This window comes from Phyllostomus hastatus, unplaced genomic scaffold, assembly GCF_019186645.2.
Source record: "Phyllostomus hastatus isolate PE091 unplaced genomic scaffold, TTU_PhHast_1.1 phas_contig_468, whole genome shotgun sequence".
Classification (NCBI taxonomy): Eukaryota; Metazoa; Chordata; class Mammalia; order Chiroptera; family Phyllostomidae; genus Phyllostomus; species Phyllostomus hastatus.
Window position 1 is genome coordinate 447,508 of NW_025333884.1, and position 144,179 is coordinate 591,686.

General features: G+C 41.3%; 1 protein-coding gene and 1 non-coding gene across 7 annotated transcripts; one reads left to right on the forward strand and one right to left on the reverse strand.

Annotated features, from left to right (window-relative positions):
* Positions 1-2,677: 2,677 nt before the first annotated feature.
* Positions 2,678-99,800, reverse strand: LOC123823035 (carcinoembryonic antigen-related cell adhesion molecule 21-like). 6 transcript variants are annotated; one of them, XR_006786470.1, is made up of 5 exons: positions 77,841-78,167; positions 28,642-28,694; positions 26,875-26,938; positions 4,525-4,875; positions 2,678-3,015 (listed from the first exon to the last, which is right to left on the reverse strand). XR_006786470.1 is itself a non-coding variant. In XM_045845338.1 (4 exons), exons 1-4 carry the CDS (start codon positions 77,987-77,989, stop codon positions 2,735-2,737), a joined length of 849 nt encoding a protein of 282 aa, XP_045701294.1. In that variant the 5' UTR covers positions 77,990-78,167; the 3' UTR covers positions 2,678-2,734. The 6 variants fall into 6 exon arrangements, 2 of the variants coding, with proteins under 2 accessions (XP_045701294.1, XP_045701295.1); XR_006786468.1 differs by having other exon boundaries at positions 26,871-26,938; XM_045845338.1 differs by lacking the exon at positions 28,642-28,694 and having other exon boundaries at positions 26,871-26,938.
* A 26,403-nt stretch (positions 99,801-126,203) lies between these two features.
* LOC123823066 lies at positions 126,204-126,306 on the forward strand. Its single transcript, XR_006786473.1, has one exon. It is a non-coding gene; the product is annotated as a U6 spliceosomal RNA (small nuclear RNA).
* The last annotated feature ends 17,873 nt before the right edge of the window (positions 126,307-144,179 follow it).

Sequence of the window (144,179 nt, forward strand, 5' to 3'; positions counted from 1 at the left end):
ATGGTTAGGGTGCTGTGGAGGTGCAGAGTTTCCTACCTGCCCTTTTTCTCTGATTCTAAGACAAAGGCCACTTCAGAGCAACCTCATTCCCAGAAAACTCATGGCAGTCAGGTCACCTTTTGCTGTGGAAACCAATTCAGGATGTAGGCAGGACAACTACATACATTTACTTGGGAAATTTCAGCCAGATTAAAAATAATTGGAAGATGTGAAAATATGGCAAGGATGGACAGTGTGAACAAGATGACAGGATCAGGTAACAGCAAGCAGGTGATGTCAGACGGAAGTGTGCATCAAGCAAATTTAAAGAGGCAAGGAAGACTTTATTAAAGGCCATGCAATAGTGTAGTGAGCCGGAACACAGCACCCCTGAGACAGAAGGCTGTGGAGACTTTAAGAACACAAGAAAGAATAAAGGCATCTCTCTTTGCTAGCTGGCTTTACAGAAAAGTAAAACTTTTCATAAAATCTTCATAGGATGTCTTTTTACATCATGGTTTTAAAGGTCTTCACCCAAGTTATGCTTCTTCTCTCCCAAAGAGCCTGGGACACATGACAATTACATTTTAATTGATGGGCACAGACCTCTGTGACAGACACTTTCTGAACCATACACTAGCAAGAGGATTTTAAGGAGACTCTCATGTATTTCAAATGGGCAAAAAATAATCTTCAATTACAAATTGCAATTACATTATGAGGAAAATGCTCTAAAAATATAGAGGCTTGCAATCAGGAAGCCACTGTCTAAAGGTCTCTGGGTCATAACAAAACTGCCTTCCACACAGTGGAGGGAAACACAATTAAATCTCTTACAGCCAAGACTCAGTTTGCATCTTCATCAGTTCCTGCAGTTTATAAACAGGTGCAAAATACCTGAGGGTCCCTGAACAGAGCCAGGATTTGATCTCCCAGAAGGCTGTGCTTCTGGAGATATTGACTCAGACATTATATTTTCCTTTACGGTCACCTTTACTTTCATCATATATAATCACTAAGAAAGAACGGTATTCTCGACCCTACAACATGGCTGGTGTCACCTGATTTAGCCTGATTAGTTACCTAAGTGCAGAGGAACTGACATTCATCACATAGTTTGCTCTAATGAAGGTTTTTCAATAAAACCTAAGATGGAAGTTTTAACAAACTCTCTTTTTTAAAATTGTTGTTCAAGTACACTTGTCTGTATTTCCTCTCCACCATTTTCCCCTGCCCCACTCACCCTACGTCCCACCCTCAATCTGACCCTACTTTGGCTTTGTCCTCGTGTCATTTATGCATATTTCTTGAGCACCCTTCACCTTCTTTCTCCTGTTATACCCTGTACCCCATCTGGTTACTGTCAATTTGTTATTTTTTTCAATGTCTCTGGTTATATTTTCCTTGCTTGTTTGTTTTGTTGGTTAGACTCCACTTACAGGTGAGATCATATGGTATGTCTTTCATACCATATGGCTTATTACACTGTGCATAACTCTCTAAGGTGAGGAAGCCTCACCCTCACCCATGACCTGCACTCTCTCTAGTTTCAGGTGGTGTCCTCTTCTCCAAGAGATACCAATAAACCAAACAGATCAAACTTAACTGTATAAAGTGTGAAAATATTTCTAATTCTGAGAGCATCAGTCTGAACTAGGACATTCGATTTAAAGCCTGGGTTTTATTACCAAAGTTTCCAATTATATCTTATTCACAAAAAGAACAGAAATGAACTGAACACATGAAATACTTGTATTGCCATATAAATAAAATACTCAAGAGAACTTAGAAATCTTTTAAAAGATATCAAAATGAAAGACAAAGATCAGTGCTGCTACCAACATGAGTGTCGTCGTGTCCATTCCCATTGTCTACGACAGTATCCAGGTGGCTCCACATGTTTGCATGGAGGACAGAGCTCACATTCAGTGAGTTCTTCACCTTCTCCCATTTGTTATCACAAGGTGAGGTGTTAAAGGGACTTTGAGAATGCTCCCTGTTTATGCCTGAGTTGTGACCTTCATTGGAAAAGCAAAATGTACTGCTATCTCCCAGAGAGAACTTGCCATTCTCCCCAGGAGATTAGTACCTTTTGATATTTAGCTTTTCCCTTGGGAGATTTGGCCCTTCTCCCAGAGGGAATGGTTAGTTAGTCAAAATCATACAAGGTCCTTGGCAAGTAGCCATGTTTGTCTAAAACATATTTAATCATAACCCCCAAAGTGATACTTTGGAATCCCACCCAAGGGAAGGATGCTTTGCTTGAATGTTCCCAGACAAACCCCAACCAATGCTGCCTCTTGGGATTCCCCAGCATCTGCATTTGGGTGTTGGTGATTTCCCATCTGGTGATGTAGGCTCTCGATTCTTGTTTTTCTTTTTGCTCTAGCTTAATAGAGTGCTTAGCTATTCACCTTTGACTTGGGGTCTTTACTGTCTGTGAATCAGAATCTCCAAATTAAGTGGCCATGATCTCATACATGCCCCTTAACAGTACACAAGACCAGTGCTTATCCTCCAAGAGACACAATGTCACCTCCACTGTGGCCATGATACACAAGAGACAAAACTGAGGGGGTGAGGTTAGTCTCAAATGTGACTTTAAATCAACAATAATGACAATGTCAGCTCATATTTTTAGTGTATATTAACTCAATGCAAATATTTTAAGAACTATTCACTCTCAGAATAAATGTTATGATGATGCAAAAAACCCTTTATTTAGACTCTAACAACATAGAAGGGGACAGGGGGTTCACTCAGATTTTACATCCAGCTCAACGGGAACACTTGCAAAAGAACTGATAGGGTTGAAGACTTCACACTGGTAATTCCCAGCATCTTCTCTCTTGACGGGATCTATGGTGAGGTTTCTGTGGTCCTCAGACAGCTTCATTCTCTCTGTGAGCTGCAGTTGTAAGCCATTGAACAGCCATTGGAGGGTGAGCTCATCTGTGTAGCAGGTCAAGACCACAGCACCCTTATTCTCTGTGAAAGTGGTGTTGCTGGCTAGGAGGATGGGCATTCTCACAGGCTCTGTGGAGAAACAGAGAATGTGACTCACTGAGAATGGGCTTGAGACATGGAGCCATGCTGCTTCCTCAGAGATCTCAGCCACTCACAGTCCAGAGTGAGCAATGTAAAGGTCACCAGAGTATGGTCCTGACATTTGCAGAAAGAAAATTGCCTAAGTTCAGGTGACAACATGTAAGGAGACAGCTGCAACTACCCTATGACCCCATATAACCTCAGGTGATTCTTTAACTATTCCCTCAGATACCTCTGTAGTAGCAGCACACAAAACCTCTTCCAGGCTCATATGTGCCATAGCCTCATCTTAAGGTATAATTTTTCTCTCATGAGCTTTTAATGATGTTTTTCTAGAACTTTTTTTTTTACTTCACAAAACATCAAGTACCACTCCTTATGTAAACTTTAATGTATGTTGGGGAAAACAGGTTTGTCCATCTCTGGGGCCAAGGGTAGCTTACAGTAAGTGAAAAAGCATTTACTTTTTGTTAAATAATTTATTTGGCAGTAACATGGCTCAATCCACTCTTCATGACTGTGGACCTAGAGAATTTCCATCTAAGAGTTCTCACTCTGAACAAGACTTTATTTCCTTGCCAACTGAGTCATTATCATGGTATAATTAATCTCTAGAGGGGCACAGTTATGGTTTTAACAAAAGACAGTGACTGTAGGAATAGAAGAAACCTATTCATATAATAAAGGCCATACATAACAGCCCAAAGTTAACACAATATTTCATGGAGAACCTAAAAAAAATTTATTAATATCATGAACAAGAAAAGCATGCTGTTTTTCAATGTATTCAACATAATACTTGAATTTTGGACAACATTTATGGGAGAAGATGAAATATGTGGTATTGTACTGGTAAAAAAGAAAAAAAAACCTATGCCCAGCTATGCTGAATGACATTGTCTAATGGTTCTGTCCACACACAGACTCAGATGATAGACCAAACTCCATTTCTGCCAAGATGTGCCTCTTAGGCATGAGCCCAGATGTTGGACCAGCTCAAGAAAATTGGGACTTGGGCATCCATTACTGTTACACTCTCAACCCTTCTGAGGAGGCCAAACCCAACCTGGCATAGGCTCACCACAGTCCCTGGAGTCAAGATCTCTCTGGCACAGGGTTCTTGGGAGGGGTTTCTGGGCTGAGCTGTGTAAGAAATTCAGGGGGCATCTCAGTCCATGCTCTGACCAAGTACAGCAGGGTCATTCTCAGAGTCAAGTCCCTAGGCTGGTGCTCAGGGCACTGAACTGAGACTGCTCTCCCTCTGGAGAGTTATTTCTGTCAGACTGACCCTTCTGTCTACAGTGACTGTCTGCAGGGCTGCAAGTCGTGAAGGGAACTGAGATCTTAAGAAGTTTGTCTACACTCTGTATTCTGCATTGAATGCCACAATCCAACCTGCAAAGTGCAGAGGGGAGTGCAGATCTGGAATTACCAGTCCTGTGTGTGAAGTAGAAGTCTCCCCACCCAACACCCCGTTGTCAGAAAACAATCACTCACCATATACATTAAGCTGTCTTAATCCTATTTGCATTCTTGTATCTGGATGTTGGATTACTATGGTATATATTCCTGTATCATTCATGGTGACCTTCCTTAGCACCAAGGATCCATCTTTGTTTATTGATACTGGTCCATCTGCAGGACCTCTTATATTGTAAAATGAGTTTATTGTAAGAAATGCAATGATCTGATCATTTTTTATGGTATTCCCTCTGTACCATGTGATGCGTACAGAACTTTGAGTCTTATTATGGACAGGTAGAACAACATCCTGCCCGCTCATAACGTTTCTTGGCACAATTTTCTGTTGTTCTGTGGTGGGCAGGAACCAGGAGTTTAAGAGTGAGACTAGGAAAAAAGAAAAAAATGATTAATATGTGTATCTATGTTTGGAATGGAAAGATGAGGCTCCTTGGTCTACACATGTATGTGTCTCCCATGGTCAAGGCCAACAACATGGCCCCAATTACTTCAGAACTCCTGAAGCTTTATTTTTTCTGTTTCCAATACTCTTCTCAAAGTGTTTGTCTTGCTCACCCTTCACTTTTCAGATCCCTTCTAACACTCAGGAGCATTTTTGAAACACACATGTGCTGATTGCTTTCTCTAAAGACTTCACATTTTTTGACTTCAAGTTCTGCTCCTGTTCTGAATTTTCACAGCAGTTGTGAGTGCCTGACATCACATCTGGATTTTCTTAGTCCCTCTCTCCTCTATGGAACATGGGCTTTCTGATGGCAGGGCTTGTCTGATCTTATACCTCCAGTGACTGTGACAAACTGAAAATACATGGGATTGAATCAATAGGTGATCCCAGGGCCCTGTACCTCATTGGGATTTTTTCCCCATTTCTGAAATTGGTGGTGAAGACAATGTCTAACAACCCTGGATACATTTTTGGGGGTGCTTCCTGGCATAAATCAATATTATCATTATCAGTTTTCATAATTCAATAGTTAATGATGAATGACAAGAAATGAAGAGCAGTTGAAGGTTTTCTGCCTCTCACCACTTCTGGATTATGAGATTTTCCTCTAGCTGAGTCCCCTTCCTCATCCTACTCTGCTCCTTTCTCCTTCACCCTCAGGTCCAAACAGAGCATTCCCTCTTTTCTTGGAACACTGCTCTCTTCAGTAGATCCCAGCCAGTCTCTGTGTAATATCCTCAGTCTACCCCAAGGAATTGTCTCCTACTTACCAACCAGCAGGAGCCCTTGCCAGTGGACAAGTCCTCTGTGGGTAGAGACTGAAGGGGATCCCATGGTGTCTGCTGCCTGCTCTGTGACTGCCTCTTTGAGAAAAGCCTGAGGTTCTTTAAGACTCACAGACACCTCTCTCCTGAATGGTGCAATCTGCTGTGTGTCCTACCTGTGCACTGAGCTTTATTCTGTGGCATGTTTACTCTTCTTGTCATGTGGGTTGGGGGCAGGGTCTGAGCTCAGGACCCTCCCATTCACTGCCCTCATTTTTGCCACTCTTGTCCCTTCTAACCAATATTTCTCTCCTATACCCTTTTTTCCTGAATAACCTGAGGTCTCTGAACACCAAACATACACACAGGCACACTTACACACACATGCATATAAACACATGCACACAAACCAATCTCATGTTATGTTTTGAAAAGCACAAGCCTGGGTTGTCCTGGTTTTCAGGTTTCCCCAGAGCTTCCACTCAGATGCATGGTAGATTTTCCCATATTCCTCTCTCTCTTCACATTTGACTTTTCCCTTCAGAGCAGGTGTTCATTAGCTAACTCAGAAAATCCTGGCACAAAGATGTCACCCCTACTGTGCATCGAATCGCTGTTAAAATCCTAAACATTATGATAAACAAGTGACACCTAAAAAATGCAACTTCAACAGCTATCCAGCTATTGTGGGTGCCCTTTAAAAAGGACATCTCCTTATGTGAAGGTAGAACCACCTGTCCTGCTCTCCTGTGTACATAGAAAGTCACCAGGTCCTGTTAAACCTCAGATTCTGACAGGGCTGTGGTACAGTGGGTCAGAGACTGTGCACCTCACAAACTCTCAGGAGAGGTTGATCTTCCTGGTTTTTAGGGTACACTTGCAATAGCAAGGCTGATGAGGCAATCCCTCAGGGGATAACCTACTCATATCAGCATTGGCTTCTGCTGTGTCTTGGTCTTCAGTATGTCAGCACCACAAAGAGAGCCTTGGGTATCCTTAAAAAATGGGGATTATTTCTGTTTGCTACACAAAAATTCAGGTGGGAATCCAGGCTGCTTCATGTTCTCAAAAGCTCTGAGGTTTAATATCCTTCCAGCGGGAAGGTCACAGAGACGAATCTTCAGGTTAGAAGGGGTCAAGCCTTGTAATAATTGTAGAGGGTGCTCTTCTTCTATTTCAGGTTGTCATCAGACTGGCTTTTGCTTCCAGACACAAAAACTCAAACCCAGGAATCTCAATAGGACCTGCAAATTTTGAGTGTTAACTGTGAGGTGTCCAACGTGTGTACCAGGGAAAATGCAGGTGCCTCTGGGCTCCCTGGTCCACAATAGATGGTTTCAGGTAAACTATTCCTCTCCATGTATGTTTGTCAGGCCTGTCCTTGTGCTCCCTGGCTTGGGACAACCTCTGATTTCTGCCTGGCTGGCTTTCTGGTGCTCACTTCACTTTGCCCATGGGTGATGCTAGGCATGGGGCAGAGGGCAGCACAGAGTCCCCTGAGAGAGGAGGTGCTTATAGACCCCATTTAAGGAAAAAAGTGTTAACCTTTTAATGAGTTTAAGCAATATAATGAGCAATTTAGTGAGTTTATCTCAGCCAATCTGAACTCATATGCCTGGGAGCATGGTCTCAAATCAGTGAAGAAAGGCAGTTTTGCAGCCTGTTTCACATGTTATACCCACAGGAGAAGGTGAACAGGTTGCATAAAATCTATTAGGAGATGAGAGAAAACATAGGAAGGAAATCCCTGGAATTGGGGAAAAAAAAGGTAAAATGGAGAAATGTATTTTTTATGTTGGTAAGCACAGGATAATTCACATTTACAGGACACAAAGAAGGTGTGCAGGGGACAAGACAACATAAAGGATGTTGTGGTCTCATATACTTGTCCCAGACACTGTGCCTTTGACAGGTCCAGCACACAAAATCACTCTGATGTGTGAAACTTATGCTATGCAAAAAACAAAACAAAACAAAACAGGAGCAAGAAAGAAAAGAAAAAAGAATCAGGGCTCACTTAAGGTAAAGACCAAGCTTTGCTAAGGAAAATATAGGCCTAGGATGTAATAACTTGCCATCACCTGCCCAATTAGAAATTTCTGATCAGAATATCCTGTGAAGATTTTCAAGCCTGCCACATAAGTCATTTCTGCGCCCGTGTCTGCTCACAGGGCCCAGGAGCTGGAGCATCTCCACATGAACACTCAAATGGGGGCCCTGTGGGTTCTTCTGTTAGGGGAGGAGAAGTTCTCCTAGAAAGCTCAGCCCCTCTGAGATGGAAGCAATCACAGATTCTGGGTTCTCCTGTCCCCTTCTGCACAGGAAGTTCCCCTTGTTCCCAGGACATCATGAAGCACACAGATGACTTCACAAAAAACAGGCAGGTGTCCCCCAGACCAGGAACTGTAGGAATGAAAAGTCATCCCTGATTCCTCAAGGTGTGCTCTTACACCCCTGACAGTAACTCTTTCAGGGATTCGGAGATGTTTCCATCTGATATCTATCCAGAGTTTCTGTCCAGTGAGGTATCTGTGAGAACAGGAAGAACACAGGCCTGGGTGATGAGACATAACAAAAGGTGGGACTGTGGAGAGCTGTGATTGTGGGGGGCATAAAGTGTGCCCCAACCCCTCACTGTTTGGAGGGTCCTTACCTTCCTACTGAATGCATGGAAAGTAAAAGCCTGGCCTTAGTATGTACACAAGCATGTGGAGGCCTCCTCTCATGCTGACACCAGTGCCTTTGTGTCTATAAGAAACATGATTGGACTGCAAGTGTCACCCAGGGTAATGGGCTTCCATTGTGTGGTTTCCCTTATTGATTTAATGAGTGTTTATGGAGCATCTGTGATTTTCTAGGCCCTTAGCTTGGACGTGGAAAGTCCAAAGAGAATAAAAATATGTGGGCCCTGTTCTTCTTGAGTTTACCTTGTAACAGAGAGAGGGTCTCAGATAAATCATGGCCATAAGGAGATAATTGCCACCTAGTGAAGGGCTATGAAGGAAAACTTCTGGTGCATACACATTATGCACTTGAGTTTCATTTGGTCTGAGGATAACAGAGATCCTTCTGAGAAAGCCCTGTTGGTTTAAACTTGATGAGTTAATATCCATTTTCCTCTTGAAGAACAAATGATGTTAAAAAATGCAGCCTGCAGAGGACTGACCTTTGGTTAGCTGACATTGCCTGGACGGAGTAGCAGAGGCAGTCCACTGTGGGGAGCTTGGAGAGGTAGAAAGACTGTGTAATGATTGATACTTGTGAGGCTGGGCCCTGCTAGACTGTGGATGCTGCTGCGGTAGGGTCAGCAGTGCACTTTAAAAGCTCCAGCCTGCAGAGTAATTCTGCTGACCCCTGGTGAACAATACAAAATTGGCAAAAAATGTTATGGTATGGTTAGTATTTTAAAATGTTTTTACATTTTATACTTTCTATTCAACTTATGCTTTAGGCAATAATTCATACATGCATATTTAATTTTATATACCCTTATTGGTTATATCTGAATATAATAAGATTAGCATATTGGTAGTATATCTTTTATGAAGTTTTTCCAGATGCAAGTACCTGAGAGGTTGTACAGTAAAAATAAAGAACAAGTCTCCTAATATTAATGTCTTTTCATGCCCTCTTGTAATCTTTTTAATCTTTACCTCTACACCTCCTTCTTTCCTGTCAAGGAAAATCTCATCAGTTTTTTTTTTTCGTATATTCAATTGCATTTTCTGGAATTTTCAAAAATTGTTATCCTATGCTACGCAATTTTAAGCCAAGGTTGGCTTCTGGACTAATCACAATTATTTTGACATAGTTATATTGCAGGGATGCATTTATTTTGTTTATCCATTCACTGTTTATGCACATTTGCTCTGTTTCCTATTTGGGGCTATTACAAGTAAGCCTGCCATGAACATGCACAGAACGGTCTTTAAAGCAAAGAATCAATGTTTGTAAAACCATGAGTAGCTAGAGAAATGGAAGGTAGGGAGTTACCCTTAGAAATCTAGTGTCAAATTGGCAAGGCCACAGCCCCACCCAGAGTTACACAAACACCTGCTTCTTCACATGAAGCTGTGTCTGCCACGGCCCACCCATCAGTCACCACAGTAGCAGAAATAATGTTTCCATCTCAAATCAAGGTTCTAAATTATGAACCTGTGCACCTCAGAAACTGCATTTATTTCACAACTGGATCATCAGTCACTAGGAGTACAGGAAGGGTATATTTAACTTTTCAGTCCCTCTGATATAAGAGTAAATCTAAAAAACAAGGAAGCATATATGCCAAGTGCCCACAGACAACACCTAGCATGTCTCAGTCCACCTGCAGACTACGTGACTCTGGGTGAGTGACTCCACGTCAATAAACGTCAGTTCCCTCATGAGGTCATAAAAATATTTTCAGTCTTCTTTCTTGGATTCTAGAATAGAGTAGGTAAATCTTCTGGAATTTTCTAAGTGATGAGGGTACTAAGATTACTTTTGTTGTAGTGGGGCAACTCTTGACAGGCCTCTGGATAGTTGCAGAGTGAGGGCACGTCACCAAAAGGCCAAGTTCTGATCACAAGTTTGAAATTTTCACCTGTCAACATAAGAAATGTTTCAACCAGAAGAGAATTTTTATGGGTCAAACATGACAATAATTGCGAGGAAGAAAAATCTCAATGGATTAAGAAAATATTCTGAAGAATGGCAATGTTGCCCCTTATTTTCCATAGAACTGTCAATGGCAGAGGCCTAAGTGTTTATGTTAAATTCACTGGCAGTAGACTGAGGAGGTGGAGACAGCAAAACACCAAAATGTCTGAGATTGGGTAAAATGTAAAACAATTAGAAGCATACGGTTGTTAGGGTGGTTGGTACAGAATCGTTAGTGATTAACAGTGAAGACAATGATAGTAGTAATGCAAAGTTATGTGGTCTCTGCTATGGTGGAGTCGTGGGTCTGGAAAAAGAAAATACCCTGGCATTTTAAAAGTATGTTATGGTAGAGGTAAAAAGATAATACACATCCTCTGTTAAGGTAAAGATTGACCTTTGTCAGGAAAAAGACTGACATAGGATATGACTACCCACCATGAGTCATTTGGGTTAAGAGTTTTAATTTCAAGCACTGGCTGGTGTAGCTCAGTGGATTGAGCGCAGGCTGTGAACCATGTATCGCAGGTTCGATTCCCAGTCATGGCACATGCCTGGGTTGCAGGCCACAGACCCCAGCAACTGCACATTGATGTTTCTCTCTCTCTCATTTGCCCTCCCTTCCCTCTCTAAAAATAAATAAATAAAATCTTTTAAAAAAAGAGTTTTAATTTCAGACCATCCTCTGTGGTCTCCTCAGGTCTCTGAGTTTGTAAGTCCCACCACGCAGGCCTCCCCTGAGCTCATCAGGTTTAGTATGTGGTCCCTTTTTCATCCACACTAATGCTTCTGGTTATAAATCAACCTAAAGAATACATCGGTGACCCTTTTTTTCATTAGATAGCATTGTCTCAAGTGCTAGGAATGAATTTTTAGGAAGTCTTAGTGGCAGTGTTTGTCTTGTTGAATGATAAATCATTGGTGATGCAGTAAGACCTTCATCTTGGATGGAAGTCAAAGCTGAATGTTCTCACAAGAGAAAAGCAGGAAAATGAGAGACAGTTGGTGCCACAGGCCTTTATAAGAAAAACTCTCTGGTACATTTCTAACCTGTAAGCTATCATGATCTAAGTTGTGCTGTCTCATTTCTTTGTTTTTTTTTCATCTTGTATAACATTTACTTGCAGTTTGAGGGCAGACTATTGAATGATCCAGACTTACCCATCTGACCATGGGATTGGGTCATATTTACTATGGCCCACCTATTATTAATTATTAATCTGATTTCTGCTAACTATACACATGGGAGCTCTAACATTGTTGTTTGTTTGGGGACCAGACAGTGAGAACACAATGCTGTAAATTACAATTACCATTTAAAATTTCTACAGGTGAAGAGGACAGTGTTTCATAAGTACATTTCCTCTGCTGCAGCAGCAGGGCCATGTTTTACAAGCACTTCAGCTTTCATTTGAATAATATATCTAGTAGTCCTTGTTGAGTTAGGGTGTAAGGACATTCACATAATTAGGGTCTAGCATTTATTCATAAAATTCCTTTCTCAATATTTTTATTTCAGTAACCTTCCACAATTCTCCTTGATCTTAGTTTTTCTCTTTTTACTCACTCAGAAATAACCAACTTATTTGGACAAACTACTTACTTTTTATTTCTCTTAAAACACACACATCCCTTTTCTTCCTTTTATAATAACATTTCTTCCAAATTTCAAAATGTTACCAGAAAGGGGGTCAGGCCCAGGACAGGTTTGCCTATGGGTGGCCAGTAGTGCATGGATTCTTGACTTTGTGCTGGAAGAATGTCTCAGAACAAGCCCAGGTAATTTTGAGGGTATGTTTATTAAAGGTGGGGATGGTGACACAAGGATGAGCCTAAAATAAAAAGAGAAGCAGAAGAAAGAGTAGGTGGGGCTTCTTTGATTCTCTTAAAACATTATGGGAAAGGTGTGAGAGTAGGAGGGGCTGCTCTCAGCTTATTGCAGAATCACAGAAAAGGGCCCCTGTGGAAAGGATTAGGGGGTTTGCCTAGGGCAAGCTGCTGTTGCCCATTGCTCCCTGGTTGCAAGTCTCGTGGGAACCCCTTAGAGATTACAATAAAGAAAATATTTTCTGGGGGTGAGGGTGGTTCCACTAATTAGATCAGGGCAATTTGATTTTAATAAAACATATACAAACTGGAAATTTTTTAGAACCCATTGTGACATTATCCAGTGAAAACCAGGATCCTCTAACTTTCTTTCCCTATTAAAAAAAAAAGGAAAAAAATAAAATTCCTCTGAGTCTTTTCAGATTAATTAGTATCCATCTTTAGATATGAGATAGCCAATCTATTTTACTTTGGTTAAGCAAAATTGAAGCTTATCTCCCACCAAAAAGAAGAAATCAGTAGATGTCCCTCAAGAAGGGTGCACACTGGTTTCTTTTCCTTGAGAAGATTTTTTGGTTTCAAAGGTAAAAATTTTTGGCAGGGTCTCAGGGAAGATCTCAATACAATATGCACCTACTTTTTCAGATGTGCCCTTGCAGGGCTGTGATCCCCACTAATTGGTCAGTAGCAGGCCAGGAAGTCTAAACTACAGGACCAGCTATATGACAGGAGAGGAAAAACCACCCTGAAAGCAAGATCCAGCATGTTTTGTTCATTGCCAGGCACCCAGGTCTTTTCACCGTGGTGGCCTTGGTATCTGGCTGTAAATTGCCCTCCCAGTTTGTTTGGCTATCTTTCTCATTTTCCTCATTTCACTTGCTGAGGGATATTCCTAGACTCTTACCACTCTGCCTCAAAAGAAAGACCATGAAAAGATCGTTTTTCATAATATGAAAATTATCTTATACACCTTATTAATTATTAACAGTTGGGCTATATACACAGTTTAAGAAAAGACCAAAGAAATATAATTATTATTATGACTAATATTAGCAGACAGGTAAATACATTCAAACTTATAATGTTCAGCAACACTTTGTACATATAAAGGTTTTGTTGATGTCTTGGCATAGCTGTCTGTCTCTGAAATCAGCAACTTGTCATCCTCAAAATATGTTTGATTGTGATAAGTAGAGGCAAAAGTCAGAGACAGGGGCAGGTCACATTGGCTGTTGGGCACCTGGTAAGGTTTTTTCCAACAATGGTGGTGAGTGTCTTTAATTGATGTCTCTTCTGTTAGACAAAATGTCTTTGAAGTCATCCTTGAAGTAATCATCGTTGCTGAGGAGTGCACTTGTGAAGTGAATATCACTAATTTATCAGTTCTTACAAGTTGATTAATAAGTTTTTGATAATAATGCAGAATGTCTCCATTTATAAGGGTTGATCTCTTTGTCCCTTTGTTTAGATGCATAGGGTGACCAGTAACTATTGAATGAGGAAAAAAGCTATTTGTTTACCAAAAGAAGTAAATTTTAGGTTAATCAGTTTTTGGCTAAGGGGGATTAAAAGCTTCTGAAACTTTATTTATTTAAGTTTTAATTGTACATTTTGTATGTTTCACCAATCCAGGCACTTAGGATGATGGACACAATGAAAATGTTATAAAATAGGCCAAATAAGAGAAATGCATTGCATTGTCTGCCCAGTGAAATGAGTCCCTCAGTCCCTGTAAGTCAGGGGGAATTCCCCAATTGGTAATTTCTCCCAATAATGATTACCTTTGTTGATGCTGTTGCTCTCCTGCAAGAAAATCCCTCAGCCCAGCTAGAAAATATGTGATTTATAGCTAACACATATTAGTATTATTGAGATGATGACATTTAAATAAAATTCAATTATTGTATTTCAAGTAGACTTGAAGTGAGAAATAAATAGGAATGATTTTCCATATTTATATTTGGAAGATACAACATCTGCTATCACTTTATGAGCTACAGTAAGAGGTTTCCAGTAATATTGTTTAATTCATGAAATCATATTTTTAAAATCCCAATGTGTCAATTCATGTACATTTTAAAATATCAATTATTGAGTCCCTATAGGTAAAACTGGTTTCTGTTTGACACCATATATGTTTGTCTGCTTCAAAGTTTGCCCCTTTGTGTTTCTAGATCCCCTTTTCATTTTTTAATATATTTCATTGGTTATGCTATCACAGTTGTCCCATTTCCATGCCCCCTTCATTCCTCTCTGCCTCTTACCTGTATCATCTCCTTAGTTCATGTCCATGGGTCATACATATAAGTTCTTTGACTTCTCCATTTCCCACACTATTCTTAACCTCACCCTGTCTATTTTGTACCTACCATTTATACTTCTTATTTCCTGTACCTTTTCCACCATTCCCTCCCCTCCCTTCCCTGCTGATAACCCTCCATGAGATCTCCATTTCTGTGAATATATTTCTCCTCTAGTTGTTTGCTTAGTTTGTTTTTGTTTTTGTTTGTGCTTTTTTAGGTTCAGTTTTTGATAGTTGTGAGTTTGTTGTCATTTAACTGTTCATATTTTTAATCTTCTTCTTTTTCTTAGCTAAGACCCTTTAACATTTCATATAATAAGGGCTTGGTGATGATGAGCTCCTTTAATTTGACCTTCTCTGGGAAGTACTTTATCTGCCCTTCTATTCTAAAGCATAGCTATTTTGGAGGTAGATCCTTACCTTTCATGACTTTGAATACTTCTTTCCAGCCTCTTCTTGCCTGTAAGTTTACTTTTAAAAAATCAGCTGATCATCTTATGGGAACCCTTTTGTAGGTAAACAGTTACTCTGTTTTGTAGGAAAAGATACTCTTTTTCTCTTACTGCTTTTAAGATTCTCTCCATCTCTTTAATCTTGGGTAATGTAATTATTATGTGTCTTCATGTGTGCTTCCTTGGGTCTAACTTCTTTGGGACTCTCTGAGCTTCCTAGACTTCCTGGAAGTCTATTTCCTTTGTCAGATTGGGGAAGTTCTTCTTCATTATTTTTTCAAATAAGTTTTCAATATCCTGCTCTTCCTCTTCTCCTTCTGGCACCCCTATGATTACACTGTTTAATGTTTAAAGATGTCTCGGAATTTTCTAAACTTCTTATTTTTATTAATTCTTCTTTCTTCATTCTGTTCTGGTTGAATGTTTATTTCTTCCTTCTGCTCAATATCATTTATTTGAGTCCCATTTTCCTTCCCTTCACTGTTGGTTCCCTGTGTATTTTCCTTTATTTCACTTTGCATAGTCTTTGCTTTTTCCTGTATTTTGTGACCATACTCAATCATTTCTGTGAGCATACTGATTAACAATGATTTGAACTCTGCATCTGATAGGTTGGCTATCTCTTTGTTGCTGTTGTATTTTTTCTGGAGCTTTGATCTGTTCTTTCATTTAGGCCTATTTTTTTTTCAGTCTGGGCACACCTGTTATGTACTAAGGGGAGGAGCCTTAGGTATTCTCCAGGGTGGGGCAACACACATTGCTGCATTATGGTACTGTATATGGGGGAGGGATCAGAGAGGAAACAATGCCACTTGCACAGCTTGTTTGGCTCTCGGCCAGGTTTCACTCACATCCCTCACTTCCCACAAGCAAATTGGTCCCTTCTGATGTTGGTTCCCAGGTAGGTGGGCTTATGTATGTCCTAGGACCCCATGGGCCTCTCCAACAGACTCTTCTGTGAGGCTGGCACTTTCTCCTGCTGCCACAACCCCCACAGGTTTTTTTCAATCAGAGGTTTTGAGGCTTTATTTCCCTGCACTGGAACCCTAGGTTGCATAGTGTGTGTAGTTTCCCAGTTGCTCATCCAGGTTTATCTGTACATAAATGTGGGACCACCAGCCACCACCTTGCCTGCCCGGTCCTCCAGCCGTTGCCTTGCCGTGCGTCCTCTCTGCCCTAGCTGACCCTCTCCACCCCTCCTCCCCATCTGGATGAATGTTTTCTTCAATTCCTTGGTAATCAGACTTCCATACAGTTCAATTTTCTGGCAGTTCTGGTTGTTTTTTGTTTTTGAATTTGTTGTTCTTCTTTTGGTTGTGCAAGGATACAAAGTGCATCTATGTACAACTCCATCTTGGCAGGAAGTCCTCTGCAGAGATCCCCTTTTCTTTTTCTGCAACAATCCATTAGAAGTGTAAAGGAGAGTCTTTTTTTAATTTATTAGGAAGCAAGAAGCATTCTCAGGTCAAATAATTTGGCAGTTTAACACTGCCCACCTAGCTGCAGCATCAGATGAATGAATTCCTTTTTTTTTCCTGGTAACAGATTCAGAAGTCTTCAAATTCTCATAATTGCCAATTGTTTCAATATCTGTGTAACATCTAACAATTTTGCAACCTATTTTCTCTCTTAAATGTACTTCCCTGAGAAAGTTCAGAAGTTTTGCTGCTTCCACAATATCTAGGGTTGTGAGCTACACCAAGGGCATAGCCACTATTAGTGCAAATATGGGGAATTTGATTTTTAGCCAATTGACAAGCACAAGTTAGAACAATTATTTTCGATTGTTGAGAGTTTCTTACTCAGGTAAATAAAAACTTTCAATTATGTCCATCATGGAAGTTATTCCCTATCCATCTTGGTAATATTACTGTTCATTGTTCATGGATTCATATGTAAACCACGTTAAGTCAGCATCAGCAAGGAGTTTCCTGTGAGCCATCCATGGAAACAAAGATGGTCAGTGAGCACAATGCAGTCATGGATGTCTTTATTCTGCAAAGAAGGCAGCAAACTTGCTCTGATAAGACTGTTGCATCAAGTTGAATACAATAGGTGCAGAAAGTGAGAAACTTACAGAAGTGATGAGTATGATGGAAATTGGGTGGAGATTCAAAAGACTGAAAACATGAAAAAAAGAGAACCCATAGCTATCTTTTCTGTTTGTTCACACAATGTGTCTATAGCAGAGATGAATTTCAAGCAGGCAGGAAGCTCTTTGGCTTCTGAGTCTAATTGCTGATGATAATATCCTATAGGTCTATGATAATGTCTATATTTTTTAGTTAAAAGTTCCAAAATATCTTTGTAGAAAAAGTTAGAAAATTTGTACTTAACATGCGTCAGAATGTGAGCTTTAGATATATCTTTAGACATTTTACATCTTGGATATTTTTTGTCAGGGGGAGGCAGGTTCCATGAATTAGATCAGGTCAACTTGACTTGAATAGAATATATAAAAACTGGAAAAACTTCAGACATAATAATGACAATATCCAGTGAAAACCAGTATCCTCTAAGTTTCTTTTCCTATTTTAAAAGAGAAGGAAGATAAGATTCTTCTGAGTCTTTCAGATTAATTAGTATCCATCTTTAAATATGAATAGGCCAATCTCCTTTACTTGAGGTTGCAAAATTGAACCTTATCCTTTGAGACCTGACGTCTATTTCAAACTGTCATGGTAGGAAAATTGTGTTCTTCTGTAAGTCTAGTAATTTCTAACAGCATAAAAGTAAATCACCCACATATTGGATTAAAGTGGAAACTTTAAGAAATTTGACATTACTTAAATTAGCTCTTAATATCTGGGAGAAATAGGTGAACCACTCTGTATCCCTGGGGCATTTCAGTCCAAGTAAATTGGCAGTCTTCCCAAGTGAAGGCCAAGGGATATTGACTGTGCCTTATTTTATACTGAAGTGCTGAACAAGGCACCACATAAATTTATTACTGAAAGATATTTATAGTCCACAGAAATGGTTGATAATAAGGTGTGTGGATTTGGAACCACAGGATATCTGGAAATAACTATTTTATCTATAGCTCTGAGATTATGTACAAGTCTCCATCCTTTTTATTTGGTTCCTTTACTGGCAAAATAGAAGAAATACAGAATCTTCTATATAAATTATGTCTCCTTTCAAAGTAATTTTGTATAATGGGCTTCATTCCAGCTAGTGCATCAGGTTAAGGGATAATGGTGAATATTAGGCAGAGGCAAAGTATCATCAATAGTTATTTTAACAGGAGTGGCTGATTAATCTTGCCAATATCTGTGTTGGAAAGACCTCAAAGTTCCATTGGAACATCCTGCAAGAAATGTTCAGTCTCAAGATGTGTTTTTCTTCTTGTGGAAGTTCCTTTATAATTATTATTTTCCCCATTGTTTCAGTATTCAAATACATTTCACCCTTCCAGGAAAAAAATATGTGGGTACCATGAGTTTTGAAAATCTCTCCCTATCAGGTAAAATGAGGCTGACTAAACCAGTAAAAATATATGTTGCTTCACAACATTTATATTTGGAGGGGGAATTGTGATTTAAGAGTAGTCATTAGTTGAAAAGATGTCCCTGCCACTTGCACCAAAGCTTCACTCTTAACTGGGTGTTGTTCAGAACAGGTAAAGGAGTCCCAGTACCTACAAGGGCCTTAGGACCTTCCCCTATAGTGGTCATTTTAATTTCTTTTTAACTGTTACTAAGGAGAAAATAAAACACCTTTATAGTCCTCTAAGAAACCATATGCTTCCTTTTGTGTTTTTTTTCCTATTTTTGATCTTATTAAAGCTTTCTATATTTTCTTTTAAAGTGAACAGACTACTCTACAGGAGTTTCACAGTGGACCTTATTTGCTGAATCTGTGGCTTCACTCCCAGGAACCCACAGGTGCAGTCACTGGAGGAGGTCAGAGTAGCTGTGAGCTTGTGGCTCAACAGTTCAATTAGAATTTTTGGCAAGCCCGTCAGAGTGCTGGAGAAAATCTTTGAAATTTTTAGGTAGATTTTTATATTCTGTTTTAGTTTTAGGAATATATGTAATCCCTCATTCCCCTCTGCTTAAAGCAGGATTTTTCTTTCCTGAAATATGCTGCTAGAATTCCTGAATTATTTTTGTCTAAATTTCTATTCTCATTTTCTAAAAGTTTATTAGGGACCAGTAGTGAAGGAGATGTAAAGGGATTAAAAAAGGATAAAAGAAGAAACAAAGAGGACAATTACAGGCAAAAACAAAACCCTCAGAGAGCAAAGAATATAGTGAAGGGACTATAAAAGGAGGAGGAATGAGATGCTGGCATTTATCAGCTACAGGAGCCTTCTTTAGTTCAATGACAGTCCCTAAAAGACTTACTATTTTTAAGACATGATTTATCTGTGCTCTTCCTAGAAGCTTCTAATTTCAGATAAAGATATGCTTGTGATTTATTCAGTTATACAATTTTAGAACTGTCTTATTCTAACAGAGTCTTTACACTTGTGTAAGTACTTACAAATATAGTCTTTTTATCTCTTGTCTATCTGCCTGAGCAGTAAAGAGGGGTCTGGGGCTGAGAGTTTTCAGCCTGGAGGCATGACTGCTCACATCCATTTTACTTTTTTAATTCTTTTAAATCTGAATGATTTCTCCCCTGGCATCATTCTGCTTGGGGGTTATTGGTTACTGGAAGCCGGAAGTCTTTCTGCCTGCAGACCTCACAACGTACTGCATCTAGTTTGGGGATTGTGTTGGTGGCATTAATTTAAGAGCAGAAAACAGATCTATCCACTTTGTGTTTAACAGGCTACATCCTTCTCTTATCTTGTCAATATATCTCTTGCAACCTGTTTTACACAATGCACAATCTATTATACTAGTGAACATTTGGAAGTGATAGAAACAGAAACCCAAAGAAGTATTGGTTAGTTAAGACTTATATACTATTCTGAAGATAAAGAACAAAAAGCATTGTGGTTTGAGGCTTCAACACACATGCACACACGCACACACACACAGCTATTTGCATGGAGAGTCCAAAGCAAATGATTGATAAATAAATATTTGCTTTGCATTTCCATGTGAGTGTTCCCCCTTTGAACTAGTCCTCCATTTAAAGACTTTCAAGGCAGTTAAGAGGAAAGTTCTATGTTTTTTTTTATGACCTTCTATTTTCCAAGAACAAGATCAGAGCCAATATCCTAACAGGCACATCTGAGGTGGCAACTGTGCCTCCCTTCACAGCAGAGCTAAAACTCAGGCTGGTTTAACAAGTCTAATTGAAAGCTCAATCCTAGTACAGCTAGGCCAGGGGTGTCAAACTCACTTTCATCGGGGGCCACATCAGCCCCCTCCTTGCCTTCAAAGGGTCAAATGTAATTTTAGGGGTCATAAATGTAACTACTCCTTAACAGTTAAGTAAGAGCTTCGTGCTGGCTCTGGGTAGAAACAAGGTGCCAGGTCGAATAAAACAGGTGGAGGGCCAGATTCTGCCTGAGGGACTTGTGTTTGTCACTTGTGAGCTAGGCATTAATTAAAGTCATTATGTACCTAAATTATTACCAAACAAGATAAAATACTGAAACATTGTTTTCTCAATCTACATATATCAACTTTGACTTCTTATTACAGAAAATTAAAAAGATATATGTGAATCTGCTAATAAAAATGTTCCAAGCTTTGCTCTTTATTGCTTCCCTATCATGGGGAACTTAACTCATGGGAAGTAACTCAACATGTGTGTTATGATCTTATCCATGGCTGTTCAGAAAGAACTGGGAATCCCATGACCCCGACTCATGTCTCAGATTAATAAATATGCTATCACTGTTTATTGCTTAATTAGCTCTTTTGTTGTGTTTTTACATGTCCCTAATTTTAATTAGTATTTGCTGAGCTTGTTGCAGCCTGAAAGACTCCAGTCCCATTTCTATTGTTGAGACATAGGGACCAGGAAGTCTCTCAGAGGGGTGCCAGGTCAGTTTCAGTATCATTCAAGTACTTTTGTTTATATTTTATTTATTTATTTTTAGAGACAGGAGGGAGGGAGGGAAAAAGAGAGGGAGAGAAACATCAATGCTTGGTTGCCTCTTGCATGCTCCCATCCTGAGGACCTGGCCTACAAGCCAGGCATGTTCCCTGACTGGGAACTGAACCAGCAACCCTTTGGTTTGCAGATCCACACTCAATCTACTGAACTGAACCAGCCAGAGTTATTCAAGTACTTTTTTGTTTAACTTAATTTAATTCCAAAGTTGCCTATAGCAGGAATGCCCCAGAGAGGTCCTAATATCACCACAACAACAATGGGTTTATAAGGGCCCCTGCAGTCATGGTAACTTTGCAGTATTGCTGTATTGTCCTAGTCAGTAAGAAATGTTGTCTATGGGTGTCCCAGAGACATTTTGATTGTTCATTCTTGTCCATTTGTTGATGCTGTAAATGTGTAATGAACCCACACTGTAAACCTGCCAGGCACATGACAGTGGATGAAAGAGACAAACTGGACAAGATTACTGATATCCTACTTTGTACTTGACCACTCATGTTTAAAAGGCACTTCAGGATGCCTTAAGATTTTTCAGGCCAGCCAAATTATTGACTTCAATGTGATTCTCAAGAATTTTTCTGAATCCCTTTGTATTTTCACTACTCATTTTCTTACACCTCATATTAAATTCTTCAGAATATTATTTGACTTGGTGCTCAGAACAAGTCCAGAAACTGACACTTTTTTGTCATGCTGGTCTGACCATACTCACTGGTCACCTGGATGATTCACTTGCCTTTGCACTGAACTCCCTGCTTGCCACCCAGCAGCCTCACAAATCCTGGCTAATGTGAAGTGTAAAAAATAGTAATACTGTCCTTCTCACCTTCTAAATAATTTTTTGACTTGGCAATCATCAAAAGAATAAAGACACATTAGCAGAAGGAAATAAAGTTTTTCATATATGATCATGGAGAATTTACATAAACATAAAAAATACTGTGACTGTGAAGCAATATTGGGTTACAAAATATTTTGGAAAAGGAGAAAAAATGGAAAACAGGATATTATATTTCAGAAGTCAGAATGAGTGCTTTATAGGTAGTTGAAAAGAGCAGATCCTACAGGGCAAGAGAATTTTTCTGAGCAACACAGAACCAGTGGGACAGAGGGGTTATCTAGGCAACAGGTGCCTGCCTGAAGCCCTTTTATTTAACATACATAACTAATTAGCCTACAGTGATTTCCACTGATGCATATTTTTTTCTCTGAATCTCTTGGCAGAAATATGGAGAGAGTCAACAGTTTTTTTCCTGAGTTCTGTTTCCTAATAAACAGCTTAAAATCAATATCCTAAAACCAAAATTTCAAGGAGGCAAAATGTTGGTTTCTTTCAATAAACAGAGATTACTCACATTCCTTTTTTTTTTCTTTCAAACTTCTACTGGCTCCCCACTTCACTCAGTAAAGCAAGGGTCTGGCTGGTGGCTTCTCTATTTCTGACCTCATCTACTCTCATCTTCTGAGATCTCCACTCCAATGAGTCCACATCCTCTGTGCTGAGCCAACATATTGGAAATCACCCCAAGTATACCTTACTTTATTCTGACACTGTATTAGACATTATTGTTGTCACTGTTGTTTGGATTATTGTGTGACTCCCACTCTGGCATGTCAGGTCTCTGGGGACTGAGATTTTGTCTGTTTTCTTTCTAGTGATTAGAAGAGAGTAAAGTAGATAGGGAGCAGAGGGTCGGTGTTCTTTGATTAATGAGTAAAAAAATTACAAATATGATAATGGTTAAAAGGGTAAAATATGGAGCATTATGACCTCACAGACCTGGAATTCTGACCCAGATGAAGAACCAGCTATAGCTTTTTTAAAGGGAAACAGCTGACAGAGAATGAGCCCAGGCAAACCTAGAGCTCATGAGGGGGCAGGAATGAGAGGTCCAGGTAGAGGACATGTGCAAAGGCCAGAAGGTAGGAAAGTTCATTGGAGTAAACAAATTTTACTGAACTCATTTTGGTGATTCATTGAGCTAGTACACTTGAGGTACCCAGTACACTGAGGTCAGCATTAAAAAATGGCCAGTGTTGTCATTACTGCACTCCCGTGGGTACCCATTTCAGGTCTGCCCACTTGGAAGCAGCAGTAACAGGAAAACCATACAATCTCCCCCTGACCACACAAGCAATTCATTGTGAGATCGGAGCTGCTGAGGAACCACAAGAACACAGTGAGCTAATAGCAAAACAAGGAGTTTATTGGAAGTGGGGTCCCTTGGGAGTGAGGGAGGGGAAGCAGCTGAGCTGAGGCCAGTTCCCACCCTGGTGGTTCTGTGTGGTGTTTTTAAGGAAAAAAAAACCCGCACACAATGGAGAAGTAGTCTTGTAATTGGTTACTTTGAACTGCACTACTTTCTTCCTTCTCTTATTGGGTGTTTCTAGTTCATGGCTCTCAAGTTCCTGGAACTTGTTCCTGTGGCTTGCTAGTTTCTGGAACTATCCTGGCTTGACCGATTACTTGAGTGCTGTTCCATCCTGGTCCGTTTGTTCTCATATCCTGTTTTGCTGGCTCACATGCCTCTGTGCAAGGCCAGACCAGACTGTCATTCATGACTGTAGGGTAAATGGAGGCAGTCTGGCTTCATCACCCTGGTGTCTGAGTAGCTAAGGGAAGCAGTGTTCCCATAGCCTTGGAGGACCGTGATAACCAGTGTTCTTACAGCCTTGAGACTGGGTCCAATGAACTGTTCCCATAACCTGAAGTGGGCTGGCATGTGCAGAATTATGTTTTATTATATAATGTTCTGGCAGTTTTCCAGCTTTGTTCCCTTCTAGTACTTAAACAGGTAGGGACTCCCTGCTGGGGTGATGATGGGAGACACACTCAAGGGGACAGGTGCTACGATGGGTGCCATGATGGGTGCCATGCTGGGGAGCAAGGGCCATGACATGTGCTATGCAGAGACATGCAGATAGACACGCAGCTTGTAGCATTCGTGGCTCACCCACCTAGGAATGATGCATGCCAGACATCCCAATGGCTCTGTGAATATTATTCTGTCTGTGTAAATACCATGGACCTGCCTGGCCTTGAATTGTCGCAACACAATGACATTAAGCATTGATTACAGCTGACTGATCTATAAGTGACAGGAAATAAACCACATATGTGTCAAGTGTGCAATCTGACGAGTGTTGGCATGTGTACTCACTCCATGTGAATCCATTTCACCCAAACCTTTCTCACGTGCCTTGGTAATCCCTTCCTCTTCTCCCCACCCAACCCCTAGACTTTTCAGGCAATTACTCCTTTTCTTTCCCAATAGATACATTTGCATTTTCTGAACTTTTATATAAATAAAACCATGTAGTATGTTCCCATTTTAATCTGGCTTCTTTAATTCAGCATAATTACATTATGAGGTGAAATTTCCATAATATAGAGTAATCATTTTAAAGTGAACAATTCAGTGGCATTTACTGTAGGCACAATGTCATGTAGGCACAATGTCATGTAGGCACCACATCTACCTAGTATTAAAATATTTTAATCATTCTATGAAACACTGTATCCATTGAGTGAGTTGTCCCCATTATCCCACACCCTAACTTGTGGAAAGTACCAACCTTAACTCTGTTTTCTCCTCCACCTCATTATTTTCCCCATACACCCTGAGGCATGACCCTTGTCAGCTTGTACATCTGGTGCTTTCAGTTGTCTTAATGTCAGGAAACTAATCTGAGTCTTCAAAACATAATCCTTTCTCCCAACCCTGTGTCTTGCCCACATTCTTATCCTAGTCTGGGAGAATGGCACCCCCACTTCACTACACAGCTCCAGTGTCTCTCCCTTAACAGGCAGGTCAGACCCTCACTCATATTATTCAGCTTCATTCTGAGCCTCCAAAACAAAGCCTCCTGCATGGCACCTTTAGGGCTCCTTCAAATCATACAATGCCTAACACACTCACAACTCCTAGGCTTCAAAATTTCTCATGCGACTCTGAGCAGACCCCATTTCTCCATGACTTCATTCTCTGTAAGCTCTGCTCACACACAGTCCACCTCTGGACAGGTTCCCAAGGATCTCAGTCCAACATACCAGAGCCACAGGCAGAAGGAAAGGAAATGGAACCAGAAAAGTGATTTATTTCCCATTTCCCAATTCTGAATGCAGGCTCTTTAAGGACAGGCATGTGGAAATTGCAAAAAGAACAAAGAAAACAAAGAATGAGGACAGAGATGTCTTCCCTGAACTGCATGTCAAAGAGGGCTTGAGAGAGGCTCATTCAGTACATGCCTGTGGGTGGCTGATGTCACAGAGATCTGCATGCTCACTAGAGTAGTTGAGGTTTAATGGCAGAATATCTTTTATAGACTCTGTGATCTTGTTTCCTGAAGGTGCAATGAAAACATATGTGGAATGAGTACAGTGTTGACAGTAAGGGAGCTGTGGAATTGTGCCCTTTCATGTTGGCACATCTTGTAGGATTCTGAGCAAAGGCTGCTTTGACACAACCTGGGGCCCCAAGAGGATCTGGGAAGTCAGGTCATCTCCTGCTGTGAACATCAAGTCAGAAGACAGTCAAGACAATTTCAAACCTTATTTTAAAAAAAGAAAGACTTAAAATATGTTAAGGATGGACACTTTGAGTAAGGTGACATGATTAACTACATACAAGGAGCTTATGTTAAAGAAAAACATTCATCAAACAAGTTTACAGGTTTAAAAATAAAAAGACTGTATTCAAGACCATGCAATAGGGCAGTGTCACAGAACTCAACACCCATGATTCAAAGTCTGGAGAGATTTCAGAACAGACGGGACCATGGGCATCTGTGTTTGCTAACTGACTTTACAGAATAGAGAAGCAAAACTTTTCACAAAATCCTGAGAGGAAGTCCTTCTATGTTTGGTCTGTATAGGTCCCAGACCATGGTAGGCATTTACTCTTCCTCACAGACTGGGACATAGGAGCATCAGGGAGATTAAGATTCAAAGTAGTGGGCCTAGGCATTTGAGACAGATGCTATTTGGTTCTTAACACTGGGAAGAAGCTTTCAGAAACACTTGTGTATGTTTCTAAAGACCAAATAAAGAATCAGCCATTACCAAATTACAACTACATTTTTAATGGAATGGTCTAAAGAAATAGATCTCTGAGACCTGGAGTCAGAGAGAACCTGTCTAAGGGTTCCTGACTCTGAGGCTACATTCAGACTTCTAAGTCATAACACAAATGCCTTCTTCACAGTGGAGGGAGCCACAGCCAAATCTCTTTCAGCCAAGACCTAGTTTGCATCTCCATCAATTCCTGAATTTTAGAAAGAGCTGTCAGTTCAGAGCAATGTAGGCACAAGAGCAAAAGAGCTGAAGTCCTTGAACAGAGCTAGGATTGCATCTCCCAGGAAGCTGTACTTTTATAAATCTCTTCAGTCACCTTTTATTTTTTCTCAAGTGTCATATCAAATAAAAAAGAGTATTCTTCATTCTCCAACATGGCTGCTGTAATTTGTTTTCTCCTGATTAGTTACTGAAGTGAAGAGAAACTGATGTTCGCCAAGGGTTTTCTCTGAAGCAGGTTTTTCTATAAAACCTAAGGTGGGAGTTAGAACACCCTCTTGAACTTAGGAAGCTTCACTCTCACACCTCACTTGCAGTCTCCCTAGTTTGGGGCAATGCCCTCTTCTCCACGAAATATCAATATAAACATTAGGTAAAACTTACATCCATAATGAGTAAGGTTATTTCAAATTCTATGGGCATCAGTCTGAACTAGGATATATGAACAAAAGCCTTGTTGCTATTACCAACAATTCCGATTGTATTCTACTAATAAAAGGGACAGAGTCATGCTAAACATAGGCAAATAAGCCTACTCCCATGAAAATAAGAATGCTCAAGAAGATGTTAGAATTTATGGAAAGAAGTCAAAGAGAGAGAAAAAGACCAGAGTTCCTACCCACATAAGTGTCTCTCAGCTCATTTATACTTGTCCATAACAGTGTCCAGGTGCCCTCCACATGACCCCTGGAAAAAAGGACAGAACTTGGATTTAGGCAAGATTATCATATCCTCCCACAGGTCATCACGTGACATCTACCTATATTTTGAGGGACACGGTGTCTCCTGCACTGTAAAGGTGCTGCACCTGAGACCAGTCAAAGGTGGGATCTGGTGTAAGCTGTAAAGTTAAGTCAACAACAATGACAATGTCAACTTTTATTATTAAGCATTTCTTGACTCAATGCAAGTCTTCTAACAATTTTCAACTTTCACAGCAAATCTATTCAAAAAGTGCAAAAGATTTACTCAGAGTGTAATAACAAGTGAAGAAAGAAGTGTCACTCTAGATTACACTGAGTTTGAGAGGTTCGTTTCAAAGAAATGTGGGGTTGGTGCCATCACCCTGAAAATTCCCACATCATTCTCCTGACAAGGTCTATGGTGAAGGTTCTGTAACCCACAGGACAGTATCATCCTTTTAAAGAGCCACAGACTTTTGTGGTTGTAAAGCCACTGAGTAGAGATCACACTTGTGTATCAGCCAGCAGGACAGTGTCATTACACTCTGTGACTGTGGGGTTTCTGGCTAGAATGTTGACACTCTCACAGGCTCTGTGGAGAACCAGAGGCTGTGACAGATAGAGAGTGGGCTTGGGACCTGGGGCCACCATGCAACTTCTGACATCTCAGCCACTCACAGTCCACAGTTAAGTTTGTAAGGGTCACCTGAGGATGGTCCTGCTCTCTGCAGAAAAATTATTGCTTTTGTTGAGATGACAATATGTAAAAAGAGGTATGGATCTCCTTTCTGACCCCAAATTACCCCAGAGTGAGCCCTGACTTGTTCCCATGGACATCTCTGTACTCTCAGCACAGGGAACCCCTTCCCAGCCCATGTGTCCTCCTATAGCCTCAACATCAGGTGAAATTCTACTCTCTTATTATCATTCATTGATCTTTTCCTAGAACTTATGTGGCTTCAAAAACACCAGGTCCTGTTCCTCAAATAAATGTGTGTGTTTGTTGGGGAAGGCAGGCTTAGATCCTCTGTCTAATTCTGGGACCCAGAAAACGTTAGTTAGTGGGGATGCATTTACCTCATGTTAAATACTTTATTACTAAATAAAGATAGACCAGTCTAGTCTTCATGACCTTGTCTTTGAAGAAATTTTATCTAAATCTTTTTTCTGTTTGAAAAAAGCTTCACTTTCAGAACTGAAAATTGAATAAATGCTGAAATAACTGTCTAGGGAGGTTTTATGGTTTTAACAAAAGTCAGGGACTACAGGAATAGAAGGGAACTACTCGGGACAGTAAAGGCCACACATGGAAACCCATAGTTAACACACTGCTCCATGGAGAGACACCAAGATGTTAATAAAATTGTGAACATGATGAAAATGTTTCTTCTTCACTTATTCAACATAGTTCTGGGAGCCCTGGGTGGAATAATTAGGCAAAAAGATGACATAAGTGGCATTCAAATTGGAAAAAAATTAATAAAATAAATTTCTTTAACAGACAACTTAATCTTATATGTAAAAAAACTAGAGATTCTGCCCTCCACTCAAAAAACTGTTAGAACTGATAAATTCAGTGAAGTAGCAAAGGACAAAATCAACAGTCAGCATCCTTTCCATTTCTCTGTAACAACAATGAACACACCCAAAACAAAATTAAGTGAGCAGTTTCATTTACAATAGTATCAGAAAGAATAAAATACTTACAAAAATTTAACCAAGTATGTGGAAGAGCTACACCCAGAAAATTACCAACTTTTCTGGAAAAAAAATAAAAATTGAAAACAAATAAGTAAAAAAAATGTACATTTATGAATTGAAAGACTTCCAATCATATACATATTTGATGCAATTTGTATCAAAACCTAACAACACAGCAAACTCCAAAGACACCCAGTCTTTACCCACTTCCAACAGGGTCCCCAACAACCACTGCCAGGCTACTCCTCAGCCCCACTCAATGGGATTTTGTGGGCACTGACTGCCTGTTGCAGACTCAGGGTAAGGAAACTTGGGGTACTGTGGAAGCAACACTTGCATCACTATGAGAAGCTCAGTCTGTCTGACTCAGACCCCACTTAGTGGAAGAGTAGCAACAGTCCCACCCTGGTCTAATGCAGACACTGAGTACTTTAGTTTACTCTCTGAGAACTGATATTCCTGGACTCTAGCCTGTGCACTTTCCCCACACCAGCTTCCTGGTTTTCCTTACCTTTCCCCCTCTTTGATCTGTCTCTGCACCCCTAACTTCTTTTCTCTTTATCATTTCCCACCTGCTCTTCAGCCATCAGACAGACTACACAGTACACATGCATGCCATCCTTCCTGTCTTTCAAGAAATTTCATCCCTCAGTGGCTGCTAGTTTTTTTCTTAACCTCAGTCTCCCTCTAGTCCCTTTCCCAGCATCCAATCTCTCATTTTCCTGGGCCAATCAAGCCCTATATCTTGGGCTACTGAGCCCTTGGGATTAAGTTAGGAGCACGTTTCTCTGGTTACCTCTGTTTAGGGTTCCATTCTCTCTTCTTCCCCATTCCTACACATAAGCCCCTCTGCCACCCTGTGCTCTTGACTTTTTTTATGTGTTTTTTTGTTTCTCCCATGTACACAAGAGCACACCCCCAAGAGATGCCCCTAATCAAATGTTTTGTTTCAGTATCTGAGTCTTCAAGAATCTTATTCATTTTTTCAGAAAGCTACCTTGCCTCCAAGACCATACCCTCATTTGGAAGAACTGCTTCTTTTCCACACAAATTATCCAACTCCAGAAACTCTGTCCTTGGTGGGTGGGCCACCAAACCTGACTTTATCCACAATATGAGTCCTCAACCTCTTCCAGAAAATCTACGCTGCTCCCTATTCCTTCTTGATTATCTTCCCCCTAAACCCAGAAAACAACACACACTGTTCCTCTTTGCCCTGCTTTTCTTTGCAGTACAATTTTCCTCCTATTTCTGCCCATGACATTACCCCTTCTTACTGTATTTTTCAGACTATAAGACACACTCTTTTCCCCCCAAATCTGGCAGGTATAATGGTTGTGAATGCTGCTGTTGAGTTCTGTTTACATTTACATTGGTGAAATATTATGTTATTTATGTTAAATATTTTACCACATTTTTTGCTTCAAAATTTTTTCCCCTATTTTCCTCCTCTAAAACCTAGGTGTATCTTATGGTCCAAAAATATGGTATATTCCCTCACACCCCCTGGTTTCTAAAATCTTTCTGGTTGCAGATCTGTCTAGGATTTTGATTCATGGTTAAAAGCCAATCGGAACCAACAAACCTCAAAATAACTCAGAATATACTGTCTATTTCCCAATACTGTGTATCCTGTTTGTGGACTCTCTTTGAGACAGGCTCATGGGGTTTATGAAAATGACAACAAAAGCCAGGAAAGTGTTTTGTATTGTAGATGTGCCCCAGAGGTCTCTGACTGATCACAGGGCAGTGAAGGCAGTGGGTGCACAGGACCTAGAACTGGGATCACACCCTATTGCAATTTTAAGGAGTCATTATGTTCCACACACAGTCAAGGTTCTGTTACAGAATATCTTTGAAAGGTTTGTGCATCTGCTCCCTCACATGTGAGGTGAAAATGCATGTAGAATAGGAACAATGTTGGTGGTTAGGGTTTGTCATTTTCCACACATGAAATGTGCTCAGTGCTCCTGCCAATGTTAGTGAAGACCTTAAAGATTCCCTTTGCCCTCATGTGCCATCCTCTGAGGGCTGTGGGGGAAATTTCAGACAGGGGATGAAAGAATGAGCAGGTGGTCACCTGTTTGTCTCCTAAGTTCATCTGAGTGGATAAAGCATTGAACCCGTCTACACACTCCATAACCATCCTGGAGACCAGAAGCCTGAGTGGGCATCACTGTGCTGGAATCATGGTGTGTATCTACAGGACCCTGCTTTCTCCTCAGATTCTCTGGGGAAATCTGTTTTTGCTTTTCCAGCTTCTGGAAGCTGTTTTCACTCTTGTCTCAGGTTCCCCCATCACGTACACCTTTCGTACTCTGCTCCCATGGCCACATCTGCTTTTTTTCTGCTGTCATTTGATCTTCCTCTGACTGTTTCTCTAAGTCACAAAAACACAAGCAATTACATGGAGGGACCATCCAGAAAATCCAAAATAGCCTTTCCATCTCACCACCTGTAACATCACCGCACAACCAAAGTATCTTCTGCAAAATATACTCTCACAGGATCCAGTATATGACTTGGGGTATTCTCGGGGGCCAATGATTTTCTCTACCACAGTATTCAAAACACTTCAAAAGATCAAGTATCTTCATATTTTAAAAAGTGTTGCAGTAATGTGTACTGAACAAGGTAACTGCTTTCCTCACAGTTGTAGCTTCTCATTGTCCCAGTCCTGAAGAAGGGTCCTAATGCTTCCCTTTATTCTGGACATTTGTGTTGTCAGACATCCGTCCAGACTCTCTGATTCTGAGGTGGTGACACTGGAATGAAACTGGGGCTGGGCACCTGTGCACAGGTTCCTCAGCAGGGAGCACTTTCTAAAGGTGTAATATTTGCTCAGTGCAGTTCTATGACTTTGTAAATAGCCAGGTCTTTGGGTCTGAAGTCATTCCTGGGACTGAAGCTAACACACACATTCACAGTATCCTCCAAAGACCCAGTTATTTCATTGATGAAAGACAAAGCTTTCGACTTTCTAGTGAATAACATGACTACATTTGTCACACATGACTTTCAAATATTTATGACAAATTAGGGATGTGTTCAAAAAGCAAGTACCAAGCTTTTTTTAAACTAATGTTTTCTGTTGAAGATGCTTCTTATTTCTCACCAAATGAAATTGTTTCAATTGCACTAGAGTTGGCAGAAAAGAGAGGATGGACTGCAGAATAGAGTTACCACTGGCACAGTCAGACAGTTACACCAGAACAAAACAAAAGCTGGAAAGCAGTCTAGCTTTCTTAATCTCCTCTCACAGCTCCTAGATCTAAAATCTCAAAAGCCCTGTCCTATTCTTACCTCAGGAAGTTTTAAGTGGGGTGTGAAAGCAGAATCAACCCCTTCAGAGTGCTGAGTATGAATATATCATAGGAGGAAAAAAAACACAGGAACTGCTTGAAAATTTATCCTCTTTGGCAACAAAACCATAGTTTGCCAGATTAGTGTTGTTAACCTGTCCATGCTACTCAAAGTGACCTATAGGTTCAATGTAACATATTGTGATCCTAATGGAATTTTCTAAAGAAATAAAAAATATTGTTCTCAATTCATATGATATTTCAAGAGACTCTGTGAAGCCAGAACAATCTTTTTAAAAAATGAAAGTTGGAGGCTTGTGTTTCCTGGTTTAAAAACACATTATAAAAAAAGTTTAAAAATAATAAATAAATAAATAAGAAGGGAAGCAAAAAACCCTGCACAATATAAAGCTACAGTAAAAATGGAGTGGTATTGGCATAAAGACAAGCATATAGATAAATACAACTGAGTGAAGACCCTATAAATAAATTTTCCTGCATATGGTCAAATGATCATTGAATGCCAAGAACACTCAATGAAGAAAAGACAGACTTCAAAAAAAGGTGTTGAGAACACTAGATATTCACATGTAAAATAAATTTATACCACATACAAAAAATATCTCAAAATGAATTAAAGATCTATATGAAAGACCCAAATCTATAACACTCACAGAAGAACACCCAGAGAAAAAGCTTCATGAAATTGGATTTGGCAATGATTATTTCTATAAGATACCAACAGCTTAGGAAACAATGTAAAATAGAAAATGGTACTATATCGAACTTCAAAGCTATTGGTCATCAAGAGAAAAAAGCGAGAAAAAAAGAAATATACAAAACAAAGAAAAGGTATCTGCAAATCCCATATATCTGTTAAGGCTTTAATATCTAAGCTATATGAGCAAACCCTACAATTTAACAACAGGAAAGGTCAAGTTATACGGTTAAAATGGTGAAAATTCTTGAACAAATTCTGCAAAGAAGGACAAATTACAACCTGAACCAACTATTGAGGGAAATGCCCAAGTGTGTGGCTACTGTAGGTAACAACTTGCATATTCCTCTACACTTACCATCTGGTCCAACAATATCACTTCTGTTTTATATCTAAAGAAATTAAAAGCCAAGATTTTGAAAAATATTAGCACATCTGATTTCACTGCAGCTAGATTCACAATAGCCAAGAGGTGGAAGCAATACAATTGTCTATACACTGAGGGATGAGAAAAGAAAATGTAATATATACATATACAACAAACTATCTCTCAGCCTTAGGAAGAAAAGGTCAATTTGCTTTTTATGCTAGGTAAAACAAATAAGTCACAAAAAGACAGGAATTGTACAACCCACTTATATAAAGGACCTCACATATTCATATTTTTAAAAATATTTTACTCATTTATTTTCAGAGAGAGAGGAAGGGAAGGAGAGAGAATGGGAGAGAAAGATCAATGTGTGTGATTGCCTCTCCTGCATCCCCTACTGGGAGCCTGGCCCACAACCCAGGCATGTGTCCTAGACTGGGAATTGAACCAGTGACCATTTGGTTCTCGGGCTGGCCCCACTGAGCCACACCAGCCAGGGCTGTAGCTAATTTTCTTTCCTTCGTGTTTTTCATTTCTCTATTTCCCTCTTTCTTTGTTCTTTTCTTAACTCTTTTCATTTCCCACCTTGCATTTGCAACTCATACTACCAGAAGTTAAACAGCTTAAAAAAGTGTTTTTTTGTTTACTAAAATTTACTTTAGACCCAACACAAATAATTTAGAAATTAAAGCACATTAGCTGGTTCAGTTTCTGCAAATAAACAAGCAAAATCTCAATAAATGCTTTTTTTATTCTGGAATCACTCACATTTGATTTTTTTTTTTTTTTTGCAGTGGGTCAGTCACTTGTGAAGGATTTTTAAAATCTTGTAATCTAGTTTCACAAATACCACTGGCAAAAGCTTACTTCCTGTCAGAGGAGCTCAGACTTGACTAAGCCTCATGCTGGCTCTGAAGAACTAAAACCATGTGTTGATAAGTGTGGATACATTTTAATATCAAATAGTAGAAACAGCCAATGATAGGCCAGCTAGAAATAACTTATAAAACAACACACCATTGAAGCCACTAAGTATTATTCCAGAAACTAACCCAAGTCTTTCCTCACCAAAATCTTGCTTTTGAAAATTGTAAAATATTTTTCAAATAATTCCTGTATGATTATATTTAAAAATTAGAAAGAGCAAGGGGCATCTATGCTTTCAACTCAGCATATTTTATATGCAACATCTTACAAGTCCCAACAGAATCAGAGTGCGGGGCTCCAGGCTTTGCAGTTGGGGGGGATTGGAATTCATGCCTCCTTCTGCAGATAGACACAGTGAAATCTGGATGCCTGGAGCACTGAACTTAGTATTGTTCTTCCAGATTTCATATGTTGAAACTGTAATCCCAGTGTGCAGGTGTTAGGAGCTTGGGCATTTGAAAGGTAATTAGGTTGTGAAGTGGAGTTCTCATAAATAAGAGTAGTGTCCTCTGAAGAAACTGAACCATTAAGATATAGCATACATTTACTTTTAAAGATTTATCTCAAGAAATTGGTTCATACGGTTGTGGAGGCTTAGAGTCCCATGATTTTTCCCTGCAAACTGGAGCCCAGCAAAGCAGGTGGGGTAGTCCCAGTTCAAACCTCAGGCCCAAGAAACAAGGGAGCCAATGTTTTAAGTTCCAGTTCAAGTTCAAAACCTGGAGAACAGGAGGGTTGATGGTGAAAGGCCATCTGAAGATGAATGTTTCAGTGCAGAGAGCAAATTTCTCCTTCTTCTACCTTTTTGTCTATTTGGGTCCCCAACAAATTGGGAGAAGCCCACCTGCATGATGAGGGGCATCATTCTACCAATGCAAATGCTGGTCCCTTCTAGAAACACCCTCACAGAAACAGCCAGAAATAACGTTCTACCAGCAATCTAGGCAGCTTTTTACCCAGTCTAGTTAAACAAAAGATTAGCTATCATGGTGTTTTAAAGGAAGATGACAGAGCAATTTCAGTCTTTTTGAACGGTGCATATATGCAGTGAGAAGTGCATATGAGGGCCAGAAGCTGGCCCTCAGCAGAACCCAATCAGGAACTCCCAACCACAAGAGCTGTGAAAAATACATGTGTGCTATTGAACCATGGGCTTTTAGAGAAACCCAAACTGACAGGAATACCAGGCTCTGAACACAAAGGGTATTACGACCTGATCAGCACGTCATTACTGGGTGCTGTCTGGGCTGCCAAAATGTGACTTTGGGCACATACAGCAACATCCATCATTCATGAAAAAGGCCTGTATGGGCTCAAGCCAAAATAGACAGCACAGGTGAACACCCCAGTAAGTGGCTCCAACACCACGGGACCTGCTCCTGCTGACTCTCTCTCCACCCACACCCAAGGGCTTATGCAGGTACCTGTGGTCTCTTCACAGAGGAGGGAAAACACAGACCAGATGTGTGGCTGGACTGCACAGTGGGCTGGCACTGGCAGAGGTGAGTGACTGTTACATTAGGACTCCAATAATGAGGCCCTGAATCAGTGATGTAGGGAAATCCTCCAGGAGACAAGACTTCAGGGTTCCACCTTCTGAAAGAGAGCAATGTGCTTAGTCCCCTTCTGCATGGATTTATATGAGCCGCCCGATTATGATGTGGATAAAAGCATGAGAAGAAGACAGGGAAGATCTGGGGATGGTTGACTGGGGATGGGCACCGAGTGTGATAATGTTCATATCCCACCCTAATGCCCACCAGAATGCCCGCTCCAAGGAGAGGCTCTTGGCATTCAGTGGACACTGTCAGGCAGCTTCTTTCCCACCACTGTATGCTCACTGGGCTCCTGCACAAAACATGTGGGCAGTGGAAGTCGCCCATGGTCACAACAAATGGGCTAACTCTCCTTGAAGCTGGCCTGGCACTTGACGATCCTCAGAACCTAAACCAGCCAAGAAAGATGCCAGGGCTGAGCCCCTGAGGACATCGTCCTGCAGCAGGGCTACACAGGCCAAGCTCCATCAGGTAAGGCACTCAACTTTGTCCTCACAGGAACAGACATGTACTGTAGGCTCACTGCCTTCCTTCAGCTCAACACTTCTGTCAGCAGGGCCATTTAGGAACACAGACAGTTTTTTTTCTATTGCTCTGATACCCCAGGAAGCATTGCTTCCCATGGGGTGACACCTTTCAAGGCAGGAAAGTGAGGCAATTAACTCACACTCAGGATCTCAGTGATCTTCCCAGAAGACCCACTATACAAAGACAGTTGGATTTTCAGAATGATGGAATGGCTCACAACCGCTTATAGTAAAAGTTTTTCTTCTTCACCACCTAGTGAAGGCTCCTCTTTAGTTTTAGAAGACCTCCCAAAGGGTTCCAGTGGGCTCTCAAACAGGACGCTCATAAGAAGCAGTGAACTATGACCAGGCAGGGGCTTCCCCTTCGAGTGAGGTGCCTTCTCCATCTCTGCTTTGGAAGGAGACTCTCCAAACTCTCCCCCAGGCCATTTTCAAGAAATGCATACCAAGGCCCCCAGGCACTCCAACTTCCACTCTCATTTCTCTCTCTGATCTTCACAACTCCCCTCACTCTCACTTCTACTCCTGCCACCCAGATCTGCTGTGTGCAGATGCAAAAACAATGGGCCTGGGGATGAGAGTAAATGGTGTCACTGTCAGGATTTCACCAGGAAAACAGAAACCCCTCCCTCCACTTCTTCGTAACAAAAAGGTTTTCCATGCAAAGAATTAGGTGCTTGTAAGACCACTGATGAGCTGTGGAAATGGAAATGAGGAGCTACCACTGGGAGTCTGGCCTCAAGGTTGCATGGCCACAGCCCCACCCAGAGGCAGAGAAACATCTGCTTCTCCACATGAAGCTGTGTCTGCTGTTGTCCACCCATCAGTCAACACAGCAGCAGAAATAGTGGCCCCATCTCCCTTCCTGCTTCCAAATTATGCACATGTGCTTTTCAGAGGATGAATTTAATTCACATCTGAATTCTCAGTTTCTAGGAGTGGGAAAAGGGTAGTATTTAACCTTGTAGTTCCTCTGATAGAGGGTGAAGCATAGAAAGGTGTGGAGCAGAGATGCCAAGTGCCTACAGACCACGCATGACATGTCCGAGTCCACCGGCAGGCTGTGTGACTCTGCATGAGTGGCCCCACCTCAAGAATCCTCAGTTTCTTCATGTGATATCATTCCTTGTTCTTAGACATAACAACTAAACCTTTTGGAATTTTCTGGGAGATAAGGGTGATAAGATTGTCTTTTGTTCTGGCAGCTCTTGGCAGACCTCCAGATAATTGCAGAGTGAGGGCAGGTCACCAGAAAGAACAAGTCCTGATTAGAAGTTTGGAAATTTCAGCTGGCAAGGGAAGAAATGTCTAACCTGTAAAAAATTGTTATAAGTTTACTTGAGCCAAACTGACCACAATTGCCAGAAAGCTACATTTCAACTGATTTAGAAAATGCTTTGAAGTGTGGCAGTTTTGCACTTTGTCTTATACATTACAATTAAAAGAGAAAGCATAAAGGGTTACAGGAAATTCATGGGTTATATAAAAGATTAAAGAGGTTGTATAGAACAAAGCAGGGAAATTTTCTTTTTTCCCACATTTTTTATTGTTGTTCAAGTACAGTTGTCTCTGTTTCCCCCTTACCACTCCCCCTACCCCTGCCATCCAAAGCAGGAAAATTTCTAACACTAGATAAATAGTAAAACAAATAGACACATACTTCTTTTACATTGGGTAGTAGAGAATACATAGTTAGCAGTTATCAATGAACATGAAGCAATAACAATGAGGGCTTTTTGTGGTATCTATTCTGGTGCCCTAAAGAGTCTGGAAGAAAAGATAGTGACATTCCAGAGGTATGTTATTGTGGATACAAAAAGACAATAGACAGGCTCAGCTATGATAAAGATTGCCCTTTGTCAGGGAAGATACCAGCTAAGGACAGGACTACCTTCCATAACTCACTTTTAGTTAGAAAGACTCAATTTCAGACCATCCTATGCAGTTACTTTTGGTCTCTGAGTTTGCATGGCCATCATGCAGGCCTCCCTTGGGCTTCTCAAGTATGGTATATGGCCCCTTTGTCCACACTTTCTAAATCAATCTAAAAGATGCCTCATTATGCAGCCTTTTGGTTGCATAATGTACCTTCACGGTGAAAAGGTTCATTTATGAAAAGTCTTAATGTCAGTGTGTGTCTTGCTGAATGAGATACCATCGGGGTTGGGGCAAGACTGTAACCTTGGATGGAAGTCAAGGCCAGGTTTTCTCAAAGGTTCAAAGCAAGTAGATGGGAGGCAGTCAGGTCCCACAGACCTTCATTAAGAAGGACACTCTGGACAATTTCTAACCTATAAGCTATCAAGATCAAAGTTTGTGTCTGTCTCATTTCCCTATATTCTCCATCTAGTAAAACATTTACTCTTAGTCTAGGGGCACACTATGCACCTCTTTACTTTTCACAGTCTGACCATAAGATGGGTATCCATTTGCTATGATCCATTTACCTTCCATTGGAAACAGACAAATGTTGTTCATTATTCATCTGATCCTGCTAATTGGACATTTTGGAACTGCAAGCTCAATGTTTATTTGGAGACAAGGCTCTAAGAAAACAATGTTGTAAACCACACTTACCATCTAAATGTTTCAGAGGCCAGGAGTTCAGTGAAAGGCTCACAAGCAGGAATCTCCTGCCTCAGCAGCAGTTACACAGAGCCCTGTTTTACAGCCGCTTCAACTTCCATTTGAATTAACAGAGTTAGTCTCCCCCATTGGGTTTAGGTTTCAGCACATTTCCAAAATTAGGTTCTAGCATTTATACAGAACATTTCTTTCTCAATTTTTTTCTCTTACCTCCTTGTTTTTCTTAGTTTGTCTCTTTATACTCACTCAAAAATAGCCAAATTATGACAAACTACTTACTTTTCACTTTTCTTAAAAATACACATGTCACTATCCTTCTTTCTGAAATAGCATTCTTCAAAATTTCAATAGAGAAACCATAAAATGAATATTACTGATAACACAAATGTATATGCCTTTAGCAATTACAAATAGTTGGGCTATATCCACAAAGTTGAGAGAAAATCCCCCAAAACTAGTATACTTATTATTGTAACTAATAAGAGCACACAGGCAGAGACTATCAAACTCATTAGGCCCTGCATCAACTTTGTAGGTAAACAGGCCTTATTGATATCTTTGGATTGGTCAGTAGCTTCACATCCTCAAGAAGTCCTTGATCACTATTGGTGGAGGCAAGTGTCAGAAACAGGTGCAGATGTCCAATTGTGGCTAGGCACTGGATAAGGTGTCTTCCACCAAGGTTGAAGACAGTCTTTAATTGATACCTTTTCCAATGGACAAAGGAAGCCATAGTCTTTGACGTGTTCATCTCCTGGAAGTGCACTTGTGAAATGTCACTAATTTCTCAGTCCCCTATAAACTGATTAATAAGTTTTTAATAATAATGCAGAGTGACTCTTTTTAGGAAGGTTGCTTCATTTTCCCTCCATCTAGATGCATAGGTGACCAGGAACTCTTTAATGAGGAGAGAAGCTTGTGCTTACCAAGAGAAGCAGATTTCACTCTGAGGAGCACTATAAGAAGAGCTTTGACAAGGGAGATTAGAAGCTTCTGAAAATTTAGCTGGTTGAGTGTTACTTGTACTATTTGCATGTGCCACAAATCCAGAAAACTTGGTTGATAGACATAATGAAAATACTGTAGACTACATCAAATACTGCAAATGGATTGTACTATTTACCCAGCAAATGAGCCCCTCAGTCACTATAACTGAGAGAGAATCTCTCTATTGGGAATTTGTTTGTTCCATTAATAATTTAGCTTTCATTATTGTTTTTGACACCTGGAAAAACTGCCTCAAGTCAGTGGGAAAAACATACCAATCGTAACTAACACATATTTGTATTCTTGAAAGGGTGAGATTGGTGTAAAATTAAATGCCCATACCTTAAATGCACCTAAAAGAGGTGGGAAACATCCTTGGGGCATATCAAATGATTTTCCAGGGTTGTATTTGGACAGATAGAACATCCACTATACATTTTACCAGCTGCAGTAAGAGAAAGTTTCCAGTAATATTTATTTTATTTTATAAAATTACTTATTAGGACCCCAGTCTGTCATCTCATGTGCATGTTAAAGTATTGGGACTTGTGTCCCTATAGATAAGGTTGGTTTCTAATTGAAAGTGTATCTATAGGTCTGGGTCAGAAGTTCCCTTTTTGTTGCCATATCCTCATTTCTTCTTTTGAAGCTACCCACTAGAATTGTAAAAGCGAGTTTTTTATTGCTCTAACAGGAAGAAAAAGCATCTTCCGGGTCATGATAATTTGGGTGTTTACTGCTCAAGATGCTGCATTCAGCTAAATGATTTCCTTTGACTTTGGTGTTTGCAGCTATAAGATGTTCTGAAAGTTTGAATCATTGCCCATTGTTTCAATTTCTGTATGGCATGTAATAATTCTGCAACCTATTTTCTTTCTTTAATGTATTTTATTGATTGTGCTATTACAGTTGTCCCATGTTTTCCCCCCTTTATTTCCCTCCACCCTGCACACCTCCTCCCACCCACATTCCCCCTCCTTAGTTCATGTCCATAGGTCACACATATAAGTTCTTTGGCTTCTCCATTTCCCATCCTGTTCTTAACCTCCCCCTCTCTGTTTTGTGCCTACCAGTTATGTTACTTATTCTCCGTACCTTTTCCACTTTCTCTCCCCTCCCCTGCCCCACTGATAACCCATGTCATCTCCACTTCTTTGAATCTGTTCCTGTTTTGACACTCAGAATAAATCCAGAGACTAACCACTTTCTTCCACACTGGTTCAACCACCTTCACCTGTCACCTGGGTGACTGCTCTGTCCACCTCATTGGGTCCCCTCCCTGCAACCCAGCAGACACATGGATCCTGACTAATGTGGAAGCTAAAAAAATATTAAGGCTTTTTCTTTCACTTCTGAATTCTTCTGGCTGGACTAATCATTAAATTAACAGAGACAAATTAGCAGGAGAAAAATCAAGTATTTTTTTTTCTGGATGCATAATCACAGACTTTACTCAGCTTCTTAGCCATATGTATCTTCATTACATGCCCTTGTATTTTTCCTATATTTTTTTTTAAAAAATACTTTATTAAAATATTATTTTTATTAGGGGTTCTTTTTGTTGATGTTGTTCCAGTACAGTTGTCTCCATTTTCACCTGACCACACCCCCTGCCCCACCCAGCCCTGCCTCCCACCCTCGAACCCACCCCTTCAGTTTTGTCCATGTGTCCCGCATACATGTTCCTTGATGGCCCTTCCCCTATTTTCCCCCCATTATCCCTCTCCCCACCTCCTCTCTGGTTTCTGTCAGATTGTTCTTTATTTCAGTGTCTCTGGTTGTATTTTGCTTGCTTATCTGTTTTGTTGATTAGGTCCCCCTGTCTTTGGAATTTTAATGTTTATGCGCATTTGCTAATCAACAAAATTAAATTTTTCATATGTGAGCATGGGCAATTCATATACATTAAAATTCCAAAGACAGGGAGACAACTTTGGGTATATGAGACATTTTGGGCAAAAAAGAAAGAATGGAGAAAATGGGTCTTAAATTTCAGAAGTCAGAATGGACAACTTACAGGTAGTTGAGAAAAGCAGAACATACAAGGCAGGAAATTTCTTGCTAGGCAATTTCTAAAAAGTGGTACAAAAAGTATAACTAGCCAACAGGTGCCTGTTGACATTTTAAAAAAATACTTATTCAAATTAGGTTAAGATGAATATCCCGATTTTTCTTGTGAAACAAGATTTTCCATCCAAATCTCTTAGCAGGAATATGGGGAGGGTCAAAATTTCTTTGTGAGTGCTGTTTCTTGATAAAGATCTTAAAATCAACACGACTAAAAAGAAACTTCACGGTGGCAGGTTTCCCTTCACTGAACACAGATCACTCACACCCCACTCCTGCTCCCAACCCTCCAGAAGCTCCCTCACTTCACTCAGAGGAAAGCCCAAGTTCTGGCCAGTGGTCCCTTTCTGTCTAATTTTATTCCTTCTCATCTCCTGCTCTGTCTTCTCCATCCAGTTCTCCTCTTTCTTGCTGCTCCAACATTTTTTAAATTAATAAAATAAAAACAATTCAAGCATGCCTTATCACTATAACACATGATTATTGTTCTAGCTATTTGGTTCATTGTGCGACTTCTCCAACAGCATGCCTAGCCTGCGAGGACATGGGTTTTGTCTGTTGTATTTCACAGCCATGTCCCCAGTGCTTGGGACAGTGTCAGGCAGATGGAAAGCACTTGTTTGGTGTTATGTATTTGTTTGTTTATTCATTTTAAACATTTTATCTATTTTTTAGACATAGGGGAAGGGAAAGAGAAAGAGAGGGAAACAAACATCAATGTGTGGTTGCCTCTCAAGTGTCCCCTTCTGGGGACCTGGCCTCGAACCCAGCCATGTGCCCTGACTAGGAATCAAACCAGTGACCCTTTGGTTCACAGGCGGGCACTCAATCCACAGAGCCACACCAGCCACAGCTGGTGTTTTTGATAAAAGAGTAATAAAATTACACATGTGATAATGATTGAAAGGGTGTTACTACCTCACACAACTGGTATTCTGACCTATACTTAAGAACAAAGGAAAACTTTTCTGAGGAGGAGCACCTAATAGAGAATGAGCCCAGACTAACCTAGAACTCAAGAGGGGGCAGGAATGAGAGGTACAGGCAGAGGACTCAGCATGTGCAAAGTCCAGGAGGTGGGAAACTAGAGTGAAGTAAATGAGTTCAGCTGGTTCATTTAGGTGATTAAGTGAGCTAATATGCTCATTTAAGTGCCCAGTACACAGTGAGTACAAAAAGAATAAAAATTTAAAAAGCCAACTGTTGTCAAGTAAGGAAACATCCAGTGTGTGTTCACTTGGGATCAGCAGTAAGAGAGGAACAATATTCTCTCCTTCTGACCACAAAAGCAACTCATGACATTAAGCCTTGATTACAGCTTGACTGGGTGTAAGTGTAAGTGAACCACACACATGTGAAGTGTACCATCTGAGGAGTGCTGACCTTCGTACACACTCCATGTGTATCTTTCCACCCAGATGTGATGTTTCTTGTGTGCCTCTGTGATCCCTCCCTCTGCACCCCACCCCATCCTCACAGTCCTCAGGCAATCACTTGTCTTCTGTCTTTCTCAACAGATTAGTTTGCATTTTTGAGAATTTTATTCAAAAGAAGCAGAAAAGGAAACAGAACCAGGGGAGAGATTTATTTCCCATTTTCCAGGTTCTGGTCTCAGGGTCTTTAAAGACAGATACAAGGAGTTTGGACAACCAAAAATACAACAAAGAACAAGGACATGGGTGTCTTTCCTGAGCACCAGGTCATAGAGGGCCAGAAACAGGGTCGCCCAGCACAGGCTGGCAGGTGGCTGACGTGATGTGAACCCGCTTGTTTGCTAGAGTAGTTGAGTTACATGACAGCATAGCATTTAAAACCCCTGTGATCTTTTTCCCTGAAGAGACAGTGGAAAGAGATGTGGAATGAGAACACTGATGATGACTAGGCCTTGGGGAAGGTGTGCCCTTTCACACTGAGATGTCTCCTCAGATTCTGGGACAAAGGCCACTGCAAAACAACCTATGGCCCCTGAAGAATCTGGGCAGTCAGGTCACCTGCTACTATGGCTGCCAAGTCAGAAGAGAGGGAGAAAAACACAGAAACATTGATTTGAAGGATTGTAACCAGATTAGGAAAGAAAACTAGGAAGATTTAAAATATATTATGGATTCTCACTGTTAGCAAGATGACAAGATCCCCTAACTGGAGGTAGTTGATGTCAAACTAAAACATGCATCACACAAACTTGAAAAGGCAAGAAAGACCATATTAAAGACCATGCAATAGGGCAGGGAGACTGCACTCAGCACCCCTGAAACAAAAATCTGGTGAAATTTTACAACAGGAGGAAAAAAATCATAGGTATGTATGTTTTCTAATTGGCTTTACACACACAAAAAGTAAAACTCATAAAAGTATGACAAAAGCTCGCTTTTTATTTTGGTTGTAAATATTCCCACCTAAGTTAGGAGCTTACCTTTCCTCAGAGACAAGGAGAGAGGAACGTCAGGAAGATTAAATTGAAAGAAATGAGACCAGGCCCCTGAGACAGATGTTCTCTAAGTGGTAACAGTGGCAAGAAGCTTTTAAAGAGACTAAAGTATTTTTCAAAATGCAGAGAAAAGGATCTATCGTTACAAATTGCAATCACATGGTTACAGAGAACACTGTACAAATGAGATCAAAGGTCTGTACTCAGGAAGAAACTTTTTAAAGTTTAGTGACTCTGAGGGAACACTAAGGTCTCTAAGTCATAACAAAATTGCTTTCTGCACAGTGGAGGAAAATATAACCTAATCTCTTTCGGCCAAGAACAAGTTTGTATCTCCATCAATTCCTACAATGTATAAAGAGGTACAAATTTCCAGCCATTTGAAACCATATGCAGAATAGCTGGGAGTCCCTGAGCAAGGCAAAGATCTCATCTTCTAGAAGGCTGTGCTTCTGAAGTTTTCCATGGAGACATTACATTTCTTTATAAAGTTACATTCTTTTTGATCAAACATCATATCCAAAGAAGAAGAGTATTCTTGATCCTATATTATGGTTGGTGTCACTTTATTTGGCCTGGTTAGTTAACTTTGGCCTGCAGAGCTGCTGACATTCACACATAGTTTGCTCTGATAAAGGTCTTTCTGTGAAACCTAAGATGAGGGTTTGAACAGACTCTTGAGGTTAGAAAGCTTCACCCTCAGACTTCACTTGCAGATTCTCTAGCTTTGGGTGATATCCTTTTCTCCAAGAGACACCAAACGACCCATCAGGTCTAAATTAGCTCCAAAAATGGTAAGGTCGTTTCTAATTCTGTGGGCATCAGTCTGAACTAGGACATTTGAGTCAAACCCTTGGTTGTATTACCAACATTTACAGTTATGTATTCTTAGCAATAAAAACAGAGTCATACTAACTTTATGCAAATAAGATTATTGATATGAAATAAGAATACCCAAGAAAGCTTTAAAATTTCTTTGAAAGAAGTCAAACAAGGAAAAAAAATAAGTGTCGTTATTCACAACACTTATTAACTATTTGGGTGTCCTTCTGTCCATTCCCGTTGTCCACAGCAGTGTCCAGCTGCCCTCACATGGCCTTTGGAAGAAGTACAAAGCTTGAATTATTGCAAGTTCACCATGTGCTTCCACTGGTCATCACAGGACCACTGCTCATCCTCTGAGGGATGAGGCATCACCCACACTGTGGACATAGTGCAACTGGGACAAGCCAGAAGTGGGATCTGGTGTGGAATGTGACCTTAAGTCAACAATAATGACAATGTTAGTTCATATATTTCAGTATATTTATTGACTCAAAGCAAGCTTTCTATATATTTTTTACCTTCCAACAAACTTATTTAAAAAGTGCAAAAAATTAGTCAGAGTTTAATAACATAGAGGATGAGCAAAGGTGACTTGTATTTTATATCCAGGTTGATGGGCTTGCTTTCAACGAATCTGATGGCGTTGCTTACTTCACACTGATGATTCCCAGCATCCTTTTCCCTGAAGGGTTTAAGTGGGGGATTCTGTGGCCCCAGGACAGCTTTGTCTTCTGACTGAGCTGCAGGCTCATGCATTGAATTACAATTGGGTGGAGATCCCATTTGTGCATCAGGTCAAAACCATGGCATTTGATGCTCTGTGATGGTAGTGTTTCTGGCTAGGGTGGTGGGCACTCTAAGAGGCTCTGTGAAGATAAAAAGGACTTGACTGATGGAGAGAGGGCTTGGAACCTGGGCCACACTGCCTCCTTGGACATCTCAGCCCCTCACCATCCAGAGCTCTGTAGAGGTCACCAAAGAATGGTCTTGATCTCTGCAGAAAGATTATTTCCTTTTTTGAAGTGACAATGTGGAAGGAAAGGGCTACGTACTTTCTCTGACCCCAGATCACCCCAGGGTGGCCCCTGACATGTTTCCATAAACACTTGTGTACTGTCAGTGCAGTGACACTCTTTGCAGCCCACATGTCTGACAACCTCATCATCAAGTGAGATGTTTCTTTCATGAGCTTTCACTGATACCTTTTAGAACTGTTTCTAAATATTTTGATGTCAAGACTTTTGGATTTTAAAGAATATTAGGTACCACTCCTCATGTAAACTTCTATGTATGCTGGGAGAGGCAAGCTTCCACCCCTTTCCATCTCTTATGCCAAGAAAATTTACAAAATTTGAAGAAAGTGAGAAAATACCTGTAGTTAAAGAATGTATTAAGCCCAATGTAGTCTTCATGACCTTGGACCTGGAGAAGTTTCACCTAAAAGTGTTCTGCATCTAAACAGGGTTTTATTTTATGGCCTGCATATTGCAATTTTATTATTTTAATAAAACCCACAGACTGTAAGAAGAGAAGAAAGCTATTCAATATGGTAAAGGTCATACATGAATGCCCACAGCTAAAAGAATATCTCATAAAGAAACACCGAAAGTGTCACTAAGATCTTGAACAAGACAAAGACACTTAATTCAGCATAGTTTTTGAAGTCTTGGCTAGAAAATTTAAACGAGATGATGAGATAAATTAAGAGGAATCCTAATGGAAAGAAAAAATAACAAGTATCCTTTTAACAGACAACATAATCTTACATGTTAAAAGAAAAAAACAGATTTCTGGACAAGATGGGGGTGTAAGCAGACACACTGTGCCTCCTTGCACAACCAAAATAAGGACAACAACAATTTAGAAACGAAAAACAACCAGAAATGACAGAAAATTAAACTGTATGGAAGTCACACAACCAAGGAGTTAAAATAGACACATTCATCTGGACCAGTAGGAAGGGTGGAGTCGGACAGCTGGGCAGACAGGGTCGAGGCACAAAATGCAGTGGCATCAGGCACTTAAGGCATCCTGGACTCACAAGACTAGAAGTGGCTAGCAGACCCCAGGTGCAGAGTGGCATCAGGCACCCCAGCAACGCGGCGATTGTGAAGCGAGGCACTGCGTGCAAGGCGGCTGGCTGACCAGGCAGTTGCACATTCATGCACAGATAAACCAGGCAAGATTGGGGAATGAGAGAGAATGCACAACCCAGGGTCCCAACGCCAGGAAATAGAGCCTTGGGACACTGACTGAAAACACCTGTTGGGGTTGAGGCACAGGGAGAGACTCCCAGTTCCACAGGAGAGTTCATTGGAGAGACCCAATGGGTCCTAGAACATGCACAAGCCCACCCATATGGGAATTAGTACCAGAAAGGTCCAGTTTGCTTTGGGGAAGCAGCAGAAGGGACTGAAATCTGACAGAGAGTGGAGCAAGTACCATCGTTTCCTCTCAGACCCTGTCCCCACATACAGTATCACAACCCAACAACTGGCTGACCCGCCCTGGTGAACACCCAAGGCTCTGCCCCTCATACGTAACAGGTGTGACAAGAAAAAAAAATCAACCCAAATGGAAAAACAGATCAAAGCTCCACAGCAAATACAACTAAGCAACCAAAGGATAGCCAACCTATCAGATGCACAGTTCAAAGCACAGGTGATAAGTATGCTCACAGAATTGGTTGAATTTGGTTGCAAATTAGATGAAAAAATAAATGCTATGCTAAGTGAAATGCAAGAAAATGCACAGGGGACCAATAGTGATGGGAAGAAAAATTAAATCAATGGAGTGCACCAGAAGGAAGAAAGAAACAACCAAAAAGAAAACAATGAAGAAACAAGAATTTTAAAAAATGAGGACAGTCTTAGGAACCTCCAGGACACCTTTAAACATTCTAACATCTGAATTATAGAGGTACCAGAAGAAGAAGAGGAAGAGCAGCAAGTGGAAAACTTATTTGAACAAATAATAAAGCAGAGCTTCCCCAATCTAGCAAAGGAAATAGACTTCCAGGAAGTCCAGGAAGCTCAGAGAGTCCCAAAGAAGTTGGACCCAAGGAGGAACACACCAAGGCACATCATAATTACACATTAGCCAAGGTAAAAATGAAGGAGAGAATCCCAGAAGCAGCAACAGATAAGGAGACAGTCACCTACAAAGGAGTTCTCATCAGACTGTCAGCTGATTTCTCAAAAGAGACCTTGCAAGCAAGAAGGGGCTGGAAAGAAGTATTCCAAGTCATGAAAGGCAAGGACGTACATCCCAGATTGCTCTATTCAGCAAAGCTTTCATTTAGACTGGAAGGGCAGATAAAGTGCTTTTCAGATAAGGTCAAGTTAAAGGAGTTCATCACCACCAAGCCCTATTTTATGAAATGTTAAAGGGACTTATCTAAGAAAAAGAAGATAAAAAACATAGATAGTAAAATGACAGCAAATTCACAATTATTAACAACCACCCCTAAAACAAAACAAACTAAGCAAACAACTAGAACAGGAACAGAACCACAGAAATGGAGATCACATGGAGGGATAGCAACAGAGGAGTGGGAGGAGGAGAGAGGTTGAAAAGGTACAGAGAATAAGTAGCATAGATGGTCTGTAGAAAATAGACAGGGGGAGGGCAAGAATAGTACAGGAAATGTAGAAGCTAAAGAACTTATGACACATGCACATGAACTTAAAGGGTAGGATGTGGGTGGGAGGGGGTGTGTAGGGTTTAGGGGAATGAAGGGGGGAAATGGGACAACTGTAATAGCATAATCAATAAAATATATTTTTAAAAAACAATACATTCCACCCTACACACACAAAAGTTAGAAATAATAAAGTGAAGTTGCAAGAAACAAAATCAACACTCAACATTATTTCCATTTTTTGCAACAACAATGAAGAAATCCAAAATGGAATTAAGTAAGCAGTTTCCTTTACAATGCATCAGAAAGAATAGAACACTTAGAAAAAAAAATTAACCAAGGTGGTGGAAGATGGATACAATGAACACTGTCAAATTTTTCTGAAAGAAAGTTAAAATAAATAAATGGAAGGACATCATGTTTATGGTTTGGAAGGTCCCTCAACTCTCTACATATTTCATACAATCCATATCAAAAATTCAGTGACTCAGCAAAGCTCCAAAAACACCCTGCCTCTATCTCCTTCCACCAGTCACTCAGACACCCACCACCAGTCTGCTCCTCAGCCTCTGCAGGGTGCCTTCTTTGTGAGCACTTACTCCCAACTGCAGCCTCAGCATCAGAAGTCTTGGTTACTGGGGAGGGAATATTTTGTATTTCTGAGGCACTTCAGGATGAAGCTAAAACTGTCTGACTCAGATTGGCATTGGGGAAAGACCAGAGCCTGTCTCACCTTGGTCAGATTTGACACCATGCACCTTGACTTCCTTTACTTTTGGAATCTTTTTTTAACTTTCTCTCCAGCTTTTGGCTGATTGTGAGGTCCCCATGTCCTCCAATCTTTCCTTCTTCCCTAGCCTTACTCTCACACTGGGTCTCCCTTTCACCCTTGTCCAGAGCCCCATCGCTCCTGCCCCTGCAACCATCAGTTTTCAAACTGTGCACTCATGCATCCCAACAATTAGAACTCACGTGTTTCTCTGACTACCTCTGTTTGGGGCTATATTCTCTTATGATGTTAATGTGAAAATGAGTACATGTTCACAATCAGATTGTACTGAAATGTTTAAAACACAAAATCACATTAGTAATGAACAGCACTTATGGCTATGCAACATTGAGAATGTACTTAATGCCAACAAATTATGCACTTAAAAATGGTTACAATGGCAAGTTTTATGTATGTGTATTTTACCACAATAAAAAGGAAGTTAAGGGAAAAATGATCCTGTGCTTGCTGCAATGGGTCTGACACCACTTAATAGAGAATAAAAGATTTGCCATGAGTTTGCACTTGGAGTATAACGTGAAGTTTTAGGAGTCTGAGTTTGGGAAGGTGAATTCAAAACTCCAAGTTTATGTTTAGTATGGTTTGAAACATTGAAGTGAATAATGAAAGGAAAGGACTATAAATTCATGAAATTGTCACTTCTATGTCCAAGGAAAAATCTGTAGCCAGGACTGCACACAGAGCAGCTTCTGAATGCAGGCAATGACCTCTTTCCTGACTTGGGTGGTTACCCAAGCGTTAGCTTATGTTTTGTTAATTCATGTCCACATGGTATGAGTTTTCTCATGCTTTCTAAGTAAACTAGCTTTTGAAAGAACATTCGTGATATTGTTCCATAATCATTTTGGCTTTATATGTAATTGCCTTATCTTTAATTTAAGCAATATTTTTACAAATATATAATGACTCATTTCAAATAAATAACACATTTGCCTTTTATAATTAATAACATTTTTAGTAAGATTATATTGTTTTTTTCAAACAATTAAATTACTGGAACCAATGTGTATTTAAAAATGCAATACTGAGTATTTTTATTTTTATTTATTAATTCTTTATTTTTCTCCATTTCCCCCCCCCACTCCCCTCAACTCCATCCATCCCCACCTCCCACCCTTGATTCTACCCACCTTTAGTTTTGTCCATGTGTCCTTTATACATGTTCTTGAAAACCCTTCCCCCTTTCCTCCCATTATCCCCTCTCATGTCCCCTCTGGCTAGAGTAACGAGCTAGTCCCTATAAAAATCAATAATGATGGTCTCCTTATTAATTGTGCAGACATTGCCTTTTGAAAGCGCACTACACTTTTAAACATGTAATGACCTTTGCCTTTCAAAATATCCAGATTGTATCCTGCAGACACTCAATGATCCTGCCTTTAACAGACGTTTATTTTCTTGCAAAAGTGTGAACATTTTGTGGTGGTGACAGTGAGAAGAATAAGACCACACATTCCAACATGGACATATCTCAGAGACATGACTTTGAGTAGAAAGAAGCGACACTGATCCGTGTGTCTAAACTACGCAGTGTGTGTAGGTAAGTGCAGAGGTGACAGACCCGTCCCACTGAGTTCTGTGCCTTGTGAAGTGACAACCCCAGACAGGGCCCTTTTTCTCTCCAAAACACAGGGTGAGAGCAGTGTGCATCCCTCAGGCTCATTCAGGACTCAAGTCTGGGCTTCTTGGAGGAGTGTTCACTAGATGTGTAAGGCTTACACAGAGAAAGCATTTTATTTTCAGGCGAATCACTGAAAACCCTGTGGAGATTTTAAGTCCCCCTTCCTCCTGTTGGGTGGGAGTTCCCAGCTTCCTCCTGTTGGATGTTCTTTCTTGTATTTGGGACAACACTAGCTGTTGCTGTGGTAAGCTTTGTGTTTCACTGTGTTTTGTTCCAAGTGGCCACAGGAAGGTCTGGCTTCTCTGCCTGAGTCATGCTGAGAACATCTGCCCCAAACAGCAGCAGTTCCTTCCCCAGGATGGAACTGAAGTCATCTCAGAATGATTTGAGGTGATTTTTCACTGCTTTTTCACATTCTGTATTATCTGAAATAGTCCCTCTTGAAAGATGAGGACTCAGCTGGTTGCTACCCCATCACTACACCACACACATGTTCTTCCCATCCTGTCTTGCCAGTATTTTCCTAAGACCAACATTTAATGTGGACTTTATGTCTATTTTATGCCATTTACATTTGATCCAACTAGCTGTGATTTTTCCCATTTCCCTTGAATTGTGAAGTCAAAATTTTTCATCTCTGAAGCATATCAGGGCTGGAGAATATTTCCTGTCTAAACTGGGGCTTTGGAGAAGAAAGTTAAATAGTCCCGCGAGAGCACAAACAAAATAGGAAAAGCCAAACTCCTCACTGACATTGACCATGGCTCACCTGGTTACCCGGTGTAGTGCTGCCCTCTGATGGCTACAGTGCATATTGCACTTACTGATGGCGGTACACATTTCTTTCTTTTCGTTTCGTTTCCCTGATAGCTCCTTAAGCAATTTATTTTTTTTATTGTTCTTCAAGTACAGTTGTCTCCATTTTTCCTCCACCACTCTCCCCACCGCAACCTCAATTTTACCATCTATTGCCTTTGTCCATGGGTAAACAGGAGCCCAGCAATTATGCAAGGTCAATCTTAGAGCCAGAACCAGCTACATAAATTTCAGGTAGAAGCAAAGGTAAAGTGGAAGTTCAGGGCACCATGTTTAAAGCTAAGAATTAAAAGCAGAGCATTAACCTTAGTACAGGCCTTTCTGAGTGAGGATATGACCAAACACAGATTGCCAGCCAAGGAACCCAGCCCACCCTCAGGGGACAAATGAATGAGTTTCTTCTTCCTGTGAATTCCACATTGACCCAAGCCATGAAAACCCACAGAAATGGAAATCTCTAAGTGACTTAAATACCCAGTTGAAAGGTTCTCTTTCTTTAAAAATTTCACATTTGGGGGCTCTTTTGTTAGGTAGGTATTTTGCTCTAATCAAATCCCTGAAAAAATTTGAGATGATTTTAGCATCAAATAAAGATAAACTAAACACACTGATTGTATTAAAAACATAATTACTCTACAAAGGAAACACCAAAAACCACCCCCTGAACATCCCCTACTAGAGGTGACAGCACCTTCACCTTACTCTGGGAGCCCTGGTTTCTAGGGAAAGTGTCCAGCCTTGGCCCTGTTTCCTCAGCAGGGACCAGTGTTCAGGGGTGAGGGAAGCTCCTCTGCACAGGAGGTGTCAGCATCTGAATGCAGGATGGACGAGTCGGGGACAGTCCTGTGCACCAGATGACCCAAAGGGGCTCAGGCCACAAACAGGGTGAGTGATGCAGCAGTGGAGCTGGGGATGTGACACCCCTCAGGTGCTTAGGTTTCTCCTCGGTTCCCACAGGACCTGCAGGGCTATGAAGCTAATACCCGGAGACAGAGATGTTTGTTTGTACTCAAAGATGGGCTCTGTTGTCTTGTGTTGGGGGCAGGGATAAGCCTAAAGCAGGCTGATGCAGCCAGAGATGGAAATTGCGCGTACATTACAGGACATCTGTGGTCAGAAGTTTCCTGCACAACAGGATATCTGCAATTAGAAACATTGTAGGTGCCTAGCCTGAGCACACGGGCGGCCCACCAATCAGTGCCTTGATCACGCGCCTATCATGCGCCCCCTAGCCTATCCCAGTTAAGAGCACACCCCAAAGCTACCAACCAGAGCTACTTCCCCTATCTGCCTTCCTCTACCCTCCTCTATATAACTCCCTCCATTTTAAAATAAAACTGGCAGCTTGATCAGAATCCTTTGACTTGCTGTCCTTCTTTCGCGCCTCCTGTCCCATCCCCTTTCATCCATTACAGGTACTTTGGCGGACCCCGTTGACTGCCTCGCGGGCCGAGGCAGTCTTGGGGGACCAGTGCATTGTATTCCTGTGGCTGTCACAGTAAATTTCTACAAACTAAATGACTTGAAAGAAAAGAAGCTCATTCTCTGACATTCTGGAAGCCAGAAATCCAAATCAAAGTACAGGCAAGACCTCTTTTTCTCCACAGGCTCTAGAGCACATTCTGTTCCTTTTATCTTCATCTTGGGTGGCTGCCAGTATTCCTTGGATTATGGCGGCATCACTGCTGTCTCTGCCTCCATCTTCACGTAGAATTCTCCTCTGTGTGTCTTCTCATCTTCTGTGTCTTACAAGGAACATATTATAAGATATAGGACTCATGCAGATAACCCAGTATAATCTCATCTCAAAGTCATTATCTCTTTCTTGTCCTTCTTTTTACTGTTCAAGTCACAAAATCATTATCTTAATTACATCATCATAGAACCTATTCCCAAATAAAGTCACATTCACAAGTCCCAGATGTTCAGATGTGAACATATTTTGGGGAGAATTTGAGCTCAGCCCTCTACAAGCAGCCTGACTATGTTGCCCAGTCCCTGCCGTTTTGGGGTTGATTCAAGTGCTGCATCCGTGGGAGCTCCCCACGGAGTCTGCAATGAGCCCCACTGAGTTTAGGCTTCACCTGTTGTCTACAGAAGTGGGAGACATGGAGGGGAAATGAAGAGATGCCAGGATAAAAATCCAAGAAAGAACCGGACAGGGACCTCCTAAGACCACCAGCCTAGGCCCTACCTAAAGTCGAGTTTGCAGAAAATGGACAGCTTTCTAGATTAATACACATGCACTGTGGGATTCTTGCTTAATCATGGCTATAGAGATGTCACAAAATATATTGAGAACAAGCACAAAAGTGAAAAAAGATAAAGTGGACCTCATTAATATTTAAAACTTCTGTCCTCTCAAGGATGTCATTAAGAAAGTAAAAAAGAAAATACCCCACAGAATGGGCAAAAAATCTGCCAACCATATGTTGGATATGGGACTTGTATCCAGAATATAGAGTAAACAATATGCACAACTAATAATAAAAAACTTAAGTTTCCCAATTTAAATATCTGAAAAGCATATGAATAGATAGACATCCAAAGATTTACCCATGAACAATAAGCGCATGACAAGATGCTCTATGAGGATTGGAGGTGTCCAAACTGTGGCCACAGGCCACACGCTGTCCAGGGTGGCTGTGAATGCAGCCCAACAGGAAATTGTGGATTTACTGAAAACATTATGAGATTTTTCTATTACATGTTGCAATGTATCGAATGTGTGGCCCAAAACAACTTTTCTTCTTCCAGTATGGCACAGAGATGCCCAAAGGTTGGACATCCCTGCATTAGTTGGAACTAAAATGCAAGTAAAAACTACAAGATACCATTGCACACCCTCTGAATTGGCCAGAATCACACACAGATCATAGGAAACCCTCCTTCACTTCCAGTATGAGCTGCTTAGATGATGTTCTGGCAGGTTCTGTCACTGTTTAGCAGAGTTGCCGTAGGATCCAGCAGCTCCGCCCCTAGGCATATGCCACGGGAGAGGAAAACAGATTTCTCACCAAAACATGTACATCACACATTCACAATAGGAAAAAATTTTAAAAATCCAAATATCCATCAACTAGTAAATGGGAAACCATGCAGTGGAATACTATCCAATCAAATAAAAAATGGAAAACTGCACATGTTACAACATGGGTGGACTTTGAAAACTGTATGCTAAGTTAAAGAAGCCACACACAAAGGTCACATACTACATATATGATTTGTCATATATGAAAAGACCAGAATAGGTAAATCCAGAAAACAGAGTGTGGATTCACAGTTGCCAGGAATTGGAGGGTGGGAGGATTGGAATGTGACTAAAATGGATTTTGAGATTCTTTGGGGACTCTGAAAATATTCCCATTAAGGGCAGTGAGGGATTCACAACTTTGAATGTACTGAGATGATTAAATGTGCGCTTTATGTGGGTAAGCTATATCTCACTCAAGCTGTTAACATACATTCTAACACAGTCTTTCAGCAAGGTGGGTGTATTGTTTCTCTACTGCTGCTGTGACAAATTACCACCAACTAGCAAAGAAGTTTGAATGCAACCTGGGTATGAGGTGACATGAGGGAATGACCATTCTATTAGGTGAGCGAGTGGAATGTGGTTATGCAAAGAGATTCTCACCTTCTGAAGACAAGCAGGTGGAAGAAGTACAGAGTTTTGTATGTCTGTGATTGATTTGCAAATGTTGCAGAAAAGACCTGATTAAAAAATTAAAAGTTATAGAGATGTAAACAGGTGGAAAATATAACCAAAAATATGAAAAAATTATCTCTGTGGTGAATATATAACTCTTATTCTTTCTGTTTGTATGTTTTAAAGTTGACATGATGAAAAGTGAAAAGAAATATTTGTTCCTTATTTATACGAGGTAAATGTATGTGTTGTATATGACAAAGGCATAAACATCATTTCTAGGGACTACTAGAAACACCCAATCTAAATAAGCTTTGGGCAGATCATCAGATGCTAACACACACCTCACACCTGATGAAATGTAGATGCTCCAAGAGCCAGAGTGTCTGATATTCTTCTTTAAGAGGATTTATCTCCATATGAGAATCTGTGGGTGCCCACCTCAGACCCCTGCTCTGAGATGTGTGTTCACCCCTTCAGATGCCCTCTGCAGTACAGGTTTGCCCTCTGCTGGCCAGTCCTTGATTTTGGCCAAGTCAAGTTCATTTCACACTCAGATGGCCAGAGCAATTTACCTACTCAATGGGTGTGCAGTTTTGTCACCACATGTGTGGTAGTTTGTTTAAAAAAACATGGGAAACTCAGATTCTCCTTGGTAAGAGACTTTGCAGAGTTTCAAAGGAAGCAGGTGTCTTATGAGGCAGTGCTTCCCCATCCAGCAGGTCTGTACCCCACTCTGGTCCAGAACCACAGCAGGGTCAATGCAAGTATACCCAAAAATGGGAATTTGGGGGTTGGCAAAAAAAGAAAAGAAGAAACAAGCCTCAAAAGAGCTGCAGCATCCAGCAAATTTGCACAAACAGGGTCGGAGGGTATGTCTGTGATCCAGATGGAAGGATTCAGGGAATGACGGACCACAAACCTGAACATAGGAGAATGGGTCAGCATGGGGCAGGTCCATGCTACAGAGAATTTGCCTTTATGCAGGAGCCTTTGGATGTAGCTCTGGAATAATGCTGAGCTGCCTCTTGGGTCACTAGAACAAATTAATGCCATATGGAGTAACGAGACTGCAGAATTCAGGGTTGCAAAATAAGGAAGCCATCTGGTCATTGTCTCTGGTCCTGGGTAAATGACACTAAATTCTGAAACCTTGGAATTTGCTAAGTGACACAACTGTCTATGGTATTTGGGAGCTCCTTTGACCAACCCTGATTTTGACTTGGTATTTCTCCCTGTTTCTGCTTTTTAAAATGTCTTCTTTTTTTTTAAGAAGAAAACTGTAATTATAAGTGTAGCAATTTCCTGTTTTTTTTTTTATGAGTCATGCTAGCAAAAATCCAACCACAGTGGATACTGGGAACACCCAAGCCAAGTGAGTCAGAAGTATGCAATAACTGGGAATTCCAAATACTCTACAAGTGCTTGATTTGAGTGGAGTATTGTGGACAAATTTTCCCTCAATCAGTAGGAATCTGCACTCACTCTCAATGGTTAGGGTCAGGGTGGAGGCAGAAGAGAGTAAAGTTGTGTTAAAAGAAAAGTGGAGACAACTGTACTTAAACAGTTGTGAAAATAATAAAAAAGTGAAAATAGTAAAAAAGAGACTGGGTTTGTGGCTCCCAGGAGAAAGCTGAAAGAAAGGCTGCCAGGATCCCTGTGCTGAGTCCCCCTCCCACACTGCAGAGGCCCTTGCTCTTGGGTGGAGCACTCCTCTCCATATGGCATCAGACTGAGGGAAAACAATAGCCCCACCCTCTGGGCTCCCTGTAGTCCCCCATCTATGGATCTCCACGCTGTTGAGGAATCAGCTTTCTGGGCCAGTGTGTAGAAATCTGGGCAGCCTCAGGGGTAGCAGTGACTGAACTGTGTGGCTTTGAGGTGGGTGTCATGCCCCCAGCCTTTCCATGAACCTGATTGCCCCCCCACACACACACAAGAGATCCTCTAGAACCACCCTCTAGTCTCCCAGCAGTTTTACCTTCCCAACTCCTTGTGGTTATGCCCTGCTGAGGTCTGGAAAGAATCTGAAACAGACAGTTATGTGGATCTGAGACAGGGGCTATTTGCTCCATCTTCCCCCAAGACTGACAGTCACCTTCCTTTCATGGGAGCTCCACCAGACCCATCCTATTCTCCCAACACCTGGCAGCCCCACCCTGGTGAGATCAGTCTCCCAGCAGAATATGAGACTGACTGAGCTGTGTGGCTCTAGGATGGAGGTCACTTTTCATTTGCATGCCCAACTGGTTCACAGCCCCCCAGTCACACAGCCAAATCTTGATGTGTTAAACTCTGCTGACCCCACCCTGATGTTCCCTGAGTTGCCCATCCCACAACAAAGGTATGTGTGCACCTGGAAGATGGCAACTAGAGTTGGTATACCCTGGGACATTTGTTGAGTAACCTCGGACTCATCACTGGAACAGAGTTTGCACCTGTGTCAGTCTGGTATATACCATATGTCCCTACCTGGTGACTCACTAAGAACCTACCGCTTGCAGCTTGAGTACAGCCAGAGGCTTTCAGTGACTAAGCCTCACAGGTAACCAACAAGCACAGTCAGACAAAGGTGAATCTTGGGTGCTTTGGGAATTTGCTGACCTGTCTCAGGCCCACTTTTAGTAAAACCTGGCCTTGGTGTGCAGGTTGCTTCTTCCCCAACACACCCAGGAACAGAAGAGACAACCACAAACTGTGGATTATTTTGTAGCTTTAAATAGCTTGCCCAAAGCCAGTCACAGGCAGTGTCCAACATTGGCTGGCACAGAGTCTTTCACAAGAGGCCCCAGAAATAACACAAAGGGGCCAGCTTCAGACAACATCACAGCAGATTTCCATGAGTTTAACCAGTGGTATATCCAAAGGGACCTCCTGGCAGGCACCAGATCCTGCTGAGGCCAATTCCACTGCGTGTCATCAGGACCTGCACAGCAGCTTGCACACTGAGGTATGGGTCAGTCCTCAGAGGCAGCCAGCCTGAGTGTCAACCCTACCCATGAACAGACCAAAAGCAATCAAAGGTCAATTCCAACAAGACTGCCCACATAACCCGCATAAGGGGCATTCCTGGAGCACATAGCTTAGGTAACCAAGAAGACTGCATCACTAAGTCTCACAAAAAACCACACAGCATTAGGCTACCCTACTAAGAACAAAACTCATAGCAAATCTACCTAGCACATAGAAACACACACAAAGAGGCCATCAAAATTGGGGGACAAATAAAAACTTCCAAAATTAAAGGACAGGATAAATCTTCAGAAAAAGAGCTAAATAAAATGGAGGCAACTGATTTACCAAATATTGAGCTCATAAAACGGGTATGAGGATGCTCAATAAACTTAGTGAGAACTTCAACAAAAAGATAGCAAGCATTTAAAAAAGTCAGAGAAACCATAAAAAGAACCAATCAGAAATGAAGACTATATATTCTAAAATGAAGACTACACTAGAAGGAATAAACAGTAGGTTGGGTGAAGAAGAGGATTGAATCAGCAATATGAAATACAAAGTAGCAGAAAACACCCAATCAGAGTGACAAAAACAAAAATAATTTTAAAAATTAAGATAGTTTAAAGGACCTTTAGGACACTATGAAGTATAACAACATCTACATCAAAAGAATGCCAGAAAAAGAAGAGACGGCAAGGGATCAAGAAACTAATTTTAATAATGCTGCCTGACAACCTTTCTAACATGATGAAGACAAAAAAGACACACAAATCCAGAAAACAAAAGAGGCCAACACCAAGACACATTATAATTAAAATGGTAAATGTTAAAGTCAAAAAGAAAATCTTCAAAGCAGCAAGAGAAACACAGTTATCTTCAAGGGAGCTCCCATAAGACTGTCAGCTGATTTCTCAACAGAATTACTTTAGGACACAAAGGCTTTTCAAATTGATGACTTTAAGTGAGGACTACTTTAGCCAGCAAGGGTATCATTTCATATTGAAGGAGAAATAAAGAGCTTCCAAGACAAGAAAAATCTAAAGAAGTTTGTTACCATCAAACCTGTATTAAAAAAATATTCAAGTTGCTCCTGCCTAGTGGCTCAGTCAGATAGAGCCTCATTTGATACACCAAAAGGCTTTCAAGCTCGATTCCAGGTCATGGCACATACCCAGGTTGAGGGTTCAGTCCCTAAAAGGGGCCTGTATTGGAGACAAATGATCAAGGTTTTTCTCTCACATTGATGTTTCTCTCTTTCTCTCTCTCTTTTTGTCTTTCTCTAAAATCAGTAAACACACTATCAGATAAGAATATTTTTAAAATAGATGTTAAAGGGTATTTTTAAGAAGAAGAAATAGGAAACAAAACAAATAACAAATTTTTAACATAAGTTAACAAATGACAATAATGCATGCCTATTAATAATCACTATAAATGTAGTGATTGTTTCACTATATTTCCTTTCTTCTATTACATTTACATAAGTGTAAATGTCTTAAATGCTCTAATAAAAAGACACAACATAGCTAAAAGGACAAGAGAAGAAGACACTTATGTTTTCTGTTTGTAAGAGACCCACTCCAGAAAGAAAAGATACACACAGAGTAAAGTAAAGTGATGGTCTTGGTCATGTGGTTCAGTTGGTTGGGTCATTGTTCTCTGTGCCACAAGGTCAGAAGTTTGATCCTCAGTCAGGGCACATAACTAGGTTATGGGTTCAATCCTCAGCTGAGGCACATACAAGAGGCAAACAATATTTTCATCTCACATCAACGTCTCCCTCTCTCTCTTTTCTTTCTCCCTTTTCCTCACTCTGAAATCAATAAACTTACCCTTAAATGAAAATTTTTAAAAAGTTAATAGATGGAAAAATAAATGTCATGCAAATGGAATTTTTAAAAAGCTGGGGTAACAATGCTTACATCTGAAAAAATAGACTTTAAAAAAAAGGCTATAGAAACAGACAAAGAAGGACACTGCAGAATGATCAAAGGAGAAATCCAACAAGGAGATATAACACTTGTAAACATTTATGCACCCAACATAGGAGCACCTAACTATACAAAGCAAATCGCGATGGAGATAAAGAAGGTGATCAACAGTAATACAGGAACAATGGGGGATTTTAACACCCCCTTGCCATCAATGGATAGATCTTGCAGACAGAAAATCAAGGAAACAGGGGCTTTAAATGGCACACTAGATTAGAGAGATTTAATTGATATCTTTAGAACATTTCATATCAAAACAGCAGAATATGCATTCTTTTCTAGTGCACATGAAACATTTTTAGAATAGACCACATGTTATGCCTAGAAACAAGTCTCAATAAATTTAATAAGATTGAAATCATATCAAGCGTCTTCTCTAACCACAATGGTATGAAACTAGAAATTAATCACAAGAAAAAAAACTGAAAAACTCACAAAGACATGGAAGCTACATATTATGTTACTAAATGAATAGGTTAACAATTAGATCAAGAAAAAATAAAAATATACCTTGAAACAAATGAAAATGAGAACACAGGATCTTAAAATTTAAGTGATACAATAAAATCATTCCTAAGAAGAAATTCACAGCATTATAGGGTTACCTCAGAAAACAAGTAAAATCTCACATATTCACTCTAACCTCACTTTTAAGAGAACTGGAAAAAGAATAACAAATAGAGCTCACAGTGAGTACAAGAAAGGAAATAATAATCATCAGAACAGAAGTAAACAAATAAAACCTAAAAGAAAAATACAAAATATCAATAGTACCCTGAGCTAGTTCTTTGAAAAGATAAATATTATTGATGAATCTTTAACAAAATTTACAAAAAAATAGAGAACCCAAATAAATAAACTCAGAACTGAAAAGGAAGTAACACCTGGCACTAAAGAAATACCAGGGATGTTAAAAATATTATAAACAACTTTATGCAAACAAATTGGAAAGTCAGGAGAAAGTGAATGAATTTCTTTAAACATATAATCTTTCAAAATTGAATGAGGAAGATTCAGACAATCTAAATAGACAAAATTAAAATTGATGAAATTAAAAAAATCATTAAAAAAAACTACAAACAAACAAGTGTTCTGGACCAGATGACTTTACAGGTGAATTTTACCAAATATTCAAAGAACACCTTCTCAAACTGTTCCAAAAAACAAAAACAATTAAGAAAAAGAAATACTTGCAAGCTCAATTTATGATGTCAGTATTATTTTAATTCCAAAGCCAGATAAAACAGACATGTAGATCAATGGAACAGAATAAAGAACCTAGAAATAAACCCATGCTTTTATGTTCAATTCTCATTTGTCACAGTAGGCAAAAAACATACAGGGTGTCAAGACAATGTATTCACAGAATAGTTTTGGAAAAACTGGACAGATAAGTGCAAAATATGAAACTACACCACTTTCTTACACCATACAAAAGAATAATCTCAAAATAAATTGATGGGTTAAATGTTAGACTCAAAACTTTAAAATTTCATTAAAAATGTGGACAGTATAAGGACTGACATTTCTCACAGAAAAATATTTTTAAGGATACCTCGGGGAAGGAAAGGAAAAGAGGAAAAAAAAGAAATAAAAATACATCAAAATAAAATATTTTTTCACAATAAAGTAAACCATTAACAAAATGAAATGATAACCCAGAGAGATAAACAATGTATTTGACAAGGATACATTTATTAAAAGATAAATATGCAAAAGTTTTAAGGAACTTATACAAATTAACACCACCAAAAATCAGTCAGAAAATCCAAGGAACCTGAACAGAAATTTCTTCAAACAGGTTACATACATGGCTAATAAACATATGGAAAGATGATCAACTCACTAATCACTGGAGAAATACAAATTAAACCACAATGAGGTATTACCTCACACCTGTCAGAATGACTATGATTAATAAATCAACAAACAAGAAATGTTGGGATGGAAAAGGTAATGGGAATGTAAGTGCACTGGTAGTGGGAGATATGATAGCTTCGGCCACTGTGGAAAGCAGTATAAAAAACTAAAAAATTAAAAATCTAAATACATTATGACCCAGATATTTTAAAAAGTAAATGTATTTGAAGAAAGACAAAAAACTGATTTTAAGGAATATAGTCATACCTATGATCATGAGTGTTACTTAAAAAAGGCAACATTGGGGAGACACAAATGCATATACCAATAACTGAGTGGAAATCCTAACAAGCCAAATCCTAAGATCTCTGAAAAGAATTATGTGTCAGGAGGACAAACTCAAAAACACATATTCCTCGTTTATGTATCACACATGCACTGGTCAGAACTTCTTGGGGAGGATGAATTCTGATGAATACTCCTCTATAAAAAAGATTGAATCCACTAGAGTGTGGTGATAGCTAACACCAGGTGCAGTAAAGGCAAGAATGACATTATTGGTGTGCACCTTCTGACTTCATTTATAATACACCTGGGCATGAGGAAGGCAGTGCTTGCCCTTGCTCATGATTCCTCTCTTGTGATCTGGAATTTAGCAAGCCACCACTTTCAAACATATGGTATACGGCAAGCCAGTGATTACGTGGACCCAGGGTGTAAAGATGTAATAAGAAAGCTGCTGCTATTGTTAGTTCGCAAGATACTGTCAGCTGCCTATAACCAATTAAATGCTTTAAGAAGAAGCATAATGTATTATTTCAGAAGAATGGTGGGTCGTCACGACTCGGCACAAGAGTTTCTGGTTTGGTCGCTGCCTATGAAACCAGCTTGCGGTTAGACAGTCTTGCGAATGCTGAGAGGACAGCCTGTCATATTGATTTTATGAGGTGATCCCCCTGAGGAATTCCAAGAGGACAGTCTGCCTTCCTCACACCAGGAAAATAGGGGATGTTAAAATCATGGTTTTCAGGAAAAAAAAAAGCACACAGTCTCCTGTTTCTTATCCTCCCCAACTTGTTCCGGCCCTGCACCTTCACCTACCAGGGACCACGGGAATTTGATTCTGAACTTGGATTTCATTGCCACACCAATTCCACCTCCCTGACAAGAACGCCACCTTGAAACACACGCAATAAAAGCTTTAGGCAACAAAAATGTGGTGTCATGGCGGTTCTGTGGTGACTTCCTTCCCACTTGGGGAATGAGGCCCTGGCTTGGGTTGTGAAGAGGGATGGGGTCCTGATGCAGAGGGAACCCCCCAGCGGTGCAGAGGACACCTCCATGGGGCAGGACTGCTCTCAATTGTGAGCCCTCTGGGGGCTTAGCAGAAAGAGAGCTTTCAAAGTTAACCTCTACAACCCAGTCCTCAGGAAGCTAATAAAGACCTCCCGTGTCATAGTAGGAACACAGACACCCATTTGAACACACACTGACAGTATCCAGAGGGGAGGTGGGAGGGCCTAATGAGGGGGAAAGGTTAAGTGGTTTCTAGAAACATGTGTAAGGTACACATGGACGAAACCCAAGTGGGGCAGGGGGAATGGAGGGAGCTGGGGATGGGTGGGTGGAATGTGAAGGGAGGGGGCGGAGGGAGGAAAAGGGAGTCCAGTGTACTTGAAGACCAAGGAACAAACTTGTGAGACAAAAATACCCGCCGGCTTCAGTATGGAGAGCAGAGGAGGTGGCCCTGAGTACACCTCCCAGCACAGGGAAAGGGGATTTGCACACTTGCAGACAGACATCAGCCAGATGGGGGAGCAGACATGAAGTGGCTGCCACAAGGAAGTCGAATCCATCAAGGGCCCTGAGCAGCTTCTTGGGGCGGCAAGTCTCAAGGAACAGGTTCGGGTCTGGAAGGGGGGAGCATGAAGCTCTCTGGTGCAGAAGCCAGCCCGAGAAGTGCAAGGAAACACCCCGGCTGGGCAAAGGTATGGCCTTGACAAGCCCCTCTGCCATCCTAACGGGACCCTTCAGGCCTCCGCTTTTAACAGGGTGGGATTCCACACATGCCACTTTCGGCAGGAGCAAAGACAAGGCTAGACAAGCAGTGTGGACCCCTCAAAGGTCATTCGTATCCTTGAAATTCACCTCCATGACTTGCCCTCTCTTCATCTCTACCCCCTTATTTTACCAATTCCTCCCCACCCACCCTTCTCAGGTTCTTCTGGGCTCTCCACAGTCAAGAATGCTCTGCCCCTTTGTCTCCCACCCACCTTCCCTGTCTACATGCTCCTGAGCAGCACACACCCCAGACTCTCAAACTTTGACCCTCAACACCCACCTCTTCACTCTCTGCCTCTGGCACATTGCTTTGCTTTCTCACAGCCCAGGACTCTGAGGCTTGGCCACCCAACCCCAAACCACAAACGTGCTACATGCTTGGAGGCTCTGCACACTACACCGTACACCTTTCCTGCCTTTTGACCCATTGCCATTGCCCCTCGGCGCATTTTTGCGTTCATCTCAGGTCTCAACCCTCCAAAGCCTTTCATCCTGCGGGCCTGCCCCAACCCCGCACCTCGCCCAGGTCTTTTCTTCAGCCTGCCGACAGCATCTCCGTGAAGTTTCCTCACAGATGCCAACATCTGCTTCCATGGAACGGGCTGCACTGTGGCTTGAACCTCGGGGGCCAACATTGCTTTTCTGACCCACACAGAGAAGAGAAGGACTGCAGTCACCAGACCCAGACCCAGCTCCCGCAACGCTGCCGTCTCGGACACTGAAGAACTCAAACCGGAAAGCCTGCCCCACCCGGCTCCACCAACTGTGTCTGAGGCGTCTTTGCACCACCTCCCACAGCTGCCCATTGGCCATTCTCCTCCCATGGCAGTTCGGGACACCCTTTCAGCTCCAAAAAGGAACACATGACTCACATTCTGCTTTAACGTTCCGTTCTGCTTTTCTCATTGTTTTTCAAGAAAGCAGTTTTACGGTCTTTTATTTTTTACAAGTTTTCATTTGTTGTTCGAGGACAGTTGTGTCAATTTCCCTCCACCACTCCCCACACACCGGTCATCCTCACCTCCCACCCTCCATCTTACCACCCTTTGGTAGTGTCCCTCTGTCCTTGACACATATTCTTCAAAACCGCTCCCTCTTGCCCCATTTTCCCCTGCCACCTCCACTCTGGTTCCTGTCAATTTGTTCTTCATTCCACTCTTTGTCCCGGGTTCTGTTTGGCTTGCTTTCCGGTGGGTTGATTACCTGCCACTCATACTTGCGATCATGTGTTATCTGTCTTTCCTCGCGTGGCTTATTTCACCTAGCATAATGCTCTCCAGATCCAGCCACGCTGTCACAAAACGTAGGAGCACCTTCTTTCTTTCTGTTGCGTAGTATTCCGCCGAGTAAATGGACCACAGTGTTTTCACCCATTCATTCACTCCTGGGCGCTTAGGTTGCTTCCGTCACTCGGCTATTATACATTGTGCTGCCATGAACATTTGGACCTCCCCGAGGCCATATTATCCCTGCATTTTCGAGAGAGAGGACGGGAGCGAGGAAAGAAGACGAGGAAACATCAATGTCACAGTCAAACACCCATGGGCTGCCTCCCGTACGCACCCGGACCAAGTGTCACAACCACACAGACCTGCTATGGAACCAGCAGCCTTTCGGGATTGGGACAATGCTTCTCCCAAGTGATCCGCGGTGCCCACGGTGACTCGCTTCCTTTTCAGAATTGGCTCCCACACTCAGTTCAAGCTTTCTGTCTCCCTGGAGACCTCACGTCATTTTCCACACCTTGCTCAAACTGTAAGTCTCCAGCCTTAGCTGAATCTGAAACCCCTCTTCACCTTGTCCTTGCTGATCTATCCCATGTGGCCCGTCCATCAGGACCACTGGCCTGGGTCCTGAGCTCCTTTCTGTACCCCTAGAAGCAGCGATTTTCAAGCTGTTGGCCGAGGCACACTGTGGTGCCAGTATGGCCTTGGAGGCCCCTACCTGGCCAACGATGCTTTGCCACATTTGGCCAGGCTAAATGTGAGAGAAGGTCTCTAACATCCCCAGATGATGCCGACAGCCGCTCCTCTGGGGGAAAAGATGTCTCCCCCTAAACATAGCTTTTGGGTGAGAGGAACCATTGCACTACACCTCTTTCTACTGTATCCAAAAACTTCAGCATGAACCGATGACTCACTCAATTCCTTTTCATCTTTTGGAGCACAGGGAAACAGACCACGGGATCAATTCAGGTAGGCCTGGGTTTTGTACCTCCAAGGTCATTAAGCATTCTACTCAAGAAAGAAGGCAGAAAGTTGCCTCATCGACAACTTGGACATCAATTTGTACAAATTGGAAACAATGTTGCCAGGAGGCCACTGACCTTGCTCTGAAATGTGTCAGCTACCGAAGAGCTAAAGCACCAGTCGGTGTCCTTCCACATCGTAGCACACATATATGCAATGAATGGTGACAAACACACCAGAAACGTTGGTGTGAAACTGCATCACAACAGGATTTGCTGAAGAACATCAAAATGAAGCACATTTTTTCGTTCCAGAACGGGAACTGCTGTTCAACCATAAAAGTGCCCTGAAAAACATGAAAGGTGTCCAAGAAGAGATTCTGACAAGGTTTCCTATTAAAAAGATGATTCTGTTTCCCTGCAGCCACCCGATGTAGAACTAGAGCAATTCCCTGAAGTGTTTAAAGAGAACAAAAACACCAAGAACGCAAGAAGCTAAGGTCTTTGTATTTTGTGAGTGAGTGAGTGAGTGAGTGAGTGAGTTGTTCGAGTGTGTGTTTGACACATTGAAGGAATTTAATGATAACGTAAGGAATTAGAGAAAGAAGAGAGGCAAGCGGGTGGCGGAGGCGGCACACAGGTGCAGATGACACCAATGGTGGTGGGAGGAGACTCTACTGGGGAAGGTGGACACGCCGCACCACACACAGGGGACACGCTGTGGACCGGGTCAACCTGGCTGCTGTGCTGTTTCATTGACCCACGTCACCTCAGTTCACCCCATTCAAAGACCTGACATGAGTACATCCATAAACAAAGTTTTTGAAAGAAGGATTTGTTTCCCTAAATGTTGCACAGATATTTCCCAGTGAAAGGTTCTGCTTTAAGAGTTATCATGTTGACCCATGCATTTGCTAGCCTAAGGAAGCTTAACGACTTCCTTGTTAGATGCCCCTAGGGAATAAAAGCCCTAAGAGAGCAAAAATTGTGTGTCCTTAAAACCTGTACATGTATTTGCAATGACATACTCTGTTTTTAAGACTAAAGGTGATAATTCCGCCTTTTACTAATCTCAAGAATCTTCAGCGCTTACTTCCTACCTGACCCCAGAGACTAAGGGGCCTAAGACCTAAGAATTTCAATTACTTTACAGAGAAACTCTCTATTTTTAGTAGTAGGGCTTTTTAGCCTGCTTCTACAACTTGAAGCGAAAATAGACAGTTCTAAAAGCCAAAACAAGAGCCACCATTAAGTTAAAAATAAAGTACAAGTGTTTAGCATAGAACTTTGAAAACCAGACTTTAAATTATTTTTTGTTCTTGTCCATCATCCCTCTACAACTACAACTTGAAGCTAAAACAGACTTTTCTAAAAGCCAAAACAAGAGCCACCATTAAGTTAAAAATAAAGCACAAGTGTTTAGCATAGAATTTTGAAACCCAGACTTTAAATTCCTTTTTGTTCTTCCCCATCATCCCTCTAGAACTACAACTTGAAGCTAACATAGACTTTTCTAAAAGCCAAAACAAGAGCCACCCTGAAGTTAAAAATAAACCACAAGTGTTTAGCATAGAACTTTGAAACCCATACTTTAAATTCTTTTTTGTTCTTGTCCATCATCCCTCTACAACTACAACTTGAAGCTAAAACAGACTTTTCTAAAAGCCAAAACAAGAGCCACCATTAAGTTAAACATAAAGCACAAGTGTTTAGCATAGAATTTTGAAACCCAGACTTTAAATTCTTTTTTGTTCTTGTCCACCATCCCTCTAGAACAGTTACAGTGTTCAGCCAAGAGGGGGGACCCCAAATGGGCATTTGAAATGGGGTCCAGAACTTAAGGTGTCCAAGAGATTTTAAGATTTCGCCCCCCCCCCCACCCAAGGTGTGGGTTGGGAGAAGGAACAAATGGAGGAAGGCCATTGAGAGCTGTTTTGCATAGCAACAGCCTTGCAGCTACCCTCTGGCATAGTCATTTAACATATCTATAGCCTTTGGCTGGTCGCTTAGATATGTTAAATAGCTGTGATCATCTCTGAGGGGGGGGGGGGTGGTGGAATGGAAGTAACTTCCCCACCAACAGGTGACTGGGGGCAGATCCCCAAAAGCTACAGCCCCTGCCTGGGAGCTCGGAGAAGATTGGCTCCAGGACATGGGGCCACACCTGCCCAGACTCAAGATGGCAGCCCAGTAAAGCTGGAAGGATACGAGTTCTGGCATGTGAAGCCGAGTGTGGGAGGAGTCGGAAATGAGGCTGCAGAGGAAGACGGGCCGCGGGGATTTAAAACCCAGAGTTGGGGGCCATTGGAGAGAGAACTATGCGAATCCCAGAGAGAGAGAACTATGCGCATCCCAGAGAGAGAGAACCATGGGCAGCCCTGAGAAGGAGAGCCATGCGCATCCCAGAGAGAGAGAACCATGGGCAGCCCTGAGAAGGAGAGCCATGCGCATCCCAGAGAGAGAGAACCACGCGGCTTTGGACAGAGTGAGGACTCTCCCTTCCCGCAGCCCTGAAAGGGAGAACCACGAGGCCTGGACAGAAGGGGGACCCCTGCAGCTTGAGAAGGGGGAACCACCACCTGGTTTTAGCAGAGATCCCGGCGAATCAGCCAAGGGTGCCGGGAACCCAGGGAGGTCTCCCAGTCAAGAAGGAGGACGAACTAAGAACCAGAGGGCTGTCTGAGCCATGGACTTCCTTTTCCTTCCCTGAGATACAGTACTCCAGACTGGGCAAAGGGTGAAGGAAGGAAGGACTGTGTCTGTTCGTGGGTGTTTTGGGGGACATTGGGATTTTGGATAAAGACATTAGGTCACTACTTTAACTTTGTATAGGATTGAATACACATTTCTTTCCTTTTCACAAATCTCTGGCATTCAGAGAAGTCTATCCTCACGCGGCGGACATGAAGGACCTGGGGCCTTTTAAATAATAGTATATCGTCCCAGCCCCCCATGTTCTGCATTCTGTAACAGAATTAAAACTTGAAGCTAACATAGACTTTTCTAAAAGCCAAACAAAGAGCCACCCTAAAGTTAAAAATAAAACACAAGTGTTTAGCATAGCATTTGGAAACCCAGACTTTAAATTCTTTTTTGTTCCTGTCCATCATCCCTCTAGAACTACAACTTCAAGCTAAAACAGACTTTTCTAAAAGCCAAAACAAGAGCCGCCATTAAGTTAAAAATAAAGCGCAAGTGTGTAGCATAGAACTTTGAAACCCAGACTTTAAATTATTTTTTGTTCGAATCCATCATCCCTCTAGAACTACAACTTGAAGCTAAAACAGACTTTTCTAAAAGCCAAAACAAGAGCCACCATTAAGTTAAAAATAAAGCGCAAGTGTGTAGCATAGAACGTTTAAACCCAGACTTTAAATTATTTTTAGTTCCTGTCCATCATCCCTCTAGAACTACAACTTGAAGCTAAAACAGACTTTTCTAACAGCCAAAACAAGAGCCACCATTAAGTTAAAAATAAACCACCACTGTGTAGCATAGAACTTTGAAACCCAGACTTTACATTATTTTTTGTTCCAGTCCATCATCCCTCTAGAACTACGACTTGAAGCTAAAACAGACTTTTCTAAAGGGCAAAACAAGAGCCACCATTAAGTTCAAAATAAACCACCACTGTGTAGCAGAACTTTGAAACCCAGACATTAAATTATTTTTTGTTCCTGTCCATCATCCCTCTAGAACTACAACTTGAAGCTAAAACAGACTTTTCTAAAAGGCAAAACAAGAGCCACCATTAAGTTCAAAATAAACCACGACTGTGTAGCATAGAACTTTGAAACCCAGACTTTACATTATTTTTTGTTCCTGTCCATCATCCCTCTAGAACTACGACTTGAAGCTAAAACACACTTTTCTAAAGGGCAAAACAAGAGCCACCATTAAGTTAAAAATAAACCACCACTGTGTAGCATAGAACTTTGAAACCCAGACTTTAAATTATTTTTTTGTTCCTGTCCATCATCCCTCTAGAACTACAACTTGAAGCTAAAACAGACTTTTCTAAAAGGGCAAAACAAGAGCCACCATTAAGTTCAAAAATAAACCACCAATGTGTAGCATAGAACTTTGAAACCCAGACTTTAAATTATTTCTTTGTTCCTGTCCATCATCCCTCTAGAACTACAACTTCAAGCTAAAACAGACTTTTCTAAAAGCCAAAACAAGAGCCACCATTAAGTTAAAAAATAAAGCACAAGTGTGTAGCATACAACTTTGAAACCCATACTTTACATTATTTATTGTTCCTGTCAATCATCCCTCTAGAACTACAACTTGAAGCTAAAACAGACTTTTCTAAAAGCCAAAACAAGAGCCACCATTAAGTTAAAAATAAAGCACAAGTGTGTAGCATACAACTTTGAAACCCAGACTTTAAATTATTTTTAGTTCCTGTCCATCATCCCTCTAGAACTACAACTTCAAGCTAAAACAGACTTTTCTAAAAGCCAAAACAAGAGCCACCATTAAGTTCAAAATAAACCACCACTGTGTAGCATACAACTTTGAAACCCAGACTTTAAATTATTTTTTAGTTCCTGTCCATCATCCCTCTAGAACTACAACTTGAAGCTAAAACAGACTTTTCTAAAAGCCAAAACAAGAGCCACCATTAAGTTAAAAATAAACCACCACTGTGTAGCATACAACTTTGAAACCCAGACTTTAAATTATTTTTTGTTCCTGTCCATCATCCCTCTAGAACTACAACTTCAAGCTAAAACAGACTTTTCTAAAAGGCAAAACAAGAGCCACCATTAAGTTCAAAATAAACCACCACTGTGTAGCATAGAACTTTGAAACCCAGACATTAAATTATTTTTTGTTCCTGTCCATCATCCCTCTAGAACTACAACTTGAAGCTAAAACAGACTTTTCTAAAAGCCAAAACAAGAGCCACCATTAAGTTAAAAATAAAGCACAAGTGTGTAGCATACAACTTTGAAACCCAGACTTTAAATTATTTATTGTTCCTGTCCATCATCCCTCTAGAACTACAACTTCAAGCTAAAACAGACTTTTCTAAAAGCCAAAACAAGAGCCACCATTAAGTTCAAAAATAAAGCACAAGTGTGTAGCATAGAACTTTGAAACCCAGACTTTAAATTATTTTTTTGTTCCTGTCCATCATCCCTCTAGAACTACAACTTGAAGCTAAAACAGACTTTTCTAAAAGCCAAAACAAGAGCCACCATTAAGTTCAAAAATAAACCACCACTGTGTAGCATAGAACTTTGAAACCCAGACTTTAAATTATTTTTTGTTCCTGTCCATCATCCCTCTAGAACTACAACTTGAAGCTAAAAACAGACTTTTCTAAAAGCCAAAACAAGAGCCACCATTAAGTTCAAAATAAACCACCACTGTGTAGCATAGAACTTTGAAACCCAGACTTTAAATTATTTTTTGTTCCTGTCCATCATCCCTCTAGAACTACAACTTCAAGCTAAAACAGACTTTTCTAAAAGCCAAAACAAGAGCCACCATTAAGTTAAAAATAAAGCACAAGTGTGTAGCATACAACTTTGAAACCCAGACTTTAAATTATTTTTTGTTCCTGTCCATCATCCCTCTAGAACTACAACTTCAAGCTAAAACAGACTTTTCTAAAAGCCAAAACAAGAGCCACCATTAAGTGAAAAAATAAAGCACAAGTGTGTAGCATACAACTTTGAAACCCAGACTTTAAATTATTTTTTGTTCCTGTCCATCATCCCTCTAGAACTACAACTTGAAGCTAAAACAGACTTTTCTAAAAGCCAAAACAAGAGCCACCATTAAGTGAAAAAATAAAGCACAAGTGTGTAGCATAGAACTTTGAAACCCAGACTTTAAATTATTTATTGTTCCTGTCCATCATCCCTCTAGAACTACAACTTGAAGCTAAAACAGACTTTTCTAAAAAGCCAAAACAAGAGCCACCATTAAGTTCAAAAATAAAGCACAAGTGTGTAGCATAGAACTTTGAAACCCAGACTTTAAATTATTTTTTTGTTCCTGTCCATCATCCCTCTAGAACTACAACTTGAAGCTAAAACAGACTTTTCTAAAAGGCAAAACAAGAGCCACCATTAAGTTCAAAAATAAACCACCACTGTGTAGCATAGAACTTTGAAACCCAGACATTAAATTATTTTTTTGTTCCTGTCCATCATCCCTCTAGAACTACAACTTGAAGCTAAAACAGACTTTTCTAAAAGCCAAAACAAGAGCCACCATTAAGTTAAAAATGAAGCACAAGTGTGTAGCATACAACTTTGAAACACAGACTTTAAATTATTTTTAGTTCCTGTCCATCATCCCTCTAGAACTACAACTTGAAGCTAAAACAGACTTTTCTAAAAGCCAAAACAAGAGCCACCATTAAGTTAAAAATAAAGCACAAGTGTGTAGCATAGAACTTTGAAACCCAGACTTTAAATTATTTTTTTGTTCCTGTCCATCATCCCTCTAGAACTACAACTTGAAGCTAAAACAGACTTTTCTAAAAGCCAAAACAAGAGCCACCATTAAGTTCAAAATAAAGCACAAGTGTGTAGCATAGAACTTTGAAACCCAGACTTTAAATTATTTTTTGTTCCTGTCCATCATCCCTCTAGAACTACAACTTCAAGCTAAAACAGACTTTTCTAAAAGCCAAAACAAGAGCCACCATTAAGTTAAAAATAAAGCACAAGTGTGTAGCATACAACTTTGAAACCCAGACTTTAAATTATTTATTGTTCCTGTCCATCATCCCTCTAGAACTACAACTTGAAGCTAAAACAGACTTTTCTAAAAGCCAAAACAAGAGCCACCATTAAGTTAAAAATAAAGCACAAGTGTGTAGCATAGAACTTTGAAACCCAGACTTTAAATTATTTTTTGTTCCTGTCCATCATCCCTCTAGAACTACAACTTGAAGCTAAAACAGACTTTTCTAAAAGCCAAAACAAGAGCCACCATTAAGTTAAAAATAAAGCACAAGTGTGTAGCATAGAACTTTGAAACCCAGACTTTAAATTATTTTTTTGTTCCTGTCCATCATCCCTCTAGAACTACAACTTGAAGCTAAAACAGACTTTTCTAAAAGGCAAAACAAGAGCCACCATTAAGTTCAAAAATAAACCACCACTGTGTAGCATAGAACTTTGAAACCCAGACTTTAAATTATTTTTTTGTTCCTGTCCATCATCCCTCTAGAACTACAACTTGAAGCTAAAACAGACTTTTCTAAAAGCCAAAACAAGAGCCACCATTAAGTTCAAAAATAAAGCACAAGTGTGTAGCATACAACTTTGAAACCCAGACTTTAAATTATTTTTTGTTCCTGTCCATCATCCCTCTAGAACTACAACTTCAAGCTAAAACAGACTTTTCTAAAAGCCAAAACAAGAGCCACCATTAAGTTAAAAATAAAGCACAAGTGTGTAGCATACAACTTTGAAACCCATACTTTACATTATTTATTGTTCCTGTCCATCATCCCTCTAGAACTACAACTTGAAGCTAAAACAGACTTTTCTAAAAGCCAAAACAAGAGCCACCATTAAGTTAAAAATAAAGCACAAGTGTGTAGCATACAACTTTGAAACCCATACTTTACATTATTTATTGTTCCTGTCAATCATCCCTCTAGAACTACAACTTGAAGCTAAAACAGACTTTTCTAAAAGCCAAAACAAGAGCCACCATTAAGTTCAAAATAAAGCACAAGTGTGTAGCATAGAACTTTGAAACCCAGACTTTAAATTATTTTTAGTTCCTGTCCATCATCCCTCTAGAACTACAACTTGAAGCTAAAACAGACTTTTCTAAAAGCCAAAACAAGAGCCACCATTAAGTTAAAAATAAACCACCACTGTGTAGCATACAACTTTGAAACCCAGACTTTAAATTATTTTTTGTTCCTGTCCATCATCCCTCTAGAACTACAACTTGAAGCTAAAACAGACTTTTCTAAAAGGCAAAACAAGAGCTACCATTAAGTTCAAAATAAACCACCACTGTAGCATAGAACTTTGAAACCCAGACTTTAAATTATTTTTTGTTCCTGTCCATCATCCCTCTAGAACTACAACTTCTAGCTAAAACAGACTTTTCTAAAAGGCAAAACAAGAGCTACCATTAAGTTCAAAATAAACCACCACTGTAGCATAGAACTTTGAAACCCAGACTTTAAATTATTTCTTCTTCCTGTCCATCATCCCTCTAGAACTACAACTTGAAGCTAAAACAGACTTTTCTAAAAGCCAAAACAAGAGCCACCATCAAGTTCAAAATAAAGCACAAGTGTGTAGCATAGAACTTTGAAACCCAGACTTTAAATTATTTATTGTTCCTGTCCATCATCCCTCTAGAACTACAACTTGAAGCTAAAACAGACTTTTCTAAAAGCCAAAACAAGAGCCACCATTAAGTGAAAAATAAAGCACAAGTGTGTAGCATAGAACATTGAAACCCAGACTTTAAATTATTTTTTTGTTCCTGTCCATCATCCCTCTAGAACTACAACTTGAAGCTAAAACAGACTTTTCTAAAAAGGCAAAACAAGAGCCACCATTAAGTTAAAAATAAAGCACAAGTGTGTAGCATAGAACTTTGAAACCCAGACTTTAAATTATTTTTAGTTCCTGTCTATCATCCCTCTAGAACTACAACTTCAAGCTAAAACAGACTTTTCTAAAATCCAAAACAAGAGCCACCATTAAGTGAAAAATAAAGCACAAGTGTGTAACATACAACTTTGAAACCCAGACTTTAAATTATTGTTCCTGTCCATCATACCTCTAGATGTACAACTTCAAGCTAAAACAGACTTTTCTAAAAGCCAAAACAAGAGTCACCATTAAGTGAAAAATAAAGCACAAGTGTGTAGCATACAACTTTGAAACCCAGACTTTAAATTATTTTTTGTTCCTGTCCATCATCCCTCTAGAACTACAACTTGAAGCTAAAACAGACTTTTCTAAAAGGCAAAACAAGAGCCACCATTAAGTGAAAAATAAACCACCACTGTGTAGCATAGAACTTTGAAACCCACACTTTACATTATTTTTTGTTCCTGTCCATCATCCCTCTAGGACTACAACTTCCAGCTAAAACAGACTTTTCTAAAAGCCAAAACAAGAGCCACCATTAAGTGAAAAATAAAGCACAAGTGTGTAGCATAGAACTTTGAAACCCAGACTTTAAATTATTTTTTGTTCCTGTCCATCATCCCTCTAGAACTACAACTTGAAGCTAAAACAGACTTTTCTAAAAGCCAAAACAAGAGCCACCATTAAGTTAAAAATAAAGCACCGGTGTTTAGCATAGAACTTTGAAACCCAGACTTTCAATTCTTTTTTGTTCTTGTCCATCATCCGTTACACATGCTTCCGTAAAAGGGAGCCTGTTTCTAGTGTACCAGCTTAGAAAATAGAGACTGTGGGTTTCTCACAGACTTTTGGTCAGAAGAAGCTGGCTCCTGACAACAGCTGGCGCTGGGTGACCTGGCACTCACGCATTGGCCAAGACTTCTGGCGAGGGAGGAGCTTGTCCAGCACCCCCTCTATAAAAAAGGGCCGACTCTCCTCTAGCGATGTCACTGTTTCCATCAAGATCAGCAGAAACAAGTGTTACATTATTGATTGAGATCAGCTTAATCTATTTAAAATGGACCCAGGCACGAAGAACAAAGTGCGTGCCTTCATTCAACCTTATGCGGGGAAGATCTGGGATATTGGGAGACGTAAATTACAGGCGTGTGGCGTGCACCAAGCCCTTTTGCTCTTGGACCCACTCTGTACATTTATAATCAATGAGATGCTGGTTTTTGTCCTTGACAAGATAGCTACAGCGGCATACAACAAGGTCAATGTCAAAGCTTTAAAAAGGAACATCAAGAATTATTTTACAAAAGGAAACCTTCGGTTCCACCGGGCACCAGTTCAGCTGGTTTAATCTCTGCCTGTGAAGCCAGATTTTGTTTCCGCTATCTTGAGATTGCTTAGAAGACAAAGTGACCAAATATTTTGATGAGACGACACCCGGTGAGGAGTTCCAACAGTAGATTGTGGCTTCCTCATTACATATTAATGTCCTAGGTTACAATAATGGTCTTCCGGAGGGCTCACAGTCTCCTTTTCCTTGGCTCCCCCGACGTATTCCTGCATGGCCCCCCCAACCACCAGGAACCATGGAATTTTTATTCTGAACTTAGCTTCCTTGCCCACACCACCTCCACCTCCACCTCCCCGGCATGAACGGCACCTTGAAGCCGAGACAATAAAAAGAATGGTACAAAGACAATGTGGTGTCCTGGCTGTCCTGTGGCAACTTCCTTCCCATTCGGGGGGTGAGACCCTGTCCTGGGTTGTGAGCAGGGGACGGGTGCCGATCTGGAGGGACCCACCAGGGGCCGGGAGGGTCTCTCGGTGGGGCAGGAGGTGTCTGTGCCGAGAGCCTCCTGGGCATTTGGAAGATAGACAAGTGTCAAAGATGAAGCTCTAGAGTCCAGTCCTGAGGAGGAGGCTGTAAAAACCTCCTGCTTGAGTTTGGAGAGCACAGGGTGTGGCAGCCGGCACAGAGCCGGGCGCCTGCCTGTCAAGGGGATGTCCACACTAACAGGACCAGCACCACCAGATGGAGGGGCCGGCCTGACATGGCCGCCGCGGGGAAGGTGGAGACATCCACGGGGACCCGAGCAGGTTCTCGGGGACAGAAAGACACAAGGAACAACAAGCGTGGGTCAGGGAAGGGGGGAACGTGGATCTGGGCGTTTATGAACCGCCCGCTCCCCCAGGACCGTCAAGACAGACCTTGGCAGGGGAACCTGTGGACTGGACAGGCCCCTCTGCCCTCCTAAATGTCCCTTTCAGACCCAGGGTTTCAACAGAGCGGGGCTCCCCTGAGGCCCCTTTTCGCAGGAGGAAAGAAACGTGTGGACACGCAGCGTCAACCCCTGCAACGTTATTCCTAACCTTCAAATTCACCTCCGTGGGCTGCTACAGTACTTGCCTTCTCTTGGTCTCTTCCCCCTCACTCCATCCCTGCTTCCCCTGCCGTCCTTCCCCTGCCGGCTCCAGTCCGTCCACCGCAGGCCAGAACCCTCTGCCCCTGACCCACACGCACCTCATCTGTCTAGAGTTTCCTGGGCTGCGCACTCTTTTCTGTCCCTCAACACCCACATCTTCACTCTCTGGCTCTTCGACATTGATCAGGTTTCTCCAGCCCAGGACTTGTAGGCTTGGGCAACCTACCCCAAACCACATCATTTCTACATACGTGGAGGCTCTGCACGCTGCACTTTACACTCTTCCTTCCATTCTCCACCCCCCCCCCAACACACACACACTGCGCCTACCTCTCTCTCCATTTGGGGTTAATCTTGGCACTGAACACCCTGAGGCCATCGCAACCTCCATCCCTGCCCCAAGACTCCTCACTTTCCACAGGCATTTTCTTCAGCCGTCCTTCGGGATCTCGGTGAGCTTTCCTTACAGATGTCAACATCTCCTTACACAAAAAGTTGGCTGCAGCGTGGTTTGTCACTCATGGGACTTAGGTGCCTTTCTGAGGCAAACAAGTGCTGCAAGTCACCAGACCCACAGCCAGATTTGAGCAACTGTGCAGTCTAGGCCCATGGAGAAATGAAACTGAGAAGCCTGCCCCAGTTTGAACAACTCCCTGACAAAAGTCTTGCCACCACCTCCTCCTCCTGCTTCTCATTGGCCATTGCCCATCCCCGCCCCGCGCCCCCCCCCCCCACCCGTGGCAGTTCAGGAAACCTCTTGGCTCTAAACAGTCACACTTCCTGAACAGCCTGCTTTTAAGGTTCCGTTCCCTGTTGGTGAGAGCAGAACATCAGCACTTCCCTAAAGTTCTTCAAGAGAATAAATACAGACAGGGAACAAGAAGCTAAGGCCTTTCCTTGATTCTTTACAAGAATATCAAGATATCCTGAGGAATTCAAGAAAGAAGCATGGATACAGACACCAGTGAGCCGACTGTGGAAGGATAGGCCGGGTGGCGAGGCAGGAAAGGGTCGAGCGGACATGGATGGTGGTGGGAGGAGACTCTACTTGGGACATCGGACCCACAACACAACCCAAGGGGACACACTGTAGACTGCTGGACCTCCGAGCTGCACTGTTTCACTGACCGATGTCACCTCCCTGCATCCCGCTCAAAGCAATTAAACAAGTCCATCAGTAAATACAGTTTGAGGAGCAAAAATTGTGTGTGTTTAAAACCTGTACATGTATTTGCCAATGACACACTCTGTTTTTAGGACTAAAGATGTTAATTCCTCCTTTTACTAACCTAAAGAATCTTCAGTGCTTACTTCCTACGTGACCCAGAGACTAAAGGGCCTAAGACGTAAGAATTTCACTTACTTTCCAGAGAAACTCTCTATTTTTGGAGGTAGGGCTTTTTAGCCTGCTCTACAACTTGAAGCTAAAATAGACTTTTCTAAAAGCCAAAACAAGAGCCACCATTAAGTGAAAAATAAAGCACAAGTGTGTAGCATACAACTTTGAAACCCAGACTTTAAATTATTTCTTCTTCCTGTCCATCATCCCTCTAGACCTACAACTTGAAGCTAAAACAGACTTTTCTAAAAGCCAAAACAAGAGCCACCATTAAGTGAAAAATAAAGCACAAGTGTGTACCGTAGAACTTTGAAACCCATACTTTACATTATATATTGTTCCTGTCAATCATCCCTCTAGAACTACAACTTGAAGCTAAAACAGACTTTTCAAAAAGCCAAAACAAGAGCCACCATTAAGTTCAAAATAAAGCACAAGTGTGTAGCATAGAACTTTGAAACCCAGACTTTAAATTATTTTTTGTTCCTGTCCATCATCCCTCTAGAACTACAACTTGAAGCTAAAACAGACTTTTCTAAAAGGCAAAACAAGAGCCACCATTAAGTTCAAAATAAACCACCACTGTGTAGCATAGAACTTTGAAACCCAGACATTAAATTATTTTTTGTTCCTGTCCATCATCCCTCTAGAACTACAACTTGAAGCTAAAACAGACTTTTCTAAAAGCCAAAACAAGAGCCACCATTAAGTTAAAAATGAAGCACAAGTGTGTAGCATACAACTTTGAAACACAGACTTTAAATTATTTTTAGTTCCTGTCCATCATCCCTCTAGAACTACAACTTGAAGCTAAAACAGACTTTTCTAAAAGCCAAAACAAGAGCCACCATTAAGTTAAAAATAAAGCACAAGTGTGTAGCATAGAACTTTGAAACCCAGACTTTAAATTATTTTTTTGTTCCTGTCCATCATCCCTCTAGAACTACAACTTGAAGCTAAAACAGACTTTTCTAAAAGGCAAAACAAGAGCCACCATTAAGTTCAAAATAAAGCACAAGTTTGCAGCATAGAACTTTGAAACCCAGACATTAAATTATTTTTTGTTCCTGTCCATCATCCCTCTAGAACTACAACTTGAAGCTAAAACAGACTTTTCTAAAAGCCAAAACAAGAGCCACCATTAAGTTAAAAATAAAGCACAAGTGTGTAGCATACAACTTTGAAACCCATACTTTACATTATTTATTGTTCCTGTCCATCATCCCTCTAGAACTACAACTTGAAGCTAAAACAGACTTTTCTAAAAGCCAAACCAAGAGCCACCATTAAGTTCAAAATAAAGCACAAGTGTGTAGCATAGAACTTTGAAACCCAGACTTTAAATTATTTTTTGTTCCTGTCCATCATCCCTCTAGAACTACAACTTGAAGCTAAAACAGACTTTTCTAAAAGCCAAAACAAGAGCCACCATTAAGTTAAAAATAAAGCACAAGTGTGTAGCATAGAACTTTGAAACCCAGACTTTAAATTATTTTTTGTTCCTGTCCATCATCCCTCTAGAACTACAACTTGAAGCTAAAACAGACTTTTCTAAAAGGCAAAACAAGAGCCACCATTAAGTTCAAAATAAACCACCACTGTGTAGCATAGAACTTTGAAACCCAGACTTTAAATTATTTTTTGTTCCTGTCCATCATCCCTCTAGAACTACAACTTGAAGCTAAAACAGACTTTTCTAAAAGCCAAAACAAGAGCCACCATTAAGTTCAAAAATAAAGCACAAGTGTGTAGCATACAACTTTGAAACCCAGACTTTAAATTATTTTTTTGTTCCTGTCCATCATCCCTCTAGAACTACAACTTGAAGCTAAAACAGACTTTTCTAAAAGCCAAAACAAGAGCCACCATTAAGTTAAAAAATAAAGCACAAGTGTGTAGCATACAACTTTGAAACCCAGACTTTACATTATTTATTGTTCCTGTCCATCATCCCTCTAGAACTACAACTTGAAGCTAAAACAGACTTTTCTAAAAGCCAAAACAAGAGCCACCATTAAGTTAAAAATAAAGCACAAGTGTGTAGCATACAACTGTGAAACCCAGACTTTAAATTATTTATTGTTCCTGTCCATCATCCCTCTAGAACTACAACTTCAAGCTAAAACAGACTTTTCTAAAAGCCAAAACAAGAGCCACCATTAAGTTCAAAAATAAAGCACAAGTGTGTAGCATAGAACTTTGAAACCCAGACTTTAAATTATTTTTTTAGTTCCTGTCCATCATCCCTCTAGAACTACAACTTGAAGCTAAAACAGACTTTTCTAAAAGCCAAAACAAGAGCCACCATTAAGTTAAAAATAAACCACCACTGTGTAGCATACAACTTTGAAACCCAGACTTTAAATTATTTTTTGTTCCTGTCCATCATCCCTCTAGAACTACAACTTGAAGCTAAAACAGACTTTTCTAAAAGGCAAAACAAGAGCCACCATTAAGTTCAAAAATAAACCACCACTGTGTAGCATAGAACTTTGAAACCCAGACATTTAAATTATTTTATTGTTCCTGTCCATCATCCCTCTAGAACTACAACTTGAAGCTAAAACAGACTTTTCTAAAAGCCAAAACAAGAGCCACCATTAAGTGAAAAATAAAGCACAAGTGTGTAGCATACAACTGTGAAACCCAGACTTTAAATTATTTATTGTTCCTGTCCATCATCCCTCTAGAACTACAACTTGAAGCTAAAACAGACTTTTCTAAAAGCCAAAACAAGAGCCACCATTAAGTTCAAAAATAAAGCACAAGTGTGTAGCATACGAACTTTGAAACCCAGACTTTAAATTATTTTTTGTTCCTGTCCATCATCCCTCTAGAACTACAACTTGAAGCTAAAACAGACTTTTCTAAAAGCCAAAACAAGAGCCACCATTAAGTTCAAAATAAAGCACAAGTGTGTAGCATAGAACTTTGAAACCCAGACTTTAAATTATTTTTTGTTCCTGTCCATCATCCCTCTAGAACTACAACTTGAAGCTAAAACAGACTTTTCTAAAAGCCAAAACAAGAGCCACCATTAAGTTCAAAATAAAGCACAAGTGTGTAGCATAGAACTTTGAAACCCAGACTTTAAATTATTTTTTGTTCCTGTCCATCATCCCTCTAGAACTACAACTTCAAGCTAAAACAGACTTTTCTAAAAGGCAAAACAAGAGCCACCATTAAGTTCAAAATAAACCACCACTGTGTAGCATAGAACTTTGAAACCCAGACATTAAAATTATTTTTTTGTTCCTGTCCATCATCCCTCTAGAACTACAACTTGAAGCTAAAACAGACTTTTCTAAAAGCCAAAACAAGAGCCACCATTAAGTTAAAAATAAAGCACAAGTGTGTAGCATACAACTTTGAAACCCAGACTTTAAATTATTTTTTGTTCCTGTCCATCATCCCTCTAGAACTACAACTTGAAGCTAAAACAGACTTTTCTAAAAGCCAAAACAAGAGCCACCATTAAGTTAAAAATAAAGCACAAGTGTGTAGCATACAACTTTGAAAACCCAGACTTTAAATTATTTATTGTTCCTGTCCATCATCCCTCTAGAACTACAACTTCAAGCTAAAACAGACTTTTCTAAAAGCCAAAACAAGAGCCACCATTAAGTTCAAAAATAAAGCACAAGTGTGTAGCATAGAACTTTGAAACCCAGACGTTTAAATTATTTTTTGTTCCTGTCCATCATCCCTCTAGAACTACAACTTCAAGCTAAAACAGACTTTTCTAAAAGCCAAAACAAGAGCCACCATTAAGTTAAAAATAAAGCACAAGTGTGTAGCATAGAACTTTGAAACCCAGACTTTAAATTATTTTTTTGTTCCTGTCCATCATCCCTCTAGAACTACAACTTGAAGCTAAAACAGACTTTTCTAAAAGCCAAAACAAGAGCCACCATTAAGTTCAAAAATAAACCACCAGTGTGTAGCATAGAACTTTGAAACCCAGACTTTAAATTATTTTTTGTTCCTGTCCATCATCCCTCTAGAACTACAACTTCAAGCTAAAACAGACTTTTCTAAAAGCCAAAACAAGAGCCACCATTAAGTTCAAAAATAAAGCACCAGTGTGTAGCATAGAACTTTGAAACCCAGACTTTAAATTATTTTTTGTTCCTGTCCATCATCCCTCTAGAACTACAACTTGAAGCTAAAACAGACTTTTCTAAAAGCCAAAACAAGAGCCACCATTAAGTTCAAAATAAAGCACAAGTGTGTAGCATAGAACTTTGAAACCCAGACTTTAAATTATTTTTTGTTCCTGTCCATCATCCCTCTAGAACTACAACTTCAAGCTAAAACAGACTTTTCTAAAAGCCAAAACAAGAGCCACCATTAAGTTCAAAAATAAAGCACAAGTGTGTAGCATAGAACTTTGAAACCCAGACTTTAAATTATTTTTTGTTCCTGTCCATCATCCCTCTAGAACTACAACTTGAAGCTAAAACAGACTTTTCTAAAAGCCAAAACAAGAGCCACCATTAAGTGAAAAATAAAGCACAAGTGTGTAGCATAGAACTTTGAAACCCAGACTTTAAATTATTTTTTGTTCCTGTCCATCATCCCTCTAGAACTACAACTTGAAGCTAAAACAGACTTTTCTAAAAGGCAAAACAAGAGCCACCATTAAGTTCAAAATAAACCACCACTGTGTAGCATAGAACTTTGAAACCCAGACTTTAAATTATTTTTTGTTCCTGTCCATCATCCCTCTAGAACTACAACTTCAAGCTAAAACAGACTTTTCTAAAAGCCAAAACAAGAGCCACCATTAAGTTAAAAATAAAGCACAAGTGTGTAGCATACAACTTTGAAACCCAGACTTTAAATTATTTATTGTTCCTGTCCATCATCCCTCTAGAACTACAACTTGAAGCTAAAACAGACTTTTCTAAAAGCCAAAACAAGAGCCACCATTAAGTGAAAAATAAAGCACAAGTGTGTAGCATACAACTTTGAAACCCAGACTTTAAATTATTTTTTGTTCCTGTCCATCATCCCTCTAGAACTACAATTTCTAGCTAAAACAGACTTTTCTAAAAGGCAAAACAAGAGCTACCATTAAGTTCAAAATAAACCACCACTGTGTAGCATAGAACTTTGAAACCCAGACTTTAAATTATTTCTTTGTTCCTGTCCATCATCCCTCTAGAACTACAACTTGAAGCTAAAACAGACTTTTCTAAAAGCCAAAACAAGAGCCACCATTAAGTTAAAAATAAAGCACAAGTGTGTAGCATACAACTTTGAAACCCAGACTTTAAATTATTTATTGTTCCTGTCCATCATCCCTCTAGAACTACAACTTGAAGCTAAAACAGACTTTTCTAAAAGCCAAAACAAGAGCCACCATTAAGTTAAAAATAAAGCACAAGTGTGTAGCATACAACTTTGAAACCCAGACTTTAAATTATTTTATTGTTCCTGTCCATCATCCCTCTAGAACTACAACTTGAAGCTAAAACAGACTTTTCTAAAAGCCAAAACAAGAGCCACCATTAAGTTCAAAATAAAGCACAAGTGTGTAGCATAGAACTTTGAAACCCAGACTTTAAATTATTTTTTGTTCCTGTCCATCATCCCTCTAGAACTACAACTTCAAGCTAAAACAGACTTTTCTAAAAGCCAAAACAAGAGCCACCATTAAGTTCAAAATAAAGCACAAGTGTGTAGCATAGAACTTTGAAACCCAGACTTTAAATTATTTTTTGTTCCTGTCCATCATCCCTCTAGAACTACAACTTCAAGCTAAAACAGACTTTTCTAAAAGCCAAAACAAGAGCCACCATTAAGTTAAAAATAAAGCACAAGTGTGTAGCATAGAACTTTGAAACCCAGACTTTAAATTATTTTTTGTTCCTGTCCATCATCCCTCTAGAACTACAACTTGAAGCTAAAACAGACTTTTCTAAAAGCCAAAACAAGAGCCACCATTAAGTTCAAAAATAAAGCACAAGTGTGTAGCATAGAACTTTGAAACCCAGACTTTAAATTATTTTTTTAGTTCCTGTCCATCATCCCTCTAGAACTACAACTTCAAGCTAAAACAGACTTTTCTAAAAGCCAAAACAAGAGCCACCATTAAGTGAAAAAATAAAGCACAAGTGTGTAGCATACAACTGTGAAACCCAGACTTTAAATTATTTATTGTTCCTGTCCATCATCCCTCTAGAACTACAACTTCAAGCTAAAACAGACTTTTCTAAAAGCCAAAACAAGAGCCACCATTAAGTTAAAAATAAAGCACAAGTGTGTAGCATAGAACTTTGAAACCCAGACTTTAAATTATTTTTTTGTTCCTGTCCATCATCCCTCTAGAACTACAACTTGAAGCTAAAACAGACTTTTCTAAAAGGCAAAACAAGAGCCACCATTAAGTGAAAAATAAACCACCACTGTGTAGCATAGAACTTTGAAACCCAGACTTTAAATTATTTTTTGTTCCTGTCCATCATCCCTCTAGGACTACAACTTCCAGCTAAAACAGACTTTTCTAAAAGCCAAAACAAGAGCCACCATTAAGTGAAAAATAAAGCGCAAGTGTGCAGCATAGAACTTTGAAACCCAGACTTTAAATTATTTTTTGTTCCTGTCCATCATCCCTCTAGAACTACAACTTGAAGCTAAAACAGACTTTTCTAAAAGCCAAAACAAGAGCCACCATTAAGTTAAAAATAAAGCACCGGTGTTTAGCATAGAACTTTGAAACCCAGACTTTCAATTCTTTTTTTGTTCTTGTCCATCATCCGTTACACATGCTTCCGTAAAAGGGAGCCTGTTTCTAGTGTACCAGCTTAGAAAATAGAGACTGTGGGTTTCTCACAGACTTTTGGTCAGAAGAAGCTGGCTCCTGACAACAGCTGGCGCTGGGTGACCTGGCACTCACGCATTGGCCAAGACTTCTGGCGAGGGAGGAGCTTGTCCAGCACCCCCTCTATAAAAAAGGGCCGACTCTCCTCTAGCGATGTCACTGTTTCCATCAAGATCAGCAGAAACAAGTGTTACATTATTGATTGAGATCAGCTTAATCTATTTAAAATGGACCCAGGCACGAAGAACAAAGTGCGTGCCTTCATTCAACCTTATGCGGGGAAGATCTGGGATATTGGGAGACGTAAATTACAGGCGTGTGGCGTGCACCAAGCCCTTTTGCTCTTGGACCCACTCTGTACATTTATAATCAATGAGATGCTGGTTTTTGTCCTTGACAAGATAGCTACAGCGGCATACAACAAGGTCAATGTCAAAGCTTTAAAAAGGAACATCAAGAATTATTTTACAAAAGGAAACCTTCGGTTCCACCGGGCACCAGTTCAGCTGGTTTAATCTCTGCCTGTGAAGCCAGATTTTGTTTCCGCTATCTTGAGATTGCTTAGAAGACAAAGTGACCAAATATTTTGATGAGACGACACCCGGTGAGGAGTTCCAACAGTAGATTGTGGCTTCCTCATTACATATTAATGTCCTAGGTTACAATAATGGTCTTCCGGAGGGCTCACAGTCTCCTTTTCCTTGGCTCCCCCGACGTATTCCTGCATGGCCCCCCCAACCACCAGGAACCATGGAATTTTTATTCTGAACTTAGCTTCCTTGCCCACACCACCTCCACCTCCACCTCCCCGGCATGAACGGCACCTTGAAGCCGAGACAATAAAAGAATGGTACAAAGACAATGTGGTGTCCTGGCTGTCCTGTGGCAACTTCCTTCCCTATTCGGGGGGTGAGACCCTGTCCTGGGTTGTGAGCAGGGGACGGGTGCCGATCTGGAGGGACCCACCAGGGGCCGGGAGGGTCTCTCGGTGGGGCAGGAGGTGTCTGTGCCGAGAGCCTCCTGGGCATTTGGAAGATAGACAAGTGTCAAAGATGAAGCTCTAGAGTCCAGTCCTGAGGAGGAGGCTGTAAAAACCTCCTGCTTGAGTTTGGAGAGCACAGGGTGTGGCAGCCGGCACAGAGCCGGGCGCCTGCCTGTCAAGGGGATGTCCACACTAACAGGACCAGCACCACCAGATGGAGGGGCCGGCCTGACATGGCCGCCGCGGGGAAGGTGGAGACATCCACGGGGACCCGAGCAGGTTCTCGGGGACAGAAAGACACAAGGAACAACAAGCGTGGGTCAGGGAAGGGGGAACGTGGATCTGGGCGTTTATGAACCGCCCGCTCCCCCAGGACCGTCAAGACAGACCTTGGCAGGGGAACCTGTGGACTGGACAGGCCCCTCTGCCCTCCTAAATGTCCCTTTCAGACCCAGGGTTTCAACAGAGCGGGGCTCCCCTGAGGCCCCTTTTCGCAGGAGGAAAGAAACGTGTGGACACGCAGCGTCAACCCCTGCAACGTTATTCCTAACCTTCAAATTCACCTCCGTGGGCTGCTACAGTACTTGCCTTCTCTTGGTCTCTTCCCCCCTCACTCCATCCCTGCTTCCCCTGCCGTCCTTCCCCTGCCGGCTCCAGTCCGTCCACCGCAGGCCAGAACCCTCTGCCCCTGACCCACACGCACCTCATCTGTCTAGAGTTTCCTGGGCTGCGCACTCTTTTCTGTCCCTCAACACCCACATCTTCACTCTCTGGCTCTTCGACATTGATCAGGTTTCTCCAGCCCAGGACTTGTAGGCTTGGGCAACCTACCCCAAACCACATCATTTCTACATACGTGGAGGCTCTGCACGCTGCACTTTACACTCTTCCTTCCATTCTCCACCCCCCCCACACACACACACTGCGCCTACCTCTCTCTCCATTTGGGGTTAATCTTGGCACTGAACACCCTGAGGCCATCGCAACCTCCATCCCTGCCCCAAGACTCCTCACTTTCCACAGGCATTTTCTTCAGCCGTCCTTCGGGATCTCGGTGAGCTTTCCTTACAGATGTCAACATCTCCTTACACAAAAAGTTGGCTGCAGCGTGGTTTGTCACTCATGGGACTTAGGTGCCTTTCTGAGGCAAACAAGTGCTGCAAGTCACCAGACCCACAGCCAGATTTGAGCAACTGTGCAGTCTAGGCCCATGGAGAAATGAAACTGAGAAGCCTGCCCCAGTTTGAACAACTCCCTGACAAAAGTCTTGCCACCACCTCCTCCTCCTGCTTCTCATTGGCCATTGCCCATCCCCGCCCCGCGCCCCCCCCACCCGTGGCAGTTCAGGAAACCTCTTGGCTCTAAACAGTCACACTTCCTGAACAGCCTGCTTTTAAGGTTCCATTCCCTGTTGGTGAGAGCAGAACATCAGCACTTCCCTAAAGTTCTTCAAGAGAATAAATACAGACAGGGAACAAGAAGCTAAGGCCTTTCCTTGATTCTTTACAAGAATATCAAGATATCCTGAGGAATTCAAGAAAGAAGCATGGATACAGACACCAGTGAGCCGACTGTGGAAGGATAGGCCGGGTGGCGAGGCAGGAAAGGGTCGAGCGGACATGGATGGTGGTGGGAGGAGACTCTACTTGGGACATCGGACCCACAACACAACCCAAGGGGACACACTGTAGACTGCTGGACCTCCGAGCTGCACTGTTTCACTGACCGATGTCACCTCCCTGCATCCCGCTCAAAGCAATTAAACAAGTCCATCAGTAAATACAGTTTGAGGAGCAAAAATTGTGTGTGTTTAAAACCTGTACATGTATTTGCCAATGACACACTCTGTTTTTAGGACTAAAGATGTTAATTCCTCCTTTTACTAACCTAAAGAATCTTCAGTGCTTACTTCCTACGTGACCCAGAGACTAAAGGGCCTAAGACGTAAAGAATTTCACTTACTTTCCAGAGAAACTCTCTATTTTTTGGAGGTAGGGCTTTTTAGCCTGCTCTACAACTTGAAGCTAAAATAGACTTTTCTAAAAGCCAAAACAAGAGCCACCATTAAGTGAAAAAATAAAGCACAAGTGTGTAGCATACAACTTTGAAACCCAGACTTTAAATTATTTCTTCTTCCTGTCCATCATCCCTCTAGACCTACAACTTGAAGCTAAAACAGACTTTTCTAAAAGCCAAAACAAGAGCCACCATTAAGTGAAAAATAAAGCACAAGTGTGTAGCATAGAACTTTGAAACCCAGACTTTACATTATTTATTGTTCCTGTCCATCATCCCTCTAGAACTACAACTTGAAGCTAAAACAGACTTTTCTAAAAAGCCAAAACAAGAGCCACCATTAAGTTCAAAAATAAAGCACAAGTGTGTAGCATACGAACTTTGAAACCCAGACTTTAAATTATTTTTTGTTCCTGTCCATCATCCCTCTAGAACTACAACTTCAAGCTAAAACAGACTTTTCTAAAAGCCAAAACAAGAGCCACCATTAAGTTAAAAATAAAGCACAAGTGTGTAGCATAGAACTTTGAAACCCAGACTTTAAATTATTTTTTTGTTCCTGTCCATCATCCCTCTAGAACTACAACTTGAAGCTAAAACAGACTTTTCTAAAAGGCAAAACAAGAGCCACCATTAAGTTCAAAAATAAACCACCACTGTGTAGCATAGAACTTTGAAACCCAGACTTTAAATTATTTTTTGTTCCTGTCCATCATCCCTCTAGAACTACAACTTGAAGCTAAAACAGACTTTTCTAAAAGCCAAAACAAGAGCCACCATTAAGTTCAAAATAAAGCACAAGTGTGTAGCATACAACTTTGAAACCCAGACTTTAAATTATTTTTTTGTTCCTGTCCATCATCCCTCTAGAACTACAACTTCAAGCTAAAACAGACTTTTCTAAAAGCCAAAACAAGAGCCACCATCAAGTTAAAAATAAAGCACAAGTGTGTAGCATACAACTTTGAAACCCATACTTTACATTATTTATTGTTCCTGTCAATCATCCCTCTAGAACTACAACTTGAAGCTAAAACAGACTTTTCTAAAAGCCAAAACAAGAGCCACCATTAAGTTCAAAATAAAGCACAAGTGTGTAGCATACAACTTTGAAACCCATACTTTACATTATTTATTGTTCCTGTCAATCATCCCTCTAGAACTACAACTTGAAGCTAAAACAGACTTTTCTAAAAGCCAAAACAAGAGCCACCATTAAGTTCAAAATAAAGCACAAGTGTGTAGCATAGAACTTTGAAACCCAGACTTTAAATTATTTTTAGTTCCTGTCCATCATCCCTCTAGAACTACAACTTGAAGCTAAAACAGACTTTTCTAAAAGCCAAAACAAGAGCCACCATTAAGTTAAAAATAAACCACCACTGTGTAGCATACAACTTTGAAACCCAGACTTTAAATTATTTTTTTGTTCCTGTCCATCATCCCTCTAGAACTACAACTTGAAGCTAAAACAGACTTTTCTAAAAGGCAAAACAAGAGCCACCATTAAGTTAAAAATAAACCACCACTGTGTAGCATAGAACTTTGAAACCCAGACATTTAAATTATTTTTTTGTTCCTGTCCATCATCCCTCTAGAACTACAACTTGAAGCTAAAACAGACTTTTCTAAAAGCCAAAACAAGAGCCACCATTAAGTGAAAAAATAAAGCACAAGTGTGTAGCATACAACTTTGAAACCCAGACTTTACATTATTTATTGTTCCTGTCCATCATCCCTCTAGAACTACAACTTGAAGCTAAAACAGACTTTTCTAAAAGCCAAAACCAAGAGCCACCATTAAGTTCAAAAATAAAGCACAAGTGTGTAGCATACGAACTTTGAAACCCAGACTTTAAATTATTTTTTGTTCCTGTCCATCATCCCTCTAGAACTACAACTTGAAGCTAAAACAGACTTTTCTAAAAGCCAAAACAAGAGCCACCATTAAGTTCAAAAATAAAGCACAAGTGTGTAGCATAGAACTTTGAAACCCAGACTTTAAATTATTTTTTTGTTCCTGTCCATCATCCCTCTAGAACTACAACTTGAAGCTAAAACAGACTTTTCTAAAAGCCAAAACAAGAGCCACCATTAAGTTCAAAAATAAAGCACAAGTGTGTAGCATAGAAACTTTGAAACCCAGACATTTAAATTATTTTTTTGTTCCTGTCCATCATCCCTCTAGAACTACAACTTCAAGCTAAAACAGACTTTTCTAAAAGGCAAAACAAGAGCCACCATTAAGTTCAAAATAAACCACCACTGTGTAGCATAGAACTTTGAAACCCAGACATTAAATTTTTTTTTGTTCCTGTCTATCATCCCTCTAGAACTACAACTTCTAGCTAAAACAGACTTTTCTAAAAGCCAAAACAAGAGCCACCATTAAGTGAAAAAATAAAGCACAAGTGTGTAGCATAGAACTTTGAAACCCAGACTTTAAATTATTTTTTTGTTCCTGTCCATCATCCCTCTAGAACTACAACTTGAAGCTAAAACAGACTTTTCTAAAAGGCAAAACAAGAGCCACCATTAAGTTCAAAAATAAACCACCACTGTGTAGCATAGAACTTTGAAACCCAGACTTTAAATTATTTTTTGTTCCTGTCCATCATCCCTGTAGAACTACAACTTGAAGCTAAAACAGACTTTTCTAAAAGCCAAAACAAGAGCCACCATTAAGTTCAAAATAAAGCACAAGTGTGTAGCATACAACTTTGAAACCCAGACTTTAAATTATTTTTTTGTTCCTGTCCATCATCCCTCTAGAACTACAACTTCAAGCTAAAACAGACTTTTCTAAAAGCCAAAACAAGAGCCACCATTAAGTTAAAAATAAAGCACAAGTGTGTAGCATACAACTTTGAAACCCAGACTTTAAATTATTTATTGTTCCTGTCCATCATCCCTCTAGAACTACAACTTGAAGCTAAAACAGACTTTTCTAAAAGCCAAAACAAGAGCCACCATTAAGTTAAAAATAAAGCACAAGTGTGTAGCATACAACTGTGAAACCCAGACTTTAAATTATTTATTGTTCCTGTCCATCATCCCTCTAGAACTACAACTTCAAGCTAAAACAGACTTTTCTAAAAGCCAAAACAAGAGCCACCATTAAGTTCAAAAATAAAGCACAAGTGTGTAGCATAGAACTTTGAAACCCAGACTTTAAATTATTTTTAGTTCCTGTCCATCATCCCTCTAGAACTACAACTTGAAGCTAAAACAGACTTTTCTAAAAGCCAAAACAAGAGCCACCATTAAGTTAAAAATAAACCACCACTGTGTAGCATACAACTTTGAAACCCAGACTTTAAATTATTTTTTGTTCCTGTCCATCATCCCTCTAGAACTACAACTTGAAGCTAAAACAGACTTTTCTAAAAGCCAAAACAAGAGCCACCATTAAGTTCAAAATAAACCACCACTGTGTAGCATAGAACTTTGAAACCCAGACTTTAAATTATTTTTTGTTCCTGTCCATCATCCCTCTAGAACTACAACTTGAAGCTAAAACAGACTTTTCTAAAAGCCAAAACAAGAGCCACCATTAAGTGAAAAAATAAAGCACAAGTGTGTAGCATAGAACTTTGAAACCCAGACTTTAAATTATTTTTTGTTCCTGTCCATCATCCCTCTAGAACTACAACTTGAAGCTAAAACAGACTTTTCTAAAAGGCAAAACAAGAGCCACCATTAAGTTAAAAATAAAGCACAAGTGTGTAGCATAGAACTTTGAAACCCAGACTTTAAATTATTTTTTTAGTTCCTGTCCATCATCCCTCTAGAACTACAACTTCAAGCTAAAACAGACTTTTCTAAAAGCCAAAACAAGAGCCACCATTAAGTTAAAAATAAAGCACAAGTGTGTAGCATACAACTTTGAAACCCAGACTTTAAATTATTTATTGTTCCTGTCCATCATCCCTCTAGAACTACAACTTGAAGCTAAAACAGACTTTTCTAAAAGCCAAAACAAGAGCCACCATTAAGTGAAAAATAAAGCACAAGTGTGTAGCATACAACTTTGAAACCCAGACTTTAAATTATTTTTTGTTCCTGTCCATCATCCCTCTAGAACTACAACTTGAAGCTAAAACAGACTTTTCTAAAAGGCAAAACAAGAGCCACCATTAAGTGAAAAATAAACCACCACTGTGTAGCATAGAACTTTGAAACCCAGACTTTAAATTTTTTTTGTTCCTGTCCATCATCCCTCTAGGACTACAACTTCCAGCTAAAACAGACTTTTCTAAAAGCCAAAACAAGAGCCACCATTAAGTGAAAAATAAAGCGCAAGTGTGCAGCATAGAACTTTGAAACCCAGACTTTAAATTATTTTTTGTTCCTGTCCATCATCCCTCTAGAACTACAACTTGAAGCTAAAACAGACTTTTCTAAAAGCCAAAACAAGAGCCACCATTAAGTTAAAAATAAAGCACCGGTGTTTAGCATAGAACTTTGAAACCCAGACTTTCAATTCTTTTTTTGTTCTTGTCCATCATCCGTTACACATGCTTCCGTAAAAGGGAGCCTGTTTCTAGTGTACCAGCTTAGAAAATAGAGACTGTGGGTTTCTCACAGACTTTTGGTCAGAAGAAGCTGGCTCCTGACAACAGCTGGCGCTGGGTGACCTGGCACTCACGCATTGGCCAAGACTTCTGGCGAGGGAGGAGCTTGTCCAGCACCCCTCTATAAAAAAGGGCCGACTCTCCTCTAGCGATGTCACTGTTTCCATCAAGATCAGCAGAAACAAGTGTTACATTATTGATTGAGATCAGCTTAATCTATTTAAAATGGACCCAGGCACGAAGAACAAAGTGCGTGCCTTCATTCAACCTTATGCGGGGAAGATCTGGGATATTGGGAGACGTAAATTACAGGCGTGTGGCGTGCACCAAGCCCTTTTGCTCTTGGACCCACTCTGTACATTTATAATCAATGAGATGCTGGTTTTTGTCCTTGACAAGATAGCTACAGCGGCATACAACAAGGTCAATGTCAAAGCTTTAAAAAGGAACATCAAGAATTATTTTACAAAAGGAAACCTTCGGTTCCACCGGGCACCAGTTCAGCTGGTTTAATCTCTGCCTGTGAAGCCAGATTTTGTTTCCGCTATCTTGAGATTGCTTAGAAGACAAAGTGACCAAATATTTTGATGAGACGACACCCGGTGAGGAGTTCCAACAGTAGATTGTGGCTTCCTCATTACATATTAATGTCCTAGGTTACAATAATGGTCTTCCGGAGGGCTCACAGTCTCCTTTTCCTTGGCTCCCCCGACGTATTCCTGCATGGCCCCCCCCCCAACCACCAGGAACCATGGAATTTTTATTCTGAACTTAGCTTCCTTGCCCACACCACCTCCACCTCCACCTCCCCGGCATGAACGGCACCTTGAAGCCGAGACAATAAAAGAATGGTACAAAGACAATGTGGTGTCCTGGCTGTCCTGTGGCAACTTCCTTCCCATTCGGGGGGTGAGACCCTGTCCTGGGTTGTGAGCAGGGGACGGGTGCCGATCTGGAGGGACCCACCAGGGGCCGGGAGGGTCTCTCGGTGGGGCAGGAGGTGTCTGTGCCGAGAGCCTCCTGGGCATTTGGAAGATAGACAAGTGTCAAAGATGAAGCTCTAGAGTCCAGTCCTGAGGAGGAGGCTGTAAAAACCTCCTGCTTGAGTTTGGAGAGCACAGGGTGTGGCAGCCGGCACAGAGCCGGGCGCCTGCCTGTCAAGGGGATGTCCACACTAACAGGACCAGCACCACCAGATGGAGGGGCCGGCCTGACATGGCCGCCGCGGGGAAGGTGGAGACATCCACGGGGACCCGAGCAGGTTCTCGGGGACAGAAAGACACAAGGAACAACAAGCGTGGGTCAGGGAAGGGGGAACGTGGATCTGGGCGTTTATGAACCGCCCGCTCCCCAGGACCGTCAAGACAGACCTTGGCAGGGGAACCTGTGGACTGGACAGGCCCCTCTGCCCTCCTAAATGTCCCTTTCAGACCCAGGGTTTCAACAGAGCGGGGCTCCCCTGAGGCCCCTTTTCGCAGGAGGAAAGAAACGTGTGGACACGCAGCGTCAACCCCTGCAACGTTATTCCTAACCTTCAAATTCACCTCCGTGGGCTGCTACAGTACTTGCCTTCTCTTGGTCTCTTCCCCCTCACTCCATCCCTGCTTCCCCTGCCGTCCTTCCCCTGCCGGCTCCAGTCCGTCCACCGCAGGCCAGAACCCTCTGCCCCTGACCCACACGCACCTCATCTGTCTAGAGTTTCCTGGGCTGCGCACTCTTTTCTGTCCCTCAACACCCACATCTTCACTCTCTGGCTCTTCGACATTGATCAGGTTTCTCCAGCCCAGGACTTGTAGGCTTGGGCAACCTACCCCAAACCACATCATTTCTACATACGTGGAGGCTCTGCACGCTGCACTTTACACTCTTCCTTCCATTCTCCACCCCCCCCCCAACACACACACACTGCGCCTACCTCTCTCTCCATTTGGGGTTAATCTTGGCACTGAACACCCTGAGGCCATCGCAACCTCCATCCCTGCCCCAAGACTCCTCACTTTCCACAGGCATTTTCTTCAGCCGTCCTTCGGGATCTCGGTGAGCTTTCCTTACAGATGTCAACATCTCCTTACACAAAAAGTTGGCTGCAGCGTGGTTTGTCACTCATGGGACTTAGGTGCCTTTCTGAGGCAAACAAGTGCTGCAAGTCACCAGACCCACAGCCAGATTTGAGCAACTGTGCAGTCTAGGCCCATGGAGAAATGAAACTGAGAAGCCTGCCCCCAGTTTGAACAACTCCCTGACAAAAGTCTTGCCACCACCTCCTCCTCCTGCTTCTCATTGGCCATTGCCCATCCCTCGCCCTCGCGCCCCCCCACCCGTGGCAGTTCAGGAAACCTCTTGGCTCTAAACAGTCACACTTCCTGAACAGCCTGCTTTTAAGGTTCCATTCCCTGTTGGTGAGAGCAGAACATCAGCACTTCCCTAAAGTTCTTCAAGAGAATAAATACAGACAGGGAACAAGAAGCTAAGGCCTTTCCTTGATTCTTTACAAGAATATCAAGATATCCTGAGGAATTCAAGAAAGAAGCATGGATACAGACACCAGTGAGCCGACTGTGGAAGGATAGGCCGGGTGGCGAGGCAGGAAAGGGTCGAGCGGACATGGATGGTGGTGGGAGGAGACTCTACTTGGGACATCGGACCCACAACACAACCCAAGGGGACACACTGTAGACTGCTGGACCTCCGAGCTGCACTGTTTCACTGACCGATGTCACCTCCCTGCATCCCGCTCAAAGCAATTAAACAAGTCCATCAGTAAATACAGTTTGAGGAGCAAAAATTGTGTGTGTTTAAAACCTGTACATGTATTTGCCAATGACACACTCTGTTTTTAGGACTAAAGATGTTAATTCCTCCTTTTACTAACCTAAAGAATCTTCAGTGCTTACTTCCTACGTGACCCAGAGACTAAAGGGCCTAAGACGTAAGAATTTCACTTACTTTCCAGAGAAACTCTCTATTTTTGGAGGTAGGGCTTTTTAGCCTGCTCTACAACTTGAAGCTAAAATAGACTTTTCTAAAAGCCAAAACAAGAGCCACCATTAAGTGAAAAAATAAAGCACAAGTGTGTAGCATACAACTTTGAAACCCAGACTTTAAATTATTTCTTCTTCCTGTCCATCATCCCTCTAGAACTACAACTTGAAGCTAAAACAGACTTTTCTAAAAGCCAAAACAAGAGCCACCATTAAGTGAAAAAATAAAGCACAAGTGTGTAGCATAGAACTTTGAAACCCATACTTTACATTATTTATTGTTCCTGTCCATCATCCCTCTAGAACTACAACTTGAAGCTAAAACAGACTTTTCTAAAAGCCAAACCAAGAGCCACCATTAAGTTCAAAATAAAGCACAAGTGTGTAGCATCGAACTTTGATACCCAGACTTTAAATTATTTTTTGTTCCTGTCCATCATCCCTCTAGAACTACAACTTGAAGCTAAAACAGACTTTTCTAAAAGCCAAAAGAAGAGCCACCATTAAGTGAAAAATAAAGCACAAGTGTGTAGCATAGAACTTTGAAACCCAGACTTTAAATTATTTTTTGTTCCTGTCCATCATCCCTCTAGAACTACAACTTGAAGCTAAAACAGACTTTTCTAAAAGGCAAAACAAGAGCCACCATTAAGTTCAAAATAAACCACCACTGTGTAGCATAGAACTTTGAAACCCAGACTTTAAATTATTTTTTGTTCCTGTCCATCATCCCTCTAGAACTACAACTTGAAGCTAAAACAGACTTTTCTAAAAGCCAAAACAAGAGCCACCATTAAGTTCAAAATAAAGCACAAGTGTGTAGCATACAACTTTGAAACCCAGACATTAAATTATTTTTTGTTCCTGTCCATCATCCCTCTAGAACTACAACTTCAAGCTAAAACAGACTTTTCTAAAAGCCAAAACAAGAGCCACCATCAAGTTAAAAATAAAGCACAAGTGTGTAGCATACAACTTTGAAACCCATACTTTACATTATTTATTGTTCCTGTCAATCATCCCTCTAGAACTACAACTTGAAGCTAAAACAGACTTTTCTAAAAGCCAAAACAAGAGCCACCATTAAGTTCAAAATAAAGCACAAGTGTGTAGCATACAACTTTGAAACCCATACTTTACATTATTTATTGTTCCTGTCAATCATCCCTCTAGACTACAACTTGAAGCTAAAACAGACTTTTCTAAAAGCCAAAACAAGAGCCACCATTAAGTTCAAAATAAAGCACAAGTGTGTAGCATACAACTTTGAAACCAAGCCTTTAAATTATTTTTTGTTCCTGTCCATCATCCCTCTAGAACTACAACTTGAAGCTAAAACAGACTTTTCTAAAAGGCAAAACAAGAGCTACCATTAAGTTCAAAATAAACCACCACTGTAGCATAGAACTTTGAAACCCAGACTTTAAATTATTTATTGTTCCTGTCCATCATCCCTCTAGAACTACAACTTGAAGCTAAAACAGACTTTTCTAAAAGCCAAAACAAGAGCCACCATTAAGTTAAAAATGAAGCACAAGTGTGTAGCATACAACTTTGAAACACAGACTTTCAAATTATTTTTTGTTCCTGTCCATCATCCCTCTAGAACTACAACTTCAAGCTAAAACAGACTTTTCTAAAAGCCAAACCAAGAGCCACCATTAAGTTAAAAATAAACCACAAGTGTTTAGCATAGCATTGGGAAACCCAGACTTTAAATTCTTTTTTGTTGTTCTTGTCCATCACCCCTCTATACCTACAACTTCAATGTAAAACAGACTTTTCTAAAAGCCAAACCAAGAGCCACCATTAAGTTAAAAATAAACCACAAGTGTTTAGCATAGCATTTGAAAACCCAGACTTTAAAATCTTTTTTGTTGTTCTTGTGCATCACCCCTCTAAACGTACAACTTGAAGCTAAAGTAGACTTTTCTAAAAGCCAAACCAAGAGCCACCATTAAGTTAAAAATAAACCACAAGTGTTTAGCATAGCATTTGGAAACCCAGTTTTAAATTCTTTTTTGTTGTTCTTGTCCAGCACCCCTCTATAAGAACGGCCTACTCTCCTCTAGCGATGTCACTGTTTCCATCAAGATCAGCAGAAACAAGTGTTACATTATTGATTGAGATCAGCTTAATCTATTTAAAATGGACCCAGGCATAAAGAACAAAGTGCGTGCCTTCATTCAACCTTATGCGGGGAAGATCTGGGATATTGGGAGACGTAAATTACAGGCGTGTGGCGTGCACCAAGCCCTTTTGCTCTTGGACCCACTCTGTACATTTATAATCAATGAGATGCTGGTTTTTGTCCTTGACAAGATAGCTACAGCGGCATACGACAAGGTCAATGTCAAAGCTTTGAAAAGGAACATCAAGAATTATTTTACAAAAGGAAACCTTCGGTTCCACCGGGCACCAGTTCAGCTGGTTTAATCTCTGCCTGTGAAGCCAGATTTTGTTTCCGCTATCTTGAGATTGCTTAGAAGACAAAGTGACCAAATATTTTGATGAGACGACACCCGGTGAGGAGTTCCAACAGCAGATTGTGGCTTCCTCATTACATATTAATGTCCTAGGTTACAATAATGGTCTTCCGGAGGGCTCACAGTCTCCTTTTCCTTGGCTCCCCCGACATATTCCTGCATGGCCCCCCAACTACCGGGAACCATGGAATTTTTATTCTGAACTTAGCTTCCTTGCCCACACCACCTCCACCTCCACCTCCCCGGCATGAACGGCACCTTGAAGCCGAGACAATAAAAGAATGGTACAAAGACAATGTGGTGTCCTGGCTGTCCTGTGGCAACTTCCTTCCCATTCGGGGGTGAGACCCTGTCCTGGGTTGTGAGCAGGGGACGGGTGCCGATCTGGAGGGACCCACCAGGGGGCTGGGAGGGTCTCTCGGTGGGGCAGGAGGTGTCTGTGCCGAGAGCCTCCTGGGCATTTGGAAGATAGACAAGTGTCAAAGATGAAGCTCTAGAGTCCAGTCCTGAGGAGGAGGCTGTAAAAACCTCCTGCTTGAGTTTGGAGAGCACAGGGTGTGGCAGCCGGCACAGAGCCGGGCGCCTGCCTGTCAAGGGGATGTCCACACTAACAGGACCAGCACCACCAGATGGAGGGGCCGGCCTGACATGGCCGCCACGGGGAAGGTGGAGACATCCACGGGGACCCGAGCAGGTTCTCGGGGACAGAAAGACACAAGGAACAACAAGCGTGGGTCAGGGAAGGGGGAACGTGGATCTGGGCGTTTATGAACCGCCCGCTCCCCCAGGACCGTCAAGACAGACCTTGGCAGGGGAACCTGTGGACTGGACAGGCCCCTCTGCCCTCCTAAATGTCCCTTTCAGACCTGTCGGTTTAAAACGATGAGCCTCCACTATCACCGCTTGTCGCACCAGCACAGAGAAATGTAGAGAAGCAGTTTCAACCCCTGGAAAGTGATTCCTACCCTTGAAATTCCCTTCTGTGTGGTTTTTCTCTCTTCTTCTTTTTTCCTTTCCTTCTTCCAGATTTCCCATCTATCCTTTTCATGTCTTCGCGGCTCCCAGCAGTCAATAACCATCTCCCCTTTTTTCTCACTCTAAGTCATTTGTCTTTATTCTTCTGATCAGGGGAAACCCCAAACTTTTTTTGATCCTCAACAACCAACTGTTCACTCTCTGCCTCTTGCACATTGATTTGGTTTCTCACTTTGCAGGACTTTTACGCTTGGGCACCCAACCCCAAACCACAAACGTGCTACATGCTTGGAGGGTCTGCACACTACACTCTACTCTCTTCTCTGCTTTTGGCCCATTTCACCTACCTCTCTCCCCATTTTTAGGTTCATCTCTGTTCTGAACACTGCAAAGCCTTTCACCCTGCAGCCCTGCCCCGACCCTTCATCTTTCACAGGCCTTTTCTTCAACCTTCCTACAGGTTGTCTATAAGTTTTCCTTATCAATGTCAACATCTGCTTACATAAAAAATTGGCTGCAGTGTGACTTAAACCTTGTAGGACATTTCTTTTTGCCCCGGAAAGAGAAGTACTGCAATCACCAGACCCAGACACACCTTCCAGCAGCTGTGCAGTCTTGAGCAGTGAAAAACTGAAACTGAGAAGCCTGTCCCAGCTTCAAAAACTGTTGATGCATATTTCTGCCACTTCTCACAGATGGTCATTGCCCATTTGCCCCCCTGTGGCAGGTCAGAAACTATCACTTTTTACAAGCAATAACACATGACTCACATTCTGCTTTTAAAGTTTGGTTCTGTTTTTATTATTTTTTAAAGAAAAGCAGTTTCAATACTTTTTATTTTTTCACCCATTTTATTGTTGTTCAAATACGGTTGTCTCAATTTTCCCCCACATGACCCCCTTTTCATGGTGGCTCCACCTGCAGAACTCCCGTGGTCATTCCTGATGACTATGAGAGTTGCAGAAAGACTGAGAACTCAGGCCATGACAAAGTCAAGCATTGAACATCTTTCTCCCCCTCCTTGGAAGACCCCTAAGACCTTCCCTGTTGGCCCACTGTGACAGTGCCCATCTTCAGTTGTCCCTCCCCCTTTGATGAATCTTACCCATCATTGGCTAATGTTTCATCTCCTGGGCCAAGCAGAGGGAAGTGAGGGAGGAAGAGGCTGTATCTAGGCAGGAGGTAATGTTCTGTATCCTTAGTGGCTCAAAAGGTCTCCAAGGCCTTTTTACTCATCTCTAGCTGTGGGACAAAGGGCTATAGTCCTTGACACCAGGCAGGAGGAGGACTCCCAACATCTCCCCCTTTTTTGTTTGTGTAGGCAGACATAGTGGCAAGTCCAATGAAGCCTGCTACTTTCCCTTTGTGTACATGATCCCTGGGAACATTTTGCACATACATTTTAAGGCACAAAAGACCACAATGATTAGGAGGCAACCCACAGCCCCCATGACCCAGATACCCAAATTCAGTCCTGCAAACCAAGTCTTTGGATTGAGTCATTGTAAGTTATTGTGCAGGGTCTGAAAGACCTCTAACTCATTAATTTGTTTAGTGTCCTGAAGATGCTGATGCAGCTCAAGCTGGAGCTGATCAGTTTGCCCTTTAAGACTGGAGGAAAAGGCCCCTTGCAGGTGATGGTGGACCTCCTCTCATGGATGCTGACTGGAGTTCCACTTCAGGGGAGTGACACACAGCTTAGAGAAGCCAGGATCACAGGGGAGTTGTTGGTGAGTGAGAAGAGTATCTTGCCATTCACCTAGCCATATTACTGCAGATTCTATGGCTGAGAGCCTGGCAAGGACCTCCTGGTCAATACGTGCTTGCTGAACCATTTTTTGAGTTGTATTGGTGAGGAAGGCATCAACAGCATGAGCAGTCTGGACAGACTAAGCCAAAGTAGTGACAGACACTGCAGCAGAGACAGCTACAACAATAGCAGAAACAATTTAAGTGGTGAGAGTTCCTAAGAAGCACCACACTCTCACTTGAGAGAGAGCATGGTTGAGGGCAGCTCGGCTTTCTGAATCTTCCCATTCGTGGGTAACATTGACCAGCAGCCAGGTTTCTATTTGTCTGTGAACTACAAAAACCATAGAGATATTGAGTTGAGTAACGTTAGCGTGGGGAAGATGGCTAGCATAGGTAGAATCAGGGGAAGTATGGAGACGAAATATAGAGTATTTTTAAATATATTTTATTGATTATGTTATTACAGTTGTCCCATTTTCCCCCTTCACTCCCCTCCACCCTACACCCCCCTCCACCCACATTCCCCCCACTTTAGTTCATGTCCATGTGTCATACTTTTAAGTTCTAAAACTTCTACATTTCCCATACTATTCTTACCCTTTCCCTGTCTATTTTTTACCTACTATCTATGCTACTTATTCTCTGTTCCTTTTCCCCCTCTCTCCTTCTCTGATTGCCCTGTTTCTAATGCTCCATGTGATCTCCATTTCTGTGGTTCTGTTCCTGTTCTAGTTGTTTGCTTAGTTTGCTTTTGTTTTTGTTTTTGTTTTAGGTGTGGTTGTTAGTAATTGTGAGTTTGCTGTCATTTTACTGTACACGTTTTTTATCTTCTTTTTCTTAGATAAGTCCCTTTAACATTTCATGTAATAAGGGTTTGGTGATGATGAACTCCCTTAACTTGACCTTATCTGGAAGCACTGTATCTGCCCTTCTATTCTAAATGAAAGCTTTGCTGGATAGAACAATCCTGGATATAGGTCCTTGCCTTTCATGACTTGGAATACTTCTTTCCAGCCCCTTTTTGCCCATAAGGTCTCTTTTGAGAAATCAGCTGACAGTCTGATGGGAACTCTTTTGTAGGTTACTGTCTCCTTATCTCTTGCTGCTTCTAGAATTCTCTCCTTCATTTTTACCTTGGCTAATGTAATTATGATGTGCCTTGTTCTGTTCTTCCTTGGTTCCAACTTCTTTGGGACTCTCTGAGCTTACTGGACTTCCTGGAAGTCTATTTCCTTAGCCAGATTGGGGAAGTTCTCCTTTATTATTTGTTCAAATAACTTTTCCACTTGTTGCTCTTCCTCTTCCCCTTCTGGTATCCCTATACCAATACTAATTCAGGTGTTGGAACTTTTAAAGATGTCCTAGAGGTTCCTAAGTCTCTCCTCATTTTTTTTTGAATTCTTGTTTCTTCATTCTTTTCTGATTGGATGTTTCTTTCTTCCTTCTTGTCCACTCCATTGATTTGAGCCCCAGTTTTCTTCCCATCACTATTGGTTCCCTGTACATTTTCCTTTATTTCACTTAGTGTAGCCTTCATTTTTTCATCTAATTTATGACCAAATTCAACCAATTCTGTGAGCATCCTGATTACCAGTGTTTTGAACTGTGCATCTGATAGGTTGGCTATCTCTTTGTCACTTAGTTGTATTTGTTGTGGAGCTTTGATATGTTCTCTCATTTGGGCCTTTTTTTTTTATCTCAGCGCACCTGTTATGTGATGAGGGGCAGAGCCTTAGGTCTTTGCCTGGGCGGGGCAACCCAGTCACTGAGTTGTGACACTGTATGTGGGAGAGGGGTCTGAGAGGGAACAATGGAACTTGCTCTGCTCTCTTCCGGATTTCAGTCACTTCCTCCACTTCCCACAAGCAAACTGAGTCCTTCTAGTGCTGATTCCTGTGTGGGTGGGTTTGTGTACATTCTAGGATCCTGTGGGTCTCCATTGAACTCTCCTGTGAGGCTGGGAGTTTCTCCCAGCATCTCAATCACACAGGTGTTTTCAATTGGTGTTTTGAGGTTTTATTTTCCTATGCTTGGACCCTGTTTGGCTGGTCTGTCTCACTCCCAGTTTCACCTGGTTTATCTGCAGGGGAATGTGGGACTGCCCAGTCCAACAGCCACCTGGTGCACTATGCCCCTCCACAATCTGCCACCTTGATGGGTCCACCAGCTTGCTGTTTTATGCGCCCAGTCATCCACCAGCCACCACTTTGCTGCAACCCCTTTCCTCCTGACTACCCAACTCCATCCCTCCTACCAGTCTGGATAAATATGTCTACTTAACTCCTTGGTTTTTGGACTTTCATACAATTCAATTTTTTGTTGGTACTGGTTGTTTTTTTGTTTCTAAATTGTTGTTGTCCTTATTTTGGTTTTGCGAGGAAGTACAGTGTGTCTACTTATCCCTCCATGTTGGCCAGAAGTCCAGAGTTTTTATTATAGGTTAAATGAGGCATTCTTGGGACAGCTAGAAAAAGATAGGGGTGAAAAGAACATATTATAACCCAGGAACGACTATCACTCTCCATAGGGAAAACACCCCTTCTGGACTTCACATCTTTTTTATACAGAAGGTGTCCTAGAAGGCGTTCCACAAAAATGAGTCCCATTCTCCAAGTTTTAGTATGCCAAGGGCTAGTGTGGTTTGGAGACATGACTGCTAAAGTAGGAGCTCCAATTCCCCTCACCATCCCATCCCACACTCCCATAGATAGTGTTGGGTTTGGCAGGGACTGTGGTAGAATCCACACTAGCATACACTTCCCACTTGGCACCCCAGTTTTTAAATTGTTAATGGGGTGTTAGGAATATCAATGAGTGAGGGCTGTTGATCTCTACACAATGACCAAGTGATAGGCTCAGAAGTTTTTGTCTTAAGTTTGCAAAAGGGTACATCTGGAAGGGGGACAGTTACTATTGTCCCCATCGTTTTCTCCTTTAAAACCTATGGCTCCTATAAGGGAGATATCAGCTTGAAGTTCCTTATTATCAATGGCATGTGCATACCATTTAAAAGTTATAGCTAAACACGGAGTGTCAGACAGCATGGAAAAACAAGCAGGCAAATGTTCTGACACATAGACAGTATTTGTAGGGACAGATAACCAATGTTGTTTTTCCTCTAAAAGCCCATCGGGTGAAGACAGATGCTTCCTGTCCATTTGGTATCATTGCTAGATAAAGGAGGAGCTGAATTCCACCAGGTATGGAGTTTAAATGTGGGTGGATTACAGCTCCAGTAAATATGCTGAGTCTCAACAGCAAGGCTCAACCTCCAAAACTAGCTAAGAGGACAAGTGTCAACATAACTTTGATGGAATTAGAGGACCCTATTGACAAGTAGGCTAAAAACCTGTTTTCTGGAGTGCCATTGACCCGATTGCTGAATAACTTGTTTTTCCCTATTATTATGGGTATTTAGATCACCCCACATTCCTCCCTGGGGTTGATGTTGAGAACTGCCCTTCAAGCGTTTGCATCTCCTGGTGTGGTCACCACTTTGCTTTTGTCCCTTGGGACATCTGCTCTGTCTGTTCTTTCATCCAGCCTACTTCCTGTTCGAGCTGTGGAGTCCTGATGAACAGCCACATCTGATGCTGGGGACAGTCTATTGTGATATGGCTTTACTCTTTTTGCTGGAAGCCACAGTGGTCCTGTAGGAACAGGAACACAAGCACACCCTCTTCCCCAGGTTAATAGTTCAACTAGGCCTTCCCATCTTCCTTCTCCCAGTGGGTCTTTGTGTAAGACCAAAGGCCTGTTGTGTACAAAATATTTGTCTATGGGTGTTCCTAAACTATCATCACAATTTAAAAAATCACATGTGTACATCACCAGCATGGTTAAATTTGGGAGATATGTTCCCTGACTCCCCATTTTTTGTTTACATAATAATGTTTTGAACGTTTGGTAAGCTCTTTCAACAATTGCTTGACCTGTAGGATTCTAGGGGATACGTGTTTTATGCTGAACTCCCATTTTTCTAAAAAAAGCCTGAGTGGCTTTCACAATGTAACCTGGTACATTATCCATTTTGATTTCTTCTGGGAGGCCTAAGTGACTGAAGGCCTCGAGCCAATGGGCTCTAATGTGTTTTGCAGATTCTCCCTCTCCTGTAAGGGGGGAGGCATTTAAGGCACCTGAACAAGTACCTATAGATACGTGTGAGTATTTGAACTTCCTGAAGGGGGAGGGTAATGAGTACCAACTGTTTGCCAAATTACCTGTGGCTGTAACCCTCTGGGGTCAATGCCAAGGGCAGGGGAAGCCTTAGCAAGAGCCTTAAAGTCAGGACATTCTTTGAGTATTTGTTTTGCCTGTGCTTTAGGAATTCTAAACTCTTTATGTAGGGCTTGGCTATTTTGATGAAAAAGACTTACCACAGATTGAAAAGTATCTGCTAGGCTGACAAGGGCATCAGCCTGAGAATTACCTTCTGCCATAGGGCCAGGTGAGCCTGAATGAGATAGAATATGGGTAACAAATAAAAGATGTTCTCTTTTATCCAGAAGACTCTTTAAGGTTATAAAAAGACATAATAATTTGGGTTCAATAGAGCCCTATAACAAGGCTTGATCCATATGAAGAAGAGTACATACAGTGTATCCAGATTCACAGACCAAATGAACATGCTCCTCAGGCCATTGCTGGAGGGCAAGAATAGCTCCTGAAATTTCTGCCCTTTGGGTGGAAATTTCTCTGCCCTTCAGAGAGAAAATGTTTCCATTTATTTCCTTCCTTCCAGGTGATGGAAGCTTTACCTGTTCTTCCTGAGCCATCAAGAATAATGGTTTTAGCTTTAGGAATAGTAGTGGCGCTGAATTTGTCCTCTCAGCATATATTAAGAGTGGGGAGGTTTTGAAGAAGCTTATCAGAAGGTCAATGAATGTTAAGATCTCCATCGAAATCAGCAATTGCACCCTGGAGTTCTAAGGAGTAACTATCAAGTTGTTGTAAATAGGCTTTGGTAGGTGGAACATGTATAACAGCTGGGTCAGGCCAAAAAGCTGAACTACCCTGTCATGCCCCTTAATGAAAAGCTGACACCATGCAGTGACATAAGTAGTAATTGTAGGCTGAGATAAGTGACAACTGCCCAATTAAACCAGCAGGTGTCGCTAGAGTAGAGAAACAAAATAGTCCAAAGGGGAGTTGTTTATTAACCCTTGTAAGCTGTCTGAAGGAGATATATTGACTGACTAAACTTAATTCCTGTAGAGCCTGGCTACTGAAAGTTCTGGGAAAGTTTAAATCGGGGTCTCCTTTAAGAGTATTAAATAGGTGAGTTAACTGTCTTGTAGTAATTCCCAATTAATAGTTCCTAACAGCTGCTGTAAGCTGTTAAGGGTTAAGTAAGGGATCTGGCACCTGAACGTGAACTATTTGTGGTCTGACTGTGCAATGAAATAAAACATACCCCAAATATTGCCAGGGCTGACACTGCTGTACTTTTTCTGGGGCTATAAATAATCCTGCTGAAGAAACATTGTCTTTAAGACAGAGGTAAACTTGCTTTAACTCTTTCTGAGATGCTGCAGCAATTAAGATGTTGTCCATGTAATGATCAATAATACTTTGGGGAAATCAGCTTCTTACTCGCTGAATGGCCTGATGAGCAAAATGATGACAACTGGTGGGACTATTCAATATCCCTTGAGGTAAAACCTTCCAATGAAATCTCTCTAAAGGTTGTGAATTATTAAATGCAGAGACTGAAAAAGCAAATCTCTCAGGATCCCTTTTAGCTAAGGGAATAGCAAAGAAACAGTCCTTTTACTCTTCCCCATCACTTTTCCTGTTTAGCCCCAAGGTCTGATCCTGGCCTTCCTGGGAGGGCTCCTCATCTGTGGGCTTTAAGCCCTTAACCCTCGGCTGTCCAGTTTCTAACAGGCAGGGAGCAGTGCCAGTGAGGCTCCAAGTGCAGCTGGAGCCTCAGTTTTAGCCTCAGTTTTAAAAGAGCCATTTCTTTTCTTCTGCTTGGAAAGACAGGCCACCTGCTGTTTCTGCAGCTGCAATGAGTTTGAACAGTGAGTTAATTGCCCTGTTGTTCTCAGGACCTCATAGCTCCTAGGTGCAGAGTTTGCAAGGAAAGTGGGAAGGATTGGGGCACTCTGCTTAAATATGTTTTAGACAAAAGTGGTCATGTGCCAAGGGCCTTTTGTGACTCGATTGACTAACCATTCCCTCCAGGAGAATAGCCAGTTCTTCCCCAAGGAAACAATCAGTGTTTACAGGTACTGAGTTTAAAATGGTGCTTACTCTTCCATGTAGTAGGACGAGTTCTCCCTGGGAGATAGACACCTATATTTCATTTTTACAATAAAAGGTCACGGCTCTAGCATAAACAGAGAGGATTCTTAATATTTCTTTAACACATCACACCCCCATCCCACTTACAGACATGTTTGTTTTAATTAACAGTTACGCCAAGGACCAATATTGGCTGGAAATGACAGGCACATCTGCTCCTGTGTCTAATAGACCATGGAATTCTTTGTGTTTTATTTTTATCTTTAACACAGGCTTTTTTAGCCCTTAGTGGTCATACTAGACCATCATAAAGTTAGTCCTGCTAGCCCCGGGGGCAATGGCCCCCACACTCCTGTCAGAGCACTGACTACCTCATCTTGTTCCTTTAAGATGAGCTCCATGGTGGTGTCCAGGTCCAGACTTGTGCTCCCCCTAGTGGCGGCACGGAGATTGGAGACCCAACATTTTCCTGAGGCCAGAACAGCTGATTGCTGTTGTTGGGGCTCCTTTTTGAGTTCTGGGCACCTGAGCTCCCACGCCCCCGCTCTCGTTTTCCCGAAGGGGAGGCAGTAATTTCCCATCCTTGTCAAGGATAGACCTGCACTGACTGGCTCATTGTTTGATTTTATGGCACCAAGGACGTTCCTTCATTGGGAATTTTTTTATTTTTACTGCCACACTCTTTCCAAATGTGTCCTGCCGTGCCGCAATTAAAGCATTTAATCTCTCCTGTTAAGGCTGCAGCAAGTAACATCTCCTTGTGTTGTTCTGTTCCAACATTCTGACAGGCTTTGATTTATACCTTTCATTACTAAAACTATATATTTTCCCAATTTAATTAAAATTGTCTACCTTTAGTGACAACTAAAAATAAGTAATTAGCATGCTTTAGTTTGACAAATTTAGGAACACATTCATAACTTTGAGAAACATTTTTTTCTCCCACCGGCAAATACATTTACTTTTTTTGTGTTTTTTTCCCCCTTTGTTGATTACTGCATTTCTTGAGTGTGCTCAAAAGTGACCTTTCTCATTATCTAGTGCCCTTGACAACTTTAGGGAAGCTGGAGAAGAGGGAGGGAGGATACTAATCTTGGCATGGCTTGTTCTCAGGACCAAAGCAGTCCCTGGGCCTTCAATCCTGAAGGAGGATTCAGACTGTTTAAAAGACACATTTAATCAATTTTTTTCTTCCTGAGCTTTTTACTGTCTCAGAGGGGAGTGAGATCTTTTTACTTCTTTAAACAATTAATTGAAATTCTTTCTGAGTAAAATCCTTATGATGTAACAACATTAGAGACCTCGTTCCACTTAACAGAGGTTTAGCAAAAAACATTTTGAGACGGAGACTGAGCCATTCCTTTAAAAAAAATTTTATTTCAACCAAACCAGAATTTTCAGATTAAATCCTCTAAAAGGTGGGAGTGAGACACTAGCTTTAATATCTTATCTCACACCACCTGGTGCCATTTCAAATTCTGTCCAACTTTTCCCTAAATAGCTAAGTCTAAAGATCCCTTATCAGGGAACCTGGGTGGTATTCATTCCTGAACAATTTGAAGCAGATTAACTGGTTCTGCTCTTTGACCTGACAGCCCACAGCCTTCAGGAGCTGCTGTATTAGCCTGAAACACTGCTCTTGCTCCTCAGAGACCCCATTCCCCACAACTGAGGGGTTTGTAACAAACCTTTAAAGGTAACTACTCAATTAATGCATAAAAGAACCACTTCAGGAACTTCTGCTGTAAGTGCAGCAATGTGAAACCAGTTTCACTTTTTTAAGATTTTTTAATTTTATTTTAATTATTGTTCAAGTATAATTTTCTATTTTTTACTCCCATCCCAGCCCACCCACCCAGCCCTCCCCACCTCCCTCCCATTTCCACCCGCCCCTAGTTTTTGTCCATGTGTTTTTATACTTGTTCCTGTAAACCTGTCCCCTTTTCCCTGGAAATTCCCCTTTCACTTTTGTCCTCACTCCATCTGCACCTTCAAGTCCTACTTCTTGCCAGTGAGAAGAGTGTAGTGGGTCAGAAGTGTGCTGCTTGTGAGGAGGGCTCCCAGGACTGCTACCCCTAGGTCATCCCTGCCTCTCTTCTAGCTATCAGTTTCTCCCCTGATTGTCTAGAACAGCCAGTGGGGCTCGGAGTGCTGGCTGACTACACCTCATGCTCACTTCTCCAGACGAGATGAAACCACATGACCATGATTGGAATTCCATGTAAGGCCCCTGCACGTCTCAGGCATTGACCCCAGACACCTCCGCAAGGCCCCCACTCATGCAGGGATACCTGAGATCTTGAGCTGGAGGGAGAATTGCTTCTTTTCTTCAGTGCTCAGCAAGAAGCTGAGACACTCATAAAGAACCCAGTAACTATTCGCTGCTTTTAAAACTGATTGAAGTGAAAGTCTTTGCTCTTTCTCCCATACCTAAACCCAGGTGGGGACTGGGCCACGGGGAAGGGATTGTGAGTGTTCTTACAGTGTGCCTCTCGTTGGGTGCACTTTTGTTTGTGACTGGCCAGAAACCTAGTGTTCTCTCCAGGTCCACATTCCAGATTATCCTGTCATGGGTGTCTTCTAGCAGTGAGCACCCTAGTGGCTTTTAACTACTCGACCTGTCCCCATGGGGTACGGCAAATGCTTGGGAAAGAGCAAGACTCTTACTCACTGAAGTGGGTGCAGGAGAGAGAAATGAAAAGAAAACCACTCAAGGGACAGCAAACAATAGACCTTTCCTCTCATCTTGAACACAACTGGCGGCCTTACCGAATCCCTCCGCGGTGCTGCTGGGTCCCTGTGGGGATGATTAGTACTAATTTCCCATCCTCTTAGGTGTGCCGTCCATGACAAAATAGCTCATGGCCTCTGTCCCTGGCCTGGACACCAGATGATGGGGGTCCTCCACCCCCAGAACTCTCCTGGTAATCGCAGATGAGAAATACAAATGCCCAATGAAATTGGGAACTTCCTTGGGAAGGAAAGGTGATCAGTCCCTCAAAACACAAAGGACCTGAATACCTTCTTCCCTGCATTTTTATTGGGTTCAGCTCACAGACATAGAGCATGCACATAGAGCTCATCAACCAGTGCTCAGAATGCTACTGACTTCATTTACAGATAATAGTTCAAGAAACACAGGGACTGTCTCAGGACAGGGTTGGCTTTAGCTCAACTGTCTATTTCATAGCAACAGGGCAGAGCAGGTCTCAAAGAAAAAAAACATATGTTCTTTCTCTGGCCAGATTCCCCCCGGGAGCCGTCTGATCCAGTAAAAGGTCTTTGGCAGATTCCCAGGCTGAGTCAGGCAGGGAGAGCAAAGCAGCCAAGGACCAGGAGACTTTTGCAGAAAGACTGAGGACTCAGGCTACGACAAAACCAAGGGGTGAGGGTCTTTCTTCCCCTTCTCTGAAGACACCTGAGTCCTTCCTTGATGGCCCATCAGGACAGTGCCTGTGTTAGGTTGTCCCTCCTCCTTTGAGGGATCTTATCTGTCATCGGCTAACCTGTCATCTGCCCGGGACAAGCAGGGGGAAGTGAGGGAGGCAGGGGCTGTGCTCCTGCCAAGAGGTAATGTCCTATCTCCTTAGTGGTTCATGTCCCCAAGGCCTTCTCACTCGGCTCTAGCCATGGGACAAAAGGCTACAGTCCCTGAAACCAGGCATGACAGCTCCCAAAACCTCCAATGCCACTCATCCTAACCCTGGATCTCACCCCCCTTTGCTTTTGTCCCTGTGTCCTTTATACATGTTCCTGAAAACACCCCCCCCCCACCATTATCCCCTCCCACCTCCCCTCTGGTTACTGTTAGTTTGTTCTTCATTTTACTGTCTCTGGTTATATTTTGCTTGCTTGTTTGTTTGTTGATTAGGTTCCACTTATAGGCAAGATCCTATGGTATCTGTCTTTCATGGCCTGGCTTATTTCACTTGGCATAATGCTCTCCAGATCCATCTGTGTTGTCACAAAGGATAGGAGCACCTTCTTTCTTTCTGTTGCATAGCATTCCATTGAGTAAAAGGACCATAGTGTTTTTTTAATTGCATTATTATTGTTCAATTACTTGTCTGCATTTTCTCCCAACCACTCCCCCTCACCCCAGCCTAACCCACTGTTACAGGGTGCAGCCAAGAGGGGGGACCCCAAATGGACATTTGAAATGGGGTCCAGAACTTAAGGTGTCCAGGAGATTTTAAGATGTCTCCATCCCCCCACCCAGGGTGTGGGTTGGGGAGAAGGGACAAATGGAGCAGGGCCATTGAGATCTGTTTTGCATAGCAACAGCCTTGCAGCTACCCTCTGGCGTGGTCATTTAACATATCTATAGCCTTTGGCTGGTCGCTTAGATATGTTAAATAGCTGTGATCATCTCTGAGCCAGGGGAATGGAAGTAACTTCCCCACCAAGATGTGACTGGGGGCAGATCCCCAAGCTACAGCAACTGCGTGGGAGCTCGGAAAAGATTGGCTCCAGGACACGGGGCCACACCTGCCCAGACTCATGATGGCAGCCCAGTAAAGCTGGAAGGATATGAGTTCTGGCATGTGAAGCCGAGTGTGGGAGGAGTCGGAAATGAGGCTGCAGAGGAAGATTGGCCGCGGGGATTTAAAACCCAGATGTGGCGGCCATTGAGGAGAGAACCATGCGCAGCCCTGAGAAGGAAAACCATGCGCAGCCCTGAGAGAGAGAACCATGTGCAGACCTGAGGAGGAGAGAACCATGCGGCTTTAGCAGAATAGGGAGGACCTCAGCCATTGAGGGAGAGAACCGTGGTGCTTTAGGAAAGAGAACCATGCTGCCCTGAGAAGGAGAGCCATGCGCAGCCCTGAGGAGGAGAACCGTGCTGCTTTAAGAGAGAGAACCATGCGGCCTTGACAGAGTGGAGACCCCCGAGCTTTAGAATGGGGAACCACCACCTGGTTTTAGCAGAGATCCTGGCGACTCAGCCGAGGGTGCCAGGAACCCGGGGAGGTCTCCCAGTCGAGATGGAGGACTAACTAAGAACCAGAGGACTGCCTGAGCCATGGACTTCTATTTCCTTTCCTAAGATACGGTACTCTGGACTGGGCAAAGAGGGAAGGAAGGAAGGACTGTGACTGTGTTTGTGGGTGTTTTAAGGGACTTTGGGATTTTTGATAAAGACATTAGGTCACTACTTTAAGTTTGTATAGCATTAAATAAACATTTCCTTTCCTTTTCACGAATCTCTGGCATTGAGAGACGTCTTTCCTCTGGCGGCGGACATAACGGACCCGGAGCCTTCTTTCAATAATAGTATATTGTCCCAGGCCCCCCTTGTTGTGTTCTGTAACACCACCTCCCTCCCTTGCTTCCACACTTCTCCTTGGTTTTGTCCATGTGTCCTTTGTAGTAGTTCCTGAAAACCCTTCCTCCCATTGTTCTTTCCCCCCTCCCTTCTGGCTATTGTTAGGTTGTTCTTAATTTCAATGTCTCTGTTTATATTTTGTTTGCTTTTTTCTTTTGTTGATTATGTTCCAGTTAAAGGTGACATTGTATGATATTTGTTCCTCACTGCCTGGCTTATCTCACTTAGCATAATGCTCTCCAAATCCATCTATGCTTTCACAAAGAGTAGGAGACCCTTCCTTCTTTCTGTTGTATAGTATTCCATTGAGTAAATGAACCACAGTGTTTTGATTCATTCATTCACTCATGGGCACTTAGGTTGCTTCCACCACTTGGTTATTCTAAATTGTAGTACTATGAACGTTTTAACCTCCTCAAGAAAAATTTGACCCTGCATTTTAGAAAGAGAGGAAGGGAGAGAGGAAAGAAGAGAAGGAACCATCAATGTGAGAGTAAAACATCCATGGGTTGTCTCCTATATGCACCTTGACCAAGAATCACAACCACACCAAGAGGCTATCAAACAAACAACCTTTCAGGATTGGAACATCGCTCCTACCAACTGAGCCACAGTGACCAGGGTGACTCACTTCTTTCATGGAATTGGCTCGCACACTCACTTCAAGTCTTCTGTCTCTCCCAGGTCCTCATGCTATTCTCCAGAACTTGCACAATCTATAAATATCCAACCTTAGCGGAATCTGAATGCTATCTTCACCTTATGCCTGGTGCTCTATCCTATTTGTCCTGTCACTCAGGACCACTTGCCTAAGTTCTGAGCTTCTTTCTTTGCCCCTAGAGGCATTGATTTTCAGTCTATGTGCCACACACACTTTGGTGCAGCTATGGTCTTGGGGGCTATTACTGGACCAAGAATGCTTTACTAGTTTTGGTGAGGCTGAATGTGAGAGAAGAGCTCTAACATCCCCAGGTGATTTGGAAATCCACTCATCTGGAGAAAAAGGTGGTTTCCTATGAAGACAGCATTTGCTTGAGGAAAAAAAAAATATTCCACTACAACTCATTGTAGTATATCCAAGAAACTTCAGCATGAAATGATAAGTAACTGCATTCTTTTTTATGTTTTAGAGCAATGAGAAAAACTAGAAAGGATAAATTAAGAAGACCATGGAGGTAGTGGATGCCAAATCATTAAGCAGTCTGTTCAAGAAAGAGGAAAGACAGTTGCCCCATCAACCACGGTGACCACAAACTGTATGAATTGAAAACAATGTTGCAGTGAGGCAAGTGACTTTGCTTTGAAATATATCAACTACCATACACCATCAAACAAGCAGCCTACTTCCACATCAGATCAAACAAAGATGTAATGACTGATGCCAAACACACCAGAAACTCTGGTGTGAAACTGCATTACAAGAACATTTGCTGAAAAATCAAAAGAAATAACATTCTTTGGTTTAAAAAGAGAACTGCTGATCACAAATAAAGTGTCTTGAGGAAAATAAAAGGTGTCAAAGAAGAGATTCTGACAAGATTTCATATTATAAAGGGGTTTTGTTTCCCTCAAGCCACGTGATGCAGAACTTGAGCAATTCCCTGAAGTTCTCGGAGAGAATAAAAATACCAAGAACGCAAGAGGCTAAGGTCTTTTCTTTTTTTTGTAAGATTTTATTTATTTATTTTTAGAGAGGGAAAGGACGGAGATAGAGAGAGAGAGAGAAACATCAATGTGCGGTTGCTGGGGGTTATGGCCTGCAACCCAGACATGTACCCTGACTGGGAATCGAACCTGCGACACTTTGGTTTGCAGCCCATGCTCAATCCACTGAGCTACGCCAGCCAGGGCTAAGGTCTTTTCTTGATGCATTGAAAGAATATAATGATAAGGTAAGGAATAAGAGAAATAAACATGGACGCAGACAACAGTGTGCTGACTGTTGAAGGACAGGTGGGTGGGTGGGGCAGGAAAACAGTAGAGATGAGAGGAAGGGTAGAAAGGGTACAAAGCAGGCAGAAAAGGGTAAGTGATGCTGGTGGGAGGAGACTTTCCTCAGGATGGTGGACACACAGTGCAACACACAGGGGACATACTGTAGACTGGTTCACCTGAAAGCTGCACTGTTTTATTGGCCAATGTCACCTACATTCATCCTGGCAGAACTGTTTCTGGTTTAATCTCTGCCTATGAAGCCAGCGTGTGTTTAGACAATCTTGTGAATGCTTACAAGGCAACCTGACATATTATTTTTAGGAGATGACACCCCCTGAGGAATTCTAACAGGACAGTCTGGCTTCCTCACTCCAGGAAAATAGGGTATGATAAAATCGTGGTTTTCAGGAAAGCACACAGTCTCCTATTTATTATCCTCCCCAACTTGTTCCTGCCCTGCTACTTCAACTACCAGGGACCATGGAATTTTGATTCTGAACTTAGATTTCATTGCCACACCAATTCCACCTCCCTGACAAGAAAGCCACCTTAAATCCAAGAAAATAAATGATTTATGAAACAAATATGTGGTGTCATTGTGGTTCTGTGGTGACTTCCTTCCCATTTGGGAGGTGAGTCCCTGATTGGGTTCTCAGCAGTGGTGGGGTCCCAATCTGGAGGGAACCCCCCAGCGATCGAGAGGACATCTCCATGGGGCAAGGCTAGTCTGAATTGTAAGCTTCTGGGGATTTAGCAGAAAGAGAAGTTTCAAAGTAAACCTCTAGAATCCAGTCCTCAGGAGGCTATAAAAGCCTCCTGTTTCAAAACAGAATCAGAGACACTGAAATTAAGAAGAGACTGCCAGTATCCAGAGTGGGGGTCAGAGGGGATAATGAAGGGTAAAGGGGGAATGGTTTTTAGCAACATGCATAAGGTACACAAGGACTAAACCAAAGGGGGCTAGGATGAAGGGTGGGAAATGGGGATGGCTGGAATGTTGGGGGATAGTGGAAGGAAACTTGAGACAACTGTACTTGAAAAACAATTTTAAAAAGTGAAGAAAATGTTCCTGCTTCAGTATGGAGAGCAGAGGAGGTGGCCCTGAGTACACTTCCCAGCACAGGGAAAGGGGATTTGCACACTTGCAGACAGACATCAGCCAGATGGGGGAGCAGACATGAAGTGGCTGCCACAGGGAAGTTGAATCCATCAAGGGCCCTGAGCAGCTTCTTGGGGCGGAAAGTCTCAAGGAACAGGTTAGGGTCTGGAAGGGGGAAACGTGAACCTCTCTGTGTCAGAAACCTCCCCCAGAAGTGTAAGGACACACCTTGGCTGGGGAACAGTGTGAACTTGACAAGCCCCTCTGCCATCCTAACGGGACCCTTCAGACCTCCAGTTTTGACAGAGTGGGATTCCGCTAACGCCACTTTTGGCAGGAGCAAAGAAAAGGCTAGACAAGCAGTGTCAACCCCTGAAAAGTGATTCCTACCCTTGGAACTCAACTCCATGACTTTCTATGGTACTTGTCCTGTCCTTTGTTTTTCCCCTTACTTTGTCCCTACATCCCCACCTGTCCTTTTCATGTTCTTCTGGGCTCCCAGCAATCAAGAACTGCCTGCCCTTTGGTCTCACACCACCTCATTTGTCATGATTCTTCTGGGCAGTGCACACCCCATATGCCTTTTTGACCCCCAACACCCACCTCATCACTGTCTGCCTCCCAATTGATCAGGTTTCTCCAGCCTACGACTTTTAGGCTTGGGCACCCTACCCCAAGCCACAAACGTGCTACATGCTTGGAGGCTCTGCACACTACACTCTATACTCTTCCTTGTTTTTCACCCACTGCATTTACCCCTCTCCCCATTTTTAGGTTAATCTTGGTTCTGAACACTCCAAGGTCTTTTCACCATCCAGCCCTGCCCTGACCCCTCACCTTGCACAGGCATTTTCTTCAGCATTCCTACAGGATCTCCATAAGTTCTCCTTATAAATGTAAACATCCGCTTACATGAAAAACTGGCTGCAGTGTGACTGGAACCTTGGAGGTCAACATTGCCTTTCTGACCCAGCAAGGGAAGGACTGCAATTATCAGGCCCAAACCTAGCTTCCAGCTGCTGTGCAGTCTTGGCCAGTGAAGAACTGAAACTGAGAACCCTACCCCAGCTCCAAAAACTATTTTTAATGCATCTTTCTGCCACCTTTCACAGCTTGTCATTGGCCAGTTCTGCCCCCCAACCACAGCAGTTCAGGAAACCTCTTTGGCTCCAAACAATAACACTTGAAAGAATTTAATGATGCTTGAAGAATAATAGAAAGATACATGACTGTTGAAGAAAAGGCAGGTGGGGGAGGCAGAAAAAGGGTAGAGAGGAGATGAATGGTGGTGGGAGGAGACTTTCCTTGGGATGGTGGATACACAGTACAATATACAGGGGATATACTGTAGACTGGTCTACCTGACAGCTGTATTATTTTGTTGACCAACATCACCTCTGTTCATTCCATTTAAAGACATTAAATAAGTACATCAGTAAAAAAAAAGTTTTTAAAACAAAAATAATGTTTCTTTAAGAATTGTACATATATTTGCCAATGAAAGAAGCTGTTTTTAAGAGTTATGATAATCATACATTTACTAAATGAAGGATCTGAGTTGCTTCCTTGTTAGGAATCTCTAGAGATTAAAGCACCTTGGAGCAAAGAGTTTGAATTAAATTAAAAAGAATTAGCATATGTTTAGTAATAGAAGGTATAATGTAAGGAAACATTTTTTAAAAGAAAACTAAAGAGAAATGGACTGTTCTAAATTTGCTTATTTCTAAATGAGTTAAGAAGAGACAAACTGAGCAAGATGAGAAAAGCTGTAAACCATTAGTGATAAGAAATTTTTAGAAACAAAATTTCACATATGGTTAAGCTGAACAATAAAGTTGATTCTGTAAATAAGTTTAAATAACAAAAATAAACTTATAAAGAATTTGAGCTTGGTTCTTCTTCCTTCCATTAAAGGGAGAATGTTTTTCATGTATCAGCTTAGAAAACAGAGGCTCTGGTTTGTTAAAATAGTTCTGTGTCAGAAGAAACTAATTCAAGACAAGAAGTGGTTATTGGTGTTGTGGCACACACCCATTGGCCAAGACTTCTTTGGAAGGAGGAGCTTGCCCAGTACCCCTTTATAAAAGAGGCTGACTCTCCACAGTGATGTCACTCCTGGCCACAAAACCAGTGGAAGAAAGGGTGATATTCTTCGTTTGGAGCTGTGAACTTCATTTGGAAAGGACCTGGGCATGGAGAACGCAGTATGTACTTTAGTTAAATATTTCACAGATAAGATCTTGGATATTGGAAGACATCAATTAGAGGCACGTGGAATGGAGCAAGCCCTGATTGTCTTGGACCCACTGTGTACCTTTCTAATCAATCAGATGCTGATGTTTCTACTTGGCAAGATATCCTCAGCTGCGTACAACCGGGTAAATATGACTATTTTATGAAGGGACATCACATATTATTTTAGAAGGATGATGCGTCGTCGCCAACCAGCACAGGTGTTTGTGGTTTAATCTCTGCTAATGAGGCTACCTCCTGTTTAGATGATCTTTGTGAATGCTTAGAAGACAACCTGACATATTATTTTTATGAGATGATACCCCATGAGGAATTCAAAGAAGAGAACTGTGGCTTCATCACTACACATGAATTTCGTATGTTAAAATAACGAACTTCAGGAGGACACACAGTCTGCTGTAATTTGCTCCCCGGACTTATTCCTGCACTGCACCTTCAACTACCAGGGACCATGGCATTTTGCTTCTCAACTTAGCTTCCATCGCCATACCACCTCCACATCCCTGATTAGAAAGGCAAGCTTGAAGCCAAGAAAATGAAACACTGTCCTACGAGAATGTGGTGTGGTTTCTGGTCCTGCGGTGACTTCCTTCTCATTTGGGATCTGAGTCCCTGGCCTGGGCTCTGAGCAGGGGACGGGTCTCGAAACCCCAGGGAACCCACCACCAGGAGCTGGGACGTCACCTCCATGGGCAGGAGGTGTCTGTGCTGTGAACACTCAGGGGATTTACCAGAGAGAAAAGTTTCAAAGACAAAACTATGAAGTCAAGTCCTGAGTCAGCTTAAAAAACCTCCTGCTTCAGAATGGAGAGCAGAGGGTGGTGGCCATGAGTGCAGATCTCGGCGCCGGTAAAGGGGATTTCCACACTTGCAGAAAAATGACAATAAGATGGAGGAGCAGACAGGAAATGGATGCCACAGGGAAGTCCACGCATTGAATAGGGCCCTGAGCAGGTTCTTGGGGCCAGAAGACTTCAAGCAACAAGCTGAGGTCAGGAAAGGGGGAACACGAAGCTCTGCATTTAGGAACTGCCCCCCACTCTCCTCCACAGAAGTGTAAGGACAGACCTTGGCCATGGAATGGTGTGGACTTGACAAGCCCCACTGCCTAAAGGGACCTTTCAGACCCACAGTTTCAACATTGTGGGACTCCACTGAGGCCGCTTTTTGCATGAGGAAAGAACAGTGTGGTCAACAGTATCAACCCCTGTGGTTATTCCTATCCTTGGAATTCCCCGCTCTGCTTTTCTATAATACTTTCCCTCTCTCCACCTTCCTCCTTATTTTATCCCTACATCCTGACTCATCCTCTCCAGGTTCTTGTGGGGTCTCCACAGTCAAGAACCTTCTACCACTTGATCTCACATCCACCGCATGTGTCTGGATTGTTCTGGGCTGCACACACTTCAAACTCTTTTTTGTCCCTCAACACCCACATCTTCACTCTCTGCATCTTCTAGCTTAATCTGGTTTCTCCAGCCCAGGACTTTTAGGCTTGGACACCCTACCCCAAACCACAAGCCCCAAAATGCACTCTATACTCTACACTTTTCCTAGATTTTGACCCACTGTTGCCAACCCTCCTCCTATTTTTATGTTAATCTTGGTTCTGAACACTCCAAGGTCTTTTCACCAAACAGCCCTACCCTGACCCCACACTTTGCACAAACATTTTCTTCAGCCTTCCTACAGGATCTCCATAAGTTCTTCTTATAAATGTAAACATCTGCTTACATGAAAAACTGGCTGCAGTGTGACTGGAACCTTGGAGGTCAACATTGCCTTTCTGACCCAGGAAGAGAAGGACTGCAATCACCAGACCCAGACCCAACTTCCAGCAACTGTGCAGTCTCAGCCATTGAAGAACAGAAACTGCGAAGCCTGCCCCAGCTCCAAAAACTGTCTTTGACATGTCTTTCTGTCACCTCCACCAGCTTGTCATCAGCCATTTCCCCCCATGGCAGTTCAGGAAACCTCTTTGGCACCAAACAATAACGTTTCACCCACATCCTGCTTTTAAAGTTTGCTTCTGTTTTTGTTATTTTTTAACCTTCCTGAGGACATTTTGGCCCTGCATTTTGGACAGAGAGGAAGGCACAAAGGAAAGAAAAGAAAGAAACATTGATGTGAGAGAGTAACACTGATGGGTTGCCTTCCATATGCACCTGGATCAAGAATCACGAGCACGGGAACAGGCTATCCAACCAACAACCTTTCAGTATGAGGACAAGGCTCCTACCAACTGATCCAGGGAAACTCACTTCCTTTTTTGGAATTGGCTCTGACACTCAGCTCAATCTTTCTGTCTCCCCAGAGACCTCATGTCATTCTCCATTCTTTGCTCAGTCTATAAATTTCAAGCCTGAGCAGGATATGAATTCCCCTCTTTACCTTGTCCTTGCTGCTCTATCCCATTTGGCCTGTCCATCAGGACCAACTGCCTGAGTTCTGAGCTTCTTTCTGTACCCGTAGAAGCAGCGGTTTTTAACACGTGTTCCAAGGCACACTGCAATGCCACTATGGTCTTGGAGGCAATTACCAGGCCAAAGATGCTTTTCCAGTTTTGGCCAGGCTACATGTGTGAAAAGATCTCTAACATCCCCAGATGATTTGGACATCCACTCATCTGGAGATAAAGTTGGGTTCTCATGAAGATAGCATTTGGATGAGAGAAAGCATTCCACTGCAACTCTTTGCAGAGTATCCAAAAACTTCAACATGAACTGATGAGTCACTGAATTCTTTTTCACGTTTTGAGTCAAGGGGAAACAGAAGAAGAAATGAAATAAAGAAGAACATGGAGGTAGTATCTCCAAAATCATTAAGCAGCCTGTTCAAGAAAGAGTGAAGACAGTTGCCCCATCAACCACTTTGACTTCATATTTTATGAATTGGATGGAATGTTGCAGTGAGGCAAGTGACTTTGCTTTGAAATATGTCAGCTAATATCTAGAGCATCAAACAAGCAGTCTGCTTCCACATCAGATCAAACAAAGATGTAGTGAATGGTGCCAAACACACCAGAAACTCTGGTGTGAAACTGGCCCACAGCTGGAATTTGCTGAAGAACTTCAAAAGTATGAACGTTTTTTGGTGAAAGGTGAAGAACTGCTGTTCACACATAAACTTCCTTCAAGAAAATGAAAGGTGTCAAAGAGATTCTGACAAGATTTCTGATTATGGAGGAGATTTTGTTTCCCACCAGCCACAAGATGCAGAATTCAAGCCCTCCCCTGAAGTCCTTAAGGAGAAATAAAACACGAAGAAAGCAAGAACCTAAGGTCTTTTATTGGACATATTCAAAGAATTTCACAATAATTTGAAGAATAATAGAAAGAAACATGGACACAAACAACAGTGTGCTGACTGTCAAAGAAAATGTGGATCGTGGAGGCAGAAAATATGTACAGTGGGGACAAATATTTAGGGAGGGGTACTTTCCTTGGAATGATAGACACACAATAACACATACAGGGGATAGATTGCAGAGTGGTCTACCTGAAACCTGTATTATTATATTAACTGACATCACCTCAATTCATTCCATTCAAAAAAATAAATATATACATTAATAAACAAATAAATATATATATTAAATATATACATTAATAAACAAATTTAAAAAACAAATATCATGTTTCTTGATAAATTATAAATATATTGGCAAAGGAATGATTTTGAACCTGTGCGCTGAGGCTCACTTGAGTACCTCTTACACTTTTGATTCTTGTTAGCATACTGATTCTGGTCTCAGGAGGTATGATAAAACTTTTTGACTAGTATCGATTGGCTTTATTTAATTTGTTTATTTCTTGTATGTGTCTGTATTTTTGGTCTAGACCATGTCTTCAGTGTGTTTTCTGCTTTGAAGCCCCTGGTTGACCACTCATGCACCTTGCAGAAGAAGGGGCATACGAGGTTTTAAAGTCAGTCAGGATTGATGGATGGTGAAGCAGAGACTGTTCTGTGATATGGCTGATGCCTGTCCCCCAGGCTAGATCTTGGCCAATACATACATTGTTCCCATAAATTCCCTAGGAGTCTTTCTGCTTTACCTCCCCCTTATTCTCAAAAGCATGTTGATTCTTGTAACAGGCTGGCTCCTTGCAAAGAAATAACATGAAAAATTTGTCCTATTTATCTGGGTTGGGTCTCAAAGCAATACCCCTATCCACACTTCCCTGTTCTACATAATTCTTAAGTTTCCACTAAACTGATAGAATTCTGGAGTTGTCAACTTCATTATTTGGTCTATCAAGTCCAGGAAATTTTACCAACAATTTGTATTCAGGACTCTTTGGATCCCATCTGAGCTCATGTTAGCAACACAACTCAGAAGGGGAACTGGTCACTTAAAATATGAACCATGTGGTTAATAGATTGGGCTTTCAGCAGACCTGACATCCAGATAAACAAGTGAAAATAGAGACCGAATTCAATACCATTGCCCATGTCAGTCACAACTGCCTATGAAATTAAACCCAATAAACATTCTGGACACTAATGATCAGGTGAGCTTTTGGTTGTTAAAACCTTCAATGTGGCTGAGCATGGTGTGTCCTGCCTCCTTTAAGAGAAGACATTGGCTGATTCACTAGTGGAATTCTCAATGACATAGCTCTATATGTCTCTCTTTTTGTTAGTTCCAAATTGTATTACATTGTTGTGATATAACTATAATCATAAGTATGGAATTTTGTCGAGTTCTATGAGTCATTTTGGCAAAATACTCAACCCACTGGGATTGTGGAAAGCCCTGAAGTAGCTCATTGGACAAAAGTCTGGGTGGCCTTGGAACTCCACATGTGTGGCTAGTGTTGATGTCAGGAGAGTCTTATGAAGGAAGTTTCTTTTAGCCACTGGGTATTGTGCTAACTCTGAATGTGAGCCTCAGAACTCAATTGCAGGGCACTCTTACAGTGATATTGAGAATCATAAACTTCAGAAAAGGGGACATACTGAGATGCATCTCCTATATTAGTTGGAAACCCTAAACCCAAGTAAGAGCCTCAGGTGTGCTGTTGAGGTCCAACTGGTGAAGAAACTGTGTCACTGAAATGCACGTGGTGGATATCCTCAAGAGATCAGAACTGAAAACAGGAGGTCCTGTTACAGAACAAAACTTTGTAGTAGCAACAAGGGTGATAGAATCTGAGAATTACAGAGGCCAGCACATAGCCATCAAAAGCATTGTGGGAGTAATAACCCTAATAAGCTGCACTATCAGAGTGCAAGCTAGTGTGCAAAGATGTAACAGAGAGCTCTTAACATAGTGTCTTTAGAAACAAAAGCTATGAAAGGTCAATGATGGTGTCACTAATAGACCTAACCAAGAGATAAAGGAGCAAAGATCCGGGGGAATTCCTACAGACGTTCAGATCATGATGGTGGAGCAGGAAAATACTGTGCTTTCCTCCTCCTACAACCATATCACAACTACAAGTAAATTATAGAGCAATAAACCTAAAAGCCATCTGAAGACTAGTTGACAAAACTATAATATAACTATGGATATAAAAAAGTAAACAGGACTAGACTGATAAGACTAATGAAAACATAAAACAGGATGGTCCCAAAGCCATGTGTGGTGGTTGAGAATCAGGAAAAATATCTTGGCTGCAGAAGTCCTCTAGGGAGTGAATGATCCTAGCCCCATAGAAAGCTCTCCTGCCTAAGGCCCCAGTACAAGGAATAGGAGTCCCCACAGCAGCTGGCTGTGGAAACTGGTGGGGATTCTGTCCCAGTGAAGTGCGGGGCTGTTGGAAACACATGTGTCCTCTCAAAGGACCCACACATAGACAGTTGCTCACAGGCACTCACTCTAAGTTCCAGCAAAGGGACAGCAGCCCATAAGGAACCAGAGAAATTAGGAAAAAACCTGAGCTGGGTGGCATAAAGGCAAGGGTGGCCCGTATCTCTGTGTTGAGCCTTGCCGCCAATCTGCATGCAGGTGGGTACCAAATTTAAATCTGCCTTAACGTGGCCAACACTGCTCACCCCACCCTGATGATTCCCTGAGACCCCACCCCATCTGACTCAGTAGGGACTCCATCCAGGTGAAATAGCAGGCTTGTGAAATTCATGCCTCCTTTTTAAAAGCCTGTGCACAGACTCACTTACAAACACTCAGTGTGCCCTTTTTCTTTTATGGAGTGGCCTGGGCTTAGTGCTGGTGGCAGCTAGCCTTGGGTCATAGCATGACCTCTCTGACATTCCCCAAAGCCCAGACAAGCAGCTACCATCTGGGTATCACATTGTAGCCCAGGTAGTCCTGGGCTGGGCACCAAAAGTGCCAGAGTCCCTGCTGGTATCTGAAGTCCTTAGTCCACAACTCTCACTCACCTTTTTTCTCAATCTCTTAAGCTCAGCAAACTTCAAGAACACGCTGCCTCACTCCCCCTCCATCAGGTACCACAATCCCCACTGCCAGGCTGCTCCCTGGCCTCCACTCTGTGCCTTTTATGACTTTTTTATGGGCACTTACAGCCAACTGCAGCCTTTAGGGTCAGAGGTTTTAGGGTACTGGAAAGGTAACATTTTGTGCTTCTAAGGTGTTTCCAGGCCAAGATGAAACTGCTAGAACCACATCTGCCTTGGGAAACAAGCAGCACCAGTCTACCCCTAGACAGAGTCAGTCACTGAAAACCCTGGCCTGCAATCCTTTATAGAAACCAAGATCCCTGAACTCTGGTTGGCACACTCCCCTCAACACCAATCCACCTGCCTTTCCCACTGTTTTCCCAGAATGAAGTTTTAAAACCCTCTTCAGATCTGACATTCACTCCCAGAATTCCTCTCTCCTTGGAATCTCCTCCTGCCTCTTCTGCTTCAGTTTACCTGTATGGTTTTTACACCCTCTCATCTGTCCTTGCTACCCAGGCTCCTGGTCCCTCAGTGGCCTCCAGTCTCTCTCTCACACCCCTCCAAAGGCCTTGTTGCCCCTTACCTGGGACTACAAAGTCCTAAAAGGCAAGTTCCTGCACTCACATGGTTAGAGCCCACATGTTTCTCTGGCTACCTCTGTTGAGGGACACATTCTCTCCTTCCATCCCAGCACTACTACAACCCCAACCCTGCTCACCGGTGTTTTTGTTTTGTTTTGTTTTGTTTTGTTTTGTTTTTTGACAGTTTCTTGTTTAATTTTTCCCCTTCATCTATAGGAGTGCATGCCTCCTCCATGGACTCCCCTAATTAAGTGTTTGGTCCCAGTATCAAAGGAAGTCCTCCAAGCCTCCAAGTACATTATTGTTTCTTTCAAAAAGCCATCCTGCCTCTCAAGACCATGACCATACCTGGAAGAATAGCTGCCTCTTCTTTTCCACCTCCCTCAACCAACTCCAATGACTCACTTCTCTGCAATTGGACTATGACTTCTCCTTCACTTTGGAGTTCTCAGCCTTTTCCTGAAAATATGCTCTTCTGCCTCTTCTCCCTACATTTTATCTTCATTTGAAACCAAGATTACAACATATACACTTCCTCTCATTTCTGCTTTTCCAATCATTAAAATTTCCCATCTAATTCTCTCCAAGATTTTACATATTTTCTGGCCTCCTGATGGTCCTTTGGTTTCAAAAGGGCAACCAGCCTGCAGGTCTTTCTAGGATTTTGTTCTATGCTCAGGAGGCAATCAGAGCCAAAACAAGCTCATCAGAACCAGAAGGTAGTGTCTATTTTCCAATACCTTGTTTTTTGTTTGTGGACTCTTTGAAACAGGTACATGGAATTTATGCAAATGACAAAAAGCCAAGAATGTCTCCTATGTTGTGAGTGCACTTCAGGGGTCTCCTGGTGATCAAAGGACAGTGAAGGCATTGGTTCCCCATGCCCAAGATCTGGGGCCTTTACCCCACTGGCCTTTTAGGGAGTCCTTACACTTCCCACACAGTCAAGATTCTGAGTGGCGCTTGCTTTGGCAGCACATATATTAAAATTGGAATGATAGAAGATTAGCATGGCCCCTGTGCAAGGATGACACACAAATTTGTGAAGCCTTCCATATTGTTAGAAACAAATAATTGGAAACATATACCAGGTTCATGAATTGGAAGAATCAACATCATCAAAATGTCCACACTACCCAAAGCAATTTATAGATTCAATGTAATCCCTATTAAAGTACCAATGACATAATTCACAGATATAGAACAAACATTTCAAAAATTTATATGGAAAAATAAATGACTCTGAATAACTGAAGCAATATTGAGGAAGAAGAATAAAATAGGAGGAATCACAATATCTGACATCAAAAGATATTACAAGGCCATGGTAATCAAAACAGTCTGGTACTGGCATAAGAACAGACATACAAATCAATGGAACAGAATAGACAGCCCAGAAATAAACCCAAGTTTCTATGGTCAATTAGTGTTCAACAAAGGGGGCAGAAGCATAATATTGAGCAAAAATAGACTCTCCAACAAATGGTGTTGGGAGATTTCAACAGCTACATGCAAAAAAAAATGAAACTCAAACACCAATTTATACAAAAATAAACTCAACATGGATAAAAGATTTAGATATATGTCATGACACCATAAAAGTCCTAGAGGAGAACACAGGCAGAAACATTTCAGATATTCCACTCAGCAATGTTTTCACTGATGTGTGCCCTAGAGAAGGGGACATAAAGGAGAGAATAAACACATGGAATTTCATCAAACTAAAAATCTCCTGCATGGCTAAGGAAAACATCAGAAAAACAAAAAGGGAACCAACCATATGGGGAAACATATTTACAAATGATACCTCAGACAAGTACTTGATCTCCAAAATATATAAAGAACTCACACAACTCCACTCCAGAAAGACAAACAACCCAGTTGAAAAATGGGCAAAGGATGTGAACAGACACTTCTCCAAGGTGGACATAGAGAGGACCCAAAGACATATGAAAGGTTTCTCAGCATCACTAGCTATCAGAGAGATACAAATTAAAACCACAATGAGATACCACTTCACACTGATGAGAATGGCCATCATAAATCAACAATCAACAGGTGCTGATGAGGTTGGGGAAAAAAGGAAATTCTAGTGCACTATTGGTGTGAATGCAGACTGGTGCAGCCACTGTGGAAAATAGTATGGAATTTCCTCAGAAATCTGAAAATGGAACTGCCTTTTGACCCAGCAATTCTACTGTTGGGATTACACCCTAAGAATCATGAAACACCAACCCAAAAGAACCTATGCACCCCAATGTTCATAGCAGCACAATTTACAACAGCCAAGTGCTGGAAGCAACCTATGTGCCCATCATTAAATGAGTGGATCAAAAGATTATGGTTCAGAAGATGGAGGCATAGATAGACACACCGCACATCCTTGCACAACCAAAAGAAGGACAACGACAAATTTAAAAACAAAAAACAACCAGAACTGACAGAAAATTGAATTGCATGGAAGTCTGACAACCAAGGAGTTAAAGAAGAAACATTCGTTCAGACCAGTAGGAGGGGCAGAGACAGGCAGCCAGGTGGAGAGGCCTTGCAGCAAGGCAGTGCCTGGAGGATGGGGGCAGGAGACATAGTGGCTAGAAGAGTGGATGGTCCCACATTTGTGTGCAGATAAACAGGGAGGGACAACTGGGGATACAAGAGACCATGCCACCCAGGGTTCCAGAACAAGGAAATAAAGCCCCAAAACCTCTGACTGAAAAAACTTGTGGGAATGAGGCAGCAGAAGAAACTCCCAGCCTCACAGGAGAGTTCATTGGAGAGATCCACAGAGTCCTAGAACACACACAAAACCACCCACCTGGCAATCAGCACCCAAAAGGCCTAATTAGCTTGTGGGTAGTGGGGGAAGTAATTGAAAGCCGTCAGAGCGCTAACCAAGTGCCATTGTTTCTTCTCTGATCCCTCCCCCACATACAGCATCACAACGCAGTTACCTGGGTTGCCCTGCCATGGTGAATACCTAAGGCTCTGCCACTTCCTACATAACAGGCATACCAAAACAAACAAAAATTACCCAAATGAAAGAAAAGATCAAAAGCTCAAGAAAAAAATACAATTAAGTGATGAAGAAACAGCCAACCTATCAGATGCACAGTTCAAAACACTGGTAATCAGAATGCTCACAGAATTAGCTGAGTATGTTCGCCAAATAGAGGAAAAAGTGAAAACTATGAATAGTGAAATAAAGGAAAATGCACAGGGAGCCAACAGTGAAGGGAAGGAAACTGGGACTCAAATCAGTGGTTTGGACCAGAAAGGAGAAAGAATTAATTAGCTAGAACAGAATGAAGGAACAAGAATTCAAAAAAATAAGGAGAGAGACTTAGGAACCTCCAAGACATCTTTAAACATTCCAACATCTGAATCATAGTGGTACAAGAAGGAAAAGAGTAAGAGCAAGAAATTGAAAACTTATTTGAACAAATAATGAAGGAGAACTTCCCCAATCTGGCTAGGGAAATAGATTTCCAGGAAGTCCAGGGAGGTCTGAGAGCCCCAAAGAAGTTGGATGCAAGGAATCAAACACACCAAGGCACATTATGACTACATTACCTAAGATTAAAGTTAAGGAGAGAATCTAAAAAACAACAAGAGAAAAGAAGACAGTTACCTACAATGGAGTGCCTAGAAGACTATAAGCTGATTTCTAATCAGCTTACAGGCAAGAAGGGGCTGAAAAGAAGTATTCAAAGTCTTGAAAGGCAAGGACCTACATCTAATATTACTCTATCCAGCAAAGCTATCATTTAGAATAGAGGGGCAGATCAAGTGCTTCCCAGATAAGGTCAAGTTAAGGGAGTTCATCATTACCAAGCCCGTATGATATGAAATGTTAAAGAGACTTATCTAAGAAAAAAGGAGATCAAACCTATGAACAGTAAAATGACAACAAACTCACAACTATCAACAACTGAACCTAAAAAACAAAAACAAAAATAAAAACAAATTAAGCAGACAACTAGAACAGTAACAGAATCACAGAAATGGAGATCACATGGGGGGTTATCAGCAGGAGAGGGGGTTGAGGAGAAAGGTAGAAAAAGTACAAGGAATAAGTAGCATAAATGGTAGATAGAAAATACACAGCAGGAAGTTAAGAATAATATAGGAAATGTAGGAGCCAAAGAACTTACATGTACAACAATGAACATGAACTAAGTGGAGGGCGGTGAGTGGAATGGGATGAAAGAGGGTATGCAGGACAGAGGGGAATAAAAGGAAGAAAATGAGACAAATGGAGTAGCATAATCAATAAAATATATTTTTTAAAAATTATGGTACATTTACACAATGGAATACTACACAGCAGAAAGAAGGAGCTCCTACCCTTCACGACAGCATGAATGCATCTGGAGAGCATTATGCTAAGTGAAGTAAGCTAAGTGGTGAAAGACAAATACCATATGATCTCACCTATAAGTAGAACCTAATCAAGAAAACAAACAAACAAACAAAATACAACCAGAGACACTGTAATAAAGAACAAACTGACAGTAACCAGAGAGGATGGGGAGAAAGATAACAGGTGATAATAGGGGAAGGGTCATCAAGGAACACCTGTGAAGGATACATGGACAAAGCCAAAGAAGGTAGATTCTCAGATGGGAAGTGTGGATGGGTGGGGCAGGGGGCATGGTGGGGTGAAAATGGAAACAACTGTACTTGAACAACAATAAAAAAGAGAAAATAAACATCAACTTAAAATTTTTTTCCATTAAAAATACATACAAGCAAGCAAAATATAATCAGAGACATTGACATAAAGAAAAAACTGACAGTAACCAGAGGGAACTGGGGAGGGGATAACAGAGAGAAAAAGGGGAAGGGTCATGAAGGATCATGTATAAAGGACACATGGGCAAAGCCAAAGTGGGTTAGGATCAAGAGTGGGAGGTGGAGATAGGTGGAGTGGCGGGAAGCAGTGGAGGGAAATGGAGACAATTGTACTTGAACAACAATAAAAAAAAGATTCTAGGAGAGGATATCTTTGAAAGATTTATGTATATGCTTGCTTACAAGTAAGGTGAAAATGTATGTGGAATTGGAACAATGTTGGTGGTTAGGGTCCTTCCAGGCCTCTACAAAATCATTGGTTATTTACCACACATGTTATTTGTTCAGTGTTCCCACAAATGTTTTTGAGGAGACCTTAACTATTTCCTATGCCTCAGTGGGCCATCCTGTGGGAGCTGTGGAGGAAATTTCAGACAAGAGACTAAGGAGTGAGCAGATGGTCATCTGTATGTCTCCAACGTGCATCTGAGGAAATAAGGCATTCACTGAGTCTTAGAGACCAGAAGTCTGAAATGGGCCCCCCTGTGCTGAAATCACACTGTGTGTCATCAGGACCCTTCTTCCTCCTCAGACTCTACAGAAGATCTGATTTTGCCTTTTCCAGTTTCTGAGGCTGTTCTCATTTTTGGCTCATGTTTTCCTGTGAGAACACATGCCTTTCTTCCCCTGTACCCATGGTCACAATTGCTCTTTTTTATGTCATTTAGTCTCTCTCTCTCTCTCTCTCTCTCTCTCTCCCTCCCTCTGTCTCTCTCTCTTCTCCCCTCCTCAAAGAACATTTGAGATTACATGGAGGGACCACCTAGAAAATCCAGAGTAATTTTTCCATCTCACTACCTACAACTTCATCACATGGGCAAAGTGCCTTTTGCCAAAAAACATAAGTCACAGGTTCGAGGGATAAAACTCAGAATATCTGTAAGGGGCAATGATAGTGCCTACCACAGTTTAGAAACACTTCACAACGTTCTCTTTTCTCACTTTAAAAAGATTTTTAAAAGCTACCCCATTACAGTTCTAGGTACTTAAACAGGGTAAGTGTTGTCCCCACAGTTGTAGCTGCTCATGGTCCCAGTTCTGGAGGAGGATCCTATTACCTCTCCCCTCCTTGGACATTTCTGTTGACAGACATCCTTCCAGACAATTTAGCCCCAGGGTGGTGACATTGGAATGAAAATGGAGCAGTGAGCAGTGTCCTTAATCAAGAGCACTTCCAAAGGCTATGGATCCTGCTCAGGTCAGATCTGTGACCCTGTAAGAAGCCAACTTTTCAAGTCTAAAGTCATTTCTGGGATTGAGGCTAACAGACACCTCCATTCTATCCTCCAAGAATTTAGCTACTTCATTTATGGAAGACAAAGTTTTAGAATTTTTAATAGACCATTTGACTATATTTCTTGTGGATGACTTTCAAATATTTCTGAGAAGTAAGTGATGTGTCCAATAAAGCCATTGTGAACGTTCTTAAAATAGATGTTTTCTATTGAATAAGTTTCTTACTGGCATTGGGCAGAATTGTTCCTATGAGCTCAGTTGTCAGAAGAAGAGGATAGACCACAGAATAGAGGCCCCCATGGGGTTAACACATAACTAAACTGGAGAGAAAAAAAATGGAAGGAGCAGGGAAAGAGTCCAGCTTGCTCAGCCTCCTCACACAGCATGTGGCTGTGAAGCCTTGCAACCCCTGTCCTGTCCTGTCCTGTCCTCACCTCCGTGAGAGACCAAGTGTGGCAGGAGTGAGTTTAATACAAAAATATCACAGGGAAGGAAACCACAGCAACTGCTTCTTTGAAAATCCATTCTCATAAATGACAAAATCATAGATTGGAAGCTTTAGTATTACTGAACTGCCCATGCTACCCAAAGTGATCTACAGATTCAATGCAATGTATTATAATCACAATGATTTTTTTTGAAAAATGGAAAATAGTCTCAATTCATGTAATATCTTCTGGAACCCTGAGGACCCAAAGTAACCTTCAAAAAAAGCAAAATTAGTGGCTTACGCTTCTTGATCTAAAAACACATTACAAAGTTAAAGTTAAAGTATTCCTACCCTAAAGACAAACACATAGGCCAATGGAACAGAACAGAGAGCCCATAAATAAATCTTCCTCTATATGGTCCAATGATCTTTAATAAAAGTGCCAAGACCACTCAATGGGGGAAAGACAGACTTTAACAAAAGGTGTTAGGAAAACTGGATATTCACATGTAAAAGAATTTTATACCACACGCAAAAAAATTAACTCAAAATGGAATAAAGATCTAAATGTAAGACCTAAAATTATGCACTTACAGAAAACAGAACACAGAAGAAAAGCTTACTGACGTTGGTTTTGGCAATGATGTCTTGGACATGATACCAAAAGTTCAGAAAACAAAGAGGATATGAAATTAAGACTACATCGAGCTTAAAAACAATTGGTCATCCAGTGAATATAATAGAAACTATAGAATAACAAGTAGTATTTACGAATCACATATATCTGTTAAGGGTTAACATCTAGGACATATATAGAAACCATATAATTCAATAACACAAAAAGTCAAATTACCTGATTAAAACTGAACAAAACACCTGAATAAAAATTTCTCCAAAGAAGACAGGCATATGTATGGATGCCCAACATCACTAATTTTTAGAGAAATCAAATCCAAACAACAATGAAATGTTCCCTCACACCCTTTAGAATGGTCACTATCAAAAAAAACAGAAAGTGACCTAGATTGGCAAGATGTGGAGAAATTGGAACACAGGCCCAGCTGATGAAAATGCAAACCGGTACGGCTATGGTAGAAAACAGTTTAGAGCTTTCACTACAAATAAGAAATAGACTTATCAACCCTGGCCTGGGAGCTCAGTTGGTTAGAGGTGTGTTCTGATATGCCAAAGTGACAGGTTTGATCTCTTGTCAGGGCACATACAAGAAACAACCAATGAATACATCAATAAGTGGAACAACAAATTGATTTCTCTCTCTCTCAAAAGGAAATCAATCAATCAATAGACTTACTATATGGTCCAGTAATCTCACTTCTGCTTTTATGTCCAAAGACATGGAAGAAATATTTTCAAATTTATTTCATTGTACCATTATTCACAATAACCAAAAGGTAGAAACAGCCCTAGACAGAATAATATAAAAAGAAAATATGGTATGTATATGTGTATATATATGTACATATATAACAAAATATTATTTAGCCTTAGAAAAAGATAATTCTAGATATGCTAAGTGAAACTAGGCAGTCAGAAAACAAGAATGGTATGTTCCACTTATAACTGTTATCTCAAGTATTCTGATTTATAGAAACAAAGTAGATTGGTCATGGCAGAGAATTTGGGGGAGGAAGAAATGGGGCATCATTTTTCAGTGGGTACCTATTTTAAACTTTACTAATGAAAAAGTGCTAGAGGTCTATTTTATAAATATGAGAATATATATAACACTATGGAACTGCACATGAGCTCTTGGTTATGATGGTAAATTTAATGTTATGGGTTTTAATACAGTTAAACAGATTTTTTTTAATTTATCGTTGTTTGAGTACAGTTGTCTCGGTTTTCCCGCCACCACTTTCCCCCACCCTACCCACCCCCACTCCAACCTCAACCCTTCCCCACTTTAACTTTGTCCATGGGTCCTTTATACATGTTCCTTGGCAACCCTTCCCTTTTTTTCCCATTATCCCTCTCCTTACTCCCCTCAGGTTACTGTCAGTTTGTTTTTTATTTCAATGTCTCTGGTTATATTTTGCTTTCTTGTTTGTTTTGTTGATTAGGTTAAAATCTGTTTAGGACAAATACCATATGATCTCACAGATTTCTTAAGCAAAAAAAAAAAGTTTAGGCTTAAAAGCCTTGAGGCTTTTGAGAATATCCTACATTAACAGTGGAAGTTCTGTACACAATTAATACAGAGAGTGTGGTTTGTGGGTTTATTTCCTGTTTTTAAGCACTTTTTTTAGTTCCAGGCTGTTGGTCTTGGGGCCTCTGAGCCTCTCAGAGGCACATTGTGGAAAAGGAGGTCCAAAGCTCCAATAACTCTCAGTAGCTGAAGGTAATGGGCAGAAGGGAAAGGTCTAGTGGGGATGGGAAGACTGGTCAAGGAGACTGAGTCAGGAGAGGTGGACAAATCAAAGACTTCAGCGAGTTGAAGACTCTAAGGTGTAAAATACAGGACCAATGAGAACAGAGGTGATGAGTAGCAACATATTTTAAGTGAGCAGTGGTGGGGACTTCCCAAGTCAGCTGCCCTGTGTGGTCACTGAAGCTCTCCTTGTGTTTAAGAAATGTTTGCCTTTTCTGAAAATATTAAACCAAGTTAGTGCCCTAATGTTGCAGCATGTAGTCTATGGCAGAAGACAAGGAAAAGGGAGAGTTACCCATGGCATTAAGAGGTGGTTAAGGCAGAGGGAACAATTTTAAGGGGCATGAACAATGTCTCAGTTGATTAACTTCCTCCCATGAGCAAGCTTCAGGTTAGGGCAACAATGAACCCTCTCAGAAGATCTGAGAGCTGTGAAGTCACAGAACGGAAACCAAGCCACCAGTTCTTTAAAAACCAACCACTCTGGCCACTAAGAGAGCCAAATGATGTGCTTAGGATGGTCTTCATTCTGTATGCAACAATACCACTGACACATTCAAGCACAAAACAAATGTGCTTGAATTCACATTTGGAGACAAAATATTTAAAATTTGTTATGGGGATAAAATACACATAATGTGAATTTTCTATTTTGAGCCTCTTAAGGTGCAGTTTAATGGTATTAAATACACTCATGCTGTTGTGCTGCCTTCTCCATCACCCATCCCCAGAATTCCTTTCACCTTATGAAACCAAAACACTACCCACTAAATTTTTAAAATATCTTTACTCTTGTTTCCTCCAGGCCCTGACAACCATTATTACTCTTTGTGTCTCAATAATTTTGATTAACCTGAGTACCTTGTATAATTGGAATTACAAAGTAGTTACATTTTGTGCTTGATTTATTTTACTCAGTATCACACCCTCAAGGCTTATCCATGTTGTAGCGTATTACAGAATTTTCTCTATTAAAGGTGGAGTAATATTCCATTGTCTGTTTATACCACATTTTGCTCACCCATTCATCCATCAGTAGACACTAGGATGGCATTCTCATTTTAGCTATTGTGAATAAATCTGCTATGAACATGTGTGTGCAAACATCTACTTGAGAACCTGCTCCCAGTTACTCTGAGTATGTACCCAGAAGCGGAATTGCTGACTTACATGGTAATTCTGTGTGTAACTTTCTGAGGCACTGCCATACTCTTTTCCAAATCAGCTGTTCCATTTTACACTTCCACCAATGGAGCACAAGCATTCCAACACTTGCTGTTTTCTGGTTTTTGGTGATAGTCACCCCAGTGGGTGTGAAATGGAATCTCATTGTATTTGTAAGTCTTTATTTAAATTGAAGTATAATTCACTTTCAGTATTCTAGCAGTTTCAGTTGTACAGCATATTGGCTCACCATTTATTTACATTACAAAGTGATCTCCACAGTATGTCTAGTTACCCTCTGCTGCCATACAAAGCTATTGAAAAATTACTGGCTACATTCTCTGTGCTGTTTGGTACACCCCAGAGACTTATTAATTTTATAACTGGAAGTTTGCATGCTGTAACCTCCTTCAGCTATTTTGATCATCTTCCCACCCACATTTCTCTGGACTCCAGCAGTTTATTCTCCTCATCCATGAGTCTGTTTTTGTTTTGTTTGTTTATTTGTCTTCCTTTTTAGATTTCACATATAGTAACATCTTACAGTATTTGTCTTTCTGTGTTAGACTTATGTTACTTAAAATAATACCCTGCACACCATCCATTTTGTCACACATGGCAAAATTTTATTCTTTGTTATGGTTGATTTATATTCCATTTTATTTTATGTATACATGTGTATTTACATGTAATAAGCATATATGGCATATACATATCACATCTACTTTATACATTCATTTATTGATGGACAACTAGGTTGCTCCAATATTTGGCTATTGTTAACAATGCTGCAATGGACATAAAGGATCATTTTTCTTTTTGAAGTAGTGTTTACATTTTTTTGGATAAATAATCAAAAGTATAATTATTGGGTACTGTTCTACTTTTTTTTAAGCTTTAAAGTGCTACTTTCTTTCTTTTTTTTAATTTTATTTATTTATTTTTAGAGAGGGAAAGGAGGGAGAAAGAGAGAGAGAGAGAGAAACATCAATGTACGGTTGCTGGGGGTCATGGCCTGCAACCCAGGCATGTACCCTGACTGGGAATTGAACCTGCAACACTTTGGTTCACAGCCTGCGCTCAATCCACTGAGCTATGCCAGCCAGAGATTGTTCTACTTTTAAAGTTTGAGGAATCTCATTGCTGTTTTGATCAGCATTTCCCTGAGAGACATGATTTCTTATCACAGTTCCTAAACCTGACACTCAGCCCTGGGTCCTGGCCCTCACATTGGACTCACCTGGGCCTGTTTTACTGATCTTCCCTTGGCCTTCTGGAATCTTGTCTTCTCTTCTAGTTACTAACACACTCACACCCTTCCAGGTAAACAGCTTTCTTCCTGGGCCATGGCCTCCCTTTCCCTCTCCCTCAGGCCCCAGCTGAGGAATGTAGCAGCAGGGAGGATGCCCAACCTGCCCAGGGACCTCTGGGTCCCTGGATGGCACCCCACAGGGGAAGGAAGGCCTCAGCTTAGCATTCCTGGAGCCCCCAAAGCCACTCCCTCTCTGAACCCTCATCCTCTCTCCATTCCTCTCTCCCACCCAGGGCACAGGTTCCTCTTCAGCAGCTTCTGGGGCCTTAGTTTCTTCTCCGTGCAGCCCTAGGTCTCTGGCAATAAACTGTTTCCTGACTCAAGTAGTTACCCAGGTATTAGCTTGGTTATGTTTTATTAATTCATGTCTATGTGGTATAAACTTTCTTAGGCTTTTTAAATAAACTAGCTTATAAAGTAACATTCATGGTTTTGTTTCATGATCATCTTAACTTTAAATATAATTGTTCCATCTTTAATATAAATAATATTTTTACAAAAATATAATGACCCATTTCTGATAAATAACACTTATCCTTTATAATTATGTCATTTATTAAAATAAGTTTATAGGTTTTTCAAACAACAAAATAATTGTGTTTATTTAAAATGCAGGAGAAGGAAGATGGTGGCTTTGCTCTAGGCAGCGTTTTTCTCGGTTTCTGTGAAGAGGAGGGAAACTCGCGGTTCGGTGGAGAGGCAGAGCAAGTGGACTGGGTTACCGAATCACTTTTGAAAGCAGGACATCGGGGATTATTGTGATCACTGGAAAACCAGACGGTAGGGAGACTGCTTCGGGACAAAAGGGACCCGGGGATCAGCCCGAGGTCTGGGGGTGTGCAGTCCCCAGGCCCGGTGCTCCAGGGTCTGCCTCAGGGCTCCCGGGAGAGGAGAGTCGCTGCTCCCTCCCCCGAATACGGGGGTTGAGCAACTCCAGGGGAGAATGTGTTGCTTGAAGGAACAGACTGGCCAGTTGGTCTGGGAAAAAATCTCCCAGGGACTATGAACACCCACCCAGAGACCTGGGAGAAGTGAGGGCCCCCAGCCAACACGACCGCCCCTGGTCGGGAAAGGCACCAACACCCCTGGCCTGGATGGGGTGTGGATCGGTGGAAAACAAAGAGCTGGGAAGGACTCCCCTCGCGCCCCATGGGGAGGCCTGACTCGCGCGCGCTGTGAACCCAGGGGGGTCTCGCACTCCTTCGGGAAGCCTGTCTCGTGGGCGCTGTGAACTCGGAAGAGTCGCAGCGTGGCACTTAGGGCGATCCTAGAGCCCAAATCTCAAAAGTTTGGTGGAGGGGTGCACACTTTTATGATTCCCAGGGAGGGTGCAGTGAATCCCAAAATGTCTCGGGTGCCTTCTGAGATCATAGAGCTGGAACCCTGCAGGACCCCGGAGTCCGGATGAATGCGGCAGTGAGCTCTAGAGAGCGAGTGTGCTTGGGAGTGCCCAGGGTACTTGACAGTCTTGCTGAGATCTAGCTGGGAAGAGTGATAAGCATTTCAAAGGTCCCTCTGCCAGCTGAAGCCAGCAAGATCAGAAAAACTGGTCTGGCCAGTTAGAAACCAACAAGAGGTTTTTCTTATTTTGTTTGGTTTGGTTTGGTTTGGTTTGGTTTTTGTGGCTGTTGTTGGTTGATTGATTTTATCTTGTGTTTTATGTGACATTTTATTTTTCAATTCTTATTATTTTTATACCTCGCAATCCCTTATGTTTCTCTTCCGTTCATCCTAATATTATTCTTTCCACTCCAGATTTATCTCTCCTGCACTCCATCTTCTGCCTTTCTTTCCTTTCTTTTTTTCAATCTTGCAAGTTACTGTAAATTTGTATTATCTTTTTCTCACTTTTCCTACATTTTTTATTTTAATAGTATTTTGGTATTCTTTTTCTTTCTTTATAATCTTCTTTGTTTGGCTGGTTATACTGTCATTTGATAGGTTCCCCCTGGTATCTCAGTCACAATGTGTTGATAATTTACTATTCTTCATCTGTGTTCCATTAATACACCTCTCAAGGTTCTATACTCTTTATTCTTTGTTTATCTAGATCTCATCAATTCTGCCACAAGACTGTCACTTGACTATTACTGTTAATAAGACCTAGTTCATACAATTGTAAATACTACTCAATACCCCTACCTGATCTCAGCCCACCTTGCAATTTTCTGAACTATACTATTCTGGGGGTTGTCTCTATTCCTTTACACTCTACTCCTATATACTAATCTTTAATCCAATCATACCTTAGAATCTGACCTCCCACAGCCTCACAGCTTTCTAGATACAACTAACAATCCTCTCGTCCCCAATAAGAGTCTTACCCTCTTTTCATCCTTTCTAAAACGAGGATAGTGGGGTGGAGGATCACGGTTAACACTATAAGGAGCAAAAGGATAACCCATCTCTTCTCTACTGGCTGCTAATGTAAATATCACAGTAGATTTTATTGCTGTCTTAAACCATTTTGCTTTACTCCTCCAACTGATCACAAAAAAAAAGAGTAGGGGGAAGCTGTGAACACCAGGATACATGAAGGAGATTGCACCACTGAATCTCACAAATATTCTGCCACAGAAGTTCACACCATAATTTCAGGGAATCAGAACAGAACAATTTAAGAAACAAGAAGAAAAAAAGAAGAAACCCACGAACAATGAGAAAACAAAGAAACAACCCCCAATTAAAGGGAAACGAGGAAGCCTCGGGAAAAATACTAAATGAAATAGAGGCAACTCAACTATCTGATAGTGAGTTCAAAACAATGATTACCAGGAAGTTCAATGAACTCACAATGAGCTATCAGAAGTTAGAGGGAAACTACATCAACCTCACTGCAAACTATATAAACATGAAAAAGGAAATAGAAACTCTCAACAAAGGTCAAGAGGAAATGAAGAATACAATTTCTGAACTGAAGAACACAGTAGAAGGAATGAAAAGCAGGATCGATGAAGCAGAAGATCGAATTAGCGAACTGGAGGACAAAGTAGAAAACAACATCCAGAAAGAGCAAGAAAAGGAAAAGAGGCTCAGAAAGAATTAAAATGGATTAAGAGAAATGCAAGACAATATGAAACATAACAATATCCGTATAATAGGGATATCAGAAGGAGAAGAAGAAGAGCAAGGGATCGAAAAACTAGTTGAAAAAGTAATGAAGGAGAACTTCCCTAATTGGATGAGAGAAAAAGTCACACAAATCCAGGAAACACAGAGAGTCCCAATCAAGAGGAACCCAAAGAGGCCCACCTCAAGACACATCATAATTAAAATGGCAAAATTTCAAGACAAAGAGAGAATCTTAAAGGCAGCAAGGGAGAAAAAAGGAAGTAACATACAAGGGAGCCCCAATAAGGCTAACAGCTGACTTCTCAATGGAAACACTTCAAGCCAGAAGAGAATGGCAAGAAATACTCCAGGTAATGAGAACCAGAGGTCTGCAACCAAGGCTACTATATCCAGCAAGGCTCTCGATCAAGATAGAAGGCCAAATAAGAAGCTTCCCAGACAAAAGAAGTCTAAAAATACACCTCCACCAAACCAGCTCTGCAAGAGATCCTAAAGGGACTGCTTTAAGGAAGGGAAGGAAGAGAGAGAGAGAGGAACACACGTACATAAAAGACAATGAATAAGTACCTATCAATAATAACCTTAAACGTAAATGGATTAAATGCTCCAATCAAAAGACATAGAATAGCTGAATGGATAAGAAAAAATGACCCACATATCTGCTGACTACAAGAGACCCACCTCAGGATAAAAGACCTACACAGGCTGAAAGTGAAGGGCTGGAAACAAATCTTCCAAGCAAATGGACAGGAAAAAAAAGCCGGGGTAGCAATACTCATATCAGACAAAATAGACTTCCAAAAAAGGGCCATAAAGAGAGACCCAGAAGGTCACTTCATAATACTCAAGGGAAGAATCCATCAAGAAGACATAAATATTGTAAATATATATGCACCCAACAAAGGAGCACCCAAATACATAAAGAAAATCTTAGAGGACTTCAAGAAAGATATGAACAGCAACACAATTATAGTGGGAGATTTTAACACCCCACTATCAAAAATAGACAGATCTTCCAAACAAAATATCAACAAAGATATTGTGGCATTGAACAATACCCTTGAGGAAATGGACTTTACTGATATATACAGAGCCCTCCATCCCAAAAGAAGCTAAATATACATTCTTTTCAAATGTACACGGAACATTCTCAAAGATAGACCACATGATAGGACACAAAACCAGCCTCAAGAATTTCAAGAAAATTGAAATCATACCAAGCATTTTCTCAGACCACAAGGGACTGAAGCTATAAACCAACCCCAAGGAAAAAAAACCCAAAACACTCAAAATCGTGGAGATTAAATAGCATGCTATTAAACAATGAATGGGTCAAGAATGATATTAGGGAAGAAATCTAAACGTTTCTGGAAACAAATGAAAACGAACTCACAACAACCCAAAACTTATGGGACACAGCCAAGGCAGTCCTGAGAGGGAAGTTCATAGCGATACAGGCCCACCTAAAAAGGTTAGAAACATTCCAAACAAACAACCTAAACCTACATGTACAAGAACTCAAGGAACAACAACAAAGGCACCCCAGAGCAAGCAGAAGGAAGGAAATAACCAAGATCAGAGCAGAATTAAATGACATAGAGACTAAAAGCACAATTCTAAGGATCAATGAATCCAAGAGCTGGTTCTTTGAAAAGATAAACAAAATCGACAAGCCTTTAAGCAGACTCATCAAGAAAAAAAAAGAGAGAAGACCCAAATAAACACAATCAGAAATGAAAGAGGAGAGATTACAACAGATACCACAGAAATACAAAGGATTGTAAGAAATTACTACAAACAACTGTATGCCAAGAAATTTGAAAACCTAGGTGAAATGGACAAATTTCTAGAAAAATATAATCTTCCAAAACTCAATGAAAAAGAAGCAGAAAGCCTGAACAGACCAATAACAACAAAAGAAAGTTGAAGCAGTAATCAAAAAAACTCCCAACACACAAAAGCCCTGCACCAGATGGTTTCACAGGAGAATTCTACAAAGCATTTAAGGAAGAGCTAACCCTATACTTCACAGACTATTCCAAAAAATCCAAAAAGATGGGAGTCTCCCAAACTCTTTTTATGAGGCCAACATCATCCTAATTCCAAAACCAGATAAAGACACAACGAAGAAAGAAAACTTCAGGCCAATATCGCTGATGAACATTGATGCTAAAATTCTCAACAAATTCTGGCAAACCGCATCTAACAATACATTAAAGAGATCATACACCATGACCAAGTGGGATTCATCCCAGGGATGCAAGGATGGTTCAATATTCTCAAGTCAGTAAATGTAATACATCACATAAACAAAAGCAAAGACAAAAACCACATGATTATATCAATTGATGCAGAAAAAGCATTTGATAAGGTACAGCACCCATTCATGATAAAAACACTTGGCAAAGTGGGAATAGAGGGAGCATTCCTCAACATAATAAAGGCCATATATGAGAGACCTACAGCCAACATCATACTCAATTGGGCAAAAATTAAAATCATTTTCCACTAAGATCAGGAACAAGACAAGGCTGTCCACTTTTCACCACTTCTATTCAATATAGTACTGGAAGTTTTAGTCACAGCAATCAGACAAGAAAAAAGAAATAAAAGGCATCCAAATCGGAAAGGAGCGAAACAAAACTGTCACTGTTTGCAGATGACATGATAGTATACATAGAAAATCCTATAGACTCTACCAAAAAACTGCTTGACCTAATAAATGAATTTGGCAAAACAGCGGGATACAAAGTCAATATCCAGAAATCAAAGGCATTTCTGTACACCAACAATGAAACAGCAGAAGCAGATATCAAGGAAAAAAATCCCATTTGAAATAGCAAAAAGAAAAATAAAATACCTAGGAATAAACCTAACCAAAGAGGTAAAAGACCTGTATTCAGAAAACTATATAACACTCAGGAAAGAAATCAAGGAAGACACAAACAAATGGAAACATATACCGTGTTCATGGATTGGAAGAATTAATATCATCAAAATGTCCATACTACCCAAAGCAATTTACACATTCAATGCAATTCCCATTAAAGTACCAATGGCATATTTCACAGACATAGAACAAACACTTCAAAAAATTTTATGGAATTATAAACGACTCTGAATAGCTGCTGCAATTTTGAGAAAGAAGAGTAAAGTAGGAGGGATCACAATACCCAACACTAAACTATACTACAAGGCCACTGTAATCAAAACAGCCTGGTACTGGCATAAAAACAGGCACATAGACCAATGGAACAGAACAGAGAGCCCAGAAATAAACCCAAAGTCTCTATGGTCAATTAATATTTGACAAAGGAGGCAGCAACATAAAAATGGAGTAAAAATAGCCTCTTCAACAAATGGTGTTGGGAGAAACTGGACAGCCACGTGCAAAGAAATGAAACTTGAGCACCAACTTACACCATATACAAAAATAAATTCAAGGTAGATAAAAGACTTAAATATAAAACGTGACACCATTAAAGTCCTAGAGGAGAGCGTAGGTAGGAAAATCTCAGATATTTCACACAGAAACTTTTTTACTGACTTGTTCCCCTAGAGCAAGGGACATAAAGGAAAGAATAAACAAATGGGACCTCATCAAAATTAAAAGCTTCTGCACAGCTAAAGAAAACAGTATCAAAATTAAAAGAGAACCAACTGTATGGGAAAACATATTTGCCAATGACACCTCAGACAAGGATTTAATTTCCAAAATATATAAAGAACTTACAAGACTGCACTCTAAGAAGACAAGGAATCCAATTAAAAAGTGGGCAAAGGACTTGAACAGACACTTCTCCAAGGAGGACATACAGAAAATCCAAAGACACATGAAACGATGTTCAATATTGCTAGCTATCAGAGAGATGCAAATTAAAACCACAATGAGATACCACTTCACACCAGACAGAATGGCCATCATAAACAAAGCAACAAACAACAAGTGTTGGAGAGGTTGTGGAGAAAAGGGATCCCTAGTGCACTGTTGGTGGGACTGCAGACTGGTACAACCACTATGGAAAGCAGTATGGAACTTCCTCAGAAAACTAAAAATGGATCTGCCTTTTGACCCTGTGATTCCACTGCTGGGACTCTATCCTAAGAATACTAAAACACCAATTCAAAAGAACCTATGCATCTCAATGTTCTTAGATGCTGGAAGCAACCAAGATGCCCATCAGTGGATGAATGGATCAAAAAACTATGGTACATTTACACAATGGAATTCTATGCAGCAGAAAGAAAGAAGGAGCTCCTACCCTTTGCAACAGCTTGGATGGAGCTGGAAAACATTATGCTAAGCGAAACAAGCCAGGCAGTGAAAGACAAATACCATATGATCTCACCTTTAACAGGATCCTAAACAACAAAACAAAGAAACAAGCAAAATATAACCCAAGACACTGAAATAGAGGTCAGGCTGACAGTGCCCACAGAAGAGAGTAGAGAGAATTTCAGCGGGACAGTGGGAAGGGTTC

What these genes read in the sequence shown, in the direction of transcription:
- LOC123823035 (XM_045845338.1), bottom strand. Translation starts at nt 77,989, where the DNA reads ATGTTGACATCTGTAAGGAAAGCTCACCGAGATCCCGAAGGACGGCTG. An exon ending in GCTGAGAGACACTTATGTGG is followed by an intron (nt 4,876 to 26,870) that starts GTAGGAACTCTG and finishes CTTTTTTCCTAG; the next exon opens with TCTCACTCTTAAACTCCTGG. An exon ending in AAGACAGCTTAATGTATATG is followed by an intron (nt 3,016 to 4,524) that starts GTGAGTGATTGT and finishes GTTTCTCCACAG; the next exon opens with AGCCTGTGAGAATGCCCATC.